The 144,179-nt window shown below is 44.6% G+C and overlaps 2 protein-coding genes, 1 long non-coding RNA gene and 2 pseudogenes across 8 annotated transcripts; 4 read left to right on the top strand and 1 right to left on the bottom strand.

Annotated features, from left to right (window-relative positions):
- LOC102175602 lies at nucleotides 22,459-22,953 on the top strand (annotated as a pseudogene). Its single transcript, XR_310578.2, has one exon. The product of XR_310578.2 is annotated as a 40S ribosomal protein S23 pseudogene (transcript).
- On the top strand, nucleotides 39,804-40,489 carry LOC108637657 (annotated as a pseudogene). Its single transcript, XR_001919213.1, has one exon. The product of XR_001919213.1 is annotated as an S-phase kinase-associated protein 1 pseudogene (transcript).
- Nucleotides 45,976-53,545, bottom strand: LOC102175781 (putative uncharacterized protein FLJ37770). The gene is given in 2 exon segments (XM_018059321.1): nucleotides 45,976-52,385; nucleotides 52,388-53,545. Coding segments are annotated over 2 exon segments (675 nt in total). The 5' UTR covers nucleotides 52,962-53,545; the 3' UTR covers nucleotides 45,976-52,284.
- On the top strand, nucleotides 53,640-82,604 carry THAP12 (THAP domain containing 12). Of its 4 annotated transcripts, XM_018059323.1 has the most exons (6): nucleotides 53,983-54,028; nucleotides 69,255-69,375; nucleotides 70,337-70,431; nucleotides 73,030-73,137; nucleotides 78,246-78,282; nucleotides 79,723-82,604. In XM_018059323.1, exon 6 carries the CDS (start codon nucleotides 79,896-79,898, stop codon nucleotides 81,654-81,656), a length of 1,761 nt encoding a protein of 586 aa, XP_017914812.1. In that variant the 5' UTR covers nucleotides 53,983-54,028; nucleotides 69,255-69,375; nucleotides 70,337-70,431; nucleotides 73,030-73,137; nucleotides 78,246-78,282; nucleotides 79,723-79,895; the 3' UTR covers nucleotides 81,657-82,604. The 4 variants fall into 4 exon arrangements, with proteins under 4 accessions (XP_017914811.1, XP_017914815.1, XP_017914812.1 ...); XM_018059322.1 differs by lacking the exon at nucleotides 70,337-70,431 and having other exon boundaries at nucleotides 53,640-54,028; XM_018059326.1 differs by lacking the exon at nucleotides 70,337-70,431 and having other exon boundaries at nucleotides 53,640-54,028; nucleotides 78,246-78,340; nucleotides 79,723-79,823.
- LOC108637659 lies at nucleotides 90,845-101,108 on the top strand. Its single transcript, XR_001919214.1, has 3 exons — nucleotides 90,845-91,849; nucleotides 93,485-93,583; nucleotides 101,043-101,108. It is a non-coding gene; the product is annotated as an uncharacterized LOC108637659 (long non-coding RNA).

Consider the following 144,179-nt stretch of genomic DNA (forward strand, 5'->3'; position numbering starts at 1 on the left):
TCTGCTGATAGTTATCTCACCAGAGTCTCATTAGATCGGAGACTCCTTGAGAGCAAGGACTGAGGATTTTGACTTCTAAATTCCCAGCACTATTGAGTGAATTACCAAACGGCCTGTTGAACCCAAAAGGACAGTGGTATGTGCATGTGGCAATGTCTTTCCACAGTCACCCCAGACTGCCTGAGGTTTGCAAGCAGGCCTCACACCTTCATGCTCTGCCCTGGGGCTGTTCACTTTCCACTCTTTCTCTGCCTGGAATGCTTTCCCCCCATGCCTTCAATGCAGCCCCTTGCCTTTTGAAGCCTATCAAAATCCTTCTTATTCTTTACTGTCCATCTCAAATGTCTTTTGAAAATCATTCTCCAAGCAGATGGGAGCAGGGCATGTTCTTGGAAATCAAAAAGATTTGGGTTTGAATTCAGTACTGCCTCCTTTAAGTTCTTAAATGAGTTACCTCAGTTCTTTGTGCCTCTGTTTCCTCCGCATGGGTTTTAGGGAAGATTTAATGTTATAACATATATATGGCACCTAGGTCGGAGACCAGCACAGGATAGATTATCAGTAACTGTTAGCTCTCTGAAACCCAGTTCAGTGCTTTAAAAATGTTAGGTCCCATTCTATAGTGTTTCCATTAGTTTTCTTCCCTCACCCCCTCCCCCTCACCAGAGTCCCTCATCAAGTGTAATTGCTCCCTCCTCTGTTGGTAGTACTTTGTTTATGCCTATTTTCTAGCTCTTAGTATAAACTAACTTGTGCTATAACTCATCGTGTTTCCCTCCCTCTTTGGCTGAAAATGCCTCAAGGGCAGTTATCTCCAGCAGCTACATTAGGGACCAGCTTAGGACAGACATTCCACAAATGGTTATCTAATTGAAACAACATTTAAACCAGCTTTCCAGGAGGCAAAGTGAGCATGTAATGTGTCTTCTCTCAACCAGTGCTGAATGGTCTAAGTAGCAAGAAGGAAATTCCCCTGCAATTAAGTGGTTCAGAGTTGATTGCTGTCCATGTAACCCAAGTGAGCAGAGCCCCTCCACTTCCAGATGTCTTTGTTTCTCTCACTTCCAACTCAGCCCCTGCCAGAGGAGCATTCCCATGAGGGTAACTCGATATATGGGTTGTGGGTTGTTGTGTTTTTTTTTTTTTTTTTTCTGATCTGATTAGAGTGTGAAATACTTTCTTTGGAGAAAGTGCACAAGGGTGAGGTTTTCCTCTGTTTTTGCAAGGGATAGAAAGTGAAGAAGAAAGAGGAAAATTGAAGCCAGAGCAACTTATATTGTACCCCAGGAAATGAACATATATAGCCAATGCAACAGATGCTGTCCTGAGTCAGAACCTGAGCTATAAAGGACTCCATACCTTTGCATTGATCCTAGGAAAATAACAGAAGCAAAAGCAAAAAAATTAAAAATTAAAAAAAAAATCTCTTCCCCAGAAGCTATTCTTTGAAATGATATCTGTATTAATGAACTGGAAGCAACCTACAAATTCAACCCAATTCAACAAATATTTCCTGAATTGCTAAGTGCAGAGGCATTGGAGTTATGGAGACAATGGAGAATATAGACTTTCAGTCAGTTCTTCTATCTACTCAGTTATTTTCATCTTTGGGAAAAACAGTATTTCAGTAAGTGTTCAACTAAGAAAGCAGAGGACTACTCTGAATTCTGGGGATAAGGGGTTTGTTGTAGGAACTGGAACTTGTACAATGTGGGAGGAGTTGGGGCAGTGGAGCTCTGATAGTGGAGCTCTGAAAGTGGACCAGTGAAGTCACCAACGGATCCAATCCTAGAAGTCACCAATCCTAGAAGAAGCCAAGGACACCCAGCTACAGAGTGGGACTGTGATGGGGGAGCTGATGGAGACATCTCAGGGGGAAGTCTGTGGGTGCACAGCCAAATGTCTGGTGGTGGACTTGGAGTTACAATTGGCCAGGAGAGTCAGCAGTGGGAAGACCAGGGTGTGGAGTGGAGGAGAGTGAAGACAAGCTGAAACCTGCTGGCACCTCCGTGTCTGCCTTCAGACCCACAGCTTCAGAGAGCTGCACCTGCTGATTCACTTCTGCTTCCCAAATCTCAGGCAACTATCCTTTCTTTAAAAAAGTTTAACCTAGACTCATACGGTTGCAGCTTAACCAAGCAGACACACATAAATTTCTTCCATCATCATAAAGTCATTTCTGTCTTCTCCCAATTTTCTTCAATGGAAAAAGAATAGCTTTTTAAGTCTAATGGGTCTGAGTTCTAATCCTCCTTAGTTATATGTCCTCAGGCAAATTACATTTCTAGATCTTAATGGATCAAGAGCCCTCGCTCTCTGCTACCAGAGCATTCTGTGCTTCTCTCTGTTGTAGCATTTATTTCATGTTCTTGTCATTATCTATTTATGCATCTATTTCCTCCACCAGATCACAAGCTCAAGCACAGGGATGACATCTGATTCCACTATATAGTTACAGTACCTAACAGCCTGGCACAGAATAGATGCTCAACAGATGCTTGCTGAGAATGAATCATTGAAATGGAGAAGAGAAACTCATCAGACTACCAGGCTAATAGTGGAGGCCACCACAAAGATGTTAAGGCAATGAGACCCTTCTCTGCCCCTATTACATTCTCAGCACCCTGTAAAAACAGGCTCCAGACACCATTTCCATCCACAGCATCTATCTTAAACCATTCCAGTTCCCAACCTATTTTAATCACCCTAATTCCTGGTTTCTGGGCTTGTCTTCTCTTTATCACCTAGAATCACCTCCTGGACCTATTACTTGAAATGTTCAGGCCTTTGGCTCTCTGTCTTGTCTAAATATTTATTTTCTTCTCTGTATAGTAGAAAGTAGTTCCCAATACTTTCTTGGCATATTTCTCACCGTCTTACCCTACGTTCTCATATCAGAGACTATAAAAGTTCCTACCCTCAGGGAGTTCTCAGGTTGGTGAAAAAAGACAAGGAAACCAGCAATTCTGGGACAGTGTGGTAAGAGGTCTAATTGAAGTATGTGCGGGGTACTGTGGGGGCAGAGAAAGTATGAAGAGCACCTGATCTTACAAAGAGAAAGGTAGCTGTTAGAAGGATGGGTAGTTTGATCTGGGTCTTGGGAAATTGTAAGAGAGTCTCAGGCAGAGAAAGGGAGGACAAGCATTGCAGACAGGGACCAACATTACAGAGAGATCAAGGTCTGGGCAGGAGTGACAGCTGGCTTGGTGTGGTGGGAAAAGCATAGAGACAGAGTTGGGAAGTGGAGGGAAAAGAGCCAATGTTTTAAAACTGGGAGATTTTACATAAAATTCTGAATCTCCAGCTTCTGTTTGAAAAATCAGAAGATCTATCCATTACCACACCCTCATTCTCACATGAGCCGAGTGTTGTTTGTCCTTCTTAAATGCCAAAGGTGTTTTATAACTTGCTAGTCTCCACCACACCGTTTATCATCACACTTGCGTTCATGTTTTCCTTTAAGAGAACAAATATTTCTAGTACCCATGTCTCTGTGAAAAGTGGGGAAATGGGAGGGCCATGGCAATGGAAAAAAAAAAAAAAACGAATACCGTGTTTCTTTGTGGACATGAAGAAACGTGTATCTGTTGGAGAAATGCAGCTTTCTCTTAAACCCGGGCCCCTCACTCATTTATGTTGCCTTGCAGGGGATTGTTATATAAAGAGCAATGACTTCATGGGGCCGCCTTACTTTTCGTAAAATCTTGCAATGTTCGCAGGCCATCAAGAAGGAATGTGCTGGGAGTGCTGGTCTTAAAGGTGTAGGAGACATGTGCATGTCTGGCCAGAGCTTGTCGAAGAGAAGCCAACACTGACTCTCACAGCCTTGAGTAGGTGATGAATCAAGTAAAAAGAAATTGAGAGGGCTCAGAAAAGAGCTTGTCCATGGCCCCAAAGGCAGCTAACGACAGGAGTTCTCTGCAGCTGGTGACAGCGTGGAGGAAGTGCAGTGCAACCCCTGCTTCCAGAACCAGAGCCAGAAGACCAGGCTGCTCCCCGTAATCATGCAGAACTGGCCCAGCTTCTCAGGGAGAGGGTGACTGGATCCTTCGGAAATCCCCCGGTCCTCACACCCTGGGACTGATGACCCTGCACTTCCAAGTACTGTCTAAGGCCTCCAGCCTTCCCAGAGCCTGGAACTCCTGCTCTGAACTCCTTGCAGCTGGCTGAGAGGCTGCCTCAAGCTCCTTTGGGGCCTCCTGTCTTCAGTGATAATTCTCTGCAGCTTGGCTCTGGCAGTCTTACCTCCTCTCTCCGTGTAACTGATCCTGGTCCTCTGGCTCTGTCAGCACCTCTGCTGTGTGCAGCGTGACATGTGTGAGCCTTGAGCTGGGTGGGAACATTCAGAGTGAGGTGTGAGTTTCTTCCCAGGTCACTGAAGCTGTTTTTCTGTGGTATGCAAGACACTTGGGCTCTGCTAATCAAAGTAGGGCCTTCATTAGGTGGTAAGGGAGAAGGGGGTCCCTTAAATCTTCAGACTGGCCTCCCCATCCCCATCTTTTCTTATATCAATTCTGCTTATACCTGCTGAAATAGCATATACTAAATCACGATGCTGAGCATGTTGTGTTTCTGATCCAAAGCCTTCATTGGCTACTCATTTCCTATCAAATTCAAATCATTTTCCCTGGCATGTTGAAACTATTTCAGAATGATCCCAAAATGCTTTTCTAGGTTTCTTGGTACCTCTCAGGTACCTCACAGACTCTTCAGAAAAGGAATGGAACCTTAACTGTTATTTTGTCTAATCCTGCATTTGATGATAAGAATTCCCTTCCTGGCACCCCCGATTCGCTATCAGGGGATGATGCAAAGTAATTTCTTACTGGGGCAGTCGGAAAGTGGTTAGGTCCATCCAGGTAGAACTAAATACCTGGGACAAGAGAGGAATTTTATATACAAAAGCATTAGTGTTAATCCAGTTGTCTCTCGTTGGAGGCCAGGCAATCTCTTAGAACAGACGTCCTCAAGCCATAGTGGCAGGGAAGTCTCAGTCTGCTGGTAACGGAGACTCGTACTCATAGGTCTGGGTCCCTTTCAATTGCAACTATGCTGCCTGCACCCTGTGACTGCCCTTCCTCTTCTTGATGGGGGAACATCATACTGTAAGTAGCAGCCATCACGGATTCAAGTTTCTGAGAACTTCATCCCAGAAATTGGGAAGCAATGAAATCTGTAGGAATAATCGTGGTCTTGGAGCCAACCAGAGAAGATTGGGCTTTAATTGTCTCACACAAGTGTGATGTGGTTAAGAACTTTGGCTCTGGGACTTTCCTGGTAGTTCAGTAGTTAATGCCGGGGACACAGGTTTGACCCCTGGTCTGGGAAGATCCCAATGCCTTGGGGCAACTAAGCCCATGCACTACAACTAACTGAGCCCACACAGCCTAGAGCCTGTACTCTGCAACTAGAGAAACCACCATAACGAGAAGCCCGCACACCACAGTGAAGAGTGGCACCCACTCACCATAACTAGAGAAAGCCCACGAGCAGCAAAAGACCAGGACAACCAAAAAAAAAATAAAAAATAAAAAAAAAAAAGAACTCTGGCTCCAGATTTAGGCAGAGCTAGTTCAGACACTACTCTACTATTTCCTATCTCTCTGACTAAGGACAAATTACCCAAGTTCTCTGAGCCTTCATTTTCTGATATGTAAAATAGGGACAATAACACCATCCTCACTGAGTTTTGGTGATAAATTATAAAGTACATGTGTACATGTATGCAGTACATGTGTACCAGTTAGAATGTTTTCAGTTGCAAGTAACAAATTAAAAACTCAAAGTGGCTGAAATGATTAGGACAATCTATTATTTCATAGAACAAGAAGTCTAGAAATAGGGAAGTTCCAGGATTGGTTTATTCATAAAGAAATCAGATTTGCTCCATCTTTATGCTCTTTCAACCTCAGCTTACAGGCTTTCCTAGGTTGGTCTTCCTCATGATCATAAAATGACTGCCACAGTTCCAGACATCGCATTCTGACACTACAATGTATAAAAGCAAAAGAGGGTCATTTCTTTTATGGAGTTTTAAGAGCAAGAAAACCTTTCCCTGATGTTATTACAAAACACACTGTCTCTCCCACTGAAGTCTTTATGCTACTTCCTCACTGATGCTCCATCTCACATCTTTGGCTGAAGCTGGGTCATAAGGCTGCCTTTAATCTAATCATCGACAGAAGAGAATAGAGTCACCATGATTGACTGGCTCGGCCAGTCAGACTGGAGATAGGGTCCTCTTTTCTTAGGGATGGACATCTGAACAAAACTAGGATTCCATGAGTAGAGAAAGGGTGAAATAGTTGTTATGTAGAAAACCAACAGTGTCTGTCATGAAACCTGACGTGTGATAAGCATTAACTATATGTTGGCTACTGTTATTAACTCTTATTAGCTGTGTGAACTTATTCAAGTCATATATCTCCTAGAATGCTAATTTTCTAGTTTGTTGTATGGTTATAAAGTTAAATGAGATGGCATATATAAAGTCTTTGGTGCTTAGTAAATGTGGCTGTTTGTTACAATTTTGTACATAATTATTGCCAGAGGATTTGAGCAGCAGGCTGAGGTCTCCCACAAAGGTTCCTGTGGTTGACCTCAGCCTGAAAAAGTCAAAAGCATGGGCACTAGAAGCAGTTCATAGGTAACATCCTCTAGTTGTGATTGTTAATTTGCCAGCCTTAATCCTTCAGGAACAATTACCTATGCCTTTGTGTCAGGGGACTCTGTAAGAAATGATTCTACTAAGAGGCCCACTGCCCTGACGCCCTTGCCCCAAGAGGGCACTAGAGGCCTCCCCTGCGTGAGGAACTCCGCCCATGGCAACCTTTGAGTCCTCAGCTTAAGAGTGAAGTTTGATGGGCAGGAACCATCTTCTCGCAGCACCTAGAACTATAGCTTTGTCAAATCCAGGCTCTCATCCCCGCTCTAGCACTTACTAGCAGTGTGACATTAGGCAAAGTTCTTTTTGAGTATCATTCTCCTCCTCTACAGGAGAAGACGATGGCACCCCACTCCAGTACTCTTGCCTGGAAAATCCCATGGACGGAGGCACCTGGTGGGCTACAGTCCATGGGGTTGCAAGGAGTCAGACACGACTCAGTGACTTCACTTTCACTTTTCACATTCACACACTAGAGAAGGAAATGGCAACCCATTCCAGTGTTCTTGCCTGGAGAATCCCAGGGACAGGGGAGCCTGGTGGGCTGCCGTCTATGGGGTCGCACAGAGTTGGACACAACTGAAGCGACTTAGCAGCAGTAGCAGCTCCTCCTCTATAGAATGGGGATGATCATATAATATCCATTAGAATTATAGTGAAGTTTAAATTAGATGATGGCTATATATGCTGCTGCTGCTGCTTATTCACTTGAGTTGTGTCTGACTCTTTGCAACCCTATGGACTGTAGCCAGCCAATCTTGTCTGTCTGTGGGATTCTCTAAGCAAGAATAGTGGAGTGGGTTGCCATCCTCCTCCAGGAAATCTTCCCAACCCAGGGATCAGACACAGGTCTCCTGCATTGCAGGCAGATTCTTTACCACTGAGCCACCAGGGAAGCCCAGTGGCTATACATAACGCTTATCAAATTGAATGAGGATTAATAAATGGTGCCTATGTTCTTATAAGTGATCCCCTGGAGAAGGGAATGGCAATCCACTCCAGTATTCTTGCCTAGGAAATCCCATGAGCAGAGGAGCCTGATGGGCTATAGTCCACAGGGTTGTAAGAGTCAGACATGACTTAGTGATTAAAAACAACTAGAACAATATTCTTATAAGTACTCACTATTTGCTGATAGATTACAGAAGGTGAATTTGTGCACATATGCACTTGAAAACAATGATAATTAGCCTAAGTCCAGTGCTTATACTTTTACAAACTAAATTTTTCCAGTAGGGTAGAAATTAGCCTTAGCCTAAATTTTACACATGATGATACTGAAGATCAGAGAACCCAAGATTGGCCTGGATCACACAGCAAGTTGATGGCAGAGCAGGGATTTGAATCCCTGTATCTCTGATGCCAAAATCCCATGCTCTTCCACTGACCCATCTTTCCCTCCTACTCTTCTCATTTAACCTCCTCTCTGAAAGCAGAGACCCTCACTAAGCACACCTCCCGTGTCTCTCCCCACAGAGGTCTCTCTGGCCTCTGAGTTCCATGAGCACTTGCTTGAACCTCCCTTTGATTCACACTTAAAGTGTACATGCAGTTAGCCAGGCCATACACTTGGGCTCACCATCCACCCCTCCCTCTCTCTCTCACTCTTCATGTCTAATGGGTTACTAAGGTCTGTTAATTCTGCCTTTTCAATAACACTGAAATTCTTGAATCCTTCTCTCTTCCTACTCCTACCACCCTGTTTCAAGCCTCCAACATCTCTGTGAGTAATGCAGCCTGGAGTAAGGCAGCAACCTCTTAACCGGTTTCTTGGCTCCTGTGCCATTCTCTAGAATGACATTTCTGACAGAAAAAGCCGACCATGTCACTCTTACACCTAAAACTCCTCCAGAACAGGTGTCCTTGCTCACCAGTGCAGCCTCATCTTATATCACTTTCCCTTCAAATTCTGGTTACTGGTCACTGCTGTCCCCGAAGAGACACACTCTATCTCCCCTCCAAGACTTTGCATGTGCTACTTCCTCTGCCAGAATCAATGCCAACCCCACCCCCATGCTTGTCTGGAACACCTCTCCTCATCCTTCAGGATGAGGTTCAGGAAAGCACCCCCTCTTTCTCCACCTCCTATTCTCAACTCAATTGATCCTGAAGCGCCTTGCACTTGCTTCTAACATTGATCTCCTTGGATTGTACCTTTTTTTTCTCTCTCTATTTTCTTTTAGAGATTTTTTTTTTTAATGTGGACCATTTTTTAAGTCTTTATTGAATTTGTTACAATATAGTTTCTTGTTTTATGCTTTGGTTTGTTTTTTGGCTGTGAGGCATGTGGGATCCTAGCTCCCCAACCAGGGTTTAAACCAGCACTCCCTGCATTGGAAGGTGAAGTCTTAACCACTGGACCACCAGGGAGTTGCTTTTTCTTCTCTATCTCTGCCACTAGATTGTTGGGGCTTCCTTGGTGGCACAGATAGTAAAGAATCTGCCTGCAGTGTTGGAGAACAGGGTTCAACCTCCGGGTCAGTAAGATCCCCTGGAGAAGGGAAAGGGTACCCACTCCAGTATCCTTGCCTGGAGAATTCCATGGACAGAGGAGCCTGACGGGCTATAGTTTATGGGGTCATGAAGAGTCAAACACAACCAAGCAACTTTCACTTTCACCACTAGATTGTAAGACCATAAGTTGAGGGCAGAGTCCCCCAACTTATTCATTGCTCTATCCTCAGATAAGTAGGGTGTTGAAGTTTTATCACTGCACTGAAGTCTTATCAATGAAGTTGCCATGGGTGTTGTGTGGAGTCCCACATAACACCACATTCACCTTCCCTCCCTCATCATCCCCAGAATCCCAGCTGTAACAAAATAGCATTATGACTTACTTCCTTGGGAGCCTTCCAGCAAGTGGAGTACTTTAATAAACAAACAATAAAAGCATAGAACAAATGGGAGAGAGAAATGTAGGCTCTCAAGAGGAGGATTGAAATCAGATTTGGCAAGAGGCTGTGAATGTTTTCTAAGGCTGATAGATTTATGATTGAGAATTTTGTGTTTCCACATGGACCTTGCCTGCCTCTATTATGCTAACAGCCAAGGCTAGACATAGAATGAAAGTGATTTGAAGGAGATGGGAGACCTAGATTCTTTTGACTTGGAAAGAACTTTGAGTTTATACATTACATCTTCAAACACAGGGGTCTTGAATGGCCTTAGGGGATACAGATGCCTTTATGCACATGTGTGCTGCTCTCTGCTCTCCCTCTCTTTCTCTCTTACAATACACACACACATACACACACACACACACACACACACACACACGAATATGTAAGAAGCGATTTAAAAAAACTTGATCATATTCTCATACTTCCCCAAGAAATTAGACAGAAAAGAGTTCCATAAGCACAAGCTGGAATCAAGATTGCTGGGAGAAATATCAATAACCTGAGATATGCAGATGACACCACCCTTATGGCAGAAAATGAAGAGGAACTAAAAAGCCTCTTGATGAAAGTGAAAAAGGAGAGTGAAAAAGTTGGCTTAAAGCTTAACATTCAGAAAACAAAGATCATGGCATCCCGTCCCATCACTTCATGGGAAATAGATGGGGAAACAATGGCAACAGTGTCAGACTTTATTTTCTTGGGCTCCAAAATCACTGCAGATGGTGATTGAAGCCATGAAATTAAAAGACACTTATTCCTTGGAAGGAGAGTTATGACCAACCTAGATAGCATATTGAAAAGCAGAGACATTACTTTGCCAACAAAGGTCCATCTAGTTAAGGTTATGGTTTTTCCAGTGGTCATGTATGGATGTGAGAGTTGGACTGTGAAGAAAGCTGAGCGCCGAAGAATGAACTGTGGTGTTGGAGAAGACTCTTGAGAGTCCCTAGACTGCAAGGAGATCCAACCAGTCCATTCTAAAGGAGTTCAGTCCTAGGTGTACTTTGGAAGGACTGATGCTAAAGCTGAAACTCCAATACTCTGCCCACCTGATGCGAAGAGTTGACTCATTGGAAAAGACTCTGACATTGGGAGGGATTGGGGGCAGGAGGAGAAGGGGATGGCAGAGGATGAGATGGCTGGATGGCATCACTGACTCGATGGACAGGAGTTTGGGTGAACTCCAGGATTTGGTGATGGACAGGGAGGCCTGGCGTGCTGCAGTTCATGGGGTTGCAAAGAGTCAGACACGACTGAGCAACAGAACTGAACTGAAGCTTCTTTTTATTAATATTTCTGGAGCTCGGGATGATTTGGGCACTTCAGATTCTCTTATTTGTCTGAATCAAACCAAATCTGTCTATTCTAAATCTCAGGATTCCATTCCTTCCCATTCATGCCCTAACTTTCCTCTAAGAAACCTGTGAATTCCACTAACATTTTAATTGGGCAGTCAGAGAATCAAAATTTGCATCTGATTTTCAATTATATTAGTCCTGAAGCTATAATAGGTATAAAATTATTTTAGAGTCACAGTAGAAACTCTCCATTTCTCTCAGTGTGCCTGCAACTGGAGAGTTTAGAACTCTGAGCTCATGATTTTCTTCCAATAAGCCTTCTAGTGCAGTCAGAAGCAGCCAACCTGTCTCAAAACCCTTGTAGTTACAGTTCTCACCATAACAATAATTTCAGCAGTCTGATGAAATTTGTTCTCCTAAAGACTGGCCCCCAAAAGGCAGTTCATCCCAGGTACTCACAGGTGATAGGTTTTTAAAAAAATTCTTTTTGTTTTAATTTCACAGGTGGTGGTTTAAGCAACTCTTTCGCTATTCCAAGTTATGGATCACTAGTTACTGGAAGAGGCAATCCACCAGGGGCCCCAAGGGTCTCTGTACATCCTTGTTAAGTGTGCCAAACTGCAAGGCCTATCCATGCTTAGACTCTGGGTCATTTCTGTAACTAGTCTCAAAGACAATGAAGTAGACCAAAGTGACTATAGCATGACTGTTGCACAGCTCTTCTCATTCCCATGGGGAAGGAGACTGGCTTGTTGGCTGCTTGTTATAAAAGGTTCTGAGCCCTTGCCCAGGGCTCCTCAGTGACAGTGCAAATCCGTTACTGTGTAGCTGCCATCTAGGCCCATTGCATTGCCACAAGGGACTTCAGAGCAATAAAACCAGCTCTATCATGCTACTGTTCCTGCTGTTTGCCTGTGAAATATACTGTCTTTCTCTGTTCCACTGAATTTGCCTACTTTTGGGACCTCTGGAGTATGTCAAACCAACTTGGAGTCCTGTTACTGCCTGCCATCTTCCATGAGGTTGGGGTTCTTTGCTGCCTAGTATCCCATTTTCCACTGGCAATGAGCTCATCACTGAATTCAAGCCCAGTGAGGTCATTTAACAATCCCAGGGTCCCACCTTTTTAAAAAATATTTATTTATCTGGCTGTCTTGGGTCTGGTTGTGGCACTCAGAATCTTTAATTGTGGCATGAGGGATCTAGCTCCCTGATCAGGGATCGAACCTGAGCCCACTCCATTGGGAGCAGAAAGTCTTAGTCACTGGGACCACCAGAGAAGTCTCCCAGAGTCCTATATTTGAGAGTTGGTTTCCCACAACCACTTTCGATATCAACTATTGTATCAGCCAATGTCCAGTCAGAAAAACAAATCCTTCTATGTCTGTGCTGTCCTGTATGGTAGCCATTAACCAAGTGTGGCTATTTACATTTAAATTACTAAAATGAAAAGTAATTAAAAAGTCAGTTCCTAAGTTACACTAGTCACATTCCAAGAAGTCAGTAGCCATATATGCCTAATGGATACTGTATAGGTCAGTGCAGTTAGGACATTTCTATCATCACAGAACATTGTATGGGACTGTACTGCTCTAGATCATTTCAAACAGAAAAGGGTTGAGAACAAGAAATTGTTGAGAGCAGCCTAAGGAAGAAACAGCTTATGAGAGTCAGAAGAGAAAAGGGGAGATGGAGAAGGTGCTGTCACCCTGGGAGAAGCCACCCCACAGTAGGTACTCATCTATTAGGGGTGCTGCTGGTGGGGGCATCGCCAAAAATCCAGGCCAAAACTATGGCTTCTTCCCTTCACAGTGCCTTTCAGTCTCCGGCCAATACCTTTCTTCTGGCAAGGGAGGCTTTAAAAAAATGTATTTTTCAAGTTTCTATATTACTTATTATACTGAAGGAAGCAAAGAGTGGGGGAATGTGTCTTAGAGCAAACAGACAAATATCTGCAGAATAGGGGTTTTATCAATAATTATAATATTCTAATATTATATTTATAATATAATAATATATATAATTATAATAACAATTTTTATGGAAGAAAGCAAAGAGGAACTGAAGAGCCTCTTAATGAAGGTGAAAGAGGAGAGTGAAAAAGCTGTCTTAAAATTCAACATTCAAAACACTTAGATTATGGCATTCAGTCCCATCACCTCATGGCAAATAGATGAGGAAACAATGGAAACAGTGATAGATTTTATTTTCTTGGGCTCCAAAATCACTGCAGATGGTGATGGCGGCCACAAAATTAAAAGGTGCTTGCTCCTTGGAAGAAAAACTGTGACAAACCTAGGTAGCATACAAAAAGCAGACACATTACTTTACCAACAAAAGTCCATATAGTCAAAGCTATGGTTTCCCCAGTAGTTATGTATGGATGTGAGAGTTGGACCATGAAGAAGGCTGAGTGTCGAAGAACTGATGCTTTCAAACTGTGGTGTTGGAGAGGACTCTTGAGAGTCCCTTGGACTCTCAAGGAGATCAAACCAGTCAATCCTAAAGGAAATCAGTCCTGAATATTCATTGGAAGGACTGACGCTGAAACTGAAGCTCCAATACTTTGGCCACCAAATGCAAAGAGCCAACTCATTAGAAAAGACTCTGATGCTGGGAAAGATTGAAGGCAAGAGGAGAAGGGGATGACAGAGAACGACATGGTTGGATGGCATCACTGATTCAATGGACATGAGTTTGAGTAAGCTCCTAGAGATGGTGAAGGACAGGGAAGTCCAGCGTGGTATAGCCCATGGGGTTGAAAAGAGTCAGACAAGACTGAGCAACAAATAATAATCTTAGGAGATGCTAGAACTCCCACCCTGTAGCTCACATCCATCCTCTTTTCTTCAGCAACTGCCCCCTGCCCTTTGTGTTCCAGCTACATGGAATTGCTTTCAATTCTGCTCTAAAACTGTGATTTTCTCCTCCTCAGAGTCTTCATATACTGTTCCTTCTGCCTGGAACTCGCTCTCTCTGGCTCTTCACATACCTGGCTATTCTTGTTCATCAGATATCACTTCCTCAGAGCAACTTTCCACAACCTTGCCAATCTGTTTAAATTAACCTCATCTCCCCCACTTCCTGCTTCAGCCATTAAATCATCCTGTTTATTTATAGTCCTTGTTTCAATTGAAAATTATCTTGTGTTTATTATCTTTCTTCACTCCCTAGAATGTAAGCTCCGGGAAGGCAGGGGCTTGGTCTGCCTTTTTGGTACTGTGTTCTCAGCATTGAGAACAGGCTGGCATATAAGAGACTCTCAATAAACATATATTGTCTAGATGAATTGCTTCATTCCAGTCTTTGGGTCTGAAATCTTTCCTGTCTCTCTAGCTGAGTGAGGTATTTCTGCTGTATGTTCTAAGAGGAACCCAGACCTCTCTCATTGTGACTCTTAAAATTACTGTAATTACTTATATCTTAACCCTTGCTGGACTTAAACTCAGTGAAAGCAGAGACCACGTCTTTCTTGTTCATAGTTTCTAGACACAGTCCCCAGTGCCTAGCATGGTGCCTGGGATATAACTGAAAGTGAGAGTTGACTTGATGGATTTGGTAGTCATATTATCCTACCAAAGAGTTTGGGAGAAGATTTAGTGATGAGTGTATTGAAACTAAGCAAAAGAAAATAACAGGACAATTATTAACTCTAGGAAAAAGTCCAAGGAAAAATCTTAACAAAAATGGAAATGCAATCACAAAGTCCTATGAGGCTTGACTATGAATAACATTTACATAGTCAAAATCAGGGTCAACAGGACTGTATTAATTACATTAGACTTCATAAGTTGTTAACATTTTGACATTTTCCTACACTGGATAGTAAACAGTAGCTACCCCAGGCTCCCTGAGTACCCCACTGCCACTGTTCCAGCTGCCTTCACTGCCTGCCCTGCACTCCCCACCTCCCTCCCCCCCGCCCCCCCCACCCCCCCACCCCCACCCCCCACCCCCCACCCACCCCACCCCCCGCTTATCTTAGAACTCCTTGAATCTTCCCAGGGTTCACAACTGCAGAGACAACAGCTAGCACAGCCTGGGGCTTCAGACCCTGCTGGAAAGACCAGCATCTGTTTGGATCAGTCACTGCCTGTGTACGTAGGCAGTCTCCAGCCCCTCCTGGGCACTACCTTTGCATCCCCAGAAGGCTTAACTCAGCCTTGCTTGCTACGCTTACATGGGCCCAGGAAGTTCTGCATAGGAACACCAGGCTGTCAGCCAGTGGTCAGCCTGCCCCTCCTCCCACACTTCTACCCCCTTTCCTAATTGTTCTGCCTTCCCCCAGCAGGCTCAAACCTCACCCTCCTAGAGACAGTGGTCCTAGAGAGAATGCTGGCATCTCAGAAGGCAAATATTTTTAATGGTACTCCTTGTCATAATATGTAACAAAAAATTGTGATACAATTATATTGGAAGATGGGGCAGGGAAGTGGTGTTAGAGAAGTCTTCCACTGGTCAAAATCAATATACAATGCACTTAAAAATCAAGAAACAAAAGGATAGTTGTATTATTTGGAAAACAGAAGTAAATCCCAAAAGAAACAGCTGGAAGAGTTGAAATTGTCCAGTTACCTCCGAGGAGAAGGGCTTAGTATGGGGAAAGATGGGACCATAATCTACCATTTTTTATTATAAGCTTTAGAGAAAATTTGACTTTTGAACTGTGTACATATTCCTATTCTTTTCTTTTAGGAGACTATTCCAGGAATCCTGGTGAGAGGTGATGGTCAATGGTGATGGCAAGGAGAGAGAGAAACGGATCCAAACTTATAATTAGGATTTGAATTAGCATAACTTGGTAATCGCCTGGTGCAGAGTGAGGAAGGAGGAGAGAGCAGAATCACACAGATTTGGGGGTGTGAACTGGGGTTAGAGTAGGACTGCTGCTTTTTCCCTTTTTTCTTTACCATGGAGATGCAGTGCTTTTGTTTATTCATTTGGCTGCACCAGGTCTTAGCTGTGGCATGTAGGGTCTCGTTCCCTGACCAGGAACCAAACTTGGGCCCCCTGCAATGGAAGCACTGAATCTAACCACTGGATCACCAGGGAAGTCACAAGGGTGACTGTTTCTTGGCAAGCATTTGGATGCCAAGGATCCCTCCAATTACCACATACAGCAAGAGTAACTAACTCTACTTAGGAGGATTGGCACTAGTTCACAGAGAAGGGATATTTGAGCTGGGTCTTGACGATAGCATAGAAGTTCTCAGTTCCACAAAGGATGAGATCTGTGGTCAGCGGATATGTTGAGAGAAAAGATATTCCAGGCAACGGTGATGGGGAGTAATAGGAAGTACAAAGCCACAGAAGTATTGGAGCATTATTTTGGAGGGAAAATATTGAGTTGTTCTGTGCAATTGCAGTGTGGGAGACATCTTGGGGAAGAAAATGGTGGAAAATAAAGCAGGAATGAGAGTTTGTGGCCAGAACCCAAGAGCCTGTAGTGTAGTCCCAGTGGTCCTATCTCTTGAGTTGGTGGCAAAATGATAGATACAAGTCTTCTGAAAAACAACTTGGAGGGACTTCCCTGGTAGTCCAGTGGCTAAGACCCTGAGCTCCAAATGCAGGGGGCCCCAGTTTGATCCCTGGTCAGGGAACTAGATTCTACTTGTTGCAACTAAGTTTGTATGCTGTAACTAAAAGATCCCGCATACCTCAGGTAAAGATCCCACAGGTTGTAACTAAAGATCCCATAGGTTGTAACTAAAGATCCCACATGCCACAATGAAGATCAAAGATCCTGTGTGCCATAACTAACACTCGGCACAGTCAAATAAATAAATGAAAATAAAAATATTTTAAAAACTTGGAAATATACATGAGACATTGTTAAAATGAGTCTGACATCTGTTCTGGTGATCCTGTTTCTGGGGGTTCTTCTTAAGGAAAACTTTTTTTAAAGGATGGAGTGAGCAATATATATGAAGATATGTATTGCATCATTATTGGAAACAGCGAAAAACTGGAAAACAGGCAACGTTTCCATCAGAGGAGAATGCCTAAGTAAAAGATGATGCATTCATCCAGTGAACAATAAATAAACAGGCTGGAGTGCTTGTCGGAATTAAGGTGGACTCACCCAGGAGGCTTTCTGGGCTCAGTGGAGGCGAGAAGGTCCAAAGTGGGCAGGAGAAGAATTGCAGAGCAGAGTAGACCCTGTGTCAGTCCCAGCAAGGGCAGAGGCAGGGGAGCCACCATTATGGGGCATTTGCCTTTTGGTATCTTATTTAATCCTCACAGCAGCAGCAATCCTATGAGGGTGGTATGAACTGCATCCCCACAATACAGACAAGGACCTGAGGTTCAAAGGGATGGAGTGATCTTCCCAGGGCTATCCAGCTTCGAAGTAGATTCCAGCCCAAGTCTATGTGATGGCAGAGCAGCCAGTGCTTTCCTCTGCACCATGATGCCAAGAGTCAGTGACCACGATGTTATCTATGGGGCATCCCTTTTACATGACGCTGGCAATCTTTCTTCAGTCTTGAGTGAGCAAACAAGGTCAAGATTGTGTGGACACCAGAGATTGACAGCAAGTAGCAAAACAGAAAAAGTTGTATGATACAATGTTGAGCAGTAAGGATATGTAATTGTATCAGTGATCAAAGCTGCCACCCCAGGGACTTCCTGGCTGTCCAGTGGTTAAGAATTCACCTTCCAATGCAGGTGATATGGATTTGATCCCTGGTTGGGGAACGAAGATTCCACACATAGGGCGACTGAGCCCACAAACTTCAACTACTGAGCCCACATGCTCTGGAGATTGCAGAGAAGCCTGCACCGCGAATGAAGAGTCCATGTGCCTCCACTAAGACCTGATGCAGCCAAATAAATGAATAAATATTAAAAAATAATAAAGTGCATGAGGTGAAGGCCTTTGTATTTTATTTGATTTATTGGCTACTCTGGATCTTTGTTGCTGCACGCAGGCTTTCTCTAATTGCGGTGCTTGGGCTTCTTATTGAGGTGGCTTCTCTTGTGGAGCACGGGGTATCTAGGGCTCGCAGGTTTCAATAGCTATGGCACACAGACTTAGTTGCCCTGCAGCATGTGGGATTGAACCAGGGATCGAACCTGTGTCTCCTGCATTGGCAGGCAGATTATTAACCACTCGACCACCAGGGAAGTCTGAGTTAAAGGTCTTACAATAAAAAAAAAAAAAAAGCTGCCTCCCCCAAATTGTGCTCACAGTCAATAGCAGGAAGGGGCAAGAAGAAATGGAAACAGATGATGAGTGAGTGAATGCTCTCTTTCTTCTTTCTCCTATTTTTGAAGTTTCTGTTTTTATCACTATTTTATTGGCACACAAAAAACCAATTTACAATGAAAAATGGAAACAGGGAGGAAAATATGAAACCCTAGGGTGTCCCATGGCTATGCCTTGAGACCAGCAGCAGCTCCTGGCATTCCAAAGCCATTTGGAAGGCAGCACACTTAAAGAAGTTGGTTTCTTCTGGACAAAGGAGGAAAGGAGAGAAATGTACTGCACGACCCACGCCAGGAGGCCTCAGGTCCTCGCTGCCAGGAGGACCCCTGCCTCAGATGTTGGTGTCATGGCTGCACTGGTAAGCCTCTCACCCGGACCGAGGAGGCATCACTGTAACCAGGGATTCCCAGACCAGGCCACTTTGTATCCGATGGTTGTTGCTGTTCCCCATTCATTTTTATTGTTGGCTACCTGGCTTGGATTTGGGCTTGCTGGAGGAACAGCCAGTATAGGATTCTCTCTAATTGAGGGACAGAGGCCAAGGTGACCTCAGCCAGCAAAGAGAATAGTGAAATAGAAATATCCATGCCTTGGTTTCAGAGCTAGGGTCCAGCAAGTCTTCTTTTGTTCAGCCTTACACTCCTTTGTCGTTATTTCTTCACTAAGTTGTGTCTGACTCTTTGCGACCCCAAATGACGGTAGCCCACCAGGCTCCTCTGTCCAGCGGGATTTCCCAGGCAAGAATACTGAGGTGGGTTGCCATTTCCTTCTCCAGGGGATCTTCCTGACCCAGGGATTGAACCTGTATCTCCTGCATTGGCAGGTGGATTCTTTACCACTAAGCCGCCTAGGAAGCCCTTACACTCCCCATCTCACTCAGTTTTACTCTGTCCTCTAGATCGCCGTTCCTTTCAGGATTCTATGCACTGGCCATGCTATTCCTTCAGTTTAGGGTACCCTTTATGGTGTTTCCTGACAGAGCCAAAACCCACCCATTCTTTAATAGCACTTCCTTGATAAAGCTTTTCCCCATCTCCTTTCCAGAAATAAATCATTCCCTTCTCTGACTCCCACAGCACTTAATTTGTATTTTTCCTGTGGCAATTGTATTTTTCTGCAGTATATTATAGTTATTTATGTCCATGTCTGTTTCTCCCACTAAATGGTGAGTTTCTCAAGGTGGCCAAAGAGCCTGTCTTATCCAACTCTGATTCCCCACACACCCTGGCCAATGTCTGGCATATGGTAGGTGCTCAATCAAAGTGTGGAATGACATTAAATTAAAACCACTGAGTTCTTTTTTGTGTGTCATGGACTCTCTGGGAAGGCTGTTGAGATTGTAGGCAGATGACCAGTTGGCTTTATATCTGTTTCTTTCCTGTGCGTTTTGAAAGGGGCAGGAAGAGGAAGAGAGTTAAAGCTATCTGTGGATCCATATTGCAGAGATTTCAGCCAGGGGTCCTTGGAGAGGGTAGTAATACGAATAATAACTAACTTGTACATAGACTCTGACACTTTCACACCCATTAACTCTGCTCGGTCTCACAAGGACTGTAGGATGTAGGCTGGGTAGGCAATATTCAGCTTGTCCCAATGTACAGCCGAGGAACCAAAGGCTCAGAAAAATGATTTGCTCAAGATTACATCAACTCAAAGAAGAGCTGAGACTCCAAGCCAGACCTGTTGATTTCAAATCACACACTCATGGGGTTGCAGAGGTGACAAGAACACAGACTCTCTTACTTTTGATAAATGTTTGTGGAATGAAAGAAGAATACCTGGTTTAACCCTTGAGAAGGTTTACCTGCATCAGACTCCAGTTGTTATCCTCATGCATGTTTATTTTCTCACCTAGGGGTTCAGTTCGTCAAAGATAGAATCTATGCCTACTCCTTTATTTCTCTTCCCACAGCTCAGGCCTTTGGCAGGCCCCTCAGTTTTGCTGGGTCTTGGTTTCCATGTCTGTAAAATGAGGAGACTGAGCTAGAAGTTTAAATCAGGTCACATTCCCACCAGCGCCCAGCACAGAGCCTGGCGCACAATTTCCATCACCTCCTCGTGGACGACTCTCAGCTCCAACGCTAGAGGCCTCCAGGACTCCAGCTGACATGATGGAGTGTGTACCCAGCACGTCGCAGTCTCTTCCCAAGCTGGCCATGGAAACTGAGCCTCCTCCAGACAGCAGGGCTGCTCTGCTCACACGGATCAAGTTGGGAGCCTCATTAGTCATGTCAGATGACATAGTTAACACTTGGGGCCAGCACAACCAGTTCATCAAAAGCTCCTATGTGCCTGACTCCATCACTGCGGCTGAGGAACTACTGTATGTGGAGCAGACAGCACATCAGAGGAGCAGTGCCAGAGTGCTTCCAAATTGGTTTTGATTAATTGCATGGACATGTCTTTAATTGGTGCCAGGGTACCGGCCAGAGAACTTATGGGAAAGCAGGATGTTATGTTTTCACTCCCTGAAGTCCCATAAAGCAATGAAAGATGAGGGACAGAATCACTGCTCGTTGAAAATTTATCGACCGTGCAGACCCAGAAAACACAAATAACTGTCTGAATCGAAACCTAACCTCATTTTCCCAACTCATTGGAAGCCATGCATGTTCCCCTCTGTGCCCCTGCCTGCCTGCTGAGATGTACAACCGAGTGAAAGGTGTGATTTCTGAGAAATGAGTGCGTTAGTGCGGAGACGGCACACTTGGCTTTCCCAGATGGGCGCAGAGGTATCTGGGAAGGCCCCTCCCCTCAGAAACATCTCCTCCTCCAGCACATCAACATCTTTTGAACTGATATCAGATGTTGATCCACTTTGGGTGAAGCATTCATTCACACACTCATTCTTTCTTTTTCCTCCTTGGAGATTTGTGCTGAGTGTGTCTTAAATACAGATCACTGTTCTGGGGAATACAGAATGGAGTCAAGTACAGATCCTTCCCTAAGGAAAACAGTTAACTAGGGGAAAAGAGAGGGCAGGGCCACAGAAGAGCTAATGCATATGGTTGCATCACAGAAAATGAAACACTGAGATTTGCCATCAAGAAGACTGGCGTTCAAATCTTAGCTCTGATTCTTATTTCTGAGTCATCGCAGAAGTCACTCCAATTTTCTGAGTTTTAACTACAGAATGGGATTAAAAACTGGATAATCATGGGTAATCATGAAGCTTATAAGATGTTGTAGAGTTGAAAGAACAGGGTCCAGGGCCTGGCATTGATCAAAAAACGGGTTGCCAATTCTGAATAAGCATCACCAGGGAGGTTCTAAGAAAGTGCTATGTGAGAGTTCATGTATTCAGGAAACAAATGTTTACCAATCACATACTCTGTGCCAGGCTCTAGGGATTTAAGAAAAGAAGTTCTGCCAGCAACGAGACAGGCCCACTAGGTAGTAAAAATGCTATATAGTATGGCCGGTGCGTGTGCATGCTAAGTCGCTTCAGTCGTGTCCAACTCTGTGCGACACTATGGACTGTAGCCCACCAGGCTCCTCTGTCCATGGGATTTGCCAGCCAAGAATACTGGAGTGGGTTGCCATGCCCTCCGCCAGGGGTTCTTCCTGACCCAGGGATCGAACCCGAGTCTCCTGTGTCTCCTGCATTGCAGGCGGATTCTTTAACCTGAGCCACCAGAAACCTGCTATGTATGGTAAGAATGGCAGATCGTTATAGGTGTGCTGAGAGAAGCTTGCTCTGAGTCAGTGGGGAGGGAAGGAGACAATGGTCACTCTTACTGAGGGTAAAGAAATAGGATAGATATGCCTAAAAAGGCAATGTTTGGGCCAAGTCCTGAAAAATGAGATTTTCATTTGCATCTAGAACACAAAAGGGTAGTCCACGTACAATAACACAATGTTCTTTTTGTTTCTAGGACAAGCAACGATTATCCCCTGGGATTTTGGAATCAGCTTCTCTCTTTTTATGGAAAGTTCTTTCCTTGGGTTTTCCCAAAGGTGGCTGCTTCACATTTATAACCTGGTGTTTTCTCACTTATTCCTTTATTTCTTGTATTTCTCCTTCACTAGAATGCCTGATCCAAGAGAACACAAGATCTTGTCTTTTCTCTTCACTCTATCACAGCATCTAGAACATTGCCTGACACAATGTGGTATCTGATATATGTTTGTTGCCTGAATAAATAAATAAACTTCAGGAGGCTCGGGAAGGCATACTGCTATCAAGGAAATATAAACACACTGCCTGCTGCACTGTTGGCATTGAATTTTTTTTCTCATAAAATTGAATGAGAAATACCTAAAGCACATGTGTGCTCAGTTGTGTCTGACTCTTTGTGACCCCATGGACTGTAGCCTGCCAGGGTCCTCTGTCCATGGAGTTTCTCATGCAAGAATATCAGAGCGGCTTTCGCTCAGGCCCGTGGCGCCGGCAGGATGGGCAAGTGTCGTGGTCTTCATACTGCCAGGAAGCTCCGTAGCCACCGATGAGACCAGAAGTGGCATGATAAGCAGTACAAGAAAGCCCATCTGGGCACAGCCCTGAAGGCCAACCCTTTTGGCGGCGCTTCTCACGCCAAGGGAATTGTGCTGGAAAAAGTAGGAGTTGAAGCCAAACAGCCAAATTCTGCTATCAGGAAGTGTGTCAGGGTTCAACTAATCAAGAATGGCAAAAAAAAAAATCACTGCTTTTGTACCCAATGATGGTTGCTTGAATTTTATTGAGGAAAATGATGAAGTTCTGGTTGCTGGATTTGGTCGCAAAGGTCATGCTGTTGGTGACATTCCTGGAGTCCGCTTTAAGGTTGTCAAAGTAGCCAATGTCTCTCTTTTGGCTTTATACAAAGGCAAGAAGGAAAGACCAAGATCATAAATTTTGATGATGAAAGCACGATAGTAATAAATTTTCCTATACCAAAAAAAAAAGAATATCAGAGCGGTGGCTGATCCATGTCCATGTATGGCAAAAACCACCACAATGTTGTAAAGTAATTAGCCTCCAATTAAAATAAATTAATTAAAAAAAAATTTTAAAGGATACCAGAGTGGGTTGCCATTTCCTTCTCCAGGGGATCTTCCCGACCCAGGAATCAAATCCTATCTCTTGCGTCTCCTGAATTAGCAGGCAGATTCTTTACTGCTGAGCCACCTGGGAAGTCTTAGCTAAAGCACAGGCTGGAGGAATTGAGATGGGAAGTAACAGAAGAGGTGGTCTCTGAGCTGCTCCCTGAAGGCCAAGAAGGGTGACGATATGATGGGGATGTTAGAAGGGCATCAGGAGGATTAAGTAAGATAGCTTTTAAATCTCTTCCAACCTTGAGCTTCTAAGATTGTCTCCCAAACAAATCATCTCTTGCCACCCTTTGGAGTCTCCTCATCACACCCCTCCTTTCTACCCCACCCTGTCTGGAGTCTGTAAGGACATCTGACACACCATTTCCTGCCAATGTAAATCATGAACTGATGTGTGATGCTTGTTCTCAAGTTTTTACCATCCCCCACATGGAGATGGCCCCATAACTCAGGGTGGGGGCCCCATGCAAGGATAGCCTTTCCACAGGGCGGCAAATAAGGTGGAACTGTTTAACCACCAGCACCTTCCTGGCCCTGCTCCCAGATAATTTTATGTCCTCTGGTCCTGAATCTGCTTCTTCGTTGGATGCACCTCAGTTCACTTGCTGGAGCACTGATGTGTGACTATTTAACTGCCTTTGCTTCCTGTCCCAGCGATGCTGGGCTTTAGGGAGCATGGGAGAGAGACAAGAAAGAGAGCTTTGTATGAGGTAAGCTTGGACAGTCATAATAAAGGCCCCAAACTAACGTATACATACACAGTGCTTGACAATTTACAAAGCCCTAGAGAACTCCGGTTCATCCCTCAAGACCCTGCACCTCTTTTCACTCAGCTTCAACTCTCCCAGGCAGAGCTAATCCTTCCCTCCACACTGTAGAGCGTCCATTAGATCCCTTATTACCTTGTAATGAATTTGTGTACATGTCTCATTTCCTTCATTAAACCATCAATTTCTTGATGACAGATCTCTTCTCTCCTAGTTAAACTCATTTCTTTCTTAAAAAGTACTTTTCATCATACATATTTTTCTAATTATAAAAGTAATATTTATAGTTATAATGATCAAAATTGTATATATAAATGTATAATGAAGAAAATTTCAAATCACCTATAATTTCATCACCCAGATAAAACCACTGGTAACACGTTTAATATATCTTGAGCCTTTTTGTAGCATATAGAAAGTAAAAATGGACTATATAATGCATGCGGTTTCACCGTCTGGCTTTAGCATCTTTCCATTGTGAACATAAACACATCATTGACAATTCTTCAAAAACATCATTTTAAATGGCTGCACTATTTTCATTTAATGAGTTGACCACAATTTACCTTACAGTTTCCTCATTGAGAGACATTTAGGCTAGTTACTTCTTTTTACTGCTTTTCCAAATAAAATGAGTAGCTGTACACATAAGTCTTTATCTACATCTTTGACTATTTCCCTCAGGAAGATTCCTAGAAATGGAATGTCTAGGTCAGCTGGTTTGAATTCCTTGAGCTGCTTCTTGATGCTCACTGCCAAATTGCTCTAAGAACCAACTTACACTTCCAGTAGTGCGTGAGTGTGCCCATCTTACAGTGTCCTCACCTACATTTAGTATTATCTCATTGGAATCTTCACCAACCACAGTGATCTTCTCGCAGTTTCCCTTAGGGTGGGTAATTTTTCCTAAACACAGCAAAAATTATTCAACCATACAGAGTTGTCTTCTTCTGAGATATTAACCTAAGGAGGGTGTATTTGTTTGAACAGATCTTTTACTGCTGCAAATATTTCTATAATTTTGATTTGAAAACTGCCCAAAGAGCAGAAACTTCACTCTTTTGCCCCTCAATTGCAATATAATTCTGTCTTTGGGGAATGATTTTTTATTTTCAGCAACCATCAAAAGCCATTTGGAACTCATGGCAAGTGAGATGAGGAGCTGCAGCTGGGTTTGAGTCAGAAATGAGGTGTAATTTTACGGTAATGAGATTGAGGTCTTTTTGTGACTTGTAAAGAGGATTCCCACAGGAGTTCTTGGGCAGAAGCGGCATCATCGTAACAAGTGCCAGGCCTCCCTACAGGACCGTTCCAAAGTGAGCACAGGCAGGAGGCATGATTCTAGCTCATATATGGTCTGTCTACCTAGGACTTCATTATAGCCCCAGGTACAGGCATCAGTTCATTTCAGAGCTGGTCCTGTTCCACTTTCTCTCTTCATCGAGGCCACTTGGCCCTGATGTGACTCCAGGGCCAAGATCTTGAAGGGCCAGTTTAGGGGGAGGGTGTCTCCTGCATTGCTGCATTGGCAGACCGGTTCTTTACCGCTCGTGACCCCTGGGAAACCCCCGGAAAACAATGGCACCCCACTCCAGTACTCTTGCCTAGAAAGTCCCACGGACAGAGGAGCCTGGTAGGCTGCAGTCCATGGGGTCGCTAAGAGTCGGCACGACTGAGCGACTTCACTTTCGCTTTTCACTTTCATGCATTGGAGAAGGCAATGGCACCCCACTCCAGTATTCTTGCCTGGAGAATCCCAGAGACAGGGGAGCCTAGTGGGCTGCTGTCTATGGGGTCGCACAGAGTCAGACACAACTGAAGCGACTTAGCAGCAGCAGTAGTCTCCTGCATTGCTGCATTGGCAGGCGGGTTCTTTACCGCTAGCAACCCCTGGGAAATCCCCGGAAAACAACATAGGCCACGGAAGCGCAAGCATTCAAGAATGAGATTCAAACCCACACGTGCAGAGCACAATGGATTTAGTAGTCTGTCGCTTTAAGCACTCAGCTACCTCACCCAGGTGGCAATAGTGGTAAAGAACCCCCCTACCAAGGCAGGAGATGTGAGAGACACTAGTTCTAACCCTGGGTTGGAAAGATCACCTCCAGGAGGGCATGGCAACCCAGTCCAGTATTCTTGCCTGGAGAATTCCATGGACAGAGGAGCCTGGCAGGCTACAGTCCATGGGGTCACAAAGAGTCAGACACGACTGAGAGACTGAGCAGGCACCTAAATGATTTTACTTCACAGGATTGTTAGAAACGGGAACTACATAGAACCACACCAACACAGATGCACATTCACACAAAATAGCTAAGGTGTACTGAGCACTTACTCTGCGCCCAGTACTGTGCTTTATATGCATGTAGCCAACACCGCTGTTTGACCATCTAGAAGCTGTTTCTCTCTTGCTACTCCTTTAGGGGTGATTGTGTAGCCCAGTTCTGGCAAGTGAGATTTAGGTAAAACCCTTCTGGGAGTTATTGGGAGAGCTTTTGCTTTCCTAAGGAAACTGGACTGCTAAGTCGGAGCTGTTTTCCCACCCCCACCCTTTCCAGCCTGGATCTTGGAGATAAGGTTGGACATTGCAACCATCTTGTAATCTAGATGGAAAGACCAAAGGAGCACCTCTGTTATACAAAAAGTAACTACCTATTTGGTTAAGTCACTACTAGTTATTGCTTGCAGCTAATGATATTCTAATACACTTGCATAAAAGATATCCACACATAATAAAATGCGCTATAAAGTGTTCCCATTGATACTCATATTCAAACACAGTTCCTCCATTCAGAGAACTAATGATATGAATGATGATCATCTTGTATTTATGTAGCACTCGGCAATTTTCAAAAGATTTTCACATCCATTTTGTCATTTGTTCCTTACAACTCTGTAAGGAAGGCAACTTTTTTATCTGAAAAATCCTTTTCAATTGCAAAAGGCTATTTAATAAGTATTTTAGAATGCTCATATGTTACACATAGGCTTGTCTTCTTTTCTTTTTTTCCCCTTTTTCCTTCCTTCTTTCCTTCTACGCCAACCCTGGGCCTGTTTTTCTCAGACTCACCCCTCAGCCTTCTTCTGCTGTGTTGTGCTCTGTAATGCAGGGATGTTGATCTATTCAGGCTGGGAATCCAGGTTCCAACACATCTGACTTTGGCCTAGGGGAAGTATCATACTAGCAGGAGATTTGGGGTAGGTGGGGGTGGGAAGGAAGAGGCTGGGATGTTTTTGCCCCCTGCCCCCACCACCATCTGCCTCATGTTATGCCCAGAGTCTGAGTCCCCAAAACTGAGAGAATAAGATGTCCACAGCAATGCAAAAGCATGAAGGGGTTTTATTTCTAGCTCGAGCTAGGGCTCCCGCCACATCCAACACAGTGGAGTGGAGCTAAGAGCCCCGAGCCCAGATTTACAGCAGTATTTATAGGTTTTAGAACAGAGAGTTGGCAAGGGCTGATTGGCTGCAGGAGTTTCCTAGTATTTACTAATTGGCTAATCTTTATTGGCTGCAGGGGTTTCCTGGTATTTACTAATTGGCTATTGGCTGCAGGGGGATGTCTTTTACGTCCTGATAAACTCAAACCAGGTTATGGGGAGTATGCTGATTAGACAAGTCCTGGCATCCGCGGGGATGACCTCACTGGGCAATGACTCAGCCTTTCCCATGAGTCCTACCTTAGTCCCTGAAGCCTATCATGGCGTTTGTTAGGTCCCAACACCTCAGTGGCATTTCTGGCTGCATATTTTCCAGGGCTCCTGCTCCCAATGTTAGAGTTCAAGCTTCTGACCACGTGGCTCCTGGCTCTCCATCCCCTATGAGACTGCCTTCCCCCTCTGCCCCTTTTGGTTTCCCTAAGCTCTGGCTGCCTCTCCACCCCCTATCCTATCACCTGTGTAACCAGTCCACTTCATTAGGTCCCTCCACTGTAAATATTTGATGTGTCCTCTTTTTCCTCAGTTACACTCATTGATCCATATCACCTTTTTAGGGCACCCACTCAGGGTCAGGTTCTGTGCAGGACACACAGCGCAAAAGGTGTGCTAGTCTAAGGAGCAAAGTGAAAAGCCTCAGCGTGTGATGGTTTCTACTGTTCAGTTCAGTCGCTCATCCCTAAACTCAGCAAAACTTACAGGTAAGTCTTGCCATTGCCTGGGCTTCTTCCTTTTTCCAGAGGCAAGCCAGAGACAATGTGCAGGACCCTCGGTATGTCCCCTTCACTACCCACTGCACGAGTGAGTTTGGGAGTGCTTCTGGATGGTGGCAGAAACGCCTATTGGCTTTCACCTCCTCCCAGGCAAATGCTCCTACCAAGGGCTCTCAGGCTCAGGACAGCCCAGCTTCCACGACCTGTATTGTACTCCCTTCCCTTCTCTTCTAAACAGTCTTACCTAAAGAAGCAGGAAGAATCTTTTAGAGAGTCTTCGCTTCAGCAAAATGCCAGAGATGAATTATCCATAAAAGTTAATAATGGAGAGAAGCCAGTGGTACCAAGTCAACTTGAAGATGCTTAGATATCTTGCACGGGATTTTGCAAACAGACTGGACAAAAATCCCATTTAAAGTTTTATGGCTTTGGCAACGTAGACAACCATTCTGAGCTTCAGTTTTCTCACCCACAAAATGGAGACAATACATGTCTTCCTCATAGGATGATTGTTTCTGATCTGAGAAACTTCAGAAACGTGACCAATTATCCTAACATAGATGGGTCCCCCCGCCCCCACCAACTATAGACACATGGAGATCCTGTATGAGCTATAACAGACAAGTTATATTTTTATTGCCAGTTTTGAAAAAAATATAAAGAGAAACCTCTAGATATAAGAAATGAAAAAGAAATGGAAAACTCAAAGCCAGAACAGGGCACAGGTGATGTGCCTGAGCTGCCACAGAGATGTCACACTTAGTTATAGATCCTGAGAGCTGCAGGCCAGGGTTACACTGTACACTAAGGAGTAGAGATGGAGCTTCAGTTCTGGACAAGTAAGAAAGTTGGAACAGAGCCCGCTACAAAAAGCCCTGACATTGGAAGCTCTGTCCTCTTCCGTGAAAAGGAGACTGGCAAAACTCTATCCCAAGGTCAGAGAAGTTCAAGGAAGCTATATGTCTGATGAGGCCTTGGGTAGGGTAAAAAATGGCACTCATGAGAAACAGAAATTCTAATCATGGCCAAATGCTTATGGGGGGTTTAAATTTACTTTACCTGTAAGTGAAAACAGCTACTGAGAAGTTAACATAAAATTCTTGGATTAGGGCTGAAGTAAGACCTATTAAAATTCTTAGGTTTAGCCTGAAGCAAATTCAAAATAGCTCTGCAGGATGCTTAACAATTCAGGGCTTGCAGATCCACTAGAAAAAGCAATCCTTGATGAGGACGCTCACAAAAAGGATCCACCCCATGAGGAAAGAAATGAGCAGAATGGAGAGTCATTCGACATAACAAACTAGAAAGAAGAAGGGTAAAAACAGAACCATCTGAAAGAGACTATGAATTAGGATGATTAAAATAGACATAAGAGAAGCAGTCGAAGCCATAATAAAATAACAGAATAGTATAAGAGGAAAAGAGTGGGGAGATTTGAAAAACAACCATTAGAACTTCCTGAAATGAAAGACACTGCCACTGAAATTAAAAACTCAAAGGATATTAAACTACCTATAGATCTAGCTGAAGAGGGACTTAAAGAGAAATTTGAGGAAATTACCCAAAACAGAATAAAAAGAGATAAAGAGATAAAAAACCTGAACAAGAATTTAAAAGACATGAGTGATAAAAAGAGAAAGTCAAGCAGATGTCTAATAGGAATTCCAGAAAGATTTAATAGAGGGAATGATGGAAAATCATTATTAAAAATATTACAGCTATATAAGTCAGGGTTCTCCAGGGAAACAGAACCAACAATTTCATAACTAGTCATACCCTGATGAAACTGCAAAACCACAAGGCAAAGAGAAAACTATAAAAGCCCTCACTGAAAAGGGCCAGATTACCAAAAGGGATGTTAACTATGACAGCAGCCTTTTCATCAGCAACAATGGAAACCAAAATACAAGAGGATAATATCTTCAAAATGTGGAAAGAGAATAAACCTCAAACTACAATTCTGTACAAGTTCAATTCATAAGTGACACCAAATTTTCAGCCATTTGCAGACAAGCGAAGATGATGAGTTTACCTTACACAAGCTTTGCTGAAAGAATATGAGTGGATATACTTCAGTAAGAAGAAAATAATTCAATCCAGAAAAATAAGTTAGATGTAAGGAGGGGTATGCAACCAAGGCACTAGAGTCAGCTCACATCAGCCCAAAGAGCCGACTTAAAATTTCAGGAATTTTGAGAACTGGATGTTAAACAGTCATTGCTAGAGGGAGGAGGGAGGGGGGTTCAGGTTGGGGAACACGTGTATACCTGTGGCGGATTCATGTTGATGTATGGCAAAACCAATATAATATTGTAAAGTAATTAGCCTCCAATTAAAATAAATAAATGCATATTTTAAAAAAATAAATAAAAGTTAAATCACACAAACTTACATTTAAATGAATTACTTTAAAATAAAGGTTTAAAATCCTCACAATGTATCACTTCTTAATTATTTTACTACAAGTTTGCTATTACCTATGCTCTTGAGGTTATTTATATCTCTGTATGGTGGAAATACTATGTAAATGGTGTGCTGCTGGGCATCTTTTCCCTTTCTCTAGATTTCAGTGACGTCACATTGCTAGCTTGAATATAGCTTGAGCACTTCAAAGGCCAACAAATGCTACAAATCAAGACTACCTTTGGACTTCTCCCTTTGGACAATGGATGCAAATGCACCTGTCAATGCAGGGGACACGGATTTGATTCCTGGTCTGGGAAGATTCCACATGCTACAGGGCAACTAAGCCCGTGCACCACGATGACTGAAACCTGTGAGCCCTAGAGCCCATACTCAAGCCACCACAATGAGAAGCCCAGCACTGTAACTAGAGAGTAGCTCCGGCTCTCTGCAACTAGTGAAAGCCTGCATGCAGCAAGGAAGACCCAGTGCAGCCAAAATGAATTAATAATAAAAAAAAAAGACTCCCTTACTCCCTACCACATGAGAGCTGATTGTTACTATCTGTCAGCACATGGGGCTTCCCAGGTATTACTGTTGATAAAAAATCCGCCTGCCAGTGCAGGAGACAGACATAAGAGATGTGGGTTCAGTTCCTGGGATGGGAAGATCTGCTGGAGGAGGGCATGGCAACCCACTCCTGTATTCTTGCCCGGAGAATTCCAATGGACAGAGGAGCCTGGAGGTTGCAGTCCAGGGGGCTGCAGAGTTGGACACAACTTAAGTGACAGCATGCATCAGCACACTGCTGAATATAAGAAATAATGGTTTCCACTGCTAGGTATATGTCCAAGAGAACTGAAAACATGTCTCCACAAAAATACTTAGATACAAATGTTCACAGCAGTTAGTATAATTGCTAAAAAGTAGAAATAAGTCAAATGTCCACCAACCAATGAACAGACGAATAAAATGTAGCTTATTCATACAATGGAATATTATTAAGGCATAAGAAGGAATGAAGTACTGAAGTACATATTCTAACATGAATGAATCTTGAAAACATTGTGCTAAATGAAAGAAATTAAGACACAAAAAGCCATATACTATATGATTCCATTTATACGAAATATCCAGAATAGGCAAATCCGTAGACAGGAAGTAGATTAATGGTTACCAGGGGCTAGGGAAAGAAAGCTGAGTGCGGAAGAACTGATGCTTTTGAACTGTGGTGCTGGAGAGGACTCTTGAGAGTCCCGTGGACTGCAAGGAGAGCCAACCAGTCAATCCTTAAGAAAGTCAGTCCTGAATATTCATCAGAAGGACTGATGCTGAAGCTGAAACTCCAATACTTTGGCCACCTAATGCGAAGAACTGATTCATTGGAAAAGACTCTGATGCAGGGAAAGATTGAGGGCAGGAGACAACAGAGGATGAGATGGTTGGATGGCATCACTGACTCAATGGACATGAGTTTGAGGACCCTCCGGGGGTTGGTGATGGACAGGGAAGCCTGGTGTGCTGCAGTCCATGGCGTTGCAAAGAATTGGACACAACTGAGCAGTGGAACTGAACTGAACTGAGGGTGTAGGGATAGGAGGTGGGGGGTAATACCAGTAATGAGTATGAGATTTCTTTGGGGAATAGTGATTGCACAATCTTGTGAATATGCTGAAAATTATTGAATTGTAACTACAAAAGGGTGAATTTTATTGTATGCAAGAAAGGACTTGGGGAAGGAGGAAGGGATAGTTAGGGAGTTTGGGACTGACATGTACACACTGCTATATTTAAAATGGATGACCACCAAGGATCTATGTATAGCACAGGGAACTCTGTTCAGTGTTATATAACAATTTAAATGGGAAAAGAATTTGAAAAAGACTAGATACCTGTATAACTGAATCACTTTGCTGTACACCTGAAACTAACAAAACATTGTTAGCCAACTATACTTCAACATGAAGTAAAAAGTTTAAATGAGAAAGAAATAAAGAAAGGTAGGCAGAGAAACTGGTATGTGTGTTTGTAAATCTAAAGAAATACCGGCTGTTAAAACATCTAATGGAGGGAGATGAGTTGAGTGGTTAAAAGTAAGTTGGAACCAAAACACTGAAAACCAAATTACCTGGAAGATAAAAGGGGGTGGAGAGCAGACTTAAAGAAATCTCAAATTCCTGAAATCTTCACAATGAGCTAGTGATTAACTTAACAATGTTAGGTTGAGCATGTCCATTAGTAACAGAGGAACATCCACTGAAGGAATATAATTAGAAAGTATAATTTCCAAACCACTAGTGAGACTAAAAAGGGGGTAAAGAAAATAACCAAAGTAAAAGAGGACAGGATAAGAGAATAAAGCAAATAAAACACGTGGCAAGTGACAAAACAAAGGGGAAGATATCTCCAATATATCAAAATGAGAAGAAATGTAAACATGGGTATGAGACAAAGATTCTTAGATTGGATTTTTAAAAATCCAGCTGTATGTTGGTTACAAGAATGCATTCAGAAGTTAAGGACGCAGAAGTGTTAAGAGGATGGGGAAGATATACTAGGCAAATACAAAATGAAATAATGCAACAATAATAGATTTTAAGTCAAAAAGCATTGTTAGGGATAGAGTAAAATGCCTTAATGATAAAAGGGACAGTTCATCAGGAAGATATAATGACCAGAACATATTTGTTCCAAATGGAAATATTACCTCCAAATGTATAAGACAGAATTACAAGGAGAAATGGACAAATCCACATAGTGGGAGATTTTGACACACCTCCCTCAGTAGCTAATAGGGTAAGAAGACAAAATATTTGTAAGGCTATAGAAGATTTGACTGACTGGAAAAGGTCAGTTTTCATTCCAATCCCAAAGAAAGGCAATGCCAAAGAATGCTCAAACTACCGCACAATTGCACTCATCTCACATGCTAGTAAAGTAATGCTCAAAATTCTCCAAGCCAGGCTTCAGCAAGACGTGAACTTTGAACTTCCAGATGTTCAAGCTGGTTTTAGAAAAGGCAGAGGAACCAGAGATCAAATTGCCAACATCCACTGGATCATGGAAAAAGCAAGAGAGTTCCAGAAAAACATCTATTTCTGCTTTATTGACTATGCCAAAGCCTTTGACTGTGTGGATCACAATAAACTGTGGAAAATTCTGAAAGAGATGGGAATACCAGACCACCTGACCTGCCTCTTGAGAAACCTATATGCAGGTCAGGAAGCAACAGTTAGAACTAGACATGGAAAAACAGACTGGTTCCAAATAGGAAAAGGAGAACGTCAAGGCTGTATATTGTCACCCTGCTTATTTAACTTACGTGCAGAGTACATCATGAGAAATGCTGGGTTGGAAGAAGCACAAGCTGGAATCAAGATGGCCAGGAGAACTATCAATAACCTCAGACATGCAGATGACACCACCCTTATGGCAGAAAGTGAAGAGGAACTAAAAAGCCTCTTGATGAAAGTCAAAGCGGAGAGTGAAAAAGTTGGCTTAAAGCTCAACATTCAGAAAACGAAGATCATGGCATCTGGTCCCATCACTTCATGGGAAATAGATGGGAAAACAGTGGAAACAGTGTCAGACTTTATTTTTGGGGGCTCCAAAATCACTGCAGATGGTGACTGCAGCCATGAAATTAAAAGACACTTACTCCTTGGAAGGAAAGTTATGACCAACCTATACAGCATATTGAAAAGCAGAGACATTACTTTCCTGTGGTCATGTACGGATGTGAGAGTTGGACTGTGAAGAAAGCTGAGTGCCGAAGAATTGATGCTTTTGAACTGTGGTGATGAAGACTCTTGAGAGGCCCTTGGACTGCAAGGAGATCCAACCAGTTCATTCTGAAGGAGATCAGTCCTGGATGTTCATTGGAAGGATTGATGCTGAGGCTGAAACTCCAATACTTTGGCTACCTCATGCGAAGAATTGACTCATTGGAAAAGACCCTGATGCTGGGAGGGATTAGGGGCAGGAGGAGAAGGGGATGACAGAGGATGAGATGGCTGGATGGCATCACTGACTCGATGGACATGAGTTTGGATAAATTCTGGGAGGTGGTGATGGACAGGGAGGCCTGGCATGCTGCAATTCATGGGGTTGCAAAGAGTTGGACATGACTGAGTAACTGAACTGAACTGAGCTGATAGAAGATTTGAGCAACACAAAGATCACTTTTTCTTTCTATCTTTCCATACGTCTATTCCTGGGCCTTGAAAGTTCCTCCTTCCTGTAGCTCTACACTGAGTTAATTGCCAAGCCTTGTGGATTCTCACTGTAAAGTGGGCTGGTTTCCTGGAGTTAATTCTTTGGCTCAGGCTTTAGTTTTCCTGCCTGAACCATTGTAATTGGTTCCTAATTGATCCCCCTATATTTATACAGAACTGCTCAGATGACATGTGGTTTAGGAGTTTCATATTGACACTATACATTTTATTGTTGGATTAAACCAGACCAAAAGTACTGCAATATTTCAGTCCCAGTGGAATTACTTTTACTGAACTGGGCTCTGGTGTGAGGTTATCAGCTATTTGGAGGGATGTAAAGACAGAATCCTGGGAAACTCCTTCTGGCTGGTATATTATTCCAGGCACACAGTGTAACCTCTTTGTGAGGAATACTGGGAGGAAATATTCTGGAATCTGTGTGTCTCTTATACAAGAGTTTGTACGTATTTAATGAACACTAAATCAAGTAACCAATATTTCCACTTTACTAGGGTCAGTAGAGAACTCATAGCAGAGCTTGCTGGCTACTTTAAATAAGTACAGTAGTTCTCCTTTATCTGTTGTTTGCTTTCCACAGTTTTAGTTACCTGTGGTCAACCATAGTCAGAAAATATTAAGTGGAAAATTCTAGAAATAATTTATAAGTTTTAAATTGCATTCTGTTCTGAGTAGCTTGATGAAATCTCATGCTGCCTGCTCTATTCTATCCAGGATCGCCAACCCTAGAGTCATTCGTTCCTGACATCCAACCATCAACATTGTCACAGTTCTCGATCCAGTATCATCTGGAGCAGATGATTCTCATCAATGCGTTAGAAGGTCAGTACCAGCCTAACGTTACATCACAGTATCAACTTCACTCACCTCACTTAATCTTATCACATAGAAATTTTTATCATCTCACACCATCACAGGAAAAAGTAAAGTGAGTACAGTTCAGTTCAGTCGCTCAGTCATGTCCGACTCTTTGCGACCCCATGAATTGCAGCATGCCAGGCCTCCCTGTCCATCACCAATTCCCAGAGTTCACTCAGACTCACTTCCATCAAGTCCGTGATGCCGTCCAGCCATCTCATCCTCTGTCGTCCCCTTCTCCTCCTGCCCCAATCCCTCCCAGTATCAGAATCTTTTCCAATGAGTTAATTCTTCGCATGAGGTGGCCAAAGTACTGGAGTTTCAGCTTCAGCATCATTCCCTCCAAAGAAATCCCAGGGCTGATCTCCTTTAGAATGGACTGGTTGGATGTCTTTGTATTCCAAGGGACTCTCAAGAGTCTTCTCCAACACTACAGTTCAAAAGCATCAATTCTTCGGCACTCTGCCTTCTTCACACATCCATACATGACCACAGGAAAAACCATAGCCTTGACTAGACAGATCTTAGTCGGCAAAGTAACGTCTCTGCTTTTCAATATGCTATCCAGGTTGGTCATAACTTTTCTTCCAAGGAGTAAGCGTCTTTTAATTTCATGGCTGCAGTCACCATCTGCAGTGATTTTGGAGCCCAAAAAATAAAGTCTGACACTGTTTCCACTGTTTTCCCATCTATTTCCCATGAAGTGATGGGACCAGATGCCATGATCTTCGTTTTCTGAATGTTGAGCTTTAAGCCAACTTTTTCACTCTCCACTTTGACTTTCAAGAGGCTTTTTAGTTCCTCTTCACTTTCTGCCATAAGGGTGGTGTCATCTGCATGTCTGAGGTTATTGATAGTTCTCCTGGCCATCTTGATTCCAGCTTGTGCTTCTTCCAGCCCAGCGTTTCTCATGATGTATTCTGCATGTAAGTTAAATAAGCAGGGTGACAATATACAGCCTTGACGTTCTCCTTTTCCTATTTGGAACCAGTCTGTTTTTCCATGTCTAGTTCTAACTGTTGCTTCCTAACCTGCATATAGGTTTCTCAAGAGGCAGGTCAGGTGGTCTCGTATTCCCACCTCTTTCAGAATTTTCCACAGTTTATTGTGATCCACACAGTCAAAGGCTTTGGCATAGTCAATAAAGCAGAAATGATTTTTTCTGGAGTACAGGACAATAATATATTTTGACAGAGACCATATTCACATAATTTTTATTATAGTACCTCATTATAATTGTTCTATTTTGTTATTCACTGTTGTTGTTAATCTTTTATGGTGCCTAATTTATTAAGCTTTATCATAAATATGTATATATAGGAAAACAGTACATATAGGGTTCACATTACTTGTGGTTTCAAGCATCCACTGGGGGTCTTGGAATACATTCCCTGCAAATAAGAGGGGGAGACTACTGTATTCAGAATAATGATATCTAATATTTACTGAATGCTTGCTTTGAACCTAGCACTGTTCCAAATGCTTTCCATGTACTGTTTAACCCTCATCTCATTCCAGTGAGATAAGATCATTAAGATCCTCTCCTAAAGATGAGGAAATTGAGACCCAGAATGATTATATGACTGGCCCAGGGTTTATAGTGTTGACTTCAAAAAAAAAAAAGCACATTAGAATTGTGAGTAAAATTTTATTTAGGGCAAAATGAGGACTATCACCTGGGAGACAGCATCTCAGATAACTCTGAGAAACTTCTTCAGAGAGGTAGAGAGGAAGGTCAATATATATGTGATTTTGGTGAAGGGGAACTACATGCAATCAAGCACATATTTTTTTGCAGGTTTTTGCTAGTCACGAGAAGTCATCACCATGAAGGATTTTAGTGTTTTTCTAGAAATGAGGACATATAAGAATTGAGCTCATGAAATCAGCTCCTAAAAATATCCAAATATCTGAAGACCTGTTCTGCCAGTTTTTCCCGGAGTACAGAGTGCCTCATTTCTAACTCTCCACTCTGAGCTCCTTTCAGGGAGTGCTGAAAATCAGCAGCTGCAGCAGCACATGATTTAATCTGTGTAGACAGCAAGTGCCAATTTGTAGCTGACAATAGCTAGTAAGATGGAAAACTAGAGTCTGGATCCAGGCAGTCTTTTTCCAGAGTCCATACTCTTAACCACTATATATATTACATCTTTAAGTTTTATGGTATGCAGGCCCATGAGCTAATTGTAAGCCCTAGCTCTATTAATTTTCTGTGTTTATACTGTTGTCTCTGGCCAAGATGTAGTAATAGGGATTAGACCTATTTCTGGAGAAAGTATATGAAACAATGATTTTTAAGACACTGGATATCAGGTAACTAAACATAGTGATTCCTAAAAGAGGAAATAAGTGAAGTAAGCCCTGTGATTATCTCTGCTTTCCTCCTGGAGAGGACTTGCTAGCCTTGGTGCCAAGAGAGCAAACCCAGGCAGAACTCAATAGTTCCCCTGAGTTGAGGAAATGGAGTGGAGAATCTGGGGTGGTTAAGGTGTTGAGTTCACAGAGAAGAATGCCAAAAAGAAGAGGTGGCTATCTGCTGCGGGTCCACCTTGAGTCTTCAGCATGCATCTGAGGAAACTACCTGAATCCAGAAAAAGAATCATCCAAAAGAATTAGAGGGAATAATTCTTGAATATCACAGAGGTCCAGTGCCTGTTCCCAACATTAAGAGTGGCAAGGTATAAATCACAAGGCATCAGATGGGCTTCGTCACAATAATGGGGCAAATTTAGCCCTAGGATAACTTAGTTGCTCTAGTCCCATCTAACAAAGCTTAAAAATAACAGCCAAAATCTCTTTTCCAAAAGTCAAAGGACCCATATAAAAGGACCCATATAAAAGGACCCATAATGAGGGGAGAAAAATCGGTCACTTAAAACTGATTAAGATAGGTAGAATGAGTAGATAAGGACATTAAAATAGTTATATCCCACATGACCAAGAAACTAGAGAAAAGAGTGGGCTTGATAATAGAGACATGGACAATACAAAAAAAGACCCAGGGACTTCCCTACAACCAGTGCCCATATCTTGGTTTCAAAACACCATTCTCCAATAAAAGGAACCAAAGCACTTTAGAGAAATGGTTGATTACAGATCTGGAATAGGGAAAATGTAAGCTGATCCTGGAGCATAATGTAATAGCAGAAAGGGGGATTGGATGCAGGAGGAGAAGGGGAAGACAGAAGATGAGATGGCTGGATGGCATCACTGACTCGATGGACGTGAATCTGAGTGAACTCCAGGAGTTGGTGATGGACAGGGAGGCCTGGCATGCTGCAATTCATGGGGTCGCAAAGAGTTGGACACGACTGAGCGACTGAACTGAACTGAACTGAACTGAAGTAAGTGTTAAGAAAATGAAAGGATGGACCATGTCTAAGAGACACAGAAATCAATCTTAAAGGGCATCCAGTGGCCAAAGCTGGAAACATTTGAGCAATAAAATAAATAAAATAGTATTGAATTATAATATGAAATGTCAAATAAATACACATGAATCCAAACTGATATAAACCAGTCATTGAATAAATAAATAAATTGGGGAGAAAATATATTAATAACTATTCCATACAGAAGTAGTCTGAATAATATATGTAGATACTACCCCCCACCATAAGAGGTGGAACTTAATCACTCCCCTCTCCTTGAATGTGGCCTGAACTTAGTGATTTGCTTCTAAAGAACCAAGTATGGAAAGAGAAGAATAGTAACATTACAGTAGGAAAATCTAGCAAAACTGCCTTAACCAAGTGATTAAAATAACATCATCAATGATGAAATGTGGATATAACGTGCCCTCTAATTTGATGTAACAATAAGGACCCTTCACTTCTACGTTATTTTTTCCCCAAATCCACAACCCCAGTCTAATCATGAGAAAAACATCAGACAAATCCAAAGTAAGGATAGTCTATAATATACATGACCAGTATGCCTCAAAATTTTCAGTCATTAATAACAAACCAAAAAAAAAAAAGATTGAGAAACTGTAGTGGGTGAGAAGAGAAGACATAACAGTTAAATGAAATGTGCCATCTTCAGCTGATTCTTGGAACATAAAAGACATTAATGGAAAAAGTGTTGAAATCTGAATAAAATGTGTTAATTATTTACTATTAATGCACCAATGTTGATATCTTAGTTTTGATAAGTATATTATGGTAATGAAAGAAAATAACATTAGAGGAAACTGAAACTGGATGAAAGGCATGTGGAATGCTTTGCAAAATTTTCTATGACTCCAAAATTATTCCAAAACTAAAAAGCTACCTAAAAAATCAAACAAGGCTGTAGTGGCCTTGTTCTCCGCTTTTCAGTTTTGCTGATTGACGACGTCGCTCTGCTCACTTCAGCCTGCGGCCCGCCATCTCCTTGAGACCTAACACCATGCCTTCAATTAAGTTGCAGAGTTCTGATGGAGAGATATTTGAAGTTGATGTTGAAATTGCAAAACAGTCTGTGACCATCAAGACTATGTTGGAAGATTTGGGAATGGATGATGAAGGAGATGATGATCCAGTCCCCTTGCCAAATGTTAATGCAGCAATATTAAAAAAGGTCATTCAGTGGTGCACCCACCACAAGGATGATCCTCCTCCTCCTGAGGATGATGAGAACAAAGAAAAATGAACAGATGATATACCTGTTTGGGATCAAGAATTCCTGAAAGTTGACCAAGGGACACTCTTTGAGCTTATATTGGCAGCAAACTACTTAGACATCAAAGGTTTGCTTGACGTTACCTGCAAGACTGTTGCTAATATGATCAAGGGCAAAACTCCTGAGGAGATTCGAAAGACATTCAATATCAAAAATGATTTTACTGAAGAAGAGGAAGCCCAGGTACGCAAAGAGAACCAGTGGTGTGAGGAGAAGTGAAATTTCGTATCTAACGCTGTAACACTGTAAGGATTATTCCAAATACTAGTTGCACTGCTTTGTTTATAATTGTTAATATTAGAAAAACAGTCAACAAATGCAGCAGCAAGTCAATTGTATTAGCAGAATGTTGTCCTCATTGCATGTGTAGTTTCAGTACAGTTCCCAAACTTAAGGCCCAGTTTCTTCTAGTATGATTGAAAGTTTCTTTTCTTTGCTCTGAATAAAATTGAACCGTGGGTTCCCTACAGAAAGTGGCATTTTGGGCTTTCCCTTTTTGTAAAGCAATTTCTGCCTAGTTTATTGTCCAGTTAATTTTAGTTCAGTGACTTTTAAAGTTGGTGTTGTAAATTAAGCAACTTGCAAAAAACCTTCTGAAATAGAAAAAAAAAAAAAAATCAAACAAAACCCAAACCAAATTTCTAGGGATAGAAACTACAGAGGAGAAGTACATTAAATGAAATAAAAATAAATTAGGTATTTCAGAGGAAAGGATTCATAGACTTGGAGACATAGCAATAAAAACTACACAGAAAGACACAAGAGGGGAAAAAAAAAGACAGAAAATATTGAACAGAGCATCACTGAGTTAAGGAACAACTTCAAGTGGACTAATATACATGTAATTGGAGACGGTAAAGGGAAGAGGGGCAAAAAAATTTTTGAAAGAAATGATAGACATACATTTTCCAAATTTGATGAAAACTTTAGGGCCACACATTCAAGAATCCCAATGAACCTCAAGCACAAGAAACATGAAGAAAACTACACCAGGGTATATTAATAAAATTGCTAAGGTCCATGATAGTGTCTGAAGAGCAGCATGAGAGAAAACAGTACATACAGAGGAACAAAGGTAAGAATTAACCCAGAAGATAGTGAAGCAAAATCTTTCAAATATGGAAAGAAAGAAAAAAAGAATTGTTTACTTATAATTCGAAAATATTTTTCAAAAACAAATGTGAAAATAGGGAAAGAACATTCTTTTCAACAAATGGTGTAAGGACAACTGGACATCCACATGTGCAAGTATAAAGATGGGCATTCATCTCACACTATATACAAAACCAAACTCAAAATGGATCAAATACCTAAATATAAGAGCTAAAACTATACAACTCTTGGGAGAAAACATAGGGGCAAATCCTCATGGCTTTGGATTTGGCGATGTTTTCTTAGCATAAGCAACCAAGAAAAAAATAGATCAGCAGCAGCAGCACCAGACTTCATCAAAATGTAAAAAATTTGTGCATCAAAGGACATTATCAAGAAAGTAAACAGACAATCCATGGAAATTCCTTGGTGGTCCAGTGGTTAGGACTCTGCTCTTCCACTGCAGGTAGGCACTGGTTTGAGCCCTGATTGGGGAACTAAGATCCCATAACCATGCAGCGTGGCCAAAAAGATTAAATTAAATTAAGAACTTTTATAAATAAAAAGACAATCCACAAAATGGCAGAAAGTATTTGCAAAGCATGTACTTGATCAGGGTTTAAGTTCAGTTCAGTTCAGTTCAGTTGCTCAGTCGTGTCCGACTCTTTGTGACCCCATCAATCGCAGCACGCCAGGCCTCCCTGTCCATCACCAACTCCCATCCAGAATATATAAAGAACTCTTACAACTCAACAACAAAAAGATAAATGACCCAAATAAAATGGGCAAAAGAACTGAATTAACATTTCTCCAAAGAAAATATATACAAGGGCCAAAAAATACATGAAAACATGCTCAGTATCATTAGTTATTAGGGACATGGGAATCAAAATCAAAAGATACCACTCCACACTCATTAGCATGGATAGAGTAAGAAATGAAGTGTTGGAGAGAATGTGGACAAATTGAAACCCTTACCTTGTACATTGTTGGTGGTAACATAAAACGGCATAATTGTTGTGGAAAAGTCAGGTGGTTCCTTACTAAGTTAAACATATAATACCATATTACCCAGCAATTCCATTCCTAGGTATATACTCAGGAAAATTAAAAACAAATATTTAAACAAAAACTTGTACATACATGTTCATAGCAGCACTATTCATAAGTCAAAAGGTGGAAACCACCTAGATGTCTATCAGACATTTAAACATCAATTGATAAAGATGTGGTATATCAAGACAATAGACTATTACTCAGCCCTAAAAAGTAATGGAGTTCTGATGCATGCTACAACATGGATGAATCAGCAAACATTATGCTACTTCAAAAAAGCCGAAACAAAGGCCACATATTGCATGATTCTGCTTATTTGAAATGCCAATAGGCAAATCCATAGAGACATAAAGTTGATTAGTGGTTGCCAGGTGCTGCAGAAGTGGTTAAATGAGCGAATAGTTGATGGATACAAAATTTCCTTTTGGAATGTTCTGGAACTAGACAGTGGTGATGATCGCCCAATACCATGAACGGGCCAAATGCTACTGAAATGCACACTTTGATTAAAACGGTGAATTTAATCACACACACACAAAAGCACCATAAATATCTATTCTTTCATTCATCTATCAAACATTTATTGAACAGTTCCAGGCAAGCTTTATTCTGGATGTAAGAAATACAGAGAGTAATCAAATGTGGTTTTGGGTTAGTAGGGAAGGAAAAACATTCTGCAATTAAGTTCAGATAAGTGTTATGGTTTCCTTGACATAAGAAAAGGCACTGTACATTGTGGGGTCTGCTTTACCAAGAAGTAGGGGGTAGAGGACAGCAATGGTAAGGCTGAGTAGGAGTTTGCCAGGTGGATGGCAGCAAGGATGGATTCCAGGCAGAGGGTGTGACTTAATTAAGCTCGAAAAGCTGGCATCAAAAAGCCTGTGGCTTTTTTTTTAAAGCAAACTCCAAACTAAATAGGATGTGTGCAGCATTGCAGAGAATGGACTTCAGAACAGTGATGCGACAGGTAGGTGACCACCCCTGTCTGGATGCAGTATGTGACACTAAGACATGTTAGGGGAATGACCTGGACTTGACAGGATATAAGGGTCAAAGGAGGTGTGACTCCAAAATTGGGCTACTTTGTTGGTGGTGGAAATTGCCAGTCCTTAAAGTGGGCCTGCAGGACATTCAATTCTTAATGGGACATCAAACTAGAATTTATACTCCTCCCCATCTTATGTAGTCTACTTTTAATTTTTTTTTTTTTGTTTTGTTGAGACCTCCTTCCCTTTTTCTTGGGCTTCTTCTGTTTTCTTGTTTGAAATATGTGTTACTATGGAAATGTCATGGTGCAGTATAGTGGCATTTACAAGTAAAGTGTAAAGAATTTTCAGAACATCTAGAAACACAAATCTAGGGTTTAGGAATATAAGCTCTAATGATGTGACAGTGTTCATGCTTTCAGATACTGTCATGAATATAAATACACCCGGAAATTTCAGACAGCAGAGAGGAGATAGTTGAGAATTTTATTAAGATTTATGTGCCCAGATTTTAAAAAATGTGATAAATATTAAAAACACAAAATATTAAAAACACAAAATATTAACACACTACTTGGGAAGAACATCTGGAAAAAAAATGAATGACAGAATGCCAACATTTACTTGTGAAAACATACCTCTGGGAGGAGAAGGCCCAGACATCCCAGGAAAACTTGGAAAAACCTTTTTACCACCTTCTATGCCATAAATATGTTCTCCCCAAATTGCATGTAAATCAGTTATTGATAAACCATATTCATCAAATGCAAGAGTGACCATTATTTTAAAGTTATCTGAAGAATGTACACTTTAGTGAAGGAAATTATTACCAATGGAGTAATGGAAAAAAAGTCACTGGACTGAGTGAAATTCAGGGTCCTTCATTATTATCCTGGCTCTGTCACCAACTAGATGTGTGATTCAAGAAAATTCACTCAATCTCCCTGGGCCAATTTCCTCATCTCATCTGGGTGAATCTGAATTTTCACTTATTAGGTTCTTAAAGCAAGTCAGAGGAGTGATGGCCCACAGTCTGACGTCCGGTTTCTTCTGAGAGGTAACATCACAGGACAGAACTGAGGGCTCTTTAACACAAGAGGAGCTTTTACACAACAGGAACTAGGGATGTCAATGCCAGCCAGGCAGTTGCCATTGCTCTCTGTGTTTTGCCTCTTTATACTCCCCTTTCTCATCCCCACAATCACCCTAAGTGTGACAATTCCAACTTTTGTTCCCAATTCTTTAAAAAAGCTTGTTCTATAGCTGACTTGTGGGAAAAAGCCTGACAGTCTAAGGTAGGAGCCCATTCTCAGGGGTCTCTCCACATCTGGCCCTTCCCTACCATACAAGGCTGGTACTGCCTGAGGGCAAGGGCTATACCCTCTGTGCCTAGTACAGATGCAGGCCTAAAGAAGGAACTCAGGGGCTTCCCTGGCGTGCAGTAGATAAGAATCCTCCTGCCACTACAGGGGACACAGGTTCGATCCCTGGTCTGGGAAGATTCCACATGCTGTGGAGCAACTAAATCCATGTGCCACAATTACTGAGCCCATGCTCTAGAGCCTGTGTTCCCCAACAAGAGAAGCCACTGCAAATGGTGAAATTCCTGAACCCTAGAGGTGAACTTTTGGCTGTTTTTTTAAAACATTTCTGAACTCCCCAAATTTTCTACAATGCGGAAAAAATATACAGAAACCACAAGTATTAAACCTTCTTTTTCCTGGCTTTTAGACAATACCCTGGTTTCCCATAAATAATGTAAACTTTGCCCAGTTTTGCAATGTTTGGGACAGGATCTAGGTCACACATCTTTTCTTTAAGAGAAACAGCCAGTATAGTTTCCTAGTCCATTGTGCTTAAAGAGCAAAGACACTATGCATTTGTCTTTGTGGACAAATGTCATCTAGCTCCAGGCAAGGGCCCTTGCCAACTGGTTTCAGAAAAGGATGTTTATCAACAGTGTTTAGGTACCACCTTGATTAACCTGCCACACAGGAAGTGCAAAACACATCTGTAAGAATTCTTTTGTCTTCTTAAACAAAGTAGGCCTTATTAACTGGCAAGAGGTAGAAGGCACTGGCTGATTACTACCATGCTACAGACTAATTGAGGAGCAGTTAGGAAGACTGAAGAAGCAAAGGAAATTATTCTCTATTGAATACTTACTACACGCCAGATCTTGTGCTGGGCACCTCACATACATTACTCTAATGTAAGCCTCACATCTAATAATCACGAACATACCATATTTTCACTCATTTATCTTATTTCTTGTCTGTCTCCCCTACTTAAAGGTAAGCTCATAAAGAGGAACATTATTTTTTGTCTTGTTCACTGCTGCCTCAGTGTTTAGAAGAGTCAGATACATATATGCAATCAATAAATATTTGCTGAATGAACCAAATGAACCCCTCCAAGAGGTAGGTTTTATTATTCTCCTTCTATGGATGAATAACCTGAAATGCTCCAGTGGTGCAAATGAACTGCCTAAAGTCACATGGCTTGTTAAGGAGCAGGACTAAAACCCCAGTTTCATTCTTTTGTTCTATCAACCAAGAGACTTAGACATTGAAGAACCCTTCCAGCTCGACAAATCTGTAATCTAGATGCTTATAAAACATGCATTTACCTTGTGTACTGACTTGAAGATTAGAAATTCACCAAGGAGATGTATTCGGCATTTTAATGACAAACATTTTGCTAAAGTAACAACGAAAGACACACTTTCCCAACAGAACATTTCTTCTATGACATTATCGACATCATTTCTCACTTGAAAATACCATGACATGATTACTCTTCAGATATAAATAAACGCACAGTAATTCTGGACACCATGAAAAAACATTTGCAAGCCTTAGAGTTTGTAAGTTACATCATTAAGATAACTATCAATATGTGTGTGGTATTCTCTGTGCAGAATATCCAATATTCTTGTGCACATCCGTGTTGAGTGTCCCAGTATGGGAGGAGGTAGACTTGGCACATGGAAAGTCATTCCTGTCCTAAAGAAATTATATGGATGGCTCAAGGATTCTTCAGAGAATCAGCTGTAATAAAATTTCTCAAGAATATTCATTTTGTATGAGGGAATGCAAGACGAGGTTAATTTTACCCAGGAGAGTACTTCAAATCCTTTCCATCTGTCAGAACATACTTGGTCCATATGTGTTCCTTACCTCCCTAGGACCATGTAACAGGAACATGCCATTCATGGTGTCTTCTCACGCCACCTGGGATTTCTGTAGGGATTCTGGTCACCTTCTCCTTTCGGAAAGGCCCTTTTCACTCCTGTTCCACTCCTGCTACCAACACAATAGTATCAAACAGTCTCTGTGTGGACCCAGCCAGTTAACAGTTCCTGGGCCAAACTCATGGTTTGGCCTGACTCTCTCTGTTGCCAATTTTTGGTGCTATTGTTTTATTCTGATAAATAAAACTTTTATTTATAAAAGCACTTTATTATTAAATAGCACTTTTATTATTACCAATAAAAGTAATAATATTTTAGAAAAATACTTTGGGATTTATGTATGTAATTTTGTGTATCACTCTTTTCACTTAACATTCTAAGCATTTTGCCATGCTGTTTTAACTCAAATATTAATTACAATGACTGCATAAGAGCCTACTGTACAGTCATACTGTAATTTACTTAACCAGGCTTCTACTGTTGGACTTCTGGATTGTTAGAGCATAAATTTTGCCCACATTTTAGACTATTTCTTTAGGACAGATTCCCAGAAGTGGAACTAGAGGATCAGAATATATACACATTTTTAAAGTTCCTAATAGATACTGCCAAATTGCTTTTCAGAAAGCTGTTGCCAATTTACACTTCCAACATTGCCAGCATGTTTTTCTACCAATAGAGATTAGTCTAAAGGATAATAAAATATAATACATTTCTTAAATTATTACTGCAGCTGGAGAGGCATCATGACCACAGCAGAGAGGCCTGTGGCAAAGGTCACACCTTTCTCCAGGTATGCAATTGAAAAAGAGTTAGTATGAGCACATGGAACAGAAGTTTTACAAGAGTAAAGAGTAATATAATTAGATTTCAGACCATCAAACCTAAGGCTTGTGTCTGCTTTGTCCATTCCTGTACCCCAGCAAACAGGACAGTGCCTGGCACATAGAGCCACTCAATAAAAATTTGCTGAATTAACACAGAATCTTCTTTCAGATGCAGTTTTTCAGTAGCTGTAGTATTTAGCCACTCCTGGATTCAAAGGAAACATAACTGGTTGGATTAAACACCCTTGCAAATGTCTGTTCAATCCTGAGACTCTATTTCAACTTTGGAAAATCAGTTTAAATGAAGGTGACACAACATGGCTCTCTTTCGGAGAAAAACAAGTAAACACATCTGAAAGAACATAGCTTAGTATCAGTTGCAAGTATATACATACATATATATATATGTAGTTTTTTTACAAGCATGTAAAAAATGTAATTCAATGAGTTTTGTCACCTCCTGATAACAAACTTATTCAAACGCCATCCATGGTCAAGGCAGTTTTGGAGTTACCTTCAGTTTATTCTGTTATCACTGGTTGTAACTTGGCACCATTTTCAGTATTGCCAATTTTTTTTTTTGAGATATTACAAGGGCAAAATATAGGTAGTAGTTTGTATATTGTAATTTTTATTAAAGATGGCATAAAATTTATTTTGTGACTCAGAATATGGTCAAGGTAAAATAGTCAATCATTCAGCTCAGGTTCACTCTCCTGGCACCATAAAGATTCCCTTCAATATTCCACCATTTCTATAGTAGTAAATTGCCAGATATTGCCAGATCAACTTAACATTGACAATGTTATTGATGGAAAAGGATCAATCATCCTCATTATGACAAAGCCATGCTCATCTGTTTCCATATTAGCTATGTCTGGTTTTGCATTAAAATGTTGAGAAAGTTACCCATACAACCTAGGACATTTCCTTTACAGAAGTTTGTTGATCTCTTCATTAAATCCAAGTGTGTCCTTAGAGGTATTAAAGTTTCTCCCTACAGAATTTTTGTTCCTGGATATTAATACTGGGAGAGGGGTGATGCAATTGGGACAGATTTGTAAGAACCTGACAAGGCAGGACCGTAGAAGATAAATACATGAGTGTTGCCTCATACAGGATGCAAAAGCCTGATAAAATCTGAGAGGTCTAATCCAACTAAGGAGCAGTTGGAGAATGCAGGGTTACATATACAATCCCAGCAGCAAAAAAGACTCTTAAAGTGAGCCACATAGGACCCTGGTAACCGATTCCAATGAGCCCAGTAAGACTTGCTGGCAATGATATCTGCAGATAGCAGGCTGGCTGATCAGTACATGTGATATAGTGACAGATAGTTCCCAATAGTACCCCATTCCTGTATTAGACATCTTCACGTCATTCAGCATCCAGATTTACTTAGGCATCTCCAAAGGCAAGTCTGAATGCTAAGAAACGGATCTGAAAAGAAGATTCTGGAAAGCAGGTCCCAGGTACACATTCTTCCCAAACAATGACATTTCAATGAGAATTCAGAGCCGGGAGCAGAATTCAGAAGACTGCAGAACTTACCCATGTTTTTTGAAATCAAAGATTGGTGAATATCTTATTCTTTCTGTCCCAGTACCAGTGGGACAGGTGGAAGGAAGGAGCGATAATGGGAGAAGAAAGAACTGGATAAACTCAATGATGGGATGATCTGCCCTGGAAAATGTCTGTTCGTCCCAGACTTGCAGCCATGGTATATAACATATATACATATATATAACATTCCATGTGGATTTTGAACCATAATAGGGATGGGGAAGATCAGCCTGAAAGCCAAAGAGATTCCCTGTTTGTGTGTTGAGCTTGAGAATTATACTCAAGGTTTGCAGATGGCCAGCTCTCTTCCTGACAACTTATAGAGAGCCAGGCTTCATCTCTTATGGTTAAATGGAGCTTCTCCTGCCCAGGAAAATACAGTTGCTGGGAGAATGGATTTGCATATTATACCTCTGAAATTCTTTTACAGTTCCTGAGTACCAGAGGTAACTAAATTGCCTTGAGAAACTAGTAATATTGGTTGCCTCTGGGGAGTGGAACCCCTGGTGGCTAAGGGTGACAGGTGGCTAGAAACAAACAAAAAGATCGCATTTCCTCATGTGCCCCCACCCCTCTTCTTGAGGATAGGAAGGCAATCTGGGGCCAGGGATGGACTAATTTCTTTACTCAAGACTATAGGGCCAGGAATTCCCTGGTGGTCCAGTCATTAGGACTCTGTACTCTCATTGCCAAGGGCCCAGGTTCAAATCCTAGTTGGGGAACTAAGATCCCACAAGCCGAATGGCATGGCCAAAAACAAACTAACAAAAAAAATAAAAAAGGAAGACTACAGGGCTGAACTAGGGAGCCAAAGAGGGATCTAAAAATTAGAAGAGAGAAGAGCTGCTGCTGAGTGTAAAATCAAGACCAAAAGGGGAATTCAAGGTCAGCATACCAAAGAAGCCAAAAGCAGCTACTGGCAGCTGTGGTCCAGAATTTGAGAACAAAGCCCAGGGAAGCAGAGGAGCATGAGTAGACTGGAGAATGAACTGAGCAATATCTGAGAAAAGTCAAGGCCAAGGGCCTGGGGCTTGATGATGGGTGGATCCCTGAGATTATAAGATCAAAACTCGAGGGGCCTAGGCAGCAAGGTGCAGGCAGGCAAAATTCTTGTCGGAAATAAAACAGGTTTGACGGGTGGACACAAAAGGGGTACTGTTAAATGAGAACTCTCGTCTGGGGATACTCCTTAGAGATTATGCTCTAAAATGGGGTATAGAGATCCTGAGAAGCCATATGTGAATGATTTGGCCTGCATGAGTATCTTTATTTCCCTCCAAACTTAAGGCTTTCTAGAGTGTATTATGATCTTATTGACTATTTTCTGAGAGACCTTGCAAAAGGGTAATGGGTTCAGGTGATATAGTTCAACCTGACTACTGCCTAGGACATGATCTAAGGTAAGTGAAAGTGAAGTCGCTCAGTTGTGTCCGACTCTTAGTGACCTCATGGACTACAGCCTACCAGGCTCCTCCGTCTATGGAATTTTCCAGGCAAGAGTACTGGAGAGGGTTGCCATTGCCTTCTCCGATCTAAGGTAAGGTAGGTAATAAATAAGTCTTTCTCATCACAGCTACTTGGAACAATCTGAATTCACCCTCCTGATTACCTGCTTCTGGTTGCCAGCTGTGGGGTTTTCTTCCTAGAAGTGCAGTGTCCTTGTTGGAAAGGCCTTATGGGGAGCCCAGGGCTTTATCTGACGTAGGAAGATGTAACGATTCTGAGATGAAATGCCTAGAAGCTGCTCTGCAGGCAGGAGTCTGTGAGCTGTTGCTTACAGTTTTCCTGAAAAATATCTTTTATTTGCGAGATAAGGTCTAGTTTTCAGGGTGCCTCAAAACTGACAGGTATTAAGTTGGAAACTTGTAATTTTTTGAAGGTGAGAGTGCAAGAACTAAAAACAACTGTGTTGAATAAATGTTGTGCCTCTACCATCAATCAGGACTGTTTACTAACTTACCAGTTAAAAAATAGGAGCCATTATATGTAAAAATCCTTGGGTTAAAACATAGACAGTGGCTAATTCTGTGAAATGCTGTTACTAACCATCCCTACCTCTACCCAACACACACTCCTCCACCAGGCATTCTGAGATGTTTCCAGTCTACGTGGTATTTCTTGGAACCCATTTGGGAAAAGTTCCACTCCATAGATCCTGGCAGAGAGCCAGGAAGAGATATGGGAGTCTAAACTAGTAAAGACTGCTTCTTTTTGATGGTTTGATGAGAAAATTAGATAATCAAATAAGTGGGCTATTACAAACTTGCCTACAGACTCAGGGGGAAGCAATTTATAAACTATTAGAACAGAGTTTGGGGCAGAGGAGAGGAAGCAAATTATCTCAAATTGTTCATCTTCTGCACACCACTATTATCTTCCTCTTTAGACTTTGCTATTTCATCCAATAGTGCCCTCATTTTCCTACTGACAAGAGGTTCGAAACCTCATTCTGTTCTACCTGCCTGGAAATGTGCCTAATTTCCTAAGGATCCAGTCCAGGAACCACCTCATGCATGAAGTCCACCCAGCCCTTGGTGATCTTATTTCATAACCTCATACTGTCAGTGCTCAGCAGTGTTCTAAACACTGAAGGTGTTCAAAAAAATACCTGACAATGTTGGTATTAGTTACTAAAAATAGCTGATATGTGGAATCAGCACAGAGGCAAAAGACTGCCTGAATTCAAGGTCTAGAGTGTTACCTTTTCTTACTCTATACACATCATAGCCTGGACCTGAATCCTCTGGTTTATATTTTTCAGGACCAGATCCTCCTTCTCCATGAGACAGGATACACCCAAATGAAGTGGGTGGAGGGGAGTCCAAAGCACAAGATTAGAATGAAACAAACCCAGCTCTTCTGTGAGGGGTAGGTCTGTGAGAAAGTCAGGATGGGAGGCTAACTCCTGAGTTCTGAGGGGCTCCCTCTGAGTCATTTGGGCTGGACAGGCCCTTAGCATTGCTCCATATGTCAGCATGCCACTGCCTTCTGTACCATACCTCAGGCCCTGACTGTGAAGCAAGTTGGAACTGTAGGCCTTCTTTCAGGGTCCTCCCAGCAGAGTATGCCTCCCTAGGCACACAGAGAGAAAGACTCCAAGAGGTCATGCTCCCACCTTTCATTCGTATGATCCGAGGCAGAATACTGAGAACAAAGGAAGAGGACAGCCACATCAAGCTAAGGTCTGGTCAGTGAAGAAAAAACTTGTTAAGGGGAAAAAATTAAGCACAAGCAAGTACCAGAAGTCAATAGCCAAAAGTTCTTCAAAGTTGTGGAAAATGGCAAGGAAGCTGGCCCAAGAGTTCAGTAAAGAGTAACTAGCAGAGATATGACATACAGAGAGGAGCAGCAAAGAAGCTGAAAATAAATGAGCAGCAAATGAAGGTGCCTAACTGCTAGGCAGCTTTCCAATTTGGGTTCAGCCACCCCACATTCCTTTCACCACGGTGTGTGAACCAACCCTGAGCTGTCCTGCTGGGAAGGCTGGTTGAAGACAAGTCTGCAGCAGCTGGCTGGCAGGGAAACGGATTTTGGGATGGGATACAGGCAGAGGCATTTCCTCACCAGCTTCTCATTGGAGATGACTGCATGCTTCAGAATTCCTTACCTTTTTCCTCACACATGAGCTGTTTTTCCTAGTTTCCTTTGAAAGATCAGAGCAAAAGTCAAGTTTCCGAGGTTTAGGTTCATCCTTCAAAATACCCGATATAACTTTTGCAGATACTTTCCTCATATTCAAGTTTTCTTTCAGAATGAGCCTAACAGTTTCTTTATCTAAATTTAACTCTTCGGCCATCATCCTCACGGTTAACTGCCTATTTGAACAGACCAAGTCCTTGACTTTCTTAATATTTTCATCCGTCCGGTGGGTGACAGGACGACCACTTCTGGCATCATCTCGAATGTCTTCGCGTCCTTTTTTAAACCTTTTGTGCCAGTCGAAAACTCTGGCCCTTGACATGACTTCATCCCCGTAAGCTTCTTTTAAAAGATGGTGAGTCTCACTTGCAGACTTGCTCAGTTTCACGCAAAATTTGATACTAATCCTTTGTTCTAGGTATCGGTCACTCATTTTGGGGCTTAAGCAACACAGAACGTTAAAATGCCACAACTGTGAAGGAAAGACAGAAGGATCAATCTCTATAGGGGTGCAGGTGGAATCAAGCCGCTATTCTTGCTCCTCTGGAAGCCTCATGAGGTAAGAGTAATTGCTTTTCTGAATCTTAACCCCTGGGGCTTCCAATCTAGAAGCTAACGGGGCCACAGTGTAGCTGCACAGCTGGGGAAAATGAAATCTCCTACAACCCACGTCTGCGTCCAACTCGGGCACGAAGATCTAATGGGGGTGTGCAAATCAGTCACCAAGATCGTCCAGTTGCCCGCGGCTCTGAAGAGTCTAAGGCAATCTCTGCAGTAGAAGCCTACGTGGTGGCAATTTAAAGAAGCAAGAAACGACGCATCGGTGTTGTAACGTGCAGGCTCTGCGGAAACCCGTGCACGCCAAACCTACCGGAGCTACACAGGGCTTGGAGCCTCTAGAGTCCCTGGAGACACGCCCGCATGCGCCATTCCCTCCCTTCGGGGTAGGCCGTGCGCAGGCGCACTGCGGCAGCCTGCGCCAGGCTCCGCCTCTGCTTCGCCACACCCGAGCGGGCGCGCTTCCTTGCGCGTACCCGCCCGGGGAGAAGTCGGCGGAAAGGAGGGGGCGGGGAAGGAAGGCTGAGGGAAGAGAGGGCACCCCCGGGCGCCAGGGTGCATTGTGGGAAGGAGGCGGCAGCGTCCCGGGCGGGCGGGAGGTGCACCAGCGGCGGCGGCGGCGGTAAATCCTCCCGGCCGCTCACAGCACTGTGGAGCCGCGTCCCCAGCCCGGCCTCGGACCGCGGCGCCCCTCCTGCCCCTCGCGGCTTCTCGCCCGCCCCTCCCCCCCCAGCGAACCGGCCCTCACGGGCCGGCCGGCCGGCCTGGCTCCCCTCCCCGGCCCCGACGGGCGGGCGGGCTGCCCTGAGGAGGCGGGGAGGGGAGGGCTGGGTCGGCCGGCGGGCAGACAACGATGCCGAACTTCTGCGCGGCCCCCAACTGCACGCGGAAGAGCACGCAATCGGACCTGGCCTTCTTTAGGTTCCCGCGGGATCCGGCCAGGTGAGCGGCGGGCGCGGAGCTGGTAGCCCGGGCCCTCTACGGCGGCTCGTGCTGCCAGCCGCTGGCCCTGGGCAGGCTCCAGGGCTAAGAGGAGCGTGTTGGGGTGGGGGGGGGGCACAATTGTTGACCCCAACCCGGCTCCGAGGTGGGGAGCTGGCCTCGAGCTGTGGGCGGCGGGCGCTCGGGGGCCTCGGAGCACGTGTGTCCGCGGGGGCTCTGCGTGTTGGGCACCACTCGAATAAGAGGCAACTGGGCGGCGCGAGTGGGTAAGGTGGGTTCTCGCCCTGATTTGCTTACTGTGTGACCTCGGACAAGCCGCTTTCCTCTCTGGGCTTTAGTTAGCCTAGCTGTCAAAAGAGGGACCTGGAATCTATGGTTGTAGTCTCCGGGGCCCTTCTACCCCCGGGACAATGTTTCTTTTCGAAGTCTGAACACCTTTGATCTCCAGTCACAACTACTCCCTCCTTCGGACTTGTTCATGGTTCAAATTCTGTTCCTGACCGTTACTCATTATCTCACTTGGTTAATGTGGGGATAACGGGCGTGGGAGAGGACGGGTACGCGAGAGGGCTTGGTAGTTGTTATTGAAACGTCATCCTTGAGGTAACACACCCGCTCTCACTTATATTTAGAGAGTGATAGAGTAGGGACTGTATTTGAAAGTCTGAGGATTTTTCCTTGGCGTGTCTTGTTGGTTCATTCATTTCAGGTCAGTATCTACTGTGTGTGTCAGGGCACTAACGTTAGAGGTCCCAGAAATTCAGGGTTTACGAGACAGCGTTCCTGCCTGCAGAAAGCTTACAATCAATTTAAGGAGGTAGATATATAATATTTATATATAAGTAGCCGATTATAATATAGCGTGCTGTTCTGCAAATATTTATAGAAGGCCTACTATGTACTAGACATTGTTCTGAGCACTGAGAGAGAATAGATAACTAAAACGAAGACTCTGTTCTCATGGAGTTTATATTCTAGTGGGGGAAAATAAGTAGATACACCGTGTATCAGATGGTGATGAATCAGTTCAGTTCAGTCGCTCAATCGTGTGCGACTCTTTGCGACCCCATAAATCGCAGCACGCCAGGCCTCCCTGTCCATCACCAACTCCCGGAGTTCACTCAAAACTCATGTCGACTGAGTCGGTGATGCCATCCAGCCATCTCATCCTCTGTCGTCCCCTTTCCTCCTGCCCCAATCCCTCCCTGCATCAGTCTTTTCCAATGAGTCAACTCTTCGCATGAGGTGGCCAAAGTACTGGAGTTTCAGCTTTAGCATCATTCCCTCCAAAGAAATCCCAGGGCTGATCTTCAGAATGGACAGGTTGCATCTCCTTGCAGTCCAAGGGACTCTCAAAAGTCTTCTCCAACACCACAATTCAAAAGCATCAATTCTTCGGTGCTCAGCTTTCTTCACAGTCCAACTCTCGCATCCGTACATGACCACTGGAAAAAACATAGCCTTGACTAGACGGACCTTAGTCGGCAAAGTAATGTCTCTGCTTTTGAATATGCTATCTAGGTTGGTCATAACTTTCCTTCCAAGGAGTAAGCGTCTTTTAATTTCATGGCTGCAGTCACTATCTGCAGTGATTTTGGAGCCCCCCAAAAATAAAGTCTGACACTGTTTCCACTGTTTCCCCATCTATTTCCCATGCAGTGATGGGGACCAGATGCCATGATCTTTGTTTTCTGAATGTTGAGCTTTAAGCCAACTTTTTCACTCTCCACTTTGACTTTCAAGAGGCTTTTTAGTTCCTCTTCACTTTCTGCCATAAGGGTGGTGTCATCTGCATATCTGAGGTTATTGATATTTCTCCTGGCAATCTTGATTCCAGCTTGTGCTTCTTCTAGCCCAGCATTTCTCATGATGTACTCTGCATAGAAGTTAAATAAGCAAGGTGACAATATACAACCTTAACATACTCCTTTTCCTATTTGGAACCAGTCTGTTGTTCCAAGTCCAGTTCTAACTGTTGCTTCCTGAGGTTTCTCAAGAGGCAGGTCAGGTGGTCTGGTATTCCCATCTCTTTCAGAAATTTCCACAGTTTATTGTGATCCACACAGTCATAATATTATGGAGAAAAAGCAAATGTTTGACGGGAGGGGCCTGGGAGGGTAGGGGAATAGGAGTAGTAGGGGAGGCACCGGAGAAGGCAGTGGCACCCCACTTCAGTCCTCTCGCCTGGAAAATCCCATGGACAGAGGAGCCTGGTGGGCCGCAGTCCATGGAGTCGCTAAGAGTCCGGCAGGACTGAGCGACTTCACTTTCACTTTTCACTTTCATGCACTGGAGAAGCAAATGGCAACCCACTCCAGTGTTCTTGCCTGGAGAATCCCAGGGACCGGGGAGGCTGGTGGGCTGCCGTCTATGGGGTCTCACAGAGTTGGACACGACTGAAGTGACTTAGCAGCAGCGGCAGGGGAGGCACAGTTGCTATTTTAAATAGGATTATCAGAGAAGGCCTCACTAAGAAAGTCTATTTGAGCAAAGACCCTAAGTAGGTAAGGGAGTCACCCATGGAAGTGTCCAGGGGAAGTACATTTCAGTCTGTAGAAACAGTAAATGTAAAGGCAGGGCATGCTTGTTAGAGGTACAAGCAGGAGTCCTCAAGCTGATTTAAGGAAGGTCAGTCACTCAGTCGCTTCTGACCCTTTTCTCCACTCCATGTATTGTAGCCTGCCTGGCTCCTCTGTCCATGAAATTCTCCAGGCAAGAGTACTGGCGTGGGTTGCCATTCCCTTCTTCAGGAGATCTTCCCTACCCAGGGATCAAACCATGGTCTCCCCCATTGCAGGCAGATTCTTTACCTTCTGAGCCACCAGAGAAGCCCAAAGGGACATGGGAGAGAAAGAGATGAGACCAGAAAAATGTACATGTGTTTGTGGTAGGTGCAAATTGTGTAGGTTATTGTAGGCTGTGGAAAGCACAATGGCATCCTGAGTGAAATAGGAAGTCTTCAAAGGGTTTAGAAGAGAGACTTAAATATTTAACAGAATCACTGGCTAACTTGATGAGTACATTATAGGGAAGCAAAGGTGAGAGCAGAAAGACCAGTTAAAGGCAGTTGCAGTAATCCAGGTTTAATTGCAGTAATCTAAGTTTATAGAGGTGGAGGTGGTAAGTAGTTGCATTTGAGGTTTATTTGGCAGGTGAAGCCAGCAGGATTTTTAATGGTGTAGATACAGGTTGTAAGAGAAAAACAGAAGTCAAGAATGACTCTAGGATTTTTTGCCTTAAAAAAAATTGAAGTATAGTTTATTTCCAATGTTGTATTTCTGCTACACAGCAAAGTGATTTAGTTATATATACACACACACACACACACACACACACACACTCTTTTAAAAAATTTTGTACAGTATGTTTTATCACATATTGAATGTAGTTTCCTGTGCTACACAATAGGACCTTGCTGTTTATCCATTCTATGTGTAATAGTTTGTGTCTGCTAACCCCAAACTCCCAGTCCAACCCTCCTCGCAACCACAAGTATGTCCTTTATGTCTGTGAGTCTGTTTCTCTTTAGTAGATAGGTTCATTTGTGTCGTGTTTTAGATTCCACATATAAGTGATATCATATGGTATTGTCTTTTTTTTTCTGACTTACTTAGTATGGTAATCTCTAAGTCCATCCATGTTGCGGCAAATGATATTGTTAAATTCTTTGTTATGTCTTGAGTAGTATTCCATTATAGATATGTACCTCATTTTCTTTATCCATCTTTCAATGGACATTTAGATTGTTTCTATGTCTTGGCTATTGTGAATAGTGCTGCTATAAACATGGGGGTGCATGTGTCTTTTGAATTACAGTTTTGTGAGGGGATACTTGAGGATTCTGGACAGCATTGACTATTGTTTCTTCCTTGTGTCGAGTGGAAATGTGCCTCCCCCTTATAATTTATACTTTAGAGGTCTTTTGTTCTCAGGTGACAGTGAACAAAGCTGTGTCCTGTTTTATCTATTTTTTAATTTGGTTTTTGGCCTGGCCTTGTGACATGCAGGCTCTTAGTTCTCTGACTAGGGATTGAACCCGTGTCCCCTGTAGTGGCGGTAGAGTCTTAACCACTGGACTGTCAGGGACTGGCGCTGGACTCTGCCCTATTTTATTAGGTTGGTGAAAAAGTAACTGTGGTTTTCAACTGTGAATTTTAAATCATTATAACTAGGCTCAAATACATCTTTATTAATCAAAAGAGGAACAGTTAACAATCAAAACATTTTTGTCAATGAGAAATAAGTTTGTTATTCCTGTAGTATAAAAAATGGTGCTTCTGGATTTGACAAACTCTTGGAGAATATTTTCTGCCTCTTGCTGGTTGTGGAAGCATTTTGTCTGCAAAAAAGTTGTCCAGATACTTGAAGAAGTAGTAGTTGGTTCATGAGAGGTCAGGTGAATATGGCGGATGAGGCAAAACTTCATAGCCCAGTATATTCAACTTTTGAAACGTTGGTTGTGTGATGTGCTGTGGAGGAGAATTGGGCCCATTCTGTTGACCAATGCTGGTTGCAGGCGTTGCAGTTTTTGGTTCATCTCACTGATTTGCTGAGCGTACTACTAAGATGTAATAGTTTCACCAGGATTCAGAAAGCTGTAGTGGATCAGACGGGTAGCATTAAAATGATGTATAGCCACATTTGTATAAGAATGTATTCCACTGTCAAACAGCAAAGTTCAGCAATGTGAGACGGCTATTACTTTTGTACCAACCTATATGTAAGAGCCCTTTGAGTATTTCATGACCAAATTACGAGCTCTTTAAAAACTCTTTTAAAAACATCTTTATTAAGATATTCGCATACCATACAATTCACCTTTTTAAAATGTGCAGTTAAGTGGCTTTTGGTGTATCATGTTATTAATTTAAAAATTTTTTGATAAAAATACACAGGCGTGTCTTGGTGTCTGTAGAGGATTGTTTCCAGGAATCCCCTGCAGATACCAAAATCCATGTATGCTCAAGTACCTTATGTAAATGGCAGTAGTATAAAATTTGCCATTTTAATCTTTTTTTTAAAAAGCATATTTGAGTCTATAATCCAATGGCATTAGTTACCATTCATTGTGTTCTGCATTCATCACCACTGTCTACTTCCATGCCTTTTTCATTATCCTGAGCAAAAACTTAACTATTAAGCAGTAACTTTTTACCCCAGTCCATTTTCAGTCTTCATGAATTTTTCTGTTTTAGGTACTTTATACTCATGTTATCTAAGTCAGTCATACAGTACTAGTCCTTTTATGTCTGTCAAATTTTGCTTAATGTATTAAAGGTCTTAACTTTGTATCAGAACCAAAAATCAATACTATAGGATTTCAAATTCTACTGTATTTGACAATTTTTCACCCTGCCCAGTTTATTATAATAAAGAAATAGTTTCCAGAGTTGCTTACTGAATTAATAATTATATTGTTAGGGTTAATGGTTATAGTTTTTTTTTTTCCTTCTGTAAATGGGTTGTAGGGAGGGTTGATAAAAGGTGACATTGCCAGCCCCTCTATTATTCAAAAGTTAACTCACATTGTTAACTAACCATAAATATAAATATACTTAATGCTGTTAAATAGTATATTTCCCATTCATTTTATTTATAAATTCCATGTACATGAAAAAAGAATTTTGGTCCCCTTGGTCTTTGTTGCTGCACGCAGGCTCTCTCTAGTTGCAGTGAGTGAGGGGTACTCTTTGTTGCGGTGCACAGGCTTTCATTGTGGTTTTTTGTTGCGGAGCATGGGTGCACAGGGCTCAATAGCTGTGACACAGGGGGTCATTAGTTGTGGCTCACAGGCCCTAGAGCATGCGGGCTCCAGTATTTGTGGTGCACTGGCTTTAGTTGCCTGTGGCATGTGAAATCTTCCTGGATCAGGGATCAAACCCATGTCCCCTGCATTGGCAGATGGGTTCCTACCCACTGTACCACCGGGGAAGTCCCTGTGCACACTTTTAAAAACAGCTTTTTAGAAGTAACTTTAAATTCAAGAGTATAATTAATACATGGCACTCTGTGGAATTTCATACCCGAATACCTCATATTGGTTTAGAAGAGGTAGCAATAATGCACTTTAAATATATATATATATATATATATATATATAATCAACTTACCTAAGGGCAGTGGTAGGAAGATAAGGTTAGTTCAGTTCAGTTGAGTTGCTCAGTTGTGTGCGACTCTTTGCGACCCCATGAATCACAGCACGCCAGGCCTCCCTGTCCATCACCAACTCCCGGAGTTCACTCAGAACTCACGTTGATTGAGTCGTTGATGCCATCCAGCCATCTCATCCTCTGTCGTCCCCTTCTTCTCCTGCCCATAATCCCTCGCACCATCAGGGTCTTTTCCAATGAGTCAACTCTTCGCATGAGGTGGCCAAAGTATTGGAGTTTCAGATTCAGCATCATTCCTTCCAGTGAACACCCAGGACTGATCTCCTTCAGAATGGACAGGTTGGATCTCCTTGCAGTCCAAGGGACTCTCGAAAGTCTTCTCCAACACCACAATTCAAAAGCATCCATTCTTCAGCACTCAGCTTTCTTCACAGTCTAACTCTCACATCCATACATGACCACTGGAAATACCATAGCCTTGACTGGATGGACCTTTGTTGGCAAAGTAATGTCTTTGCTTTTGAATATGCTATCTAGGTTGGTCATAACTTTTCTTCCAAGGAGTAAGCGTCTTTTAATTTCATGGCTGCAATTACCATCTGCAGTGATTTTGGAGCCCCCCAAAATAAAGTCTGACACTGTTTCCACTCTTTCCCCATCTATTTCCCATGAAGTGATGGGACCAGATGCCATGATCTTAGTTTTCTAAATGTTGAGCTTTAAGCCAACATTTTCACTCTCCTCTTTCACTTTCATCAAGAGGCTTGTGTGCTGCAATTCATGGGGTCACAAAGAGTCGGACACGACTGAGCGATTGAACTGAACTGAACTGAACTGGGCAGTTGAAACATTCTTTTTTCTTCTCAGACAGTACTGACTTTCCCCTGAGGTAGTGAGGTCTTACAAGATTCTTTGGTAGTTTAATCAAAGTTAACTGAGAATTAATATACTCTAATGCGTACAACGTAAAATGGTGGTTTCCAGGAATTCAGGAGGGTCCCCACGACCCTTTCAGGGAGTCAAAAAGGTGAAAACTACTTCATAATAACACTGACATTATTTGCCTTTTTTGTGCTCATTATCTCAGGAGTGTACCATGGAGTTTTTCAGGGACTTTATAACATTATGAAGTCACTACTCAGAGAAGTTATATATTGTGTTTTACAAAATTTTCTAAGTATGACTTCAGATATAGGTGTTTGTAGACGTTTTCTTAGAAATGAACAAAATAAGCCTGCCACTTAAAGAAAAACAACTGATAGCCAAGCATTCAAGCAAGAGTTAGAATTTTGGAAAATTTATATTCATTATCTTGAGCTAGACAACTCTCTAATGAGACTTTTCTGATGAGATCAGTGGTGATATTGATAAATGTGACTTTAAAAAAAAAATATCATGAAATGTGTTACCATTTAGCCAGTCTGCCAAACTTACTAAGATTTTCCAAAGTGATAAATTCATGATTTTACAAAGACATACGTGGATGAAAGTTCTATTCAAAGTGCAAGTTAGACTAGTGGATTTTAATCAAACAGTATGAAAAGGCTCATTGGTCTGGTTTCAGATTCCACATTGCATTTAATCTTTAAGAAACCACCGCTTGTGGAGTTTCAGTGTCCTATCAAAGAACATCCACAATTATGTAGGGAACAGGAATATTGTAATAGTCTTTTAAACTGCGTATCATTGAGAAGTCATTTCTTTCTTGTACTTCAGCCAAAACAATGTATGGCAACAGATTATATGCAAAAGCAGATGTGAGACTGTAGCTTTCTTCTATAAAGTTAGACATAAAAGAGATTTGCAAAGATGGTGAACTGTGCCATTCTTTTCACTAAATGGTTTTTGTTTTGGAAAATGTAGTTATTTCATTAAAATGTTATCTATGATAACATGTAATGGAATTGCTATTTTTAATGAACTAATATTTTTAAATTTCTAAGTTGCAGTTTCTGTAGTCATAAATATTGATAGATAAAATGTATGTAAACAAAATTTCTTTAGTTACTCAATAATTTAAGGGGTAAAGGGCTCCTGAGACGATGATGTTTGAGAATCACTTCTATAAGATACAATCTTAAAGTACTTTCATATGATCTTATTTAATCCTCCAAACAATGCTGCGAATTGTAATAATAACAATAATACTTATAGAATGCTTCATATTCTGTGTGTCAAGCACTATTCTGTGTGTTTTATGTAGACTATTTCAGTTAACCCTTGCAATAAATTTTGAGATAGTCTCTACTTTCAGATGAGAAAAGCAGGCACAGAGAGGTTAGCTAAATTATTCAAGATCCCCGAGAAGTATCTAAAACCCCAAATGTAGGATAAAGTATGTAATATTATCCAAATTTATTTGACCATGAAACCTCCTTTGTTTTTAGTTGGAGGATTTCTTTGACTAGTGTTCTTTGGAATATGTTTTGGAAATCTTGCATTAGTAGGAGGCCATTGAAAGAAAAAATTTCAAACTTTAAAAAGGAGTGGTCAGTAATGGTTGACTGGTACTGAAAGGGTGATTAAGTTGAAGACAGGAAGTGACCTTTGGATTTGGCAGGATGAAATTCATAACCTTTAGCTGTTCTGGGTAGCCATGATGAAATCTTACACCGGCCCACTCTGTCCTGTCCTGGATGTGAATCATCCCTTTGTCCAGCTTATCCACACTGTATACACTACCTACCCATTAGTATTGGAAAAACATAGTATATATAGGGGTCAGAACTGTACGTGGTTTCAGGCACCCATTGAGGGTCTTGGAATATATCCCCCATGGATAAGGGGGAGACTACTGTACATGGAGGTAGAATAGTCTTACCTACCTGGGTATGTGTGTGTGATGTATGTACTTTTTTCAAATCTGAAAAATTTTCCTCAGTAAGTGACATTTGAGTGAAGATCTAAAGACAGATCTTTGCATAGATTTTCCTGTGCAAAGGAAGTGGAAAAAAGCAACAAGAAGAGTATTCTAGGTTGAATAAACAGCATGGGGAACAGCCCTATGATAAAAGGAATCACAGTGCATTCATGAAACTGAAATAAGGCATGTGAGGTACTAAAGTGGAAGGGTGGTGTGATATGAAGAGGGAAAAGAAAACAAGGGTTAGATTGTACAGAATCTTGTAAGACTCATGAGGAGTTGGTTCTTTATCCTAAGAGTAATGGGAAGTCACTAAAGGATCTTAATCAGAGAAAGATAGTATTCTCAAATTGGTTTTTTAAAGCATTTTCCACTTGGAGAAGAGGTCACAGAAAGGTAAGACCAGTTTGGAAGTTGATGGACTTGGGGAATCATTCCACTGTGCCAAGGGAAAAAAAGGACACAGAACAGTGACAGGGAGAGCTAGGACAGGGAAGACATTAGTTTTTAAAAAAAGGTTGAGAGATAACTGTAGAAGTGTACATTTTAACATGTACACAAATATATGTATGTGTAAAAAAAAAGACTTGTGGTCATATGTAATTTTTATAACTTATTGATGTAAAGCATATATACACAGAACATTGCAAATCATAAGTATATAGCTTGTTAGATTTTCAGAGTGACATGTCCATGAAAATTTTGCCCAGATTAAAAAAAAAAAGAATATTACTAACATCCTAAACTTCCTCTCCCTTGTGGTCCTTTCAGTTATTATCCTACTCTCCCCCATGGTAGGCACTGTTTAACTACATGCACATTAGATTAGTTGGCTATTGACGGGGAGGGGAAGAGTGAGGGGAAGCTGTTTTATTGGTATATGACATCCATAGGGAAAAGTGCAAAAATGGTAGTCTAGAATTTTATGAATTTTTGTAAGGTAAATATACACAGGTCATGTTCAAGAGAGAACATTGCCAGCACCTCAGAAAGTGCCCACTCCTGGTTGTTAACCTCTCTCTAAATGTATCCATTGTTCTCACTATCATTACTATGTTGAGGGGGTCTCCAAGCCACCCCCATATTCAGAGATTCACTTGGACTCATAGAACTCACTATATAGTTGTACTAAGTATATGGTTGTACTCACAGCTCAGTATATAGCTGTACTGTATATACTCAGTATAGAGTTGTACTCACAGCTGATGTTTCTTACAGCAATGTAGTAAGAGCACACATCTGCATCCTAAGAGAGGGAAAAGACAGAGGTAGAGTTGGAAGGATCTGTGTGTAGTCTTCCTTATGTTCTCTCCCTCCCATGTCTGGTCACTCAGAGTCCACTTTTCTCCAGCAGTGAAAATGCAGCATTTGCGCCAGAGAAGCCCTTAGAGACCCAGTGCCCAAAGTTTTTATTGAGTTCTGGTCACTTAGACACTCTCTACTTAGCATATGCTAAAATTCCAGACTCCCAGAAAAAGGACAGACTTTGATTAAAAGTCATACTGTTTGCATGAAGAGTCAAGGCACTAAAAGTCACCTTATCAGTTAGAGGAAATTTTTATATCAGTGTAGAGAAGCCAAGTTCCAACATCAGCCAAAAGACCAGCCTTACAAAGAAGTCTTTCTGAAGATAGCAACTTGAGGCCTGCTGTGTTAAAGAACTCTTTTTCTGTACAATCACCATGTATGAGTTTTGCCTACCCTTGAACTTAATATGAAAGGAATCCTATAGTATGTACTCCTGACTTATTTTGCTCAACACGTTTGTGAGATCTAGCTAGTTCATTCATTCCATTGCCAAAATAGTAGTCTGTATGTAATAGTATACCACAGTTTATCCTTTCTATCCTTGATGGGCAAAGTTGTTTCACCTTCTCATCAACATTTGATGTTATTTCTTTTACATTGTACTCATCTTTATGAGTATGTGGTAATAATTTAGTTACAGTTTTAATTAGTATTTTCCTAATAACTAGTGAGATTGAACTTTTTAAAAAATTTTATTTTTCTTTTTACTGAGCATTTTTTTTCATGTGTGTTGGCCAATTCAAGTTTCTCATTTTTATATTAGATTGTCTGAATTATTTGTAGGGAGTTCTTCATACATATTTTGGATATGAGTTCATTGTTAGATTGGTATATTACAGATCTCTTCTTCCATTTTGTGGGTTGCCATTTCACTCTTTAATGATTCTTTTAATGAATAAGTTATTAACTATAAAGTAGCCTAATTTACTCATCTTTTCCTCTAGACTTTTTTCTGTTGCCTTTTTAAGAGTTCTTTGTGTCAAGGTGATTAAGATAGTCTTTTATGTTATCTTTTAGAAACTGTATTGTATTACCTTTCATATTTAGGTCTATAATTCACTTGGAATTTATTTTCCGTAGATGAAAGTGCAGGTCAAGATTAATTTTTTCCCATATGGATGGCCAATTCAGGACTATTGGAAAACTTTTAACTTAACCGCTGTGCAATGATTCCTTTGTCTTAAGCATCCACAGCTGTCCATTTTGGTCTACTTTTTTGTTTGTTTTTGTGCCAATATCACACTTTTTTTTAAAGATATATGCATTTTTATTTTATTATTTTATATTTTTTGACTTCACCTTGAGTCATGTGAAATTCCCCGACCTGAGATGAAACCCACATCCCCTGCAATGGAAGCTCAGAGTCTTAACCTTTGGACTACCAGAGAAGTCCTATACCACAGTTTTAATAAGCTTTATAATAAGTCTGTCTGGTAAGATAGGTCTTTCGACTTTTTCCCCCAAGATTGTCTTGACTATGCTGATCCTTTGAATTTCTGTATAAAAAGTTTTAGAATGATCTTTGTCATTTCTCTCTCTCACACAAAGAGACATGCATAAGAGAACTTCTTGAGATTGTGATTATATTAAATAAATAAATCATTTTGAGAAGAATTGATATCTTTAGGACTCAGTGTACCAGTCCATGAACTTGTGTATAGCTCCGTTTATTTATTTAAAATTTTTTTCTAAAAGAAACAATAAAAATTAAAAGTATTTTCTATTAGAAGTCTTATACATCTTTCATTAGATTTATTCTAGGTATTTGATGTGGAACAAGTAGGTGTAGTTCATTGGGCCCTATGCTCAACTTTTCACAGCTATTTGTAAAGCCTCTTCAGACAGCCATTTTGCTTTTTTTGCATTTCTTTTTCTTGGGAATGGTCTTGATCCCTGTCTCTTGTACAGTGTCATGAACCTTCGTCCATAGTTCATCAGGCACTGTGTCTATCAGGTCTAATCCCTTAAATCCATTTCTCACTTCCACTGTATAATCATAAGGGATTTGATTTAGGTCATACCTGAATGGTCTAGTGGTTTTCCGTATTTTCTTCAATTTAAGTCTGAATTTGGCAATAAGGAGTTCATGATCTGAGCCACAGTCAGCTCCCATTCTTGTTTTTGCTGACTGTATAGGGCGTCTCCATCTTTGGCTGCAAAGAATATAATCAATCTGATTTCGGTGTTCACCATCTGGTGATGTCCATATGTAGAGTCTTCTCTTGTGTTGGAAGAGGGTGTTTGCTATGACCAGTGCATTTTCTTGGCAAAATTCTTTTAGCCTTTGCCCTGCTTCATTCCATACTCCAAGGCCAAATTTGCCGGTTACTCCAGGTATTTCTTGACTTCCTACTTTTGCATTCCAGTCCCCTATAATGAAAAGGACATCTTTTTTGGGTGTTACTTGTAGATGGTCTTGTAGGTCTTCATAGAACCGTTCAACTTCAGTTTCTTCAGCATTACTGGTTGGGGCATATGCTTGTATTACCGTGATATTGAATGGTTTGCCTTGGAAATGAACAGAGATCATTCTGTCATTTTTGAGATTGCATCCAAGTACTGCATTTTGGACTCTTGTTGACCATGATGGCTACTCCATTTCTTCTAAGGGATTCCTGCCCACAGTACTAGATATAATGGTCATCTGAGTTAAATTCACCCATTCTAGTCCATTTTAGTTCGCTGACTCCTAGAATGTCGATGTTCACTCTTGCCACCTCCTGTTTGACCACTTCCAATCTGCCTTGATTCACGGACCTGACATTCCAGGTTCCTATGCAATATTGCTCTTTACAGCATTGGACCTTGCTTCTATCACCAATAGGAAAAGGAGTATGTCAAGGCTGTATATTGTCACCCTACTTATTTAACTTATACGCAGAGTACATCATGAGAAACGCTGGGCTGGAGGAAGCACAAGCTGGAATCAAAATTGCCAGGAGAAATATCAATAACCTCAGATATGCAGATGACACCACCCTTATGGCAGAAAGTGAAGAGGAACTAAAGAGCCTCTTGATGAAAGTGAAAAAGTTGGCCTAAAGCTCAACATTCAGAAAACTAAGATCATGGCATCTGGTCCCATCACTTCATGGCAAATAAATGGGGAAACAGTGGAAACAGTGTCAGACTTTATTTTTTGGGGCTCCAAAATCACTGCAGATGGTGATCGCAGCCATGAAATTAAAAGACGCTTACTCCTTGGAAGGAAAGTTATAACCAACCTAGATAGCATGTTCAAAAGCAGAGACATTACTTTGCCAACAAAGATCCGCCTAGTCAAGGCTATGGTATTTCCAGTTGTCATGTATGGATGTGAGAGTTGGACTGTGAAGAAAGCTGAGTGCTGAAGAATTGATGCTTTTGAACTGTGGTGTTGGAGAAGACTTCTTAGAGTCCCTTGGACTGCAAGGAGATCCAACCAGTCCATTCTAAAGGAATTCAGTCCTAGGTGTTCATTGGAGGGACTGATGCTAAAGCTGAAACTCCAATACTTTGGCCACCTCACGCGAAGAGTTGACTCATTGGAAAAGACCCTGATGCTGGGAAGGATTGGAGACAGGAGGAGAAGGGGACAACAGAGGATGAGATGGCTGGATGGCATTACCGACTCGATGGACGTGAGTTTGAGTGAACTCCGGGAGTTGGTGATGGACAGGGAAGCCTGGTGTGCTGTGATTCACGAGGTTGCAAAGAGTTGGACACGGCTCATTGACTGAACTGAACTGCTCAACTTATTCTTGATTGAATCTGTGTCTTGTTTTTATCAGAAAGCTATTTCAATTTGGTTCAGAAATAATACAGACAGTGATGTTCTGTGTGGAAGATCTCCAGAGATTTAAGAATTAAGAAACAAACTTAACTCTAGCAATATGGCAATTGTTTTATAGTGAGTTTTTATACCCAATAATTTAGATGTTAAAATCAAAATATTTATAATCACATTGTACAACTGTGTAAGAATGTGATTAAAATACAGACATCTTAGGCATCCTTACTGTGTATAGTAATTAATACCTCTTGGTCAAATGAAATGCTTTACAATTTTAGGTTAGAAAATCAACATTTCACCATGGTAATTTTGTTTTCCTGAAATTTCTACCAAGAGCTTAGTTTTGCTCTTTTAGGTGCATAGAACATTTCTATCCTCTTTGAAAACAATTTAGAGCAGTGTCTGGTACAGTCCATGGGGTCACAAATAGTCAGACATGATTTAGTGGCCAAACAGCAGCAGCAGCAGCTGGCTCTTAATAAGTGCTTAATAAGCATTATGATGATGAAGATGATGTTAATCCTACAGGTATTTAAGCACCAAGAGGACATGGACTTTGTCTCAGTCACTATCTCTTAACACCATCTGTGTACTAGATTGTGTAGACACAATCCCTGCATTCGTGGAGCTTACAGTCTAGTTTGCACATATCATTGTAGATAATCATGTTTATAATAAGCAGATGAATATAGCCATTATGCTTCCATAATAAACTCTAGTTATTTATAGAACATCTACTTTGTAATTTTCTACAGTGACAATGTGTTTTCATATGCTTGTTTAAGTTGAAATCCTAAGGGGAGTGTCAAGCCACTGGCCTTGTGGTTGTGCAGTTTTTTGCTTGTACTGCTGATCATTAAGTCCTCTCTGATGCTAGGATGTCCTGGGAGTTGAAAGATTCAAGTTTAAGTTCTAGTTTTACTGCTAATTTTGTATATGACTCTGACAAGTTACTTCTTAACCTTGTCTGTAAATGAATGTACTAAATGATTTCTGAGGTTTCTACCAGCTCTCATTTTGTTGTTAATCAACTGCTCCAAATCATGTTACATTTTTTGTGTCTAGAGGAGCAGAAATCTATTATCCATAACAGGTATTTACCTTAAAACTGAATGCTGAAATTTGAATGTTAAGCTCATATTCTGTAGTTTTATTTTGGCTTTATTTTTGTAGATGCCAGAAGTGGGTGGAGAACTGTAGGAGAGCAGACTTAGAAGATAAAACACCTGATCAACTAAATAAACATTATCGATTATGTGCCAAACACTTTGAAACTTCTATGATCTGCAGAACTGTAAGTAAGCAGAGGGTTTGCTTTTTTGTTTGTTTCGTTTTCACTCACTATTTGGTTGGAAACGTAAATCTTTATATATTAATGTTGGAGAATATCCTTACACCCTGCCACTGTTTTTCCTTTAAGATGAAGACAGATTTGGAACTTAATAGTACCTATTTTGTTCTTAAAAACCTTTGTGTATATGTGTGTGTGTGTTTTAACCCTTCTATTTCTGATGCCCCATTCCCACTTTATAAAAGGTCACCACTTTTTAAACTTTTTTTGTAGCCTTCAGAAAATTTTAGATTATAAATGTGTATGTTTAAGGTGAATTTGGCATTTTTATTTGGAACAGCTTCTCTAGAGCTTTTATATGAGTGAAATCTTCATCAAGGGATAGAGCTCTTTGCAAATTTTTGTGTGTACTGTTAGAACCTACCCTTAATTTTTATGTGCTGGATACAACAAGAAGCAAATCATACAGTTCATGTGATGAAAACATTTTCATCAGTAATTTGCAATTTCATATCAAGACCTGAATTTCTCCATCTTATTACAGTTAACTGTAAATTTGTCCAGGTCACTTCTCCTCTCTTAGCTTCAATTTCTAATGAAGAATTTAGACCAAATAATTCCTGAGGTCTAAGATTTTTAACCGTCTGTGATTCTGTTACTGTTTTGATTCGTAAAAGGCACACAAAGACAGATTTGATTGAAATAAAGCAGACTTGAAACACTTTAAAAACTAGTTCAGTTCAGTTCAGTTCAGTCACTCAGTCGTGTCCGACTCTTTGCGACCCCATGAATCACAGCACGAAACTAGTTAGGAAGACAGTTTTGTTAAGTATTCTTGCTTAGGTATGAAAACAAATATTCTTGTTTAGGCATAACTGTCATCAGTTATTGGGATAGACATAAACTTAATTTGAAGATATACTATATATTGTTATGCAGCAATTTATTTTGATATTTTTTTCAGATACATTTTGCAGAGGCATCAGAAAACTAAAGAATGATTGGGTTATTTTATTTCTCAAAATTAATTGAAGCAGATACTTGTGAAGTCATTGGGAGGTGAGCCTATTCCGGTTCAACAGTTTAATCACAAATATTTGAGGGATATTTTTGCCTTGCTTTGTTAACAGGGTAATGATCAAAATCAAAGATTTCATATGTTTAAAAGGCAAACTTTATGTTCTTGACATTAAATAAAAATATCCCAAATTATTTTGAATACACACACCATATGCATTTTTAAATTTTTATTTTATTAATAAATACCATTTCTTAATCAGTTAATTCCAACAAGATTAATGTGAGAAATATAAAATATATAGTTCACTTCTATTCTTGTTTAGTCAGAGCATAGAACAGATTTTCACTTTTTAAATTTCCACATAATTTTTTAATCTTGAATCAGTTATTACAAATGTGAGAGATTTTCATTCTCCACATATAGAAGATATTGCTGTTAAAAGCTGGATTATCTAATATTTATACCCAAATGTTGTTAAGAGTTTTGAATTCATTAGTTTGGCATTTAAGATCTCATCAGTAAACGTTTGTGGGTTAGTTCAACCAAAGCTAAATATTATCTCTGATGCTAAAGTAAGATCATTACTTTATATTCAAGCCTTCATTCAGCAGTTAAAGATTAAATTTTGGTACTGAATAAAAATTGTCATGCACAGGAATAGAATGTAGCCTTTTTTGGCATGGCTACTTATGAGTAGGTGTACAAATATTGCATGTTTTTTATTCATGTATTGTTTTTTGGTCTATAATACCTTTGCTTTATAGATGAATTTTATATGAATTTTTTAAGTTCTTCATAGTGTTTTATCCCTCTTCTGTTTATTTAATTGGAAGATATCAAGACTTCACTCTGTATATGGATATGGTTTTTCTTTTTGAGATGTTTGCCAAGCAGGAAAGCTAAAGCACTTAGGGTATAGTATTGTGTTTGTGCCCTTCAGTGATTGTGTACCATATCAATCCCTGATTCAAACTCCATAGTAGACTGAGGATAATTGGCCCAGCACTAGAAGTTGAATGTCATTAAGAAATAGATTTTCTTCTTTGTGTTTTCCCTGAGGCTTGTGATTGAACTAGAAAATATTGAATAGAAATAGAAATTCTTCTCAAATGTGTTTAACAGTTCCTTAGATAAAACTTAAGTGTGTTCTCTTTAATTATATATTTTTCCATCATATTTTCCTAACCTCATTTCCTTGAGTTAAAAAAAATATGGGGATTTTTACTTTGGTTTGATGTATTCTTTGAATCTGCTTTATTAGCTTTGAAACAATCACTGCTCCCACAAAAGCTTTTTAAACTGAAGTGTGTTTTGTTTTTATCAGTGCAAATTTGGGAAGACATTAAAGGCACAGTTTCTTTGGACTAGCTAAGGGAATGTAGTAGCAGTTATTCATCTGTTACTCTGCCTCTTAATAAACTTCTTGTCCCTACCTGACCTCTGGTCTGTCTGGCTGTAGGAGACTGTCACCATCTAAATTTGCATCCAGCTTCTAGTCAGATTGAATTAGTTTATAAGGATAGAGAGTGGTCACCCTTCAGTGATAAGAATATTATAATTAGAAGGAAATTTAGAAATACCTGGTTCAGTGTTTGCAAAAATGTGATTATGTGTATAACTTGTGACATATAAATGATATTAAGTGGCACATGAGTCAGTTTTTATCTTAAATTTTGTAATATGTGTTAAAAATATAACTAGCTTATCAAATCATTATTTTATAGTTTTTATTCCTTAAGATTTTGTTAGTTAGAAAAGTGAGTCAATTATGAAAAAGTATAGGTGGTTGGGTAACTGAAATGATGAGCATTATGATCATTAGTGTGTGAATAACTTAATCTAATTCAATACCTGAGTTTTATTCAAAAGAAGAAACTGACTGTAGAAAGGAAAAGTATTTGTCTAGGGTCTCAGAGTGAGTCACTGGTAGAATAAGGACTAGCCCCTAAGCCTCCTGTGAAAGTATTAGTGGCTCAGTAGTGTCCAGCTCATTTTGACCCCATGAACTGTAGCCCACCAGCTTCTCTGTCTGTGGAATGCTTCAGACAAGAATATTGGAGTCGGTAGCCATTCTCTTCTCCACGGTATCTTCCCAACCCAGGGATCAAACCTGGTTCTCCTGCATTGCAGACAGATTCTTTACTGTCTGAGCCACCAGGGAAGCTCTTGGTCTCTTGGGTCCTCGTCAGTATTATTTCACAGTGCCTTAATGCTTCTCAGTAATAGTAGTGAAAGAGGAGTGAATGGCAGGTAAAGGAGGGAAGAGGTATTATGAAACCTATAAGAGGATAGCTTATTTGAGAAACTTCTGTGCCTGCTTTGCTTTGTAGGCTCATGGAAGAACAGAAAAGTAGCTAGAAGAGTGAATTAGAAAAATGTATATATAATACAAATACATTTTACTTTTTATGCCTATCATCAGTTCAGTTCCTTCATTTATAAGATTGCCAGAAGGACAAATGTAAAAGGAGTTAGAAATAATTAGCTGATCTGGACTGACATCATCAATTCTGCAGGTCTCTACACTTTAGAATTGGAGTTGAAGTAGTACTGGGGAAATCATTAACAATCAATTTTGTTTGTGTGTAATGTATTTTTAAGGACTGTTTCTGCCTTAACACATTTTTCTTTTTCAGAGTCCTTACAGGACAGTTCTCCGAGATAATGCCATACCAACAATATTCGATCTTACCAGCCATTTGAATAATCCACATAGTAGACACAGAAAACGAATAAAAGAACTGGTATGTCAGTGTGCTTCCAGCTTTTCTATCCTCTATAATATTATGAAATCTAGTATAGATGCATTCATGTTAATATTGAACCAAGTTACTCTCTATATCAGGTGTAGCATTATGGGGGATTAATGCCATGGTTATTGAAGTAGCATAGACCTAAGGTGTTTAGTTTGTTTTAGTATTTGCTTTGGAAAATCTTCCTCAAGTTTAGCCAGTTGATACTTGTTGACTTGAGCCAAAGTATGCTGTTAATTCAGTTTGGTTCTATTCAGTTGCTCAGTCATGTCCGACTCTTTGCCACCCCATGGACTGCAGCATGCCAGGCCTCCCTGTCCATCAACAACTACCAGAGTTTACTCAAACTCATGTCCATTGAGTCAGTAATGCCATCCAACCATCTCATCCTCTGTTGGCTCCTCCTCCTGCCTTCTATCTTTCCCAGCATTAGGGTCTTTTCAGGTGAGTCAGCTCTTCGCATCAAGTGGCCAAAGTATTGGAGTATCAGCCTCAGCATCAGTCCTTCCAAGGAATATTCAGGACTGATTTCCTTTCGGATGGACTGGTTGGATCTCCTTGCTGTCCAAACGACTCTCAGGAGTCTTCTCCAACACCACAGTTCAAAAGCATCAATTCTTCAGCGCTCAGCTTTCTTTATAGTCCAACTCTCACATCCATATATGACTACTGGAAAAACCATAGCCTTGACTAGATAGACCTTTGTCAGCAAAGTAATGTCTCTGCTTTTTAATATGCTGTCTAGGTTGGTCATAACCGAGGAGTAAGCATCTTTTAATTTCATGTTAATTTCATGCTGTTAATTATGGGCTCCTAGATCATTTTCCTCCAGGAAAGCAGGAAAAAAAACTCACCTCTTCCTTTGTGGTAAAGAAAGTGGGACTGAGGTATATTTCTAGAATATTTTGGCACAAAGGTATTAATAAAGGGAAAGAGTGAAAGTTAAGACATGGGTAGTTTTACTAGAGATAAGGATTCCATCACTATTAAGTACTCACAGGGTTTATAAAAGCCTTTAAGTCTCTCTATATGGCATCTTTGTGCATGTTTTTTATAAACCTTTGATATCCTTAAAATGTACCTGTTTTTTGTTGACCTCAAATGAACAAAATGAAATTACTCAGACTCCTCAGACCATGGTTTTCTGTCATCATTGCCACCAGGAAGCCCCTTATTTTTTTTTCCTTATAACCATTCCCATTCCTCACCTTCCTCCATTTTGTATCTGTGTTCTTGTACTTAATGAGTCATTTCAATCCATTGGCTATGTGCTTCTTAAAGATAACATTTGTCTAGTTCTCCTCATTTTCTTCTATATTTACCTTTTGTAACCAGATCTTTGATCCATTTGAATTTGTATAGTGTCCAGTAGAGATCTAGTTTACCTTTCTATTTATAGGGATCAGGTTTTCCCAACATAGTCTGTTAATCAGTCTGGATAAGATGCTGCCCCTTACCTTGCTTTAGATTATATCATTTTCAAATAGAGTGATTTCTTAAATCTTCTTTTTCAAAATTGTCTTAGCTATTTGTAGACTTTTATTCTGCCATGTGAATTTGAGAATCCTTTTGTCATATTCTAGAAATTCTGTTGAGATTTTCATTATAAATACTTTGAATTAATATTTTTACAATGTTAATTAGTCATATCCATGAATGGAAAAAAAACAATAAAATAGCTGTCAAGTAGCAGAGCAGTCATTGACAAAGCTACTAGTTCTTTGAAAAGACTTTCAAAACAGGATTTCTCTGGTGGTCCAGGGGCTAAGAGTCATCACTTCCAAAGCAGGGGGCCCAGGTTTACTCCCTAATCAGGGACCTAGATCCCACATGCCACATGCAACTAAAGGATTTTGCATGCTGTAGTGTGGCTTAGCAGTAAAAGAATCTGCCTGGAATACAGGAGACTTTCAGGAGACTCGGGTTTGATCCCTAGGTCAGGAAGCTCCCCTGGAGAAGGAAATGGCAGCCCACACCAGTATTCTTGCCTGGGAAATCCCATGGTCAGAGGACCCTGATGGGCTACAGCCCATGGGGTTGAAAAGAGTTGGACATGACTGAGCAACTAAACAACATGCTGCAGTGAAGATTCAAGATCTCACGTGCTGCAGCTAAGATCCAGTGCAGCCAAGTAAATAAGCACTGAAAAAAGAAAAAGTATAATAATTTAGAAGTGCAGAGAGTAAAAATTGTGAAAATTTTTCAAGATTTTTGTTGTTTTTTTAGAAGAGAACCTGTACATCCTTCCTTAATTACTTGCTAAGTTAGGGTAAGATTATGTATTTCTGGTTAAGAGATTGTTTCCACCAGTTAAAAAAGTTATTTATTTGTTTGACTGTGTGGGGTCTTAGTTGAGGCTCATGGGATCTTCGCTGCATCACGCGGGGTCTTTTAGTGTGGTCCACAGACTCTCTGTAATTGTGGTGTGCAGCCTCCGTTGCTGTGGCACAAGGGCTTAGTTGCTCTGTGGCATGTGGGGTCCTCGTTCCCTAAGTAGAGATCAAACGTGTGCTACCTGCATGGCAAGGCAGATTCACCACTGGGCCACCAGGAAATCCCGCCACCAATTTTGAAGATCGTTTTTTTTTAGATTAATTCTAATAGTCTACTGGGTTTTCTGTGTAGTTGATTGTATCATCTATAAATAAGGACAGATTTGCCTCTTCTTTCAGTCTTCCAATTTTAATGTTTTCCGTTGCCTGTCTTACTGTTTGGTCAGGATCGTCTCTAGTACTGTATCGAGTAGTCCCAGGAATGTCATGGCTGGTACACTCGTCTTGTTCCATTAAATGTGATGTTTCCATTGGTATTGTTAAGTAATTTTTTTTTCATCAAGTTAAAGAAATACCCTTTATTTTCTTTTAGTCCTCATATTAAGAGGTTATTTTTTTGTCTTAACTTATGGAACTTACTGGTATTTTCATTGTATCTGTTCTTTTTTACCCCCCTTCTTTAATGCTTAGTGAATAACATTGATGGATTTGCTGATGTTGAACCATCTTTGCCTAAATGACTGCAGTATATTTCTTTTAATTTTCATATACTGTTCGATTTAGTTGGTCAGTTTTGCGTTAATTTCTTTTCATGTATTCTTCTTACACAGTTATGATATCAGGGATCCGTTGGCCTCAAAATGAGTTAGATAACATTTCTTTTTTTCTCTTTTAATTTTCCTAGAAAAACTTATATAAGGTAGATATTGTCTGCTCTTGAAAGTTAGGTTGAACTTGGTAAAACCATCAGAGGGCTTTGGGTGGATGAGGGAATATTTTGATTACCATTTCTGTTCATTTATTTGTTTCTCTTTCTTCTTGTGCCTTATATGTTTCCAAAACTTTATGAGCTTCACCTAGAGTTTTAGGCTGCTTGCTCTCTGCTCCTAAAATTACTTTAATAGTCTTTTCAAAGAAATAATAGTGAGTTTTGTCACTGATTGCTGTACTTATGAGCTATTTTATTGATTTCTGCTAGATTTGAAGAATTTATTGTTTGGCTCTTCTTTAACTTCTTGAATGTTTAACTTAATTATGTGTATTCAAAGCTATAAATGTCTATATTTTAGCTGTATCCTGCAATTTTAGACATGTAGTGCTTTCATTGTTCAACTGTGAGTGTTTTGTAGTTTCCCCTACTTCTTTAACATAAGATTGTTTTTGTTTTTAGTTTCTAGACATGGGTTTATTTTGTAAAACTTTTTGCCCCCAAATATTTGATGCATAGAGGGTATGTACATTCTATGTGATATTTTCTAATTTTTTCATCCATTATTGCTGTTGACATCAATGCCGGTCTCATTCTTGTTCCTTTTTTAGGTGAATGCTTTTTTCCCTTTAAATATTTTCTTTATATTTGATATTTCAAATTTGACTAAACTATATCTGAATGTGAGGTTTTTTCTTATCCAGACTTACATTGTACAGTTCTGAGGAATCCTCAGTTTTTATTTCTTCATGCTTTTCTTCCGCTCTGTTTTTTTTCTGGGACTTCTCATAAATGAGTGCTGACACTGCACATCAGCTTTCTTCTTAGTAATATGAAGCAGGGGTGAGGAGCTCAATCACTTCCCATCCTGTAGCTATCATTTCCTGTTCTCTGCCCCTCAAAGAACCTCAGATATCTTACAGCAGGCTCACTTCCAGATCTGCCATCCTTGTAACTCCACAGCCCATAGGATAAGAAGGGAATGTTCCAGACTGGCTAACCTGCTCACCTTTTATCAGTACCATGTCCTGTGCTGCCCAGCAGGTACCCTGCTATCTCTAGCTGTCACTGGTACTGCTGCTTTCATGCCCTACAATAGTAATGGGGTGGGGTGTGAGCTAATAATTACAGTGGGTTAGAGGGAGAAAAGGACACATTTGGAAAGTTCTCCCTCAGTCTAAGCCTGAATATGCCACTTTCTCTCTAGCATAAGGCTCTCTATGCTATTTATATCCATTTCTCTTCCATTTTGGCATTGTCACTTTCTGCTTCTCAGAGATTGCTCACAGCTTTTGTGTTAGGTTCTGGACTCCAGCAACTCCCTTTTACATGACATCCCCTGGGGTTAGACTAGGGGAGAGGGGCATGATTTATGGACCTTGAGTTTGACCTCAGATCCCCTGGGGTTAGACTAGAGGAGAGGGGCATGATTTATGGACCTTGAGTTTGACTTTAAATGCCGTCATATACGTTCATGCCTTTTATTAGCCAGCACATATTTGTAACCTCAAGTTATGATGATTTAGGTATAAAGTACTTAAATGATGTATTCTTTACCCTCTAGTATTTTATTATAAACTTGGAGTCATTAGCAGATGATTCTAGTTTGCTTGTCATCTGTCTGTTTGAAGAATGTATTCTTTATGAAGAATTTACGCTCTTGAAAGAATTAAATTTGGGACTTCCCAGGTGGTCCAGTAGTTAAGATTTCATACTTCTACTGCAGGGGCACAGGTTCAGTTCCTGGTCAGGAAACTAAGATTCCACATGCTGCATGGCATGGCCAAAAAAAAAAGAATTAAATTTGACTCATAATATGCTTTTTACTTGAGTCTGTGATGATATACTGGAGTTCAGTTTTCTTAAAGATTTTTTTTTCTCTTTTTCTTATCATTTAGAGTGAAGATGAAATCAGGACACTGAAACAGAAAAAAAGTAAGTGATAGTGTTAATGACTCAACTTCTGAATGCCTTTTTAAAAGGCCTTGACCTGGTAAGGACAAATAAATATGTTTTATGTCCAAAAACCTATTGTGAGAATGATGTAAGAGTGTGGTAGGCATTGTCCTGTGGTCTGGAATTGTCTGTGAGATAAAATCTTAGCTCAGTTAGTCTTTATTGAGTACCACTATGCCATGCACTTGGCCTTCTCTCTTTCCACTAGGTGCTCCCAGTGTGGTAGGGCAGAAGGCAGAGTAAGTATCTCACTGTAGGGAAGGAAAGGAGCCGAATCTCTGTCCATGCCACCTGTGGTGCATACTAAGTTCTTGGTAAAAATTTAAAGACTCAGTGCTGTTGAGATACTTGGCTTTACAGAGAGTAAGAGTCACAGTAGCTGTTCTCCAGGTACTGATGTCTGAGCTGTGTCACCAGAAAATGAGGACTAGAGGGGGTTTTGTTCTTACCAATTTTTACTTTGAATCTTCCTTTCCTATCTCTTCCTACTACTGCTGTTATTATTAACCCAACTTTTTACTGAGTGCTTACTGTGTGCCAAGTCATTAAGAGCTTTGCATATATTAATTCATGTAATTCTCACGGTAGCCCTGAGGTAAGTACTATTATTTTCCCCCTTTATAGCTGAAGAGACATGGAGTCAGGCAAAGAAAGGAGTGAAGGATATTTGTGTCTTGAAACAGGGTGCCAGATTTGGGGAACTACACATTCATTTTGTTTTAGAGCTTCTATGAACCCATGATGGTTAAAAAATGATGGTTAAAAAAGGGGCCACAGGGGCCAGGACTTACAGAGTTGTGAGTATGACTATGGTCAGAACCCTTAACCTCAGGGCTTCAGTTCTCCCATCTACATATGAAGAGATTTCTATTAATAATATACTAATAGTGCCCTAGAAATTGCATGAATATAATTTGTAGTATATGGTCTCATATAAAAGTATTGCTTAAAAGTGTCAGCATGGACCTTGGAGCCAGACAAGCTTGGATTTGAATTTTCACCTCTGTCTGTGACCTTGGCAGTTATTTACTGTCCTCATTTGTAAGGGAGCAGTCTGCTACATATAAGAGGACAACACAGTGCCTCAGTAACTGTTAGTCCTTCCGGTCCTTTTTGTGACGGCGTGGACGGTTATTACTCTGTATATGTAATGTGCCTTCTTAAATTTATAAGAAATTGTTCCTCTCATAATAGCATTGACATGTAGGATGAATATATATTCATTCACAGTATTTGTCTCCTCCACTAGAGTGTGTCTTAATTTAATCTCTGCATCCTAGTCTGTGGTCTAGTAGGTACCTCGTGAGTGTTGAATGAATGAATTTGTGAATTTTAAATATTTAACCAGTCAAATATGTAATTTTTTGTTTGTATGATTCCTTATGAACCTGCTTATAAAATTAATTCTTTGTTTTCCAGTTGATGAAACTTCTGAACAGGAACCAAAACATAAGGAAATAAACAACAGCAATGCTCAGAATCCCAGTGCAGAAGAAGGGGGTGAAGAGCAGGATGAAGACATTTTACCTTTAACTCTTGAAGAGAAGGAAAACAAAGAATATTTAAAATCTTTATTTGAAATTTTGATTCTTATGGGAAAACAAAACATACCTCTGGATGGACATGAAGCTGATGAAATCCCAGAAGGTCTTTTTACTCCTGATAACTTTCAAGCACTGCTAGAGTGCCGGATCAATTCTGGTGAAGAGGTTCTGAGAAAGCGCTTTGAGACAACAGCAGTTAACACATTGTTCTGTTCCAAAACACAGCAGAAACAGATGCTGGAGATCTGTGAGAGCTGCATTCGGGAAGAAACCCTCAGGGAAGTAAGAGATTCTCACTTCTTTTCCATCATCACTGATGATGTGGTGGACATAGCAGGGGAAGAGCACCTGCCTGTGTTGGTGAGGTTTGTCGATGAAGCTCACAACCTGAGAGAGGAATTCGTAGGCTTCCTGCCTTATGAAGCTGATGCAGAAATTTTGGCTGTGAAATTTCACACTACAATAACTGAGAAATGGGGATTAAACATGGAGTACTGTCGCGGCCAGGCTTACATTGTATCTAGTGGATTTTCATCCAAAATGAAAGTTGTTGCTTCTAGACTTTTAGAGAAATATCCCCAAGCTATCTACACACTCTGCTCTTCCTGTGCCTTAAATATGTGGTTGGCAAAATCAGTGCCTGTTATGGGAGTATCTGTTGCATTAGGAACAATTGAAGAAGTTTGTTCTTTCTTTCATCGATCACCACAACTGCTTTTAGAGCTTGAAAGTGTAATTTCTGTCCTCTTTCAGAACGATGAAGAAAGGGGCAAAGAACTGAAGGAAATTTGCCATTCTCAGTGGACAGGCAGGCATGATGCTTTTGAAATCTTAGTGGACCTCCTACAAGCACTTGTTTTATGTTTAGATGGTATAAATAGTGACACAAATGTTAGATGGAATAACTGTATAGCTGGCCGAGCATTTGTGCTCTGTAGTGCGGTAACAGATTTTGATTTCATTGTTACCATTGTTGTTCTTAAAAATGTTTTATCTTTCACAAGAGCTTTTGGGAAAAATCTTCAGGGGCAAACCTCTGATGTCTTTTTTGCAGCCAGTAGCTTGACTGCAGTGTTACATTCACTAAATGAAGTGATGGAAAATATTGAAGTTTATCATGAATTTTGGTTTGAGGAAGCCACAAATTTGGCAACCAAACTTGATATTCAGATGAAACTCCCAGGGAAATTTCGCAGAGCTCAACACAGTAACCTGGAATCTCAGCTAACCTCTGAGAGTTATTATAAAGAAACTCTAAGTGTTCCAACTGTGGAACACATTATTCAGGAACTGAAGGATATATTCTCAGAACAGCACCTCAAAGCGCTTAAATGCTTATCCCTGGTACCCTCTGTCATGGGACAGCTCAAATTCAATACATCAGAGGAGCACCATGCTGACATGTACCGAAGTGACTTACCTAATCCTGACACACTCTCTGCTGAGCTGCATTGTTGGAGAATCAAATGGAAACACAGAGGGAAAGATATAGAACTTCCATCCACTATTTATGAAGCCCTTCATCTGCCAGACATCAAGTTTTTTCCTAATGTTTATGCATTGCTGAAAGTCCTGTGTATTCTCCCTGTGATGAAAGTTGAGAATGAACGCTATGAAAATGGGCGAAAGCGTCTCAAAGCATACTTGAGGAACACTTTGACAGATCAAAGATCAAGTAACTTGGCTTTGCTTAACATAAATTTTGATATAAAACACGATTTGGATTTAATGGTGGATACATATATCAAACTGTATACAAGTAAGTCAGAGCTTCCTACAGATAATTCAGAAACCATTGAAAATACCTAAGAGACTTTTAACCTAGACTGTCTCTTATATTTGATATTCAAAAAAAAATGTAAGAAATTAAAAAATATCTTACAGAAAAGTTGTAAGGGTAGGCCGCTTAATCACTGAATATCTTGACCTGTAGGCCTCCCGTTGAGTACATTAGTCATTGATAATCTGCCTGTTTAAATGTCCTATTCGAATGCCCATGCTTTGGAGACCTAACTGTTCTTCCAGAAGATAGCATTGAAAGTACCATATTACAGTTTTATGTGATTTCTGCTAATGGCACTTTGGAATTGTTTTAGTTAAGTGATTTTAGACATTACGTTTATCACTGTGGATCAAATTGTCAGGTATTAAGTTATCAGATCTTTGAAAAAATAAAATTACAGGAGGTATGGGAGGAAGGAATGCATTTTGTAAAATGTTACAGTGAAGCTCATGACTGACTTTTAAATAATAGGAGTTATAAGTCTGCTATTAAAAATCTGTAAAGGACAGTTAAGAAAATTATCAGACTATAAGAGAAACGTGTTAGCTTGTCCAACAAGGATTTCAGTGTAGATTTTCTCTTTATCAAATGAAGTTAAAGCAACAAGTTAAAATTTGAATGGAAGAGCCTGCCATTGTTGTTCCACATCTGGTATTGCTGTTTACATTCCTTTATTGAGCCTACGTCTTTGTAAGCTTTTTGGCAGGTATGTGTTGAACACTTCAGTTTCATGGTCAAGAAAGGATCAGAGGCCATGGATACTGACAGCTGATTTGTCTGTTTTCTTCTGCTTTTTCCATGACTCTATCTACTGCCTCATCTTGATTTACAAGCAAAGCCTAGAAAGTCTACAAAAATAAGTGTTTTGTAGTTTATCTAGGAATAATACAGAAAATATTGCTGTTATTTTTGGTGAAGAAAATCAATTTTGTATAGTTTATTTCAACCTAAATAAAATGTGAATTTTGTGTAAAGTTCAGATATTTTTTTTTGGTGTGGACAAAACAGATTCTTGTGATAAAATTCTCTTTTCAAAAATATCACTTTCACAATTGAAAATAAGTTCTTTAAAAACCTATTTAAATTGTGAAGTCATTAAATGTAAGATTTATCTAACTTTTAAAATATTATATGTTATATGACCCCTGATATAGTTAATTTTTACATAATTATTGCTGGCTAAAATGTAAATGAATGAATATTGCAGAGACATTGAATTGTTTATGTTGGGATAAGTTAGTGCTGTTCGAGCTTCAGAAAACAGGATGAGAGTGTATTTGCCAGTTGCTGGGTCTTACTGATAGTAGTAGTGGCCACAGGACTGGAAAAGGTCAGTTTTCATTCCAATCCCAAAGAAAGGCAATGCCAAAGAATGCTCAAACTACCACACAACTGCACTCATCTCACACACTAGTAAAGTAATGCTCAAAATTCCCCAAGCCAGTCTTCAGCAATACGTGCATCGTGAACTTCCGGATGTACAAGCTAGTTTTAGAAAAGGCAGAGGAACCAGAGATCAAATTGCCAACATCCACTGGATCATCGAAAAAGCAAGAGAGTTCCAGAAAAACATCTGTTTCTGCTTTGACTATGCCAAAGCCTTTGACTGTGTGGATCACAACAAACTGTGGAAAATTCTGAAGGAGATGGGAATACCAGACCACCTGACCTGCCTCTTGAGAAATCTGTATGCAGGCTAGGAAACAACAGTTAGAACTGGACATGGAACAACAGACTGGTTCCAAATAGGAAAAGGAGTATGTCAAGGCTGTATATTGTCACCCTGCTTATTTAACTTCTATGCAGAGTACATCATGAGAAACGCTAGGCTGAAAGAAGGACAAGCTGGAATCAAGATTGCGGGGAGAAATATCAATAACCTCAGATATGCAGATGACACCACTCTTATGGCAGAAAGTGAAGAACTAAGGAGCCTCTTGATGAAAGTGAAAGAGGAGAGTGAAAAAGTTGGCTTAAAGTTCAACATTCAGAAAACAAAGATCATGGCATCCAGTCCCATCACTTCATGGGAAATAGATGAGGAAACAGTGGAAACAGTGTCAGACTTTATTTTGGGGGGCTCTAAAATCACTGCAGATGGTGACTGCAGCCATGAAGTTAAAAGACACTTACTCCTTGGAAGAAAAGTTGCGACCAACCTAGATAGCATATTAAAAAGCAGAGACATTACTTTGCCAACAAAGGTCCATCTAGTCAAGGCTATGGTTTTTCCAGTGGTCATGTATGGATGTGAGAGTTGGACTGTGAAGAAAGCTGAGCACCGAAGAATTGATGCTTTTGAACTGTGGTGTTGGAGAAGACTCTTGAGAGTCCCTTGGACTGCAAGGAGATCCAACCAGTCCATTCTGAAGATCAGCCCTGGGATTTCTTTGGAAGGAATGATGCTAAAGCTGAAACTCCAGTACTTTGGCCACCTCATACGAAGAGTTGACTCATTGGAAAAGACCCTGATGCTGGGAGGGACTGGGGGCAGGAGGAAAAGGGGACAACAGAGGATGAGATGGCTGGATGGTATATACCAACTTGATGGACATGAGTTTGAGTAAACTCTGGGAGTTGGTGATGGACAGGGAGGCCTGGCGAGCTGCGCATCATGGGATCGCAAAGAGTCGGACACGACTGAGCAACAACTGAACTGAACTGATAGTAGTGCATTTTCTTCTTTAAGACAAACAGGGCAGATGTGTCAATCAGGACGCATTACCCAGGCAAGCTATAAAAATGATAACAGGGTTTTTCTTATATCCAAAGCTCTAAGAGGTACCTCTGTCTTTGACAGAACTGTTCAGGTTCATGATGGCAGGATGACAGAGGAGGAGACACAGAGCAGGCCTTTTAATGGCTGCATCTAGTTCTTAGGACACTTAAGTAGCGGTTTGACCTTGGCAGATTGTGTAATCTGGGTATATTTCCTCAACTGTAAAACCACACACTGCTCTATGAGGGTTAGATAATTTATCATCAATCATCTATTACTACTTAACAGTATCCCAAAACTTAGTGGCTTAAAAAGAAAAAAAAAAAGCTAAACCACCGGTTTTGGATAGTTCTTTTGCTAATCTCATCTGGACTCTTCATTCAGTTGGAAGATTGGCTGGGGTCCTAGATGGGACAACTGGGCCTGTCCATGTGGTCTTTTATTTTGGGCTTGTGGCATGGTTATAGGGACTTACCTGGTTGCTCAGACAGTAAAGAGTCTGCCTGCAATGCGAGAGACCCGGGTTCAATCCTTGGGTTGGGAAGATCCCCTGGAAAACGGTGTGGCAACCCACTCCAGTATTCTTGCCTGGAGAATTCCATGGACAGAGAAGCCTAGTGGGCTACAGTCCATGGGATCGCAAAGAATGGGACACAGCTGAGCTACTAACGCTTCTGGTCTCAGAGTACAAGAAGGCAGAGGCAATAGCTTCAAACCATGGGCTCCAAAACTCAGAATGTCACTTTCAGCACATATTTTGGCCAAAACAAGTCACAAGGCTGGCTCAGAAGGGATAAGGATAATAGACTCCTCATCGTTATGACCAGAACTGTAAAATAGGGACCTGTTTTCAGTGTGCTATAATCATCCAAAACATTCATGTAGCAAGCATTGATTAAGCTTTTAAGATGCCTACCATTTGTTTTCATAATTCTCCAAGTTAATTGGGGAATTTATTAAAAGCTTGAAAACCCTGATTTGTTAAGCATCTTCATAAACTCTGGTCTTGGAAGGTAGATTGAGTCTATAGTAGTCTCTCCATAGATGAAATAGAGATTATCATTTTTGCAAGATTAGATAGAGGTTGGTGTTCAGTTCAGTTCAGTCACTCAGTCATGTCTGACTCTTTGCAACCCTATAGACTACAGCACGCCAGGCTCCCCTGTCCTTTACCATCTCGTGGAGCTTGCTCAAACTCAGGTCCATTGAGCCAGTGATACCATCCAACCATCTCGTCTTCTGTCGTCCCCTTCTCTTCCCTCCTTCAATCTTTCTCAGCATCAGGGTTTTTCTAATGAGTCAACTCTTCACATCAGGTGACCAAAGTATTGGAGCTTCAGCTTCAGCATCAGTACTTCCAATGAATCAGTTCAGTTCAGTTGCTCAGTTGTGTCTGACTCTTTGTGACCCCATGGACTGCAGCACTCCAGGCCTCCCTGTCCACCACCAACTCCCAGAGCTTACTCAAACTCATGTCCATTGAGTCGATGTCATCCATGTCAACCATCTCATCCTCTCTCATCCCCTTCTCCCACCTTCTATCTTTCCCAGCATCAGGGTCAGTTCTTCTCATCAGGTAGCCAAAGTATTGGAGTTTTAGTTTCAGCATCAGTCCTTGCAAGGAATATCCAGGACAGATTTCTTTTTGGATGGACTGGTTGGATCTCCTTCCAGTCCAAGGGACTCTCAAGAGTATTCTCTAACACCACAGTTCAAAAGCATCAGTTCTTTGGCTCTCAGCTTTTTTTATAGTCCAACTCTCGTATCCATACATGACTACTGGAAAAACCATAGCCTTGACTAGACAGGCTTTGTTGGCAAAGTAATGTGTCTGCTTTTTAATATGTTATCTAGGTTGGTCGCAACTTTTCTTCCAAGGAGCAAGTGTCTTTTAACTTCTTGGCTGTAGTCACCATCTGCAGTGATTTTGGAGCTCAAAAAATAAAGTCTGTCACTGTTTCCACTGTTTCCCTATTTCCCATGAAGTGATGGGACCAGATGGGACCATGATCTTAGTTTTCTGAATGTTGAGCTTTAAGCCAACTTTTTCACTGTCCTTTTCACTTTCATCAAGAGGCTCTTTACTTCTTTGTTTTCTGCCATAAGGGTGGTGTCATCTGCATATCTGAGATTATTGATATTTCTCCCCGCAATCTTTTTTTTTTTTTCCCCCGCAATCTTGATTCCAGCTTGTGCTTCCTCCAGCCCAGCATTTCTCATGATGTACTCTGCATAGAAGTTAAATAAGCAGGGTGACAATATTCAGCCTTGATGTACTCCTTTTCCTATTTGGAAACAATCTGTTGTTCCATGTCCAGTTTTAACTGTTGCTTCATGACCTGCATACAAATTTCTCAGACTGCAGGTCAAGTGGTCTAGTATTCCCATCTCTTTAAGATATTTCCAGTTTGTTGTGATCCACACAGTCAAAGGCTTTGGCATAGTCAATAAAGCAGAAATAGGTGTTTTTCTGGAACTCTTGCTTTTTCGATGCTCCAACAAATGTTGGCAATTTGATCTCTGGTTCCTCTGCCTTTTCTAAAACTAGCTTGAACATCTGGAAGTTCACAGTTCATATACTGTGGAAGCCTGGCTTGGAGAATTTTGAGCATTACTTTACTAGCGTGTGAAATGAGTGCAGTTGTGCAGGAGTTTGAGCATTCTTTGGCATTGCCTTTCTTTGGGATTGGAATGAAAACTGACCTTTTCCAGTCCTGTGGCCACTGCTGCATTTTCCAAATTTGCTGGCATATTGAATGTAGCACTTTTACAGCATCATCTTTTAGGATTTGAAACAGCTCAACTGGAATTCATCACCTCCACTAGCTTCGTTCATAGTAATGCTTCCTAAGGCCCACTTGACTTCACATTCCAGGATGTCTGGCTCTAGGTGAGTGACCACACCATCGTGATCATCTGAGTCATGAAGATCTTTTTTGTATAGTTCTTCTGTGTATTCTTGCCTCCTCTTCTTCATATCTTCTGCTTCTCTTAGGTCCATACCATTTCTGTCCTTTATTGTGCCCATCTTTGCATAAAATGTTCCCTTGGTATCTAATTTGCTTGAAGAAATCTCTAGTCTTTCCCATTCTATTATTTTCCTCTATTTCTTTGCATTGATCACTAAGGAAGGCTTTCTTATCTCTTCTTGCATTCTTTGGAACTCTGCATTCAAATGGGTATATCTTTCTTTTTCTCCTCTGCCTTTGGCTTCTCTTCTTTTCTCAGCTATTTGTAAGGCCTCCTTAGACAACCATTTTGCCTTTTTGCATTTCTTTGTCTAGGGGATGGTCTTGATCCCTGCCTCCGCTACAGTGTCACGAACCTCCATCCATAGTTCTTCAGGTACTCTATCAGATCTAATCCCTTGAATCTATTTGTCACTTCCACTGTATAATCATAAGGGATTTGATTTAGGTCATACCTGAATGGTCTAGTAGTTTTCCCTACTTTGTTCAGTTTAAGTCTGAATTTGGCAATAAGGAGTTCATGATCTGAGCCACAGTCAGCTCCCAGTCTTGTTTTTGCTGACTGTATAGAGCTTCTCCATCTTTGGCTGCAAAGAATATAATCAATCTGATTTTGGTTGGTGTAGTTGGTGTAGTCACTATTTATTCCGCAAATATTAGTTGAATGCTTATTGTGTGCCAGGCTTCTGGGTTAACTGCTGGCAATAACCGATGTGCTTTCTTACAGAACTTATAGCCTAGAGCTGGCCCATGGGACTACAGTTGTACTTACAACTGCACACACACACACAAACATACTTCACAGAGTTAAGTGGATCATATTACTGAAGTTAAAATAACACAGGGTACCCATAAAAGCTTTGTGTGATTTTTAAAAGATTGTATATCATATCAAAACAATTTTTAAAAGAGACTAGGAAATATATTCAAGATTTAGCATATATATTTGGAGGAATTTTTGCTTCTGACATATCCACTCTTATTTTGGGGGATAAAAAGTTAAAAAGCCTAACATAGGATTTGTTACCTGTAAATGAGAACAAATGCTTTATTGATATTTTTTTGTAATTTTTATTTCACTCTTAGCAATTACCCCATGAAGTAAGTGATAATTGATTAAGTTGAAAGAGACCCCACTTCCCACCCCTCTTGAAACCAGTTCCTCTGCAGTAACTTAGTTGGATCTGGTTTTTGTTTCATATTAGAGATAGCTACTTTTTAAGTGCTGTTTAAAGTAATTCATTAAACATACAAAAATTGTACTTGAAATGTTTTTTAATAGTTATATATTTTAGAACGTAAAAGCACCTTGATTATATATCATTCAAGTTCTAAAAAGAAATTCAAGCAAGAATTATCCCCATTTTTCAGTTGAGAAATCAAGCTCACAGAGGTAAATGAATTGCCCCAGATTATACAGCTAATAAATGCCAGAACTAGGTACTTCAATCCAGTCCTTCAGTCTTAAAATTGATTGTGAAAGCCACTTCATTCTTAAGATTTGTAAAAGAAATATTTGCTTTAGGAATGGGCTTCTTTCATGTTCTTGCTTTATCCGTTGCCAATATTCAGCACAGCATCTCTAAAAATGTGCTCATTATAGTCAACATGGGTTCCTTGTTAAAAAAAAAAAAAGTGAAGCTCAAAACTTCTGAGACTTTACAAACTAGGTGTAGAAATGCTGCCACCTTTGTTTGGCTGCCAAGACACTACCACAAAGGACTGTAGATCCAGGTCCATTTACTTCATGAGAGTGGGTGCAGCTGTCTTCTACTGTAATCAAATGTTCTTCTGTAGCCAGCTTTTTGTGGCCAGAAAAAGCAAAGTAATTTTTAGTACAGATTAGCATAAAAATCTTCTAGATCAGTTTCAGGAAACAATTACTAGCTTAGAAACAACAATAAGTGTGATCTATAGGTTGGCTAAAATGGCAGTTAATTTCCAGACCTCTTTACATGCCCCTTATTTCTTACCATGAATACTATATAAAAAGAATACACTACTTAACCACTGTATTTGGTTTCATAAATTATTTGGACAGGGTGAACAACAGACTTCAAAACTAAGTAGAGGTAGTAAATCTGCCCTTTTTAATGAGTTTGAATTTACAGTAGTAGTTTAAACATCTGGAAATTTAAAGTTTTAATTCATTCCAAATGTTCAACAAGGATATACTGCAAAAAGAATATTATAATTGAGGGATCAAGAAAACTACTGTTGACTCAATCTGAAGCCTTTTCTAATTTTCTCTATATACATTAATCACATAAAACTTGAGAGGCTGACAGTTCAAAAAGAGAGGAGATGGGCCCAAATATCCAAGTTGGCATGCTTACAGAAAAATAACTTTTAAAAGAGGGCATGGTTCTAACAAAGATGAAGTTTAAATGCTGTTAATTAACGTCTAAAATGTGGCCAGGTAGTGTTTCTGTGTTCTATGTTCTGTGCTTCTTGTGGATATGAGGTGGGTTTTTATTCTGTTATTATTTAAACTGAACTTAAAAGAGTCCAATCTTTTGACTTTCAAATTGTAATTTTAAAAATCTTTTTGGCCACGCTGTGTGGCATGTGGGATTTTAGTTCCCTGACCAGGGATCAAACCCTGGAGTGGAAGCATGTGTCCCCTGCAGTGGAAGCATGGAATCTTAACAACTGGACCACTACTGGGGAAGTCTCACTAAGTTGTAATTTAATGCATTTTGTTAATCCAAGAATCTGGTCTGCTGCCAGCTTGGTCTAGCATAAGGCCAAAATTTGTTTAGTGCACAATTCTTAAGTGCCTACTGGATACTTATTAGGTTTTAGTTTAATTTTCTTAGAGCAGGGTTGCAGCAGCAGGAGCTGTGCTCATCATTGTCCAGTAGCAGCTGCTGCAAGCAAAAGTTCTCACTGGATTTCAGTGCTGTGCTCAGGCACTTTACCTGCATTGTCTCCTTTAAACTTTTCCACCTATGAAAAAGGTAATATTATCCCTAATTTTTTAGGTGGAAACCTAAGGATTAGAAGGCCACACAGCTAGTGAAAGATGTAACCGTGTTTTTAACATGATGTAAAGATTGCAAGTCTAATTCTTTGCCTCATATTTGCTTTTCATTCTTACTTCAAATATTGTATTGAAAGCCTGTGATGTTCAATCTGAATTGAGCCTCAGGCATGAGACTAGGGTTATGGCTACAAAGATGAATGAGATGAAGCCCACTCCGTGGATTTAGAGGTAAGATGGAGCCCATATCCTCAGGGAGCTCAGTCTTGTGGGGGAGCCAGACATGCAAGCCAGGAGCAGGACTAGGATAGGGTAATCCTATCATTGATCATCCCAACCAGGGCACTTTTGATAGTATAAAGTGGAGTGAAGTCACTGAGTCGTGTCCGACTCTGCGACCCCGTGGACTGTAGCCTACCAGGCTCCTCTGTCCATGGGATTTTCCAGGCAATAGTACTGGAGTGGATTGCCATTTTGATAGTGTAAGGGGTCACTATTACTAGTTAGTGCCAGATTGACAGAGCCGGACTGCCTGGAACAAACCAGGACTTAGTCACCCAGCTTCAGGAAAACCTACGGTGTGAAGGGAGGGCCCTGAGCAGCTAGAGGAGGAGATGCCTTAGCTAGACCTAGAGGAGGGTGAGGCGTGCTCTTGTCTCCAGTCATCACCCTTACACCCTTGCTGTTCATCTTCAGATTTCAGCTGAGAATCACTTTCCCTAGGGCCTTCCCCTCCCTTGAAATCTGAGTCAAGTGTCCCTTACACGACCTCTCAGTTTTGCCTGGATGGATCTTCTACTAGATGGAAGTCCAGCAAGAACCTATGTGGGTCCAGCACATCTCCCTGAATATAGCTAAGAGTAGATGGCTAACGCTGAGTATAGAAATTCAAAGGCTAGGCAACAGCTTTTGCAGAAATCTACAAAAACAGCAACGTTTATTTTCTCATATATTACCTCATCTAATTAATGAGTGATAATGGTATGTAAAAGTAAGCCAAATTGACCACTATCATAATAGATCCATTTGGAATAAGTTTGAAGCCACTGAGAAAGTAACATTTGCTAAGAGAAGATCCACCTTGGAAATGGAATGTACCATGGGACCACATAACCCCCAATATTTTTTAAGTTAACCTCTTACTTCTCAAAGAAAATGTGACAATTTTATTTTAGTATAGAAATAAATCCATATAATGTGAATCATCTCTCGCCCCCTCCCGCCAAAAAAAAAAGCCCCAGATGATCATTCTGATATTCAGTATGCTATATAAGGTTTTTAAAATTGCTAATTTAAGAAGCGATAGTTCTTACTTAAACCAGTTTTATACACATTAAAATCTGCATGGTTGTAGAAGCTTTAGAGCAGCAGAATTGTATAGCCAGCACTTCATTTTATAGACAACTAAACAGGACAGTTTGCGTAGGATCACACCACTCGGTGGTGGCAGAGGCCAGGGAGAGCAGAAGTTCCTGACAGTGCCGTGGTCTGTCCTGCCACACAGCCAACGCTGAAGATGGAAAGCCTGAGAGAACCATTTCTTGGCAGGTGAGCAGTGTCCACCCTTAAAACTTATTAATGTAAACGGTAATCCATAAGTATGTCAGCTTTATAGGAGAGAGATTTATTATACAGGCCAGAGCCTGGGGTTAGTTCTTGGCACATTGCTATTTTGTGTTACCGTAAAATTTTGGTTTTTAAAAATATTTGGTATTGCTTACATCTTATTTGGCAAATTCCTATTCTTGGTATGATTATTTTTCTTTGGAATGGTACATGCGGTTAGATTGTGGGTTTGCAAAGCCTTTTTCCTAAAAAATGAGATGTTGAAAACTTTCCTTATAATTGTGTCTTGTGGGATTTGGACTTCCTTTTATTAATAGCGACTACTATATATTGAGCACTTATTATGTTCCAAGCGTCGTATTAGGCACTTGGTATGAATCATTTTATTTAGGTTCACAGTAACCTGAAACAGTAGGTGTTACTATCCTTGTTTTTAGATTTGAAAGTGACTTGCAAAAGGCCATTCAGCTGTGGAGTGAGAGTCAAATCCTGACCAACCAATGCTGGTAGAGCAGGATGCTTCTCAGAATGGAAATCCTCACCTTTAAAAAAAAAAAAAAAAGGTGTGAAAAGACTAGGGTGGAAGGAAGTACATCAAATTACTAACGTTTGTTTCTAGGTGGTGAGAGTATGGGGAATTAAATCTTTTCCTTATTTTCTACAACATATTTATTTTTCTCATCTTTGGAAAGATTGTGTAGCATTCTGAAATGGAAAACTCAAGATTAGTTACATGAAAATTTTTCTTCCGAAAGATTTGTCGCTGTTTCCAGTTCCATTTAATACACATCATGCCAAGCATTATGCCAGGTGTTTTGTCTACAAAGAGAAGTCATTGACCCTGGTGCCCAGTTGTTAGGCTGCTGATTCTTCAAGTCCCAGCTCAAGTGCAAGTGAATCAGTTGCTCCCAGTTACTTCTTAGGACCTCTGCTATTATCACCTCAGTTCAAACCCCTATCACCTCTCACTTACCTTTTTCTCCAAGGCCATTTTCCATGTAACAGGCAGAGTTATCATGAACCTCCTCTTCACAGACCCTTCCAGTGGTCTTAGGCCAGAATCCAAACTCTGACCATGACCCTAAGGCCCTGTGTAACCTGGTCCATGCCTACCTCTGGTCGCATTTTCTAGTCTGATTCTTGTTCACTCTGCCCAGCTGTGATGATCACTCATCAGGCTCATTGAGAGAAGCCTGTTCACGACCTTTACACTTGCTGAGCCTTGAAAGCTGTTAGCCCAATTAACTCCTAGCTCTTTTTTTGCACTATTCTGATGTTTGCTTAAATGTTATCTCCACAGTACAACTTTCTCTGCTGACCCTTCTGAAACTAGCCTACCTTTTTCTAGAAATGAGTTGACTTCCTACATTAGTATATAAGTTCTACAAGGGCTGGGAGGTTGTAGTGTTTGCTGTGGTTGTATCCCACTGCCTTTAGTAGTGCCTGACCTGTAGCTGGTGCTCCATATTTGTTGAATGAATGCACAAATGATGTGTTCTAGGATCAATGGAAAATTCAAAGTGGCTGGAAGATTCAGGGGAGGGGAAAGAAACTGGAGATAAAGATGTAAAGGCAATTAGGGACCAATCCATGAAAACCCTTATAATTTATTCTTAGGAGCTGGCCATTACCCTCTGGTCAGAGGAATCCTCGAAGAGATGCTGAGCCTCAATCCTTTGTCTGTGTGAACTGGCCATAGGAATGGAGCCTTCAAAGGTGAGCTGTGTGGTAAAGTCTGGCCTGCAGTTTCTGGGCATGTTTAGAAAAAGAGAACATAGTTGAACTGAAAAGCAAATCCCACATTGGTCACTGTTAATCATAATTAATAGCGTCTGTGATTTGTATAATCTTTCTTCCAAAGTGTTCCAAGTCTTGAGACATGATCCCTTTGGTCCCCCAAGACTCTGCCACAATAACAGCCTTGGCATGTGACTTACCACCCTCACCTGCCATATAATACCCTTCTATTTATCACCCGTCTTACCCTTTCCTTTCCAAGTCAGGTAATTTTTGCCTTGTTTTTTTCTTCTCTTCCTTCCCTTCTCAAACCACAGCCCATATAATTTTCATTGCCCTCTTTAGAACCTGCTTGTGTCTCAGCTCCAACCTTTTTATAGGAAAGGGGAGCAGACCTGAAACAGTGTGGAAGGAGATGTGCATTGTTAATTTACCTCCGTTACATAGTGGCATTTTCCTCTGGGCTGCAATTCATTTTCCAGCTTTGCAGTCCTCCTGAAGGACAGATCACTAAACACAAAGATGGCTGCTGGTGCTTTAGTCATTAGTGATCTCAGTTCTCATTGAGGTTAGAGTCCCTACTCATAGCATAAGATTTGTCAGTGTAATTAATAGAATTAAGGTATTGATTTCTGCTGTGCTTCATTTAATGACGCTTATACTTAGGGAGGAATTTAGTATTTATTTCAGTTCAGTTCAGTTCAGTCGCTCAGTCGTGTCCGACTCTTTGCGACCCCATGAATCGCAGCACTCCAGGCCTCCCTGTCCATCACCATCTCCCGGAGTTCACTCAGAACGTCCATCGAGTCCGTGATGCCATCCAGCCATCTCATCCTCTGTCGTCCCCTTCTCCTCCTGCCCCCAATCCCTCTCAGCGTCAGAGTCTTTTCCAATGAGTCAGCTCTTCTCATGAGGTGGCAAAAGTACTGGAGTTTCAGCTTTAGCATCATTCCTTCCAAAGAAATCCCAGGGCTGATCTCCTTCAGAATGGACTGGTTGGATCTCCTTGCAGTCCAAGGGACTCTCAAGACTCTTCTCCAACACCACAGTTCAAAAGCATCAATTCTTCGGCGCTCAGCCTTCTTCACAGTCCAACTCTCACATCCATACATGACCACAGGAAAAACCATAGCCTTGACTAGACGGACCTTTGTTGGCAAAGTAATGTCTCTGCTTTTGAATATACTATCTAGGTTGGTCATAACTTTTCTTTCAAGGAGTATTTATTTAGTGCCTCCTATATGCCAGGCACTGTGTAAGATGCTTAATGTATAATCTCATTTAGGCTCATATTTTGATGAGGTTGGTATTTTATCCCCATGAGAGAACTGAATTTCAAAGACATTATTTGCCTGCAGTCACATGGTCAGTGTCTGTCCAGAGCCAGAGCCTGTGTCCTTGTACGCACTGCACAGCCAGCCCCAACCTGCTGTAGCACTTGAGAGTGTACCAAGGGTCTTCACAGACATTGTCAATTCAGTCTTCATGACAACCTGTAGGACTGGCAGAGTCATCCCCAGCTGACTTGTCACAATGCTGGGGACTTCCTCCAGCCCTACTGCCCCCTGCTTTGGAGTCTGGGGCTTGAGCAGGGACCCGTGCTTGTCGCTGTGCTGGGTGCAGGATTCGAACCCAGCTCTAGAAGAGTTAGATCATTGATGAGCAGTGTGTGTGTTGGGGGGGGGCGGGGTGGTGAACAGACCACAGCCCCAGTGACATCAGTGGCAGCAGGGGGGTGGGTTCTCATTCTCTGAGGGAGGCCTGGAAGAGCTGCTGTCCCTTTCCTGCTGGTGAGAGTGGAGGCAGGCCTGGCCAAGACCTGGAAACATCAGAGTGAGAGAAGGTTGGACAACCTGGCCATAAGGAACAGGAGAAAGGGCAGAGGTCTGGTGTGAGGAGACCCAGTCCAAGGGCTGCTACTTGGGAGTTGTGGGCCCTTGAGCAAACCACTTCCCCACTCTGAGCTTAGATGTCATGGTGTTTATTGTACAGTCATGGTCAGACCTCACCACAGCATGGAACGCCACTTTCTCCAAGGTCAAGTGACTGCTAACATGACGGCTAATCAGCTGGTTATGGTTATCGATCCCAGAACAAGCCTGAGCACTGATGAAAAGAACCTGGACACTCCCTTCTCTTCCGTGCTCTTGAGAGAGAGGCTAGGCAAGTTGCTGCCCTTCTCTGGGTCTCAGTCTTCTCATCTGTTAAGGCAAGTTTGCAGATATCACCCATGATTGAGGAGAAGGTCAGCTCTGTGTTCTGTCATGTCCCTGCAATGCTGTGAAAGGAAAAACGCCTCTAGATGAAATTAGAAAGGATGAACTTCATGCCAAAGGACCTGGAAAGACTTCTGGAGGAGTGTGGTATGCGCTAAGTCACAGAGGCTGGATGGGGATCAGCAGGGAAGGATTGCAGGGTTTTGATGGACAGCTGGGGCAGAGAACCAGGCAACATCCCATTGCAGGGAGCATTACTGCTGTCTCTTTCTTTCCCATCTGACTCCATCAGCATCTCCCACATTCACAGCTCCTGCCCTCAATTCTCAATTCTAAGAGGCTGTTAGTTGTGAGACACACTTTTAATTAAATAATAGCTTTGGAGAGAATTAAAACAATAGTTCTACGTAAACAAACATTGGTTTTTAGTTGCATCTCAGTTTCAAAGCTATTAAATTGGAGGGAGAGAATGTATTTTAGCATTGAGAAAATACAGAATATGTCACTTTAGAATGAATACTACCAGAAACATTTGTCTGCAGAGATTGAGACAGATGTTCACATTCTTGTTCTGCCACATACCAACTTTGTTATTCTGGGCAAGTTGCTTAAGTTCCCTAAGCATCAATTCATTTTTAAAATGGTCTATAAATTGCCTGGGCATAGGAGGTGAGCAGTTAAGGTGGTTTGAATTTGAATGTTGATTCATTTCGGAGAGCTGTAGAACATATTTTGTCTGAAGTCAGAGGTTGCTATATTAAAAAAAAATAACTACATATATTGTGATTTTAGAAGAGCATATCACAGAGCAGTGTTTCTCACTGAGGGGTGATTTTACCCCCTCCCCCCCCCCCCCGCCCAAATGACATCCGGCAATGTGTGGAGGTGTTTTCGGTTGTTATAACTATGGTTGAGGGGGCTACTGGCATCTAATATTCAGAGCCTACAGATACTGTTAAACATCCTACATTGCACAGAACAGGCCCCCCAAACAGGATTTTCTGGCCCCAAATGTGCATAGCACAAGAAATGCTGACATAGAGATTAAGAATATGGATTGAGATCTTCCCTGGTGGTGCAGGGGACATGGGTTCAATCCCTGGTTTGGGAAGATTCTACTTGCTGCAGAGCAAATAAGCCCGTGTGCCACACCTACTGAGCCCTCGCACCTAGGGCCTGTGCTCCACAACAAGAGAAGCGCACGCACTGAAACCAAGAGTAGCCCTGGTTGCTGCAACTAGAGAAAGCCCATGTGCAGCAGCAAAGACCCAATGCAGTCAAAAAACAGAAAGAGGATTGTGGAGCCCAACTGTCTGGCTTTGAACCCTAGCTCTGCCCCCTGCTAGAGCTTTGTAACCTTGGGTCAGTTAACTTGACCTCTGTCATCTGGGAAAGAATATAATAAGTTTCTACCACAGAGGATGCTTGTGACAATTTCTAGGATTAAATGTTGATAGAGCATTTTGAATGGAGACTGCCTTCCACGAGGCAACTAGTGAATGTCCACTCTTTATTTTAAGCAATTGAATAAGCACTAGACTTTGTGAAAATACTGTGACTAGTACCAGGACCTCAGATAAGTTACTTAACTCCTTGTTCCTCAGTTTCTCCATCTGTTAAAAAAAAAAAAGTGTTGTAGAGGTCAGATGAAATCATGGATATGACAGCACAAAGGAAACTGGAAAGTCTTACAGATACACTTGTATCATCATTGCCTCAACTCCAATAGGAGAATGTTCTAGGGGTGAAGCAATCGAGTCTCCTGGGCCAGGCTGTAACTCAGCAGAAGGGACAGCCAGAGAGAGGAGGTGCTCCGAGCAGCACATTGCGGGCCAGCAGTGGATTGTGCCTTAAGTATATCCTCAGCTGTGGATGCAGGAAGTCGCCTTTATTGCGCTGTTATGTGCAAACTGCGTCCCAGCTTCACATACCACTTTTCCCAGAGGAGTGCTTGGAGAATCAGCATACACGCTTGCTCTGCAGGCTCTAAACTCAGAAGCAACAGCTCAGATGGAAAGAGTGCCCTGAACGCCCCTGGCCAGGGCTCTGTTCCTGTTCCTCCTTGGTCTTCTGTGGCCCTAATTTTCTCAGATGAGGAAGCTGGATTGCCGGCCTGGACTCCAGGGCTTCCTGAAGTCTTGGCTCTAACCACACAGGATTGAGTCAGGATTATTATCATCCTTAACAATTACATCTGTAAACAGTAACCTAGCGGGGATTGTGTCAAGCAATTCACATAAATAAATTAATACAATTCTCAGAACAACTTTGTGAAACATTGAGTATTATGGCCTTATTGCTGGTGCTATCACTGAGGCTCAAAGACAGTAAGCAACTTGCCCAAGAATGCATATAGCCAGATCCACAACTCTCTTGACCAAACACCTTGTAGTATCATAAGCTGGAATGTGCAAGTGAAAGTCACTCAGTTGTGTCCAACTCTTTGTGACCCCATGGACTGTAGCCTGCCAGGCTCCTCTGTCCATGGGGATTCTCCAGGCCAGAATACTGGAGTGGGTAGCCGTTTCCTTCTCCAGGGGATCTTCCCAACCCAGGGATCGGACCCAGGTCTCCCACATTGCAGACAGATTCTTTACCATCTGAGCCACCAGGGAAGCCCAGCAAACATCAAACACAATGAACAGATATTAAGTGCAAAGAGCCTGGCAAACACCACGCACTTAATATCTGTTCATTGTGTTTGATGAATGAATACCCAAGGGCAAATCACAAAGTAACTTGTTCCTCATCCACCTCTGACTGTCTTTGCCTCTTACCACCTCATCCCTTCTTGCCTGGATTCCCGGTGCCTCCTCTCTCTGGCTGAGACCGTGATACCCTTTTGGCAACAAGTCAAACTGTCTTTTAAGGGAACTTCAGTGACAACCGCAGAGACTAGCTTTTCCCAGTCCTCCATCTGCTGAGCCTGCTCTGTGCCAAGCACTGAGGGGGACTGGGGACACAGAGCTGAGTCATCCCCAGCACCTGAGGGGAATCTACATCTGTGGATGGTGGGTGGGGGTGAGAGTGGAGACTGATGAGAAAAGCAGCTGGTCACTTGCAAAATGATCAAAGCAACCCTTGCAGGGAAAGGCTCAAGGAAGCCTTCCCTGGGGCTGAGACTGCTTTTGAAATTTGCATACCTGTACTTGGCACAGACTGGGCCACAGCTGCCTTCTCCCATCAGTCCCCGTTTATCCTTCATTCAGTGTGCTGACACTACACAGTGGAAAACTTAAGAAGCAGCCTCTCCAGCTGCTCAGAATCCACACTGGGGTAAAAGGGAGTGAAAAACTGCTGCTGAAAACCTACTGTGTGCCAGATACCTTCATCTACTTTGTTTAATTTAATACACATAAGTAGTGAGGTAGACATACCCATTGTGGAGTGAGGGAAAAGAGTGTTCAAAGAGATAAGGCAATTTGCTAAAGGTTCCAGAGGAAATTGCTTTGAGGAAATAAAGATAAGTAGGTAAGTAGGAGAAAGCAATGGCACCCCACTCCAGTACTCCTGCCTGGAAAATCCCATGGGTGGAGGAGCCTGGTAGGCTGCAGTCCATGGGGTCGCTGAGAGTCAGACACGACTGAGCAACTTCACTTTCACTTTTCACTTTCATGCATTGGAGAAGGAAATGGCAACCCACTCCAGTGTTCTTGCCTGGAGAATCCCAGGGACGGGGGAGCCTGGTGGGCTGCCATCTATGGGGTCGCACAGAGTCGGACACGACTGAAGCGACTTAGCAGCAGCAGCAGCAGCAGCAGCAGCAGCAGCAGGGAAGTAGGAAAACTGGCCTCTCCATTTTGGATCCCTGTGCAGGTCCACTCTCATACGGCCTCTGAGCCATGTGTGTTCGGGTGTCTGTCAGGCTGAAGAGTCTGGGTGGGGAGTGAGGATAGCTTAGTTTCTACAGACCCCTGTGGGTTCTCTGATCGAAAGAACTCAGAGGATACCCACCTCCTAGGGAGTGCCTGTGCAGACAAGGGCAAGAGCACAAAATGTGGCAAGACATCCCCAGATCCACATCCAAAGGTGGGCATTTTTCTTGGTGGGGCTTTGGATAGGGATGAGGGCCAAGGGGAGAGGCTTTGGAGAGAGAGACTTCTCCCCTCTGCCTGGGACTGCCCAAGAGCAGGCCAACAAGCTGCTTTGGGGCCCTCAGTCAGATCTACGGAGCTGAAGTTGTGCTGCAACAACCGTGATGAATAGATCTGCAGACACAGGTATGGCAAGCTACTGTATCCCCACTCATTAACCCAATCACAGTCACCCCCAACACGCTAACCCTCCACTCATCCATCCTTCAGGCATCCCTTCCTTCTCCCTCTCTCAGGCATTCCTCCACTGTACTCAGTAATTTCTTTCTTTCTTTCAACAAGGGTCTGGGACACTTGTCAGGCATCTCTAGGATTTTGCCAGGATCCAAGAAGCCTTCATCATGGTGCAGAAAACATGAGACCCAAAACTTGACAGATGAGCCGGAACTTTGGCAGGAAGAAGTGGGTTAAAACAAAGAACAGTTCAGATGGAAGGGATGGTGTGAGCAAAGACAGAGAATCTGTAAAATCTGGGAGAAGGATTAAGCAGTGATCTGTCATCCGCACTGGCAGAGCAGCATTTCCCAAGAATATTTGACCACGGAGCATCTTGTGAGATCAGTGACCTAAAGAATGCCCTTGAGGAAATTCTTTGGTATCCTGTGTTTGCATGTGTGTGAGAGAGAGAGAGGGAGAGAGGGAGGGCGGGCAGGAGGGAGGGAGAGAATATAGTGAGGGTGAAGGCATTTGTGCTTGCTCCTAGAGATGGGGATTCCCAGCATCTAGTCACAGAATACTAGCCCCCAGAGATGCTCTATGGAAACACTGTCCTGCAATTAGCATAGGAAGCTACATGTGCAGAGTCTTCCTCAGGAACCACAAGGCACAGTAGTATTTAAAGGGCACCTCACCTCCAAATCCTGCACAAAGACACTTTAACTTTGCTTAACCCTACGTGGACCAAACTTATTTCACCACAAATCCATTTGTTTCTGAGGACATCTTTATTTGGGGGACTAGGGGGTTAATTTTGTTTTTTAAGTTAGTGTCTGTTTACAGTATGAATACATTTTTCAAACAGAGCAATGGGGTATGCTTTGAAAAGTTCTGCTCCCACCCTTGCTCTCCTGGTCTCGCAAATTCCTCCTTCCAGAGGAAGTGCAGTGTAACTTTTCCTTGTTTTCCTAGGAATGGTTAAGAATCTTGCAGTACAATTGACACTGGTTTGATCCCTAGTCTGAGAAGATCCCACATGCCTCGGGAGAACTGAGCCCATGTGTCACAACTACTGAGCCCATGTGCCCTAGAACCTGTGCTCCACAACAAGAGAAGCCTGCGCACTGCAACTAGAGGGTAGCCCCCGCTTGCCACGGCTAGAGAAAGCCTGGGTGCAGCAACAAAGACCCAGCACAGCCAAAAATAAATGAATGAGTTTTAAAAAATATTAAGGGAATTAGCATTTTGTCTGTTGGGTATGTTTTCTCCATTTGTCATTTGTCTTTTTTTTTTTTTTTAATATGGAAACGCTCACTTCTCAGTAAAGTGAAGTTGCATTTGAGTGCTGGCAGCAAAAGGAGTGGGGGGTCCTAAGTCAGGTAGATAGTTCTCTTCATTGAGCCCCTACCTTGTTCCAGGCCCTGGGAATCCAGTGGTGAAGGAGACAAGCAGTGATGAGGAGGGACAACCAGGGTCCAGGCTGCAGGGGAAAAGTTCTGAGCAGTGACTCATACAAGTCTAAATCCCAGAGACAGGTTTCAGAGGCAGGCTCCTGGAGCCCAGTCTGTCCTTGGGTGGGTGATGAGGCACCTGGCACAGCTATGCCTGTGTGGATCTGGGAGCCAAGGAACGGCATCCAAGGAGTCTCTTCGAGCTGCTGAGTAGACTGAAAGCTGCTCCACTAGGGCCTGCTCTAGGCAGGGGTTTCCTCTCTGTGTATAAGGGAAGAAAGTGAGTCTTGGGCCTGAAGTCATCTGGCCAGTGGAGACTCAAACCGAGGTGTGAGTGGTCAGGACTGGCCAGGGTGGCGATGAAGTGTTGCTCTCTGGTGGGAAGACAATGCTGACCTCTCCTGGAGGGAAGTCCTCTTCCTGCCTCTCCATAACCCTGTCCCTGTTCACACCTGTCCAGAGACTCAAAGACCAGGTGGTAGGCAGGTAGGGGAGGAAGGACCCTGGAGGGAGATAACAGGAGAGGGGGTTGAGACCAGAACCTTGGGCCTTGAATGTCAGGCTCAGGCAGTTAGAGATTCCTGGAGGTGAAGGGGGCCAGGGAGCCTGGGAACTGCTTCCCTGCCTGGAGCCCCACCCCAGGGCTCCTTGTAGGTGATGACAGGATGACGGCGGGGAGCTGCAGGGAGAGCCAAGAGCTCACAAAGATTCTGCTGTGCTTGGCCAGGGCCTCCGCCAGGGCCTGCTTGCTTGCTCACTTGCTCAGAGGGAAGGATATGATTTAGAAAGGTGATTGCTGGGGGCTCAAGGCCAGGCCTGCTGGCTGCCAGCCGAGCACAGCACCCCCACTCCAAGCTCCCCATCTTGGGGCCTCTTCATTTTCCTATATTTTGGTGCCCCTGGCTAGACCCAAGTAGGATTCCACAGCCTTAAGTTGGAGACTAAGGAAACACTAGGGGCCAGGGCTTACCTGTGGACCTGGGGGTGACGGCTGGGGGTTGGAGTGTAGCACCGGCCCAGAGGGCACTTAATGGAGAAAGAAATGCATGAAGGCTGCCCTTCACTGAGCACCTAGCATATGTCAAGCACTGAGCATTTATAGGTTTCACACTTAACCCTCTCAACAATCCAACAAGGTAGGTATTATTATCTACATTTAATAGGTGAGAAGAGAGTCCTAGAAAGGCTGCGTGTCTTGCCAGGGTCACATAGTGAATCAGGGGTAGGTAGGGCCAGAATTCTACCTCAGGTTAGTCCTGCCTGTGAATCTAATGTCTCCTTAACCTCTGCACTGCTTTGTGCAAAAAATGACCCTGTATCTCCCATGTGTTTGGCAAAGAGTAAGGAAGGGTGTCCCACAAATGTTGACTTTGTCATGTACTCTCTCTCCTAGAGCTTGTGAAGCTCACAGCAACCCTTCAAGGTCAGTACTGTGTCTCTCAATGTAATGATGCAAGATCAGAGAAGTTGAGCAACTTGCTCAAGGTCACACAGCAGGGGTTCAGGAACTTGGGAAAAATTCAAAAGAAGGGGGGTGTAGAGTGGAGCAAGCTAGCCCAAGGAATGACAGGGGATTTTCAAGAAGCTCGGTACCAACTGGGAGTGTCTCTGGAAATTACAAATTTGAGGGTGAAGTAGTGAGGCTGTCATTCAGCCCTGACCCTCGATGGGCTCTCACCCATCAGAAAAGCAGCAGTCTAAGAGCTGGGCTCAGGATACCTGCCTGGCCCTGAGTGTTTCATGTGTGACCTTCAGCAAGGAAAGGCCTTCATCAGGCGTGTTTCCTCTTTGTCGTATGAGCACAGCTGGACTAGGTCTTTGATTGTCTTTTTTTAAAGCAGTGGTGACTTTCTTAAAAATAACCTTTTAAGCTAAACCTTAATATTTTTTCATCCATTCAACAAAGTATTGAGACCTTCCAGGTGCCTGGAACATATGGTTCACTGGAAACATATGGTTTCTTCCTGCTTTGAGGCACTCTGACATGGCAGAAAAATTAAGGGTCCCTACCTCTCTACTCAGGCCAGGAATCAGCCACCTGGGCTGCCAGGAGTCCATGTCCTCATCTGGGAGCCCACCCAACACAGAGCTGACCCGAGAGGCTCAATGTCTATGCTGAAAGGATCCTTAGAGACGTTCCCATGCTCACAACTGTCCATTTCACAGATAGGTGATGAAGGCCCCAAATGTAGAACAGGTCTTGGGTCCCTAGTCAAAGAGGCTTTGTGGAAGCAGGCGTGTCTAAGAGGAAAGAGAAGCAGGAAAAAGGCATGGCCTAAGCAGAGCCCTCAAGGAGGGAAAGAAGTTGTGCAGAGGCCAGGCCTTCCCACCCCCTTCCTTCCCCTACCTGGCAGAGCCTTTTGAACACCACCCTACCATGCTCCACCCCCCCACCCCCGTAGTGGCCCCCACCATCCTCTGCCTGGAGCCAGGGTGTCAGCTTGGGTTTGGTGACAGCAGCCTCAAAGGAGGTGTTGGATCGCTGAAGCCCTCCATTGTAGAAACTCTGGCATCTTACATGAACCCAGCCTCGCCAAGTTGTCCTCCAGCCAAGCTGGAGAGCGGCTGGCTCCTGGGGGAGACCCACTCCAAGCAGGAAACTTGATCCTCTGCAGCCCAGGACCAGCCTATCTCTGGCCACCAGAGCTGAAGCCTTGAAAAGTTTATGGCAACACGGCAAGACCTGTGAGCCCCTTTCAGAATTAGGAAAGGAGACTGCCAGGAGCCCCAGAGCCAAGAGGGGTGGGGAGAATATGGGGCTGACAGGACAGAAACCCAGGTTCTAGCCCCAAGTCTTCACTAATTTGCTGTGTGACTTTAGGTAAACCACCTCCTCTCTCTGGGCCTCAATCTAATAGAGGGGTGGAGTCCAAAAGCTTGCAGAAGCACTTATTGACCAAGGTCTCCAGAAAGTCTCTGCAGCATCCCTTTAGGTGAATGTCTTACTACTATGTGCTGGGTGATCAGGGTGCCTGTTGGCTCTGAGTCCCACACCACCTGGCCACCTGCTCCCTCAAGCAGTAGAGGGAGCAGGGGCTCGTGGTTGCTGTCCTGGTCCTCAGCCTCTCTCAGCTCTAGTGGAACATTCCAAATTCAGTGGAAGTACATTCCATTTCCCTCAAGATAAACAAATGAAACAAGAACTGTGATAAAGCTTAAGTACAGCCTGGAAATAGAGTCCTAAATTGACAAAACTGATGTATGAGTAATCTTGTAAAATAAAGCTTTGTTTCATCCCTGATGAGATTTTTTTTTTACTCTCATACATGCAAACTATGCTATTGTGAATTTACTACTAACCCTTTTTAGAAGGACTGACTGTCCTTAGATTACGCCTTTCCCATTTTATAGCATTAAAATGTCTTTTAAGATGAAATGATGGTGTGATAGTACATGATAGTTCTACGAGTGAACTTTTTACAAATTCTAACTTACTTTCATAGTCACACTTACACGTGTCCAGCTTGATGCATTTCCACTAAGTGAACACCCTCCATCACCACCTCCCAGATTAAGAAATAGAACGTTGTGATAATTCTTAAAAAAAAAAATTTTTTTTACCAAGCAAAATAAAAAGTTGGCAACTTTAGGCTGGTCTCCCCTCTCTTTATTTAAGATTTACTCATCTGTAAGACTTAAAATGTGGCTAGATGACCTCATGTCCTGTGCACGGTGAGCACCCTGCAGTTCAAACTGGGTCCTTGGAACTGGCATCTTCAGAGATGCACCAACCAGAGGGAAGCAGTCCTGGCTTGGGATTCCGCCGCCCAGTCCTGGGGGATAGATAGGGAGGATCTGGACAAATGTCCCTCCAGATGGGGACGAAGCACTGCTGGCTGCTGGAAGCCAGGGCCAAGAGACAGTGAGGAGGAGTGGCTTTTGGGCAGGCGATGCCGGGGATGAATCATTGCTCCCACTGAGGCTGCTGCTAGCTGCTTTTCATTAGCTGTAACTCTTTCTTCCACCCACTCGGCCCCCAGCCCCGACACCAAGACACACAATAATCCCTGGAGGTTCTTTTGTGCACCATCATCACCACCACCTCTCCCCGCTACTCAATTCCCAGGTCAACCCTCCTAGATGCAGAAAATCATTCTTTACCTCTTTTTTTCTCTTCATTGATATATGAGGAAATCCTGGCACCTTTCTGAAAGGTTAAGGAATTTGATAAAATCATACAGCAGGCTGGGAATCCAGGAAGCTGTATGCGCTCCACTGAGGCAATGCACATTTATCAAGGACTTGACTTGTCCCAAGAACTCGGGCAAGAGTGATTCTAGGAAAGACGATCCCTGTTCAAATAAGTATTATTGTGTTCGATAAGTATGTGCCCAGGCCTCACTAGGTGCTGACCACTCAGGCTTTCAGCAAGCTAAGTATTGAGCAGCTTCTCCATGTCACTTGGCTGAAGTCACTGTCCTTATAGAGTTCACAGCTTGGTGGGACAAACAGAATATCTCCCGTTGAAGCCAGACAACACAATAATGACAGTGGGCTAAGGGGCGAGGGGACAGGAAGTATCCACGAGGTTGCAGGAACCACAGAAAGTGGCTTCTGGAAGGCATGGTATTTGAATTTGCCCTTGACAGATGAATTGCATTCCATTTACTCAGTTCCCCAGAGTCTTCCAGGATGTTCCTCTCCTGCTAGCATTTCAGAGTTGGTCAGTGTCAGACTAAGCCTTGGGCTGAAAACAAACTGCCCTTCTGGCACTAGTGACTTTTGCTTAGGAGCTTTTTGCCATTCACTCAGTTTTTACAGGCTTTAGTTGTCCATGTACGTAGTTAAGAAAATCTATAAGCCTGGTAATAAAAAATAGTAGTCCCCTACTCAATGCATACACACAGGCCACTTGGCACTCTGCAGAGGCAATTGCTTTCAATTCTAAATTTATTTCTTTATGTTGCTACTTCTTGATTTATGTTGGTGTTGAGTACCTTTCTCTCCCCACCCACCCCCTCTATCCTTGCTCTCTCCACACCCACATGGCCACTTGGTGTTCCCTGTCACCCTCCCAGTATAATTACCTCACAGGTTTGGTTGGAACAGTATTCACTGTGTGCATTATTAGGCAGTATAAATGGCACTGACAAGGGAGCCATGTAATAGGCAATGATTACTTTTCCTTTCCTTTCCTGCATGACAATTACAGTTATGTAATCTCCTCTCAATATGTTTAAATGCACTGCATAGTCTACCAATTTCACCTTCTTGAAGGAATCTCTGATTTCAGAGTCTTCCATCCTGTTCCAGCCAGGATCAGCTACTTTCAACCATACAACCACTGACCTGGGCATTCCTCTGCCTCCTCCTTTGTGCTATCTTCTCCTTCAATGCCATGTCCTCCTTTCTCTTGGTTTGCTCACTCATTGCTGTTGCAGCACATCCTCCAGTAGCTTCATGAGAAGATGTGCAAAGAGACCTTACATGACTGTTTATAATCTTTATGATCATTTGGCTGGTATAATCTGGGGATGGAGATAATTTCCCTCAGCATTTTGAAGGGACATTTTAGTGTTAAGTACCTTTCTCTTGCCACTGTCTCCCAGTTCTCACCTTGCTATTTAGAAATCCAATGTCACTATGATTCTTTTCTTTAAAAAAATATTTATTTGGCTGCACCAGAGCAGCCATGTGGGATGTGGATCTTATTTGCGGCATGTGGGATCTTTTCATTGTGGCATGAGAACTTGGTTGTAGCATCTATTTCCATGACCAGGGATCACACCCTGGCCCCCTTGCATTGGGAGTGCAGAGTCTTAGCCACTGGATCACCAGGGAAGTCCCCATTGTGATACTTACGCTTTTGTATGAAGCCTGCTAATTTTTTCTTTTACTGGAAGCTTTTGTGACTTCTTTGTTCTCAGGGTTCTGAAATTTTGCTGTCTTGGTGTCAATCTACTTTCATCAGTTGTGCTGAATCCTCAACTGGGCATTTGAATCTGAAATTGATGTATTTCAATTCTAGGATATTTTCTCTAATCCCTCTTTCTAGAATTCCTGTTATTCAGATGTTGAGTTCGCTTGACTAGTCCGCAAACTATCATATCTTTTCTGTTTTCCATCTCTTGGCCCTTTTGCTCTATTTTCTCAAATTTATATTCCAATCATTTTTTCTAAGTTTTTTTTTTTTCTTTTGTAGTTTTAATTTCCAAGAGTTCTGTTTTTCTTTTCTTTTTTTTTTTCATAGCATCCTATTTTTGTTCATGGATGCAATATCTTATCTCTTAAGACATTAATGACAGTGTTCTCTCCTACGTCTTCTTTTTGCATACTCACTATCTTTTAAGTTCCTTTTTTTGTCCCAATATTTAACTTTACTCTTATTAGAGGCCTTCCTCAAATATTTACTCATCCTGTACTGTCTTCTTATAATGAAGAATGGGACACTGAAAGACTTGATACATGATGGTCATGACTGGGGCTGTCTACATGGATCTATTGGGCCATTCTGTGTCTTATCTGTTGAGCTGGTCAAGAGAAAACTCTTCCAGTCTCCTGCCTGGAGGGTACTCTCCTGGCAGCCAGAGTCTGGGTAGCTGAGTGGGGAAAGAAGGCTAGAGGCCTCAATATTGCATACAAAGTGTTGGCTTTATTCCTGTTGTCAGTGTGCTCCCAGAATAGAAATCCTCCGTTACCTCTCCTGAGAATAGACCTTCACTTTTCAACCAGCTGGGGAGAGAGTCTGGAGTCTGACTGCTTTTTAAATAGATTTTCAAACAATTTTCCTGTTTTTAAGCCTCCCCACCCACCCAATTTCCAGAAATACCTGGGACAGCCAATTCCTGGACCATTTGGGGGTTTCACGTGTAAACTGGGCTGCTCTTCAACTTTCTTTATTGCCTGTTTAGGAGTCAGTCAGTTACCATTCTTTGTTGGCTAAATCTGGTTTCCAATATTTTGATTAAATTCCTTTACTGTTGTTTTAGTTGGTTTCAGGAAAGACCACAGTGTGTGTTCAACTTGCTATCTTTATCCTATTTCAATTTTTAAATGAACAGCAACACATTTGAGAGCTGGAATTCTCTACTTCCAATTTACAGAAGTAAATAGAGTGTAACTAGAATATGAAGAGGGCCTGTAGGGGCACTCCCCACTTCTTTACCTGTTACAGTCTCTCCTAGCTTTAAAAGCGCAGGTCAAAAGCCACCCCTTGTGATGCCTTCCTCAGTCTCCCAAGCTTATATCTTATTTTACCCAAGTTGGACTTACTGAGTGATAGACATTACAGAAACTTACAGACATCATTCCACTTAATCTTTCATAGGCTATAGCTACAGAGGCTCAGAGAGGTGGATCCACAGACCAAGATCCCACAACTAATGAGTGACAGGACTGAACTCCTGTCTCTACTATCCAGCCTCTCTGACATTATCCTTAACTCAGAGGCTCCTCAAAGCAGCTCACATTCTGGTGAAAAAATGGCACATGTACTGCAGAGTCAGCCAGCCCCAGGCAGAGAAGGAGCATCGAATAGCGGTGAAGAAGTCAAGTGCTGTGCAGTCCAGGGGAAGGAGGGCTTCATCCCAAGTGCCTGAATCCCTGTGGGCTTTACAGAGGAGGTGGCATCTGACCTCATCACCACCACCACTTCAGCCTGGCTTCTCTCCTTGCCTAGAGGACTGGCAGTGACAACAAATAATAATGATGGTGGTGGGTCAGTGTGCAAAGCATTTTTACAGAGATCTCTTTGATATCATAGAACTTAGTGGGCGGAAGGTTATTTCCATTTTAGGCAAGAAAAAAATGAAGGCACAGAGAAGTTTATCACTAGCTCCTGGTAACCCAGAAGGAAATGTTGCTTTCGGACTTCAAATCCATCCCTTCTAATTCCAGGTTCCCTGCATCTCCTACCCTCTTCACTCTAGCTTTATCCTGGCCATCAGTTGAGGGGAGCCTTCCCATTCCAAAATATCTCTTCACCAATGTTTCACAATGCGTGGTGTATGGCCCGCTTGCTTATTTTATTATTACTTTTTTTTTTAGAGGGGGTTTCAACTTTTCAAATTCAGCTTTTGTGAAATATTTCCATACAATAAAATTCACAAGCTTTAAATGTACAGTTCAATGGGCTTTGACAAATGTGTACAGTTGCATTAAATCCAATAGAACTCTTTTCATATTTGACTCTTGCTTATTTAAAAAATCTGGTTATTGGCTCCCACCCTAGACCTACCTAATCAATGGGAGGCGGGACCCTAGAATCCGCATTTTAACAACTGTCCCCTTGATTCTTGTGCTCACCAAAGAATGAACCGCCCTAGGCCTGCACTGATGCCAAACGGCGCAGTGGGCAGAGCGGGGACCCTGGAGTCAGCACCGCCCTTCTTGGCTTTGTTTTGGGACCGCCTCATTTTCCTGCCTGCGAAGCGGGAGAGTCACGCGAGGATCCGAAGGCCGAAGTGCCGCGGGCACTTTCCACACCTGCCTGCCTCCCCAGGACCCTTGCCGCAATCACCCGCCCCGCCCGGAGATGGAAGGAAACAGCTGGGGGCTCTTTGGTTCCAGGCTGCGGTCGCCTCCCTAATAGGCTGCTGACGCGCCCTGAGGTTGGGGGCTCAGGATCCCCTTTCCGCACGCGCCGGCCCCCCGCCGGGGACCGCAGGGGACCCGAGTGCACGGCGCTCCCCGCCTGCCGGGCAGCCGAGGCCCCCGCCTCCCTCCGACCAGCCTCCAGCAGCCCATAAATATTCCCTGGGTCAGAGCGGGCGGAAACGGACTTTCCAGCGCGCCTTCCGGACCTGGACCATCTCCTCCGCGCGCGAACTGTGCGAGGAGAAGCCTGGACGCGAGTCAACGTGTTTCCGCCTGGCAAGCCTGAGGACGCATGCGCAGTCCCGGATAGGGTAAATGCTACGGCGCCCGAGCTCCAGCCCCGCGCTGCCCAAGTGCCGGGCCCTGGCAGCGGAGGCAAACAGACCCATGAGGGAAATCTGCAGGAGGGTTCTGCACTCTACCCAAGGGTCAGGGAAGGCTTCCTGGGGATATTTAAGCTAAGCTCTGAAAGATGAACGCATCCGGACCGAAGGAACAGAATATGAAAAGGCCAAGAGGGTGGCAGTTGGGGAAATTACAGGTATTTTGTGTTAATGAAGTATTGAGTTCAAGGTGAAGTGTCACAGGATGGCTCTGGAGAAAGTGGCAAAGTGTGAAAGTGTTAGCTGCTCGGTCGTTTCCAACTCATTGCGACCCCATGAATGTAGCCTCTGTCCATGGAAGTAATTCTCCAGGCAAGAATACTGGAGTGGTAGCCATTCCCTTCTCCAGGGGATCTTCCCAACCCGGGGATGGAGCCCAGGTCTCTCACGTTGCAGGCAGATTCTTTACCATCTGAGCCATCCCCTGTGGGGCAGGCATTGTAGCCTTGTAAGCAGGACATGTGTTTTGACCAGTTTATTTGCTTTTAGGAAAGAGCACTCTGGCATGGTGTGGGAGGTGGAATAGAGGGGTGGCAGGACATGAGTGAGGAGACTGTAGACAGAGGTCATGGTGCCTGGGCCAAGGTGGCTACAGTGGGAATGCAGGAAAGGAGGTGGCCTGGAAAACTTGTGAGGGCTATGGATAGGACTCAGTGCTAGACAGGATGACGGGTGCGTGGCCCGCCCTTTCCCAAGCAGGAAGCAAGGTGGAAGATGATGCGTTCCTCCCATGATGTGCGCCTCCTTTCCTAGCCATCCAGCTTAGATCTAAGGCCTTAGATCTAAGTGTGTGCCTCACCCCACCACTTCCAGGAAGCCTTCCCTGCTCCTTTATGGATTTCAGAACATCAGAACTTGTGTTTGGTTATTTGCTGTCTTGCATTGTTGTAGAATTAATTTTGCAGCGGCCTTCAAGGGAGCCCAGCATGGTGGTTAAGATCACAGAATCCTAGCAGGCCTGCTCTGTGACCTGGAAAAGTCATTCATTCTCTCCAGCCTTGCTTTCCTCATCCATAAATGGGGATAATAATTCTCCCTTGAAGGGTTCTGTATGCCAGGCATGAGGGGTGTGCTCAATGAGTGAGCTTTCTTCCCCCCAACTAAAGTTGGTCAGCCGTGAGCCAACCAAAGGTCTCTAAGAGTGTCTCCTAAAACTTCTTTTCTGGAACTTTCAGAAGGAAGTCACAGAGTGGGTTAGCAGAATGATTTTAAGGCTGGGATTGGAAGGCACAAGGCTCTGCTTTGGACCTCCCAAAAGGCAGATCAGGGCCCTTTTGCCCACCTTGGACTGCAGGGGTGGGTAACAGAGCTCCTGGAGTCCCCACTGTTGACCCTTCAGTCATCCAGTTTCCAGTGGAGTTCCATAGCTCCCAGAAAGCCCTGAGCACTGCAGGCTTAGCCGTACTCTTTCCCAGGCTGCCATGAGCTCCTCCTCCAGCTTGTGAATCTGGTTTCCGCCTATAGCCATCCTCATGGGGAAGCAAAAGTACCCCCTCCTTCAGACCTCTAGAGGCCAGACCTGGGCCTAGTCCCCCAGGAGGGCTTGGAGTCTCATGGGATTAGGCCAGGGGTTCCTTGGGAGGCAGAGGCATCTGGAGCACAAGCCCCGAGCTGCAGTTCCAAGAGGACTAACTGGCAAGGGCCTGGCTTGGAATGGCTGCAGCAGGTATCAGGGCGTGGGACGTGGGCATCTTGGGAACAGCAGGATGAGACATATGATAGCAGAGCCATGGGAGAGCCCAGCCAAAGGAACCATTACTGTGGTGTTATCACACCCTTCTCTTCTCTTTGCTCCAATGAAAATTAAGCGAGCCACCCATGGTCATGCAGCAGGCTACTGGTGGGAACAAAATGGTAAAGGCTTCTTTGTTCAACACATGTAAATTGAGTTACTGAAATGGGGTAAGGCATGGGAAAGATTCTAATCCAATGACACTGAGTAGATGCTTAATAAATGCTACTTAATTGAACACCAGACCTTTTGTGGGGAAGCAATGGTTCACACCCACACTCTCTTTCCTCAAGGAGCTCAGAGCCTGAGAAGAGCAAGAGATGAACACAGAAACATTCCTGGTTTATGCAGAAATAAAGGGCAGCCCAGGGACTGGCAGGAGTACCCAGAAGAAGATTGGCTTGAATCCCTGCAGTGGGGCAGGCTTGGGGCTCAGTGTTGAACTTCGGATATAAGGTGTGTTAAGGAAGCCTTCACCAAAGAGGTGGTATTTGCATTGGACTTTGATGTCTGAGTGGGCTTCACTGATAGCTCAGTTGATAAAGAATCTGCCTTGCAATGCAAGAGACCCTGGTTTGATCCCTGGTTGGGAAGATCCCCTGGAGAAGGGCTAGGCTACCCACTCCAGTATTCTTGGGCTTCCCTTGTGGCTCAGTGGGTAAAGAATCTATCTGCAAAGCGGGAGACCTGGGTTTGATCCCTGGGTTGGGAAGATCCCCTGGAGAAGGGAAAGGCTACCTACTCCAGTATTCTGGCCTGGAGAATTCCATGGACTGTACAGTCCATGGGGTTGAAAAGAGTTGGACACGACTGAGCGGCTTTCACCTGATGGCCATGCAGAAGTTTTCTAAGCCAAAAAGGCAGAGAAGGATATTTTCTACAAAGGCAAAGTCATGGGGGTTGGGAAAATGTGGAGGGTTTAGGGGGCTGTTGCATGCTTTGCTGTTTAGGAATTGAGGCTGGGGGCTCTGTAATGGTGTAGGGCCTTGACTGTTAAGCTGAGTGTGCATGGAACCCCAGGGCAATGGGGAGCCATGAAATATTTCTGAGCAAGAGAATGATGTGGTCAGAATCCACTAGAGAAGGAAATGTATTTGGTAAGCCACCTGGAGAGACCCAGGGGAGAGGGAACCAGGGAAGAGGGCCCAGTAGGAACCCTTGCGTAGGCTTCAGTCCCTGGGGACTTGTTAAGGTTGGAGCCAGGCTCCTGGGAATGGCGACCTCTTCCCAGCTCGACAGTAGGTGGCGCTGCTTCCCTGTGCATCCAGCCCCGTGGGCAGCGCTACCTGCCCCTCACCTGGGCAGGGAGACCCCCAGTCCTGCTGGAGCCCTATCTCTATTGATGAGGTGCGGAGAAAGGTTGGGTTGGGGTGTATGTGTGTGGGGCAGGGATAGGTGGGCTTTACTCCCCAGGGTGGGTGGGCTTTACTCCCCCTCTTCCAAGAGCAAAGAGGGCCACTTGCTTTGCTTTACAGAATTGCAGAATGTGTAAGGTAACTAAGGTCCAGAGAGGGAGCAGCTTGCTCGAGTCGCTAAGTGGGTTAGTATCTCAGGGGGGCTCCTGAGTGCCTGATGTGGGGAGACCTGCTGTCTCTTCCTCCTCCTGAGTCCCTCTTCCAGTTTGCCTCTGCCTCGCCATCCTCACTGCCTCTTTTCCGCTCAGTCCTCATCCATCTGCCTGGCCTGGACCTTCGTCCCCATCTCCTCGAAGGCCCCTGCAGGGTGGTCTCTTTCATGCCTGCCTGTGCCCCTCCCCACCCCACTGCGCCCCCACTCAAGCCAAGGATTTTTCTCATATACAGATCTGACCTTCATCCTCCCTGCTGAAGCACTTCCCTGCCCCACCAACCATGGCGGATGCTCCTGAGCCTGGAATTCAGGCCTTGGAACAAGGCCCATGTCTCTCTCACAGACCTCATCTGCTCTGGGTCCGTCAAGCTGATCCTTCCCTGTCCTCTGTCAGACTCCTATTCAGCCTCCGTGACCTGGTGGGGCTTCTGAGGTGTGGGAGTTTAGGTGACCCTTCCTGGGCTCCCGAGGCTGTGACTATACTGTATGACTGGGCAGCCCTGGGCTTGGCTCCTCTGTTGGGTGCCCTGGAGAGCCTCTGGGCGGGGAGTGCCAGCTGGAGCTCAGGGCTGCCTCTCTGGGTGACCGGGTGACCGACAGGAGCACTCAGGGCAGAGCGCTAACCAGGTCAGTGCGTGCTGCATGAGACAGGCACTGTGCTAGGCACTTTTGCACACTCACAGCCTCTCTGATCCCAACAAAGCCTGGGCAGGTAAGAGGCTGCCGTTATTACCTTGGCTTTGCAGAACAGGAAACAGAAGTGCAGAAGGTGAGTGAGTGAGTGGAATGGAGCTCGGCTGGCTGTGGGCAGGGAGGGCAAGGTCTCAGCTGAAGGTTAGCAGGAGCCACAAGTACCCAAGGATCTGAGTAAGGCCCGTGTGGGGCCGCCAGGGGTACCTGGGGAAGATGGCCCTTAAAAGTGAACTCCCTCCCTGTCTTGGGGCTTGGGAGGCCCTCAGTTGTTCTGAGTCAGGCAAGGCCCTGGGGCCTGAGTACCAGATGGTCACATGGCGGCTGTGAGACAGCAAGCAGCGGCCGAGGCCCTGGAAGAGGCTGACCTGGTGATCTGGGGAGGGGCAGGCCCTGCTGGGCAGGTGGGTGGCTCATGGTCTGAGATCAGAACAGGCCCAAACACCAAGACTTTCCAAGGAGCCCTGTGGTGAGTGGGCCGGATGCTGGGAACAGCCAGAGGTCAGGCTGCCCCCAGGAACCCGGCCGGTAGGAGCAGGATGTGGTAACAAGCTGCCAGTATTTGCTGCAGAGAATCCCAGGGCTGGGGATGGGTGGAAGGAGGGGCCCACAGAGTGTTTTGCACTTCTGGGTCACAGTACAATGATGAGTGTGTCCTCCGCTTGCTGTGTGACCTTGGCCTGGTCTAGGTGCCAGTGAGGAAAATTCTAGCCCATAGTCCACCTTGGGATCCCTGTGTCTGGTGCCCAGTTTTGAAGCCACGCACAAGTCAGAGATAGAAGGGCCCTTGGTGTTGAAACCTGAGCCCTGTGTTGTCTGAAGGAGAAACTGAGGCACAGAGCAGGACTGCGCCTGCCCAGTCCCACAAGCCAGGCCCAGGACCCAGGTCTCCTGACTCCCAGGCTGACTTGGTGATGACTCTAGCATGTTCCCTCCTGTTCTTCTAAGACTTGTGCTCATATTCTTTGGGGGGAACATTCTGGGGTCACTTAGGGCTGCTCCTATAGCTGGACTTACCCTTACCCTCTAGGAGGTACTGTCCAGAGTGCTTTGCTGGCCTAAATCCACTCTGAGCAGTGCTGGAGAACTTCCTTGGGTCTACCCCTGCCCACCCTAGCTGCAACCAGGCTGCTTGGGGATGTGTGGGGACAGGGCGTTGTGTGGAGTTGCTGGTGAGGAGGGGGGTGTCTGCCTAGTGGTGACGCCCAGCTCAGCCTGACGCATGCCCACCCAGTGGCATCACTCGGCTTGGTGAGGTCATCCTCTCTTGGGGAGGCCTGCTCCCGGGGCCTCCTATGGGGTCCTAGTCAGGTCTTCTCCCGGACTCAGCCGAGGGGCCCAGCCACTTCTAGCAGGCAGCTCTTTTCGTGGATCATCAGCCTCAGGATAGGGCACCTCTTCCAGCCATCTGATTCTAGATGACAGGGTTTCTGGTGGAGAATCCCTGCTGGTTTCCCGGTGGGAAAAGTCAGATCAGCCCCTGGGATGGTGCCACCAGCTCGCCTTGGGGGACTCATGGGGAAAAGCGTCTCCCTTCCCCAAGCAGGGCAATCAGGCGAGTCTTAGCATGCTCCAGAGCCTCTGCCCCTGGCCCCCTGGCTCTTCCTCAGGCCCTGCCCCATCCCTGAAGCATCCTCTCCCTTCCTGGGGAAGGGTGCTCCCCCTGACAGTCAGGGGGAGAGGGGACAAGCCTCTTCTGAGCTCCCGCTGGCGCTTGGTGTGCCTGCCTTCCCCGGGCAGTCCTCATAGTCACTCTGAGTGGTGTGGGTGTCACTACTCCGATGGGCCACTGAGACCCCAAATTTCCAAGTCATTCAGCAGGGGAACCAGGACTTGAATGTGAGTCTTTCTAAATCTTGCATAGCTTCAGAAGCTGTCCCAGGACTTCCCTGGTGGTCCAGTGGCTGAGACTCTACGCTCCCAGTGCGGGGCCCCCAAGTTCCATACCTGGTCGGGAAATTGGATCCTGTATGCTGCAGCTGGGGAGTCCAGTAGCATGTCACAACTAATGGATCCCGCCTGTCGCAGCTGGAACCTAGCACAGCCAAATAAATACCTTTTTTTTTTTTTTTTAAAGCTGTCCCCATTCATGTACAGGGAAAGACCAGGATTGCTCCTTCTTAAAATGATTGTGGCTGGTGAGAAGAACCATTCCCTGGTGGCTCAGAAGGTAAAGAATCTGCCTGCAGTGCAGGAGACCCAGGTTCAATCCCTGGGCTGGGAAAATGCCCTGGTGAAAGAAATAGCTACCCATTCCAGTATTCTTGCCTGGAGGATTCCATGGACAGAGGGGCCTAGTGGGTTATAGTCCATGGGCTTGCAGAGAGTCTGATATGACTTTGTGACCCCATGGGCCATGTAGTATGGGCCTAAGAAGTGTTTGTTGTGGGAAGGAGTGAGTGAATGAACTAAGTCTCAAGGACAGGCGGCTGGATGAGGGGACCTGCCCTTATTGGTGTTCAGTCCCAGCCCAGGGAAGGAGCTGCCCCTTGGGGCCCTGAGCGCAGAGCCGCATTTGTCCCTGGCAACTGGCTGGAGTGTCATTTCCTCTCCACTTTCCTCTCACTGAGGGATAAGCAATGCCAGTCTGAGGAGGGGGAGAGAACCAGGGTTGGGTGGGCACTGAATTAGCAATGGGGTGTCCCCTCTGGGCTCCTGTGTCTCGTCCTCCCACGTGGCTCTCCTATCTCTGTGCTCCCCGCTCTGCTGAGAACACGCCCCGGGGGGCCCCTCTTCTCCCACAGTCTCCACGTGCTCCAGAAAGCCACTTTGTACCCCAGCCTGGACTGGGCTTCACTCCCAGCTCTCCAGCCTTGTGAGCTGTTGTCACAGTTCCATGCTGTCATTGACTAGTAATGTGGTTGTTTGCCCATCAGACCAGGAGTTCCCTGAGGGCAGAGCTTGTCTGATTCCTCTCTGAGTCTGCAGCTCCCATGGCACAGCCAAGAAGGAAGGTTGTTGGATGGGTGAATAAATGAATGAATGAACAAATAAATGTATGAAAGAATCAGGAAGGTCAAATATCCCCAGCTGGCAAATCTGGGGCCTCAGTTCTACCAAGAGGCACCTGAAGATGTTGGGTAGAGCCCTGTTCCACTCTGGCTTTAAGTCTCCCATCTGTCCACTGAGGTGACGGGATGCTCCAGCAGCCCCTCAGAAACTGGGAGTGAGGCGCATGCCCAGCATGACGCTGGCCCCCTGCCCCTGCCCTGTTCTTGTCCCTTCAGCCCTGAGCCCCACAAGGCCAGGGTGTGAGAAGGGCCTAGCAAGTTGCTTTAACCCCACGCTGCTTCACATCATCTCATCTCAGAATTGCTCCATCTCAGCTCTGATCTTTCTGCCCTGAGAAAGCCTGCTTGGCCAGTGGACCCACTGACATCAGCCAAGGCTTTGCTGGGGGCAGGTCTTGGAATTCATTCCCAGGGTTGGATGGTTCTGCAGTGCTCTGCAGGTCACCAAGCCTGCGTCCCTTCTCACAGCCCGGGGGCCAGCCTCTCAGTGAGGAATCTGGGACCTGCAGAGGGAGGGGTCACGTGGCCCCTTAGCACTGAGTGATCAGAGACCCAGCTGCGAATCTGAAATCAAGTCCAAACTGGTTAACTTGAACTCCAAACTGGTTAATTTGAACTCCAAACTGGTTAACTTGAACCTCCAGTTCTGCCTGAAGGTGTGAATTTGGGCAAGTGGATGACTTCCTCTGGGCCTCGTTTCTTTATCTGTTTCAAGAAGATAATTATTGCCCAGTATTCCTGAAGGTGCTTGTAAAGATGGAGTGGCTGTTTGTGGGGAAAAAGCTCTAGACCAGGAGCCAGGCCTGGCTCTGTCTCTCTCTGGACCTCAGCAACATGTCTGTACAAACAGGACCCTGACTATGTCCTGTTCCTCCCCGTTCTCCTCTCTCTCTCTCAGCCTCATACAGAGGGTGGTGAATACAGCAGCATCCTGTGTCCTGGTCGCTTTTCAGGCCTGGGCTGGGTGGTAGGCATCCCAGCCTGAGAGATCTTAAAGTTCTCCAAGGGGGAACACATATATCCATTAGTCCATCCATCCACCCAGCAAATATTTACCCAGCAGGGTCATTGTCCCAAGCCTAGGCTATACTATGATGGCAGAGTAGACCCCCACTGGGTCCCTGCCCTGAAAGACCCACAGTCCATCTCCCAGCTGTCCCCATATCTCTGTCACTAGCCTGGACTTTATTCTCAAGTATGGATTCTTATTCTCTCACCTGATGTGAAGAGCCAACTCATTGGAAAAGACCCTGATGCTGGGAAAGATTGAAAGTAAAAGAAAAAGAGGGCAGCAGAGAATGAGATGGTTAGACAGCATCACCGACTCAATGGACAGGAACGTGAGCAAACTCTGGGAGATAGTGGAGGACAGGAAAGCCCTGTGTGCTGCAGTCCATGGGGTTGCAAAGCATCAGACACAACTTAGCGACTGAACAATGGGTTCTTATATCTCACAGGTGCCTGAACTTCACTCCTTGGGTGCCCCCAGGCTCCTCAAATCAGACCACTTGAGCATCATTAGCTCCACACTTTTCTCTTCCAGTTTTCCCAGGTCAGTAAATGACCCCTAAAATGTCAGCATCTTTCCAGACTCCTCTCTCTCTTCCACTTGCCTCTGACACCCAACAAGCAAGCAATGAACTCTGAGGCTTGTTGTTGTTGTTCAGTCACGTAGTTGTGTCTGACTCTTTGCAACCCCATGGACTACAGCATGCAGGCTTCCCTGTCCTTACCATCTCCTGGAGCTTGCTCAGACTCACACCCATTGAGTCAATGATGCCATCCAACCATCTCGCCCTCTGTCATCCCCTTCTCCCCCTGCCTTCAATTTTTCCCAGCATCAGGGTCTTTTCTAATGAGTCAGTTCTTCTCATCATGTGACCAAAGTATTGGAGCTTCAGCTTCAACGTCAGTACTTCCAATGAATATTCATGGTCAATTTCCTTTAGGATTGATTGGTTTAATTGCCTTGCTGACCAAGGAACTCTCAAGAGTCTTCTCCAACACCACAGTTCAAAAGCATCAGTTCTTCGGTGCTCAGCCTTCTTTATGGTACAACTCTCGCATTCATACATGACTATTGGAAAAGCCATAGCTTTGACTAGATGGACGTTTGTTGACAAAGTAATGTCTCTGCTTTTTAATACACTAAGTTTGTCATAGTTTTTCTAAGGATATCACCTTCAGATATGTTTCTCCTTTTTCCCATTTTCTCTGTCTCCACCAGCACTACCCTCTTTGAACCCTCGTCACTCAGGTCCAATTACCTGACTGGTCTCTCTCTCCGTCTTCCACGTGGCAGTGGAATATCATTCCACAATGCACACCTGACCTTGTCTCTCTCTGCTGAAAACTCTTCCAGGTTCCCAGTGCCTGTAGACTAAAGCTATGTTCTGTGGATCTGTGTCCAGCTGTGCCCACCTTTCCAGGCTCATCTTGTGCCCCTCAGTCATCTATGCCCAGTTTTCTTTCAACTCCCCAGACTCCTGCCTCGGTCTTTGCTTGGGCTGTCGTCTTTGTCTGGAAGAATATGTCTTTCTGCTCCCTCGATCCACCCCTCCGGGCATCCACTACTGGCCACCTTCCACCCTCCATCAGCTCTCAGTTTAAACATCGCTTTCCTGAAGCCGTCTTACCTGCCCTTTCAAATCCAGTTCATTTCCGTGTATACTCTCCAACACCCTCGTCTCTTCCCTCTGTCAAGATCATTTTACTTCTCCATTTCTTACCTCCCTTCTCTCTGGTGCTCGGTCAGTTCATTCGTGTCTGACTCTGTGACTCTATGGACTGTAGTTCGCCAGGCTCCTCTGTCCATGGAGATTCTCCAGGCAAGAATATCTAGAGTGGGTTGTCATGCCCTCCTTCAGGGGGTCTTCTCGACCCAGGGATTGAACCTGAGCTTCCTGTGTCTCCTGCACTGCAGGTGGATTCTTTAACCACTGAGCCACCTGGGAAGTCCTCCTTCTCTACCCATCTTCATTAAGCTCCTTCTACATACGAGGCTTAGAAATACACAAGAGTAAGCGTGGTCCTTGCCCTTTTGGAGCTGAGAGTCCAGTGAGAGGCTTAATTAGACAAAGAACGCTCTGTAAATAATGACACAATGGGACAGGCATTTATCATGTCTCAGCAGCATCTGTCATGGGTTGGCTTCCGTGAGAAGCGTTCTCTGAGATGGAGACAGGCTTGCAAGGTGTTTATTAGGTGTGCTCTTGGAACCACCTGCTATGGATGGGAAGGAGGAAGCAGGGTTGGGCAGAGGGAGAAGGTGGCCGTGGCCAGACCCAAGGGGAGCTCTGGAGCTGGGACTGCCTCAGACTTGGCCCAGCAGTGGTGGGGAGCTGGGCCCTCCCTCCTGCAAGTTGGTCCATCCTTGACAAAGGCTTCCCCTAGAAGGGGGAGCGATCCTTGTAAGCAGAGCCGTCCAGTCCTCGGGAAGGGCTGACACAGCATTCCCAGCACTTCATTCCATAAGAAAGTCCTGGCCGGCCCAGCACAGTACATGGGAGGTATATGTCACCCATGTGTAACGCACGGGGAAAATGAGGCTTGCAGAGGTTCCAAGATTTGCTTTTGTGATTGCTCTACGATGGCATGGCTTCTCAGTCTCAGCTCGTCCATCTGCCCCCAACCTTTCTTTCTGCCCTTGGCACCAGCTGTACCCTTTGGGAGCCGTGGGGGCAGCAGAGTACCAGCGGGTCTGAGGGGGTGCCACATAATTCAATGATCCAGTGCAGGGGCCGTGAAAGGCTGATCTCTCTGCCAGGTGACCTCACTTGGGGCTTAGAAGAACGCTGCAGAAGCCACTTCTGGGGGACCCAAGAGGGAGGGGATGATCTCACACCTCCTGCTGGTGTTTCACAGCCTCAGGAGTGTCCTCACTTGGCCCTTGGTTCCATCTCTGGTCCCCCAACGCCCTTCAGAGGCACAGCCTGGGTACCGGCAGAGAGCCAGCAGGTGATGTAAGTCGTGTGTTTTAGTGGAAAGACAGGTGAGGCAGAGCTGGGCCCTGCCATTCCCAGGATCATGGGTTAGACAGGATAAACAACAAAGCTAAACAAGCAAAGCAAAACGCCCAACTCCCCAGCCGTCCGGAAGTGCTTGTGAGTGCTTTTCCTGCGCTCTGTGTACACTGCGGCAGTTCTCACAACGCTGTGAAGATGTGCAGTGTATTATCCCATTTGAAAGATGGAGAAACTGAGGCTTGGGGAGCTGCAGTGACTTGCACGGTGGTATCCAATCAATAAATGGTGGGCAGAAGGAACACGGATGAGAGGAGGAGAATTCAAAATGGAGAGTCAGGGGGAGCCACCACACTTTCCTGGAGCTCTGGCAGCCTCCCAGGAGGGTGGAGAGGAAGCCCCTCCAAGCGCAGGCCTGGCTAGTTCCTCTTGAGTCCATGCCTGGAGGTGAGTTGAAGTGGGACAGGTTCAAGCTGCCTCAGCCACAGAACCCTGGATGAATCTTGTCTGAATCTTCCTTCTGCTTCTGCTGAGCCCTGGAAAGAAGGAAGAGAATAAATGGGAGTAGACGCCCTCCCCTGACAACACAGTCATTAGCCACAGAACAAGAGAAGTTCCATCCTGGGCGAGGAGGCTGGGGGCCTGACTTCCTACCTTCCAACCCCTTGTAGAGATTCTCCAGCTAAGGCTAGATGTAGGGGTCAAGGATTTACTATCAAGAAGCCTGTTCTTGGGATTTCCCTGGTGGTGTGGTGGATAAGAATCCGCCTGCTGATGCAGGGCACATGGGTTTGATCCCTGGTCTGGGAAGATGCCACAAGCTGTGCAGAGACTAAATCTGTGTGCTACAACTACTGAGCCTGCGCACCTAGAGCCTGTGGTCCACAAGAGACGCCAACACGATGAGCAGCCATGCGCTGCAACAAAGAGCAGTCCTTGCTCTCTCCAGCTAGAGTAAGCCCACGAAAAGCACTGAAGACCCAGTGCAGTAAAAAAGAATAAATAAATAAGACTTGCCAGAGCAATTTGACTGTGGTCCTCATTTGGCAGCTCTAGGACTGTGTTCACATCTGCTTTATCTTGTGTGCACTTGATGTGTGCATGCCCCTGTGAAGGCTTATAATCAGTGCTCTCACCCAATCCAAACCGGGGCCCAGTGGGAGAGAGCTGATCACTCCCATTGCTCTGATGGGGAGACTGAGATCCAAAGACATGCAAGGCCTTACCCAGATCTCCTAAAGTTCTCTCGACTTTTCCTAATTACTGCCCCAAACCATAACTCCCATCTCATATAATCCCCAAATTAGGAAGCAAATATCAGTGGGAAAGAACCTCTGGTTTGACTTTATTTTTACTGGGGAGAGATTTTGGCTGGACCTGCCAACCCTCACTTTTCCTATCTGTAAATCAGTGTTAATACTAGGAGTAGTGCTGATATTGGAGAAGGCAATGGCACCCCAGTCCAGTACTCTTGCCTGGAAAATCCCATGGATGGAGGAGCCTGGTAGGCTGCAGTCCATGGGGTCGCTAAGAGTCAGACACGACTGAGCAACTTCACTTTCACTTTTCACTTTCATGCATTGGAGAAGGAAATGGCAACCCACTCCAGTATTCTTGCCTGGAGAATCCCAGGGACGGGGGAGCCTGGTGGGCTGCCATCTATGGGGTCGCACAGAGTTGGACACGACTGAAGCAACTTAGCAGCAGTAGCAGTGCTAATATACAAACTCTGCTTTTCTGGACGCTGTGTGGCTCAGGGGTTAGCACAGGCTGAGGGCTTGGTGCACAGGGGCTGGGGTTGGGGGATGGCTGTGGAGGGAGTCCTGTGCCCCAGGTTGGTTGGTATTTCAAGGTGGGCAAGAGAAGGAGCAGGCAGACAGGACATCTCACCCCTTTTAGGGCCTGTGCCCCTTGCCTCTTCACGAGAGGGTCCTGGGCAGGGCCTGGGTCCCCTGTGGGTGTGTGGTATGCACACTTGCATTCACACGTGGGCGTGCTGCTTCTTCCCGCAGACCAGGGCCCCCAGGCCATGTCTCTCCTTCAGATTGGGGCCCAACCCAGGTAGGTTCTGTTCATGGTGCCTGATTGCTTAATGAGCTTGGCATCAGGGTATGAATAATTGCACCATAAAGTATGCAAATCTAAGCATAACAATACCGCGCTGCAAAACTCACATTCTCTCAGCTCTCCGGTGCCCTGCTCCTGGGACAGAACTTCCGTGGGAACCACTCCATACAGCTTCCTCCTACTTTTCTGAAGTTATAACTACAATGTGTACCTTGGCCTCACCGATTACAGTAGCGTGAAGGGCTCTCTGCCCCCATCCCATCCGAGTCTCACAACCATAATGGGAGAACACCTGTGGAGCACTAAGTATGCCAGGCAGGGTTCTAATCATTTCACAGATATATTCATTTCATCACCGTAATGACCCCATGGGATAAGCATTGGATCTCACAGATGAAGAAGCTGAGTTCAGAGGGATTTCATAACTTCCCTAAGGTCACACAGCTGCTAAAGTGAGAATTCAGGAAACTTGGCAGGATGGGAAACTGAGGCACAGAAGGGCAAGAAAGACTCGTCCAACCTCTTGTTGTCATTTGGGGTGTACTGAGGTCTCCGGGGAACTCTTCAGCCAACTTTGGGTTCTGCGAGGGCCCAAGTGTCACCAGGCGTGTGCCTTTGTGGCCGAGCGTGTACGTACTAGAGGTGTGGACCAGGGCCTCATTCTGGGAAAGTCAGGGGACGCAGCCAAAGCAAAGAACTATTTTAAGGCCTCCCCTGCCCGCCCTGCTCCTCACACAGCCCCTCTGCTGAGCCAGGCTGCAGCGGCCTGGGGCCCAGGCCAAACGTGGAGATTTCTGTTCTGAGAGCAGAGGGAAGTCTTGGCTCCAGAACATTCACACTCAATGAATTACTTCAACGCTAGATTAGACTTGCAGGCTCGGAGCAAAGTGATAATAGGGCCCAATTAAATTAATTTATATGGACTCTATGCTTCGGGCCCCTCCCTCGATGGTGGGGCAGGCCTGACCCATCACGCCTTGACCCCTGGGAGTTCTGAAAGGCAGCAGTGAGCAGGGTGTGGGGGCTTGCTCCTTCCTTGGTGGGAAAGCAGAGCTGCAGAGGGAGAGGTCAGGATTGTTGTTTCATTTTCAGCCTGATGTGCAAGTTGGGAGAAAATGACCCTCATTAAACAAAGACTTCAGGAAGCAAATTCCTGGTTAGGGATGGTAAGGACTGGCAGATCTAGCTAAGGCCCGATTCCCAAGGTCTGGGTGGGTGCGGGGCTTGAAGGGATCACTTGGGGAGGTCCTCACCCATGGCCAAGCCTCTGTCCCTCACGATCCCAGGCAAGGGGACATGTGGCTCTTTGTGGTGAGTGGGTGGGTGCAAGAGAGAGCTGGGTATCTGGGCCGCTGTCTGGGCTCTGCCTGCAGCTTGCTGTGTGAAGGATGTATTTGAACCCCTCTGGGCTGACAGTGAAGCCCATTTCCTTAACAGGCTCCTAGAGCCTTCCCCCGATCCAGCCTCTGCCCTGCCCCCCTCCTTCTGTCCCACCTACTCCCACCAGACACTGGAGATGCTCTGTATCTGCCTATAGTTCTCTGACTGGCGAGCTTTGCCTGCACCCCGTTCCCATCTCCCTGGGCCTTTGCCCTTGTGATTTCCTGGTTCAGGCTGTCCTTCTCCCCTAGTTTCCCTAGAGAGCACCTGATCCTTGCCCCATTCCTACCTTTAACACCCTAAGTGCAATCCCCTGTCTCTCCAGGAAATGGGGCACAGGGCAGATCTGACTTCCCCCACCTTCCTATGCCCCCAGGGCCAGGACAGAACCTGGTGCTGAGGCAGTGCCAAAGAAGTTTCTATTGTGTCGAGTGTCTCCCACAGTGCTAATACTGTGACCCTGTCAAGGCCCCAGCCCAGGCCCGGGTGATCATTCAGCTGCACAGGCCACACTTGGTGAAGAACCAGGTGCCTCGTTCATGACTCAGCTCAGCCACTGACCTGAGACCAGTTACTTCCTTCCCTTTGGTTTCCTATTCTGCAGAGTGTGGCACTCGGTGCCCTGTACCTGGGGAAACTGCTCGGGGATTCCAGCAGTTTCTGGTGTAGGTCTGGCTGCAGAGAGTAGAGGCCGGTGCTGATGCTATGTGGTGAGGGGTGACAGAGGTGGACCCTGGGGCTCAGCCCCAGCCTGCAGACTTCGCGAGGGGTTTCCCAGGAACTGGGCCTCCTTGCTGCCTTCTCCTGGGCAGGCAGGGCTCTTTCTATAGATCTTTATCAAATGCTCAGTGTGCTGGGTCCCTGCTGCCACTTCTGCCAGGGGTACTTCGCTTTGGGGTCCTGGCTGCCCTCTGCAGGGCTGGGAACTTCAGGCAGGCCCGCATGGCTCTGAGCCCCAGAGAGACCCCTGAAGAGTCTAGGGGTGTGGAGTCAACTTCCCCCTCTCCCTCAATTTGACCGTCTGTTTTTTGAATCCAGATAAGGAAGCATGAACATCACCTAAGAAACGTGGGAGTCCCTGCAAGACAGGAAATGGCCTGGTCAGATTGGGGCTCAGGCAATAAACTTGCCTTAAGATTCCTATACGTGGGGTCCCTTTGGGCAGGCCCTGCCTCCCCCACCCCCCAGCCCCGTGTGGAAAGTATACTTTATCTCCATCAGACTTTCCAACAAGCCGTTGACTCTGTAGGGCCATGGGGCCAACCACGGAAAAACTCACCCTCCCCACCTCCGTCCAAAAACACTGGACCTTTTCGGGGTTATAAATTTATGGCAGAAGCGGAGGGCCAGCGTTTGCTACAGGCAGCCTTTGAATCTCAACCCCACACTCAGAGCCCACCAGGGCCCTTTCCTCCAGCCAGCGGGAGCAGGCGCTTGGCTGGGAAAACGAAAGGCATCCGTGAGGAGGCAGGAGCCTTTGTAACCCCCCTGACCCCCGGCTCACCCCTCCAAGGCCCCAGAGGCAGGCCTCGCTGGCTGAGCTGCGGGAAAGGCTGACTTGCAGGAAGCCTGGGGCTCTGGCCCTGTGCTGCCACAGGCCTCCTCTTCACATTTCTCTGATCAGGACTGCCTTCTCTGGGCCTCAGTTTCTTTTTCTGTAGCAATCAGAGGTTGGATAAAGCCATCTACAAGTTTTATTAGGGGTCTCATGTTCCACTGCAACTCACATTCCTTTCTGAGCTCGTTCTTCTGCCAGTGCTGGGGTCTAGAGAGTTGCTGGGGGCCTGTTGGTGTGCGTGTGGGAGGGTGGGGACAGGGAAGCGCACTGGGGGAGCCCCAAAACCAGGTCACTCAGCTGGGGACAAAAGGCAGGAAAGAGTTTTCACAGTGAGGGAGAGTTTAGTTGAGGATGGAATTGCTGATGCATTTATATATTGATTAGGTAAACATGGAGTGAGTACCTACTTTATGTCCGAAAACATACTAGATGAAGACGATGATGCTGTGTGTAAAACAGAGACGAAGAAAGACATAACCCTGAGAAAAGAAGTCACTTGTGTGGAGGGAAGGCATTCCTGGCAGAAGAAGCTCTAGGCAAGGCAGTGACTCATGAAAGGGCATCGTGGGTTTGGACAGGAGTGCAAAGTTCTATGTTGCTGAATCGAGAAAGTGGTGACTGCTTCCTGATGTAAATGGTTCTGGAACCAAAGAGACCCGAGATCAAATCCTAGCACTGCTCTTCCTAGCTGTAGGACTCTGAGGGTTGCTGGGTTGTCTGCACCTCAGAGTTTGTAGAGAATGGGATATAATTCTAACATCTGGGAACTGTGAGAATTAAATAAAAGAAGGTCGGTAAACACCCCACCCGGGTTCTGGCAGAGGTCAGCGCAGAGGTACCCAGTGGGGGCACCACCAATAACAGAGCTTTCTATTTGCCAAAGTCTTCTTACTATGGGAGCAGATGCCAGGTAGGGGTTTATCAGTCAAGGAGGCTGTGGGAAGAGAGCTTGAACCAGACATCTCTGCTGTCTTCTAGTTCTCAGGTCTGTTATTCCACAAAACACACAGGGCCACCTAACCCAGCATCCTTGTAGAGGTTTGGAACTGGCATCTCTGTCCCCTGAGTCTGCTCTTCTCCAACTTCCAGAGTTCTCACCTCCCTAGTCACCTCCTCTGGTCACAGAGTTCCACACTGATCACTGCTCTCTAGGAATCGCGTCAGTGTGGATTAGATTGAGAAAATCACCTCCTTGGACTCGGACACAATCTCTATTGATATGGCCAAAGAAGTCAATGGCTGGCCACTTGCCTTTTACTCAGTGGCAGCAGGGAGACCCACCCACTTAGGCTAGATGCTCTCAGACATTCTCAAGATTTGTAGAAGCACAGAGCATTCCAGGAAGTGATAAATCCTTGTGGGATGAATGAATGAAGTGTCTGACTTTGGGCTCAGGCCAGCCCCGAGGAGGGAAATCCAGAGAATTTAGGGGGGCACAGAAGGATCCCTGCAGCTGGGGGCTGTGTTGCAGTCTTTCCCTGGGAGCTCAAAATGCTTCCTGTCTCCTCATTCATCATCACTCCACCCTGCTGGTCGCTGTCTTCACAATACCCCTCTTTGGGGGATGGAATGGCAGGCTAATAGACTCATAGACTCACAGACTGTCAGCACTGAGGGGCCTCTACAGAGGGTCCAGTCCAGCCTTCTCATCATACAGATGGTAAAACCGAGGCTGGATAGGGAGAGGCTGTCAAGGTTTCCTAGAGTCACTTGGTGAGTCGCTGATGGAAGGCGATTCCGCCAGTGGTGAGGACCACGGTGATGTAAGTGCAGGTGGCCCCTGACCTAGGGGAGACAGCTGGCTCACCCTGTTTGCAAGGCTTCTGGGTTAACCCTGTTCACCACCACTACCCAAGAGCCATGCAGAAACTCAAAAAACCATTCGGCTCCATGACCCTGGCAGATTCCCAGAGCCCACTGGAGGACTCTGGTAAGGGACCATGGGAAAGCATCCATCCTGGGGTGTGATCACAATGCTGATACCGGGATATGGCCTCCGGCTCAGGTTCTGGTTCTGGCTTTGTTTGTGCTTTCTGTGTGACCTGGGGCAGGACCCACCCCTCCTCTGAACCTCAGTTTCCCCATCTGTGAAATGACAGTGCCAAACTGGACCCAGAGGCCTCTGAGCTCTCACCCGCTGTTTATCTGAATGCTTTAGCAGGGAGGAATCTGCACTCACCTTCAGCATTTCCTGCCTTGGCACACGCCGAGCCCCCTATCTAATCCTGGGGTCCCAAGCCTGCCCTCTGGGGAGAGATTGCTATGATTTAAGGTTCCAGATTTCCTGAACCATTAGTATCATGATACTTTATATCTGGGCCTCGATTGCTTTTTAATTAAAACCGAATCCATCCAATCCCTGGTTTTACGTGCATCTCCGGGAGCCCACGGAGGCTCTGCTCTGCCTGATGCTTTGTGTAGCCCTGCTTCTGCTTTTCTGTTTCCTTCCCTGAATCCCTAACTCCTCTTGGTTTAGGAAGAGAAGGGCCTGGAATTCTTTATGGACACCTTCTTTGACTTGGATGCTGAGGCCCTAAATTGCATACCACGGATACCCAGAACCCCACATTTAAAAGCATCTGTGCAGGACAGGATAAAAGAATGACCTCAGACCAATTCTGTGTCTGACCCTCACTTCCAGCCCAAGGAGGAGTTGTAAGGACAGGCTTGATGTGCAAGGACTGTACCCTCCTCTTGTTGGTCCTGGAGTTCGGGGACAGAGGGCTGTATGTCTGATTCTCTCCTGAAACAGCATCTGAAGCCTTGAGACTAGAGAGAGAAGAGAGCGGGCTGCAGGGTCCAACCCTTCCCTGCTAGGCTTTGCAGACAAAGAACACAAGATTTCTGTGGGCCAAGTGGGAGCTCTGGAATGGAGCGAGGCATGAATCATATAGCAAGGACCAGTCAAAGGTCTGCTGTCTGCCAGGATCAGGTGACCCAACCCAAAAGTGTCTGCCTGGCATCGAAGAGCGAGTGGACATCAACTGGAAGAGGGGGCATCTCCTATGTCAACACAATTTTCTTAGCAAGGAGTGAGAGTCATTGAAAAATCCACAATACAGCCAAAGAGAGAAAGCTGGTCTGGGACATTGCTCCTGCAAAGGGACTCCCCCCACAACCCCAAGCCAGATTCCAGCACCCCTTAGGCAAGCCTGGCTGTTGTCATTTTAGGTCTACCCCCCTTTACGCCCCCCTTCACTCTGTCCCCCGATCCAGACCTGACTCTGAAAGCAGTGAGTGACGCAGAGTGGAGGGAAGTGAGGAAATAGAAGCCCCTAAGCTCCTTTCCCCCTCCCAGTGGCTAAATCTGGAAATGGGCCTGAGTAGGGGGAGAAGGAACTTTATATCGTGTGTAAGTGACCTTCTGAGGTCAAACTGAGTGCACCCATTTCCACCTAAAAATGAGACTGTCACTTTATACCTAACCTGGAACAGGAGTGCTGGGGTCCAGCCTAGGTCCTTGTTAGGGCTGGAGAGGGAGAGACCTTAAGGCAGGTTTGAGCGACAGTGATGAAAAAATTCAGTTTTTTTAATCTTTTGCACACTATAGAATGTAGCCTGTTCCACATGCCAGTTACATAACCATTATTCCAAGGAATCTTACACCATTCCTGAAGTCAATTTTATCATCATTGCTTAATTATAGATGAAAAAAAATAGATTCAGAGAAACTCAATGGCTTGCCCAGGGGCCCTTGAATCAGGATTTGAATGGACTTAAGCGTCTGGGCAGAACTTTCTACTATAGCACTTCTTTTTTTTGGCCTTCAAGCTCAACTCCTCAAAACTCTGATTCAGATCAGGAGTGGGGGCAAGGCCTCTGCATTTCCACGAGCTCCTGTGAAAAGCTCTGGTTCAGGTAGGTGGTCCAGAGAGCATGTCCCAGAAACACCACCTCACTTTGCTGTCTGTGTGGTGAGAATAGCACTGCAGGTGACGGGGCAGCCCCAGGTGCCAAGGCCAGACATCGCCCCTCCTCCACGTGCTCTCCACGCCCTCCAGTCCCCGCTCAGGTCTCGGGAGTGAACATACAGTGTGCACCAAGAGCGGCCATCCTGGGGCTCTGGAGCTAGACTGCGTAAGCTCGAAACCCAGCTCTGCTGCCTTTCAGTCGCCTTTGGGCAGGCCTCAGTGTCCTCATCTGAAACGTGGGATAATATGGGTACCTATCCCATAAGGTGGTTGTGAGGATTAATTGAGTTTGTTCGTGTAACTCAATGACGTGTCGCACGCGATACATGGTGAATGAGCACTCCATTGTTTTTGTTTAGTTGCCCAGATCTGTCCAGCTCTTTTGTGACCCCGTGGACTGTAGCCCCCCAGGCTCCTCTGTCCATGGGATTTTCCAAGGCATGAATACTGGAGTGGGTTACCATTTCCTTCTCTGGGGGATCTTCCTGACTCAGGGATCAAACCCACGTCTCCTGCATTGCAGGCGGATTCTTTACCACTGAGCCACCTGGGAAGGAAGCCTGAGCACTCCATAAACGCTAGTCATTGTTAGTAGTAGTAATAACATTGCCTGTGTGAGTGAAGCACGTTGGGTCCTTCGGGTTGGGGGAGCCAGAGGGCAATAGTAGGTCTACATGGGCTGGGTGGAGGAGGGCACCCTGAAAATCAGGTTACAGAGTTTGAGGGGGGCTACTGGGTGTGGATAGTGGACACTTGAGCCGAGATCTCTGTTGGAAGATCTTGGCAATCCTGGAACAAGAAGACCGAGTCGAGTGGAGTGGGGTAAATCCCTGAGAGAAGCAACTGTGATGAGAACAAAATGTGCCCATCCACTGAGTCAGGGGTTGACACCATCTTGCCTGGAGGGCAAAGCTGGGATGAAATAATAGCACCTGTTGGGCACATTTATCTTGTTTGACTCCCAAAACAACCGCGTGAGGTAGAAACAGCTGCTCTTACTCTCACTGAAGAGGTGAGAAAGTGCGGAGCTGGCTTGCTGGTGCTGTGCTTAAGGCCACAGGGTTAATGGCAGAAGCAGGATCAATCCCAGGGCTGACTGCAAAGCCTGCGCCTTTGACCAGGGCCCCGCGGGATGGAAGCAGAAGAGCAGCCTCTCTGGCTCCCTTCCTAATACTGCTCTCTAGGAGCCACACAGGCTCAGCCTGGGTTTGGGGACGAGTCCATCCTCAGCTCACCCAGTGCACAGGGGAACAGTCTCACAGTGCCTTCTCAGTTGGGTCTGGCTGGCTGAGATGCATTCCCAAGTCTGTCAGGCCACAGGAGCAGCAAGGCAGGCGGGGGATTCACTTTGGTGGTCTAGTCCCTCGGCCCTGGAGGCCCGTCCTTGGGTTTTGAGGCCCCATCGCTCCCCAGTGAGCTCAGGGCTCCCTGGGTCAGGTGATTCCGGTAGGTCTCGGGGCTTGTAAGCCATCTGAAGTGACTTTATGGGGCTGCCGTGTTCTTGGAGCTCATAAAACACATGGAGTCTGAGGCTCTCAGAGTTTCCATGTCTTCCCGGCTTAGGGCCAAAGTGAGAGGAGCGAGCAGCTTCAGAAGCATGCGGTAGGGCTGCTCCACACGCTGGCCTACTCTCCATGCTGGCACCTGACCTGGGGGCCAATGGGGGCATCTGTGGGAGCCGGGCCCAGGGTGGGCGTCTTCTAGGCATCACATCTACCATTGAAGTCCTGGGGTCAGATAAGAGCCATCCCTTTCTTAAGAACTTTTTCTTTTTTTAGTGTGTTTTGACTTTGTAAAACAGTCTTATACCCTCATTTTAAGGAATATGAAACTGAGGTTTGGAGAGCCAAAGGGACTTGAAGAATGAGGTGGCTCTGGGGAAGATGAGAATGAGAGCGGGCCTGTTCTGGGGGCCATCTCACAGCCCTCCGCCTCCAACTATGGTGAGAAATTCTTGCATCTAAGACATGCATCCAAACTTGAGTTGTGTTGTTTTTTTTTCCCCACTGTATATAAGTGGAATAATGTAACTGTGTCTTTAGTTTGCAAACTGTGTGGGAAGATAGGATTTTTTTTTTTTTTTTTTTTTTTGCCTCAGAACAACCCTGAGTGCAGACAGAGCGAGTAAGGGCACTGAGGGGGCCAGACTCACAGGAAGCTGGTGAGCTGGTGGCAGGCTGGCCTGGGCTGTTTAGACCAGGAGGCTGTCTGGTGTGGAGGCCTCAAGTCCTCTGCAGGCCCCCGCCTCCTCCAGATCTTCAGAGGGATCACCTTTCAGTCTGATGGATGTCCAGCCTGCAGGAACTTTCCTCTTCCCTGACATGATCAGCTGTGGTCCCCAGCAGCTCCGTGCAAAGAATCTCAGAGACACCAGATCTTCAGGAGCCGGAACTCTGGGTCTAGAAATCCCGACCCGGGGTCCTGCACAGAGTGACCGGTCCAAACCTCTCCCTCCCTGTGCTGCCTTCCTATTAGTCCTCACTTTGCCCAGGGGGACCCAACTCACTCACTCACTCACTTGTTCATTTGTTCAGCAAATACTTGTGAGCCTAGTGTGGCAGTGCCTAGGTCTGCCATCCCTGCTGCCCAGCTGGACGCCTGTGAGGCACGGGAGGCAGAGACATACCACCGCTTTTCCATCCCGTTTCTCGCATTACAACATATTTCCAGAGGAACTCATAAGCAGAACCCCAGTGAATACATCCACCAAAGAGAAAGTGCTCTGGATTGAGGGAGGGGAGGGGGGCCTCAGAAACCCAACCTCTCAGCCTTCCCTCCACCCTCTTGGCTGCTCCCGGGCCCCTCTGAGGGTCCTGAGGTCTCAGTTTAACACCACCAAACTATACTCTTCTTGGTCCATTAGATGAAAAGTGAAGGCACTAGTGCCAGCTGTGGCTGGCACTGAGCCCGAGACAGATCGCTTCAAGGGTTTGCGGGCCTCACCCACACCAGGCTCGCGTTGGGCGCTGGGGACCCAAAGAAGTCAGACACATCTCTGCCCAGGAGCCTTCCTTCTGGTGGGACGGACAGATGTGTGATAGAGACACTGGCTGGCTGAGCCAGCGTTGACCTTGCATCTGCCCTGCTATCTGCTGCCATGTATCTGCCGATAACTGCAACATGGGTGGGGGCTTTGGGTTCTATGGTGGGAGGAGAGGGAAGGCCTTGACGGGCATCCTGGCTAGAGCAAAAGGACCAACTCAGAAGTTTCCAGCACTACTGAGCATTTACTATGTACTAGGTGGGGCCTGATCCAGTTTTGAGGGACTTGAAAACTACACAGTTCTGGGAGCAATCTTCGAGAGGAAAATACACACAAAAATCTATAAAACCAAGTACAAAAGTAAATAATCAGAATGAGAAAAGAGGTCACAACTAATTACAAATTTTAAGAAGTGGATGAATACCACAAACACCAAAAATTTCAGAAAAATATAATCTTTTAAAAAATTGTCACAAATACCTTTATAACACTTTTTTTCCATGTAATTTTGGGTTACATGCTCTTTCTTTGCCTTCTCATAATAACTTTTGTAATATCGTCTGTAGAAAGATATTTCAGTCTTTCCTCTTGTCTGATCAGTTAAAACTAGTTTACTATTGGTTGGGATACATACAATATGCCCCCTGCGACTGAGAGCTACTTACCATTTGTGTACAGCTACAAGTGGTGCCCTACAAACACAGAACTTCAGATCAGTTCTATTCTCCATGATTCCCAGCAAGACAAAAAGCTATATTTATAATTTCTAATTATACAGACTTTGTTATCAGTGCCATTATCAACAGGAGAGAGTTTCTATTTTGATAAGGCCCAAATTCTTTGCCTGTGGTTTGGCACAACTGATACTTGAAAGAATATTCCACAGACTAACTTCCAGGTGCATTCATTTCAAGACTTGTTTTTCTCCCACTGATGCTTCCCGGGGCTGCACGCAGTTTCAAGGCTAAAAGGAGTTGGCGCAGTGGGCGGCAGGGGTCTTCATGCTGGAAGCTCTTTCTACTCCAGGACAGCTAACAATATTTGTACCCATAGGTGACTACAGAGGGTATACATACACATCACTCATCCCCCAATGCTGTAGATGTATCCTCAGCTTAACTTCCCTTTAGCCAGATCTCCAAAGTGCCTCAGCCACTCAACACCATTCAATAGGAAAGGAAGATGGAGGGAATTCAGGGAGAAAAAATGCTACCTTTGTGGCCAAAATAACTTATTTTTTACAAAAGCTTTAAAAAATATGTGGCTGTGAGAACACGTTTTGAGAGTATCTTCCAGAGGACTCATTACCTTCCAGCTGAGTCTGCCTTGGTGCCAGGCACTATTCCCATCAGTTTGCCTGTCTTGTCTCAGGGAATCTCATAACTACCCAGCGAGGCAGGTTTTTTAACTGAGGCCCAGAGAGAGATGGAGAGAGAAGCCAAGGGTCATGCAATATAGGACAGTTCTGACCTTGAAATCATGTGACGCCAAAGCTTTCACTTAAAGCTTTGCTTCCCAGAACCTGATGGGACTATTGTCAAGAGATGGATGGAAGGATGGATGGGTAGATGGAGGGATGGACAGTGAGTGGTTAGTTGGATGGATGGATGGATTCCTGACTTACCATCTGGTGCATTGGGTACCCAGCTATTTTTCCTGCTAGACGTAAATGACCCAAAGGAAAGACTGAATCTGATGCTTCTCTGGCTCCAAGAGCTCAGCACAGGGCAGGGCACAAAGGAGGAACTTAGAAGGGCCAGGCTGGGGACAGAAGGGTGAGGAGACTCAAATCCCTGCCCTCAGGAGTGCAGAATCAATATAGGGAAAGAAACCAGACTGGGCAGAGGTGACGTGTCAGAGAGCCGTGCCTCCTGGGTACCAGTGCAGGGTTCTGCTGAGAGGTAGCATGCAGGACAAGCTCAAGTCCTTCTCCTCTTAAGCCATTATGCAGCCTGCAGGGGATCCTTACCTGGGACTGGGGGCTGGACAATTGACCCCTCAGGTCCCCAAGTCTTAGAAACCCAACTTTGTCCACTCCTCTGCTCTGGGGCCTTGCCAGGCTTCCCTCTGGAGTTTCCCAAGGTGTCTAGGAAATGAGATGCCTATCCAGGTGGTCCATTCCAAGGTTCAAGAGCTGGAACGGACAATGCCAGATCACTCTAAGCTAAGCACAGTTCCACTTGAGGCATTTTATGGGCCCGGCCTGGGTAAACACAAGTTCTATTAATGCGCCGGGGGTTCCACCTCTGCTGCTGTTGGTCTCACCTCCCAGAGCCATAGGCACCAGAGCGTGAAACCCAAGGGCAACTTGGAGAAGACACAGCGAGGGCTGAGATGGCTGCCTGCAAGGACCCTCAAACACTTTCCAGTTTCCAATCACAGGGTGGGGACTGAAATTTGGGGAGCAGAGGGAACAAGGACCCACTGAGGCAGAGTCACAGCTCAAACCCCAACTCAGGCCTCACAGCCCACTATGTACCCCACCCCACCTCCCAGGCCCTGGGCCTGCACAGAGGTGCTTTCTGCCCAGACTGTGCTTCCTGAAACATCAGTAGAGACACATGGTCTGCATGTCTGCTAATAGCTGAGCTCTTACCAGGGCAACTGGAAAGAAACTGTGAAATCACAATCTCCTGGAAAACTCCAGGACTCTGCTCCTTTGGCTCATTTATCACCCCTTTCCTCCACTTACTCCATACGCTTTTTTGGCAGTGTCAAGTGGCACGTGGGATCTTAGTTTCCCCATCAGGTATCGAACTCATGCACCCTGCGGTGGAAGTGCTGAGTCCTAACCACTGGACGGCCAGGGAAGTCCCTCCACACACCTTTCCTGATGCTGGCTCCACTCCAGGCCCCAAGCTGGGGCTGGGGACCCCGAGATGAATCAGACCTGGCCTTTGTCCAGATTGAGGTCACAGTCTGGAGGGGAGACAGGTGTGAACACGGGCAATGACAATGTCAAACCAGTTGCTCAGTGCTAGGACACAGGGAAGCTCAGGGGCTGCAGGAGACCTGTGGGGAGGCCCCCAACACAGCCGGGGTCAGGGGGTTCCCTGGGAGGGTGGGGATAGGAAGCCTGGCTTGAAATTTGAAGATGAGTTCATGAGGCCGCGAAGCTACGGGAAGGTCCCTGCAGCAGAGGGAAGGTGCAGAATGACGGCCCTTTGGAGAGTGGTGGCAGAGGGCCTGGCACGCGGTCAGCCCTCAGGGACTAGCTTTTGAATGAATGTGAAGAAGCTTGGGGGTATTGTCATTAAAACCTCTACATTGCATATGTGAAAGTTGCTAAGAATAAATCATAAAAGTTCTCATCACAGGGCTTCTCTGCTGGCTGAGTGGGAAAGAATTCACCTGCCAACACAGGAGATGTGGGTTTGATTCCCTGATCCGGGAAGATCCCACATTGAGCATAACTATGGAGCCTGTGCTCTAGAGCCTGGGAGCCGCAACTGCTGAGCCTACACGCTGCAACTGCTGAAGCCTGGGTGCCCTAGAGCCTGTTCTCTGCAACGAGATAAGCCACTGCAGTGAGAAGTCTGTACACGGCAGCTAGAGAGTAGCCCCTGCTCCCCGCAGCTAGAGGAAAGACCATGAAGCAATGAAGACACATCACAGCCAAAAATAAATAAATTTGTTTTATAAAAAGTTCACATCATAAGAAGAAGAATTTTGTACTGATATGTGGTGCGGATGTTAACTAGACTTATTGTGGTGAGAATTTTGCAGTATATACAAATATTGAATCGTTATGTGGTACACTTGAAACTACTATTGTATGCCAATTATGTCTCAGTATAAAAAAGGGGGAAAGTGGATAAAAGCTGTGTCCACTGATATGCCTTGAGAACAAAGAAAAAGAAGTTTGGTAGAGCTAGCGTATGGGTGGTCTGGGGCAGTCAAGAAGGTTGGGTGTTGGTTTGTCTCTGGTTATTGAAGTATACCACAATACAGCAAAGCACACAGACTGTAAACACAGGGCTCAGTAAATTAGCAAAAGTGGACACACCTGGGTAACGGCTTAGCAGGAATAGGGAGAGGACAGCGCTTCGGGCTCTGTCCAGGCAGGACCTCGCCCAGGCTGACAGGGACAGCCTGCCCTCCGTCACTGCAGGCTTATTTGCCGGCGCTGGGGCTTTGTAGGGCAGCGGGTCCCCACTTGTGTCCAGCTGCTGTCCTTCAACACAGAACACGTGAAGGTCACCCTTGGGGCTTCTTGGAGCCTCAGCAGCTTGTTCTCTTGCGTAGCCGCGCGTGATGTTTCGCTGTGTGAACAGACCAGAGCTTGCTCGCTGTTTCTGCTGTGGTCGGCATGTGGCAGCATCTAGTTTGGCGCTGTTAGGAACAGAGCTGCTGTGAATATTCTCGTCCTTTGTGTGGGATGTATCTAGCGGTGCCACACTAGGGCCCATGGCGTGCCTCTCTTCCCAACTCTGCATTCTGTGCCATGGCCTGGGTACATGGTTCAAAACTATGGACTCTGAGGGGCAGCTGCACCATAGGCATTGCCAAGTGCTACGAATCGGGGCTTTTTAAACAGAGCTGGTGGTCGACATTTACCATCACATCACCGGGGCCATTTCTAGCACTGGTTCACGGGAGCTGTAGTGCATATATTCAGCTTGACTCGCAGCACCATCTTCCAAAGTACTTGTGTCGGTCCGCGCTCCTTCAGAAGCGCACGAGAGTTATAGGAGCTCACACCTTCACCATGGAAAGGTTTTCATGAGGCCGGGCTGCCAGGCCTTGTCACAGGCTCACTGTGGGGAGGAGAAAGAGGCAGGATATTCCAGGAATGGCCGAGCTCTGGCTCGGCTTAGGAGGGTAGGAGCACTCCCGCTGAGAAAGAGAATGCGGGGAGAGCTGGGGTAAGGGTGGCTGCCGAGGTTTTGGACAGGCGGGGTCTGCAGGGCATGAGGGAAGTCCAGGTGCTGTTAGACTCTATCAGCGCCCCGGACTCAACATCCGTGTTCTCCCCTGCCACCGATTCCTCTGCAGACCACATCCCTTCTTTCACATCCTCCTCTTCCCCTTCATTTAGGGTGTGGGGACCCCACAGTGAACCTGGGTTCAGGGCCACTCCGAGCTACACTCCACAGAGATAAGGTCCTGCTCCTCTCTGGACCTCAGTGTCCCCTTCTGTCCAATGGGAGGCCTGGGCTGGAGGCCCTTCTGGAGGTAGTGAGACGTAGGCTCCCGGCTCCCACCTCTGGGGGCTCCAGGCAATCTCACCCACTTGAGAATCTCTTCAGCACTTTCAGAGTGAATTGTCCCCTCTGCCCTGAGTATCTGTTGCCTTATAGCTGGCTTATAACTAAGGACAGTCTAGGGTTGCCCAGGAGACAGCCCCTCTGGGAACATCTCATGGCATCTGCTCACCGCCTCTGGGCCTTTGCACAACCTGTGCCATCTGCACTCAGGGACGAGGTTCTAGGGTTTCCCCTGGTCACACAGCCTTGTGAATGGCCAAGTCAGGATGCAAACTCAGATGTGGGCTTATAGGATCTGGCTTTTCTCCATACCTAGGTCTCCTTATCCAGATGGTCAAAGCCTTGAGGCAAGACCAGGGCATGCCCTCCTGTCCTCCCAGTGCCCAATCCAGGCTCTGGCAAGGAAAAGATGCTTGGTGGGAGTCTACTGAATTAAAGAACACTCTGCACCTGCCCCAGTCCTCTGTGCAGGGCTTGGGGTCGAGACTGTGGGTGGGCTGAGCATGTGTGTCTGTGGGGATATATATGAACTGGGATTGGGGATGGGGACGGGGGACATATCCTTGACCAGCTGAGTGGTAGAGAGGGGTGTCCAGACTATCCTGAAACCATGGTCCATGTCACCAGGGCAGTTCTCTGTGAAGCCAGGAAGTGGTTTGTATTTTTAGAAGGAAATGAGTGGATTTTGATCATGGGGAGCAGACAGCTCTGGGAAATGGCTCCAAGGGAAACAGGGCAGGGAGGGGCCAGGGCCAGCCCATCTCCCACAGATCAGGCAGGTGTCGACCAGTGAGCTGACAAATGGGCTGACCAAGCTGACCGTGGCCCTTCCCTGATGCCGATGAGAGATGCCTCCTCTGAGGGAGTTCTCAGCTTCAGAGCCTCCAAGAGGTGCTTGAAGGCCAAGCAGGAAGGGGAAGGGGGCCCAGACCCCTTTCACCACCTCAGGGATCCCGCAAATCAAGACCAGCAAGGGCAGGGTGAGGCCCACTGCTGCCTGGCCTGGGAGGCCCCAGCAGGGATGCCAAAGGGGCTGGGAGGACTGGCTGGAGGCCTTTTGGAGATGGGTGTGTTCCTTCAGTCACTTCATTCATCTGTCCTCCTCTCCCCGTCCGCTCATCAGTCAACACCAAACGCGACGGAGGTCCCCCTGTCTGGGAGTGGGGAACTCAGAGATGGAGGCAGGCTCAGATCTTGCTTTCAGTGGACTCCAGGCCTGATGTGCAGAGGGGAGACTGACTGGTAGACAGCTGATGAATAACGCAGGGGTGCCCTGAGGCTGGGGTGACCAAGCCTGCCCCGAGGTCAGCAGCAGCTTCAGGGAGAGCTAACATCTGAGTTGAGTCTTGGTGGGAATAGGATAATGTGGGACGGTGTGGGTGGAAAGTCTCAGGCCTCAGGGGGCACTAGGAGCAGGTGAGGGGCAGGAAAGTGGCTGAATGGCCCTGGGCTGGCCTGAGTTCAGTCCTTTCTCTGTTCAGCTTTCCGTGTGAGACCCACCAGAAGGGGGGGGTCTCACAGCCCCCATCCAGTCTCTTGGAGGCGGAAAAGGGCTCTGGAAACAGCCCTGAGTGAGGGTCAAGGGGTGTGAGGCTCGCTCTGTGACCCAAGCCACACAGCCCTCTGCCCTGTGGGACTTACACCCTGGAGGAACGCCATCATCTAACCTCTCAAGTGGCCACAATGGAGATGACTCTGCCGGGAAAGACGGCAGGAAGGGTGGAAGGCAGCTAAATCAGTCAGGGTCAGAAAGGACTGTTCTGGGGAAGGGATGGTCTTAGGTGAGAGAAGGGTGGTCCTGGTGGCAGAAAGAGCTTGTGGAGGCTGAACCAGAAGGAGCAGGCAGTGCATGTTCAAGGTCAATGCAGCCGGAGAGCGGAGCCTGGGGAGAGGGCCCAAAGTGAGGCTGCCATCCTAGGTAGGGTCACAATCCCTGGAGGATTTCCATGACTGAGCATCTTTACTGCCCAAGCCTAGATGAGCACTGGAGTGACAGGTCCATGTGCGTGCCCTGGCCCTGCCCAAAGGAACACCGAGTCTTGGAAAAGAGGCATAAAAAGCCCACCTGGACATCTGAGCATCCTGCAGGGGCAGAGGGACCAGCGAGGGGGCTGTTTTGGGTCCAGGTGAGAGTGGGGAATGAGATTGCTCAGGAAGAGAAGTGCTGAAGAGCATGAAAGAGGCTCAGTCCAGAGCCTGAGAAGCTCCCATGAATTCTTATTCTCTCCCTTATTTAAGCTCCCTCATTCCCTCCACACCCCTGGGTGGCTGTGTGGTGTGTACGGTGCTAGGCCCACGGTTGGGGCTCGATGAAGAGATGGGATGGTCAACATGGCAAAAGGCACGGGGCAGGACTGCATGGAGAGCCTGTGATGGGGAGCGAAGAGCGGCAGGAGGTGACGCAGGGGAGGGGCACGTTTGGAAGGCCCCTTAGGGATGGCCGTTCCCCTTTGTGCTCATGTGGCCAGGCCCTGAGCTGGGTGGGGGGCGGGGGGGTGTCTATATCGCTCATCTAAACCACACAGTCCCCTGTGAGCTAGGTGCTGATACTATCGCCATTTGATGGAGGAGAAAACTGAGGCATACAGAGATCTCATGCCCTGTGCAGGTCAAAGGCAGGACCAGGGCCTAGAAGCATCTGAGTCCAAAACCCAAGCATAGGACGACCGAACCCTGTGTCTCTGACCAGCTGTACCTCTGTAGCTCTCAGGGAAACAGAGGTCCCAGGAAGACAGTGACTTCACTGGGGCCTCCCTGCCTTTGGGTCTAGGTTGAACTCCTCCATCCCAGCCGGGCCTCCCTAGCTGCACGCTCCACGGCATGAGCCCTTCCTCGGCACCCCTGGAAGAACTTCAGCAGCAGTTAAGCAGTAAAGCCTGAGGGGCCTGGGAGGGGCACACGCCTGGCACCTCTGTGAAGAGGACCCTAGTTCCAGCGGCCTCTTTGAAGGAGGCTGAGAGCAGAGGTGGGGGCTGTGGAATCCTTGGAATGCGTGCTTTCTCCAGAGCTCCAGACTGGGTGCAGAATCTCAGGAGGAAGGATTCTGAGAACAATGAGGGTCTGGGTGGGGGACGGCTTCTGGGACAGACAGGGCAGGGCGGAGCAGGGCCCTTGAGGTGCAGGTGGCTCAGATGAAACCACAGACCAGACAGGGAGCAGCCTCCTCTCTCCTGTCCCAGCGGGTGCCAGGCACAAGTAGCACCTGCATCCCAGAGGATGCTCGGTGATGGCACACGGCTCCTTGAGACGGATGCCTAGAACATCTAGAGATACTCTTACCTACACAACTCCACAGGCCCTTGGCTGCTTGCAGGATGGCCTGGTGGTGATCATCAGACTTCACAGGCTAAGAAACTAAGGCTCAGGAGGCATGGATTACCCACAGTCATTCATCATCTTGGGGACACACCCCTCTGATTGGGTCACATCCGGGAGTCCCAGACTTCAGACTGATCCTGGGAGCACCAGGCAAAAGACGCAGACTCAGATGTTGCCAACACATCGTGTCGGGCTGGGAAGCCCAGGAATCCCAGGAACCCAGAGTAGGGAAGGCTCAGGGAGACTGCCAGGAAGAGGTATCCTGACCCCAGCCTTGAAGCACAGAGAAACGCTCTGGGCAGGAGGCCCTGGGTGTCAGAAGAGAGGTGGGGCAGGGGCTGTGTCCACCTCCAGATGAGGTTGGGGTGGGGTGCTAGATGGGAGCGCCAGCTCCCCAACCCCACACTGGTCAAGTTTGTCTTGGGGCAGGTGGTGACTGCCCTTGTCCCAGGCCTGCCCAGGTGGACTGTCCTAGACTAAGGGTCTGCCCCCCACCACCCTGAGGCTGCACTGGGCTCCTGGCACTGTGGCTATTGAATGCTGTGCCACCCCCCTCCCCACTCCCTGCCTCTGCCCTGTGCTGGGAGACCCAGCCCCAGCAAGGTTCCCATCCAGAGAGCTGGGCACCTTCCCCTGTGACCATCCTGGCACTTCTGCCAAGGCTCTGGAATCTTTCCCAGCCCCGCCACACTCTCCAGACCCATTGTCCCAGTATCTTCCTACTTTCTCAGCTCTCTTCATACTGTGAACACAGGGCTCCTTCCTGGAGAAAAAGTGTCCTGTGTGTGGGCCTCTCCAACCCCTCAACCAGCATTCAAGGCCCTCTCAGTCTACCCTCAGTTTGCTCTTCAGGCCCTTCTCCTGCCACTGCTGTCTCCACCCCTTCTTGGTCCCTGAGCCACACCAGGACATGCCGGGGCCCCAGTGGGCCAGGTCCCCTCCAGCTCTGAGCATTTCCAGTCCGGTTCTCTGTGCCAGGAGATGGTCCTTCAGCAGACATCTCCACGTGCCTCTTCTGCGCCAGGAACCTGCCAGAGACCTGCCTTGAGGGGCCCTTTATGTCTGTGCACCCTGGAGGAGGCGAGGCAGGCGCAGGGAGGCAGGGAGCCTGGGGGACGTGTGACAAAGTCCAGATGAGGGATGTGAAGGAACAGGCCACAGATGCAGGGCCAGAGTGATCTGCAGAGGCCTGAACGAGTGGCCCTAGCTCTCCCCTTCGGCTTGTTCCCAGCACAGGGCCCTCCAAGCATCAACCGGCAGCCTCTGTCAGGATCACCTGTCTTGGAGAAGTCAAGTCAGAAAGAAATCCCTCCTCTACAGATGGAAACTGTAATGTCCAGAGTGGGCCAGGGACCGCCAAGTTCCCTTGAAAGACAGGGATCTTCCTAGTTCAGCCCAGCTCCATCTAGCCCCCTCCGACGCCCTGGTGCCCATCCTTGGGGGAGGCTGCAGGCACAGTGAGCTGAGACCAGCCCTGGGCTGGGGCGTTCCCCCTGGATATCCACAGAGTGAATAGGCGGGCTCAAGGGCAACTGGCCTTACAACACCTCCACCCCCCAGCCTCTCCCCACCATGCCATGTGGCCCCACCCTGCTCTTTCCCATCTGTGACTCTGGCAGCAGGAAGGAGCAGCCGTGCTATGATTTTCCTGGCTCCCCTGACTGTTATGATGGCCTCTATTATCACACGGTGGTGCCCCTGCCATCCGGCTCGGGAGCCCGGGGACCCCTTATCTGAGCAGACCATACCTTTGCCCCCCACCTGGAACCCTGCTGGGACAGACACACAGGTGCCCTGAGGGTGCATATCAACAACAATGACAGCAAAAAAAAAACAGAGAGCTGCCCCCCTGCCCAAGGATGTTCACATGCACTGTCTCCCTGGACACTTCTGCTCATCAGTCAACAGGGGGAAACTGAGGCCCTGAGATGGTATGGGCCTTGCCAAGGCTGCCTCAGAGATCCCAGGGTCCCAGGCCAGTATGTGGCACCTTTTCCTCTGCGCTAGCCCAAGACAGTGAGCAAGGCAGGTTCCAATGCAGGGGCCTCGGCCCCACAGCTAAAGACCTGGCTGGCCTGTCTCCCTGCCTCTCCTTCCCCAGGCGTGGGCAGAAGCTAGCTGTCGGCAAGAGGCCAGGTCCTCTCCAGCCCCCCGGACATGGCAAGCTGTGTAAGTTCCTGAGTCTTGGATTCTCTGCTGCTCTGAGGACCCCTTCCTAGCCATGGCCTGCCACACTCAGGCCCTCATCTCTCCACCAGGGAATGAGGCTGCCCAATCTCTTCCAATGGGAGAGACTGTGTTGAGAGAGGGAGACCAGGAGGTAGCAGATAGTGTTCCTGCCCATAGGACTGG

Source organism: Capra hircus, chromosome 15 (genome assembly GCF_001704415.2).
Source record: "Capra hircus breed San Clemente chromosome 15, ASM170441v1, whole genome shotgun sequence".
NCBI classification, from domain to species: domain Eukaryota; kingdom Metazoa; phylum Chordata; class Mammalia; order Artiodactyla; family Bovidae; genus Capra; species Capra hircus.

Excerpts from the sequence above, each read along its gene's own strand:
- THAP12 (XM_018059322.1), top strand. The coding sequence starts at position 53,940 with ATGCCGAACTTCTGCGCGGCCCCCAACTGCACGCGGAAGAGCACGCAA. Across the intron at positions 54,029-69,254 it reads TTCCCGCGGGATCCGGCCAG|ATGCCAGAAGTGGGTGGAGA; the intron begins GTGAGCGGCGGG and ends TTATTTTTGTAG. Across the intron at positions 78,283-79,722 it reads GACACTGAAACAGAAAAAAA|TTGATGAAACTTCTGAACAG; the intron begins GTAAGTGATAGT and ends TTTGTTTTCCAG.